General features: G+C 45.3%; 1 protein-coding gene and 1 long non-coding RNA gene across 7 annotated transcripts; one reads left to right on the forward strand and one right to left on the reverse strand.

The window, feature by feature from the left end:
- Positions 1-12724: 12724 nt before the first annotated feature.
- Positions 12725-104701, reverse strand: LYRM9 (LYR motif containing 9). 6 transcript variants are annotated; one of them, XR_813163.4, is made up of 5 exons: positions 48083-48109; positions 37573-37715; positions 35820-35912; positions 34681-34925; positions 12725-14061 (listed from the first exon to the last, which is right to left on the reverse strand). XR_813163.4 is itself a non-coding variant. In NM_001195029.1 (4 exon segments), coding segments are annotated over 3 exon segments (237 nt in total). In that variant the 5' UTR covers positions 37699-37715; positions 48083-48117; the 3' UTR covers positions 32657-34907.
- Positions 37713-41526, forward strand: LOC132343024 (uncharacterized). The gene is made up of 3 exons (XR_009491669.1): positions 37713-38327; positions 38964-39419; positions 41439-41526. It is a non-coding gene; the product is annotated as an uncharacterized lncRNA (long non-coding RNA).
- Positions 104702-144179: the final 39478 nt, after the last annotated feature.

The following is a 144179-nucleotide window of genomic DNA, read 5'->3' on the forward strand; positions in this document are numbered from 1 at the left end:
GAGTGTTCCTGCTGGCCAGTTCGTGGTGCCCACAGGCTGCGTGCCAGGTCTGTCACCGTGCCCGGCACTCCGTCCTCCATCACTTGTTCCACAGCCTGAGGTAAGAACGTGTTGTCTTGAGGTTGTGCCCACACACCCTGGGTGGAAACACCATGCTGTACCAATGTGGAATTTCCAGCAGCTCTTGCAGCCCAGGGTAGGAGTTTGGAGAATGAACTCCAAGGCAGAAGCAAGAAGTGCAGAAGAGACAGGGGTTAGAAAACACACAAAGAGCTGTCAAAGGGCCTCCTGGTCATTGTCAGAGCATAAGAAATGAGAGGCAGGACAGGGCCGTGGTTACAGGTCTGGACCCATGTTATCTGGGGCCAAATCCTGGCTTTTCCACTTAGAGACTGCGAGACCCTCCAGAACATCATTTCCCCCATGTACAATGACAAAATCTACCATGCAGGAATAGTGAGAATTAAATAAATTAAGGTGTTAGTGTTTAAGTTGGAGAAGGAAATGGCAACCCACTCCAGTGTTCTTGCCTGGAGAATCCTCTATCTTATGGCTCCTCTATCTTCTCTGAATTCTCATAGTACTGTGTCAGACAGGATGTGATTATTGGTCTATTTTCCCCGGATACATCAAAGTTCAGATAAATAAACTTCGTTAAGGGTTAGACAAAGGAGTCTCTGATACCAAGCATAGGGTTTCATCCATTACATCAGCATTTCCCAAACTCTGTTCCAATGAACAATTGATGTATCACCAAAATCTTAATGAATGTTCCTCCAACACAAGGTTTTGTAACCAATAAGTTTGAGAAATACTGATTAAGTGAAATTAACCAGGTTATTTACTGTAAGATTCATCAGAGCCTTTAAAATGCTAATCCACCCATGACTCCACGATGGAGGAGCATTTCCCAAGTCATGCAACCACTGAACAATTTTGTTTTCCGTGGCATACATATTAACACAGAGAGAAACATTAGGGTTCTATGAAAAATAGCTCTGGACATGCTTTGCTACATTAAAGGGCAAGCACGTCACTTCCCTGGTGATCCAGTGGTTAGGAATCTGCCTGCCAGTGCAGGGGACACAGGAGACACCTCGTCAGATCCAATTAAGTCTGTGAGCCACAGCTACTGAGCCCAAGCTCTAGAGCCCAGCTCCACAATGAGAGAGGCCATCGCAAAGAGAAGGCCACACGCTGCAACTAGAGAGCAGCCTCTGCTCACCACAACTTGAGAACACCCTCGCAGCAACCAAGAGCCCACGTGCCACAACAAAGACCCAGAGCAGCCATAAATAACTAAACATTTTGCAAAGAACAAGCACAACTAGAAGAAGGCTATTCAACATCTGTTTTCATGTCAGTCTCCATCAAAGAGAAAGTCTTCCAATCACGAAGTATAGAAGACATTTGTGCATGGTGGTTAAGACAGGGATGATGAGCCACGTAAAGTACATGAGCACGGAGGTAAGACTGGGATCTGAATTAAGATCTTTTGTCGGTGGGAGGAGCGTGCTAGGTCTTCACTGAAGTGCGTGGCTCTTCATCGCAGCACACAGGCTTCTCTAGTTGTGGCACACAAACTTAGTTGCCCCTCAGCATATGGGATCTTAGTTCCCCAACCAGGGATCGAACCCATGGTCCCTGCAATGGAAAGTGGAGTCCTTAACACTGGACCACCAAGGAAATCCCCTGAAGGCAAAGCTTGAGTTCCCCGGAACGATAGGTCATTTGCTATCTCAGAACCTCAGTTTCCTCATCTATGAGTTGGCAGAATAACATCTACTTCATTTGGCTGTTTTACGATTTAAATTTCAGTGAGTAATATCTCAGGGTTAGTCTCCTTTCTTCAGTTAGAATGTTTTCGGTTGCAAACAGCAGACAGAAAAACTTAAATTGGCTTAAACAAAAAAGGGAATTTACCAAAGTAAGTAAAAGTCCAGATAAGGTTTTACCAGTGCTTATGATGTAATTAGAGTAGGTGATAATTCTCACTGTCAGGAAGCTTAATGCCCATCCCTGGAAAAATTCTAAACTGAGCATTGAATAGATGATCTTTTAGTGCCTTGATCTCTAGGGACCAATGCAAATTTACTAAGAACAAGTCATTGGAAGATAGTCCTTTTTATTTTTTCAAAAAAAATTATCCCATCAGGGGACTAGTGATTCTCAAGCTGTGTAGGCAGGCACCCTAGACAGCTCTCAGAATTTCCAGAGGGATTTTTCTACCAAATTCCTTTGGCGTATAGATCTATTTTAAAAGTGGAATAAATAAGCATTGCACAGGGCATGGGCGAAAAAAATGTTTGAGAAGCACTGTCACACCCATAGTATGACTGGTTCTCAGAAAGGGCATTTGATAAAACCTCTCTCGAGGGCTTCATAGATAAATACGCTGGGGGCATGTGAGCCAGCAGAAAACAACAGCTCCTAATGATGGAAACACTATATAGTTTTGTGTAAAACACACAGAATCTTGAATTTTCTATTTAAGCAGAACTTGAAATCTTTTATTAAATGTGCATTGGTTATATGTATACTGCTCAATGAGGGATAAATTGTGAAGTCCAACTTATAGTCAGAAGATTAAAAAAGAGTTGTGTACCAAGATGCTCATTGTAGCATTATTTATAGCAGATAGGGAAAACAACAGAAAAGCCCAACAATAGCAAAATAGTTCGTAAATCATACAAAAGAGTATTAAGGTAAAACACAGACTAAATGAAGGAATTATTATATAGTCATTATGATGTTACTTGGGATTCCCTGGCAGCTCAGCAGTGAAGAAACTGTCTGCGATGCAGGAGACACAGGTTCGATCCCTGGGTCAGGAAGATCCCCTGGAGAAGGAAAGGGCAACCCACTCCAGTATTCTTGCCTAGGAAATCCCATGGACAGAGGAGCCCGGTGAGCTATAGTCCATGGGGTCGCAGAAGAGTTGGACACGACTTAGCAGCTAAACAACAAAATGATGTCACATAGCCTCAGTATGAAGCAAGATTGTGAAGAACACATAATGACATGAAATATATAATCTGAATTTTGTTTTAAAAAAGTGTAAACACACAGAAATGGATAAGAAGGTAAAATGAATGATAAACATGTTAATGATCGATTTATTTTTTTTTTAACCTTTCTATGTTTTTCCAAAGTCCCTCTCTTTCATAACCAAGTGGGGGAAATAGCAATAAACGTTCTTTTAATATATCATTGGGTATTTTGACAGATCATAAGCCCAGCATGAGTCAACAGTGAACAGACACATCTGCCAAAAATACTAACAACTCTCAGCTCCGTGAAGAGAAGCAGAGTGTTCTGAAAATAAGAGGTGACAACCTTTGGCATACAGATGGCTCATCCTCATATGAAACTTTGTGTCCAGTTCAGGAAACCGCATTTTTAAGGACATTGGGACACTGGGGCATGCCCAAAGTAGAGAAAAAAAGGACATTAGGAAAGTTTATACCCTGTCATATTTACTCATTAATGAACTCACCTATTCAAACCTCAAAAGTACCTCTTAGGCACTGTAGGTGAAATGGGAGAATTGTATCAAAGGATGGTTGATGCATATAAGTCGGGGGCACGATAGCTGTCTACAATATTTTAAGGTCTATCATGTGGCAAATGGACCGGGGGCATATAAAGTTTCAAGACAGTGCATGGAGGCATACATGGTCAAATAATTTTCTACAAGGATGCCAAGACCATTCAATGGTTAAAGGACAGTCTTCATCAAATGGTGTTGGTGTGATGAATATCCCCATGCAAAGGATGAAGTTGGGTCCTCCTCTTACTCCTCATTTTTAAAAGTAACTCAAAATAGATCAAAGACTTAAATTTAAGAGCTAAATCTACCAAAGTCTTAGGCGAAAACATCATGGCATTGCAATCAGCAATAATTTCTTGGATAAGATAGCAAAAGAACAAGCAATGAAAGAAAAAGTAAATACATTGGAATTCATTAAAATTTAAATGGAAAGGAAACCCAAAAAAGAGGGGCTATATGTATATATAGATTTGGGCTTCCCTGGTGGGTCAGATAGTAAAGAATCTGCCCACAATGCAGGAGACCCGGGTTGGATCCCTGGGTTGGTAAGATCCCCTGGAGAAGGAAATGGCTACCTGTTCTGGACAGAGGAGCCTGGCAGGCTACAGTCCATGGAGTCACAAAGAGTCACATACAACCGAGTGACTACCACTTTCTCTTTCACTATGCATACGCATAGCTGATTCACTTCGCTGTGCAGTAGAAACTAACACAGCATTGTAAAGCAATTATACTCTGACAAAAATTTTAAAAAAAAGTTTCTGTGTCAAAGGACACTATCAACAGAGTGAAAGGAAATCCCCCAAGTGGGAGAAAATAATTGCAGCAAATCCTATTTCTGATCCCTTATGGGATATCTATGTCCTCGACTTATATCCTGATACACCCACTGGAAGTTGAAAATATCACAAGTTGAAAATGCATTTAATACACCCAAACTACTGAACATCATAGCTTAGCCCTCCTTAAATGGGCCCAAGCCACTTACATTAGCCTACAGTCAAGCAAAATCATTTAACACTAAGCCTATTTTATAATAGTATGTTGAATATCTCTTATAACTGATTGAATGCTGTATGGAAAGTGATCAGCATGGTTGGCTGGGTGCAGAACGATTGTAATCATATCAGCTGTTTACCTTCGTGATTGCTTGGCTGACTGGGACCTGTGGCTCGCTGCTGGTGCCCAGCATCAGGAGAGAGTATTTTTCCCTCATATTGCTGGCCTGGGAAAGATCAAAATTCAAGGTGTAGTTTCTACTAAATGTTTATCGATTTCACACTATCGCAGGTCAAAAAATTGTTAAGTCAAACCAACACAGTTTGGAGACCATCTGACTCTATGTGTGTATATATTTCTACCTGCAACTCTAATCTTTTATGATAAGGGTTAATAAATCTCCAATAACTTAACAACCAAAACACACAGCCCAATTAAAAAATGGGCAAAGGACTTTATATACATTTCTCCAAAAATGATTTACAGTACCAATAAATACATGAAAGGATCCTCAATATCAATACTATCAGAGAAATGCAAAGCAAAACCCCAATGAAACACCACTTCACACACATTAGAATGATGGCTATTATTGAAAAAGTAAAATAGAATACAATAAACAGATAATAACAAGGGTTGGTAAAGATGTGAGAAAATCAGAACCCTTGTATATGGTTGGGGGGAAGGTAAAATGGTGCAGTCACTGTGGAGAAAAGTATGACAGTTCCTCAAAAAGTTAAACATAGAATTATCATATGATATAGCAGTTCTACGAGCATATGCCTAAAAGAATTGAAAGCAGGGTGTCAGGACTTCCCCAGTGGTCCAGTGGCTAAGACTCTGTGCTCCCGATGCAGGGGGCCTGGATTCAATCCCTGGTCAGGGAACTAGAGCCCACATGCTGCAACCAAGAGTTCTCATACTGCAACTAACAATCCCACGTGCCGCAACAAAGACATGGGAAGCTTCATGCCGCAACGGGGACCTGGCACAGCCAAATAAATACATATTTTTTAAAAGCAAGGTGTTAAACAGATATTGTACCTCATGTTCATAGCATCATTATTCACAAGTATCCACTGACAGCTGAATGGATAAACAAATGTAGTATATACTTTCAATGGAATATTATTCAACCCTTAAGATGAATTCTGACATGGATGAATCTTGAAGACATGATGCTAAGTGAAATAAGCCTGTCCAAAAGGACAAATATCATATGATTCACTTGTATGAGGCACCTGTGTGTGTGTGTGTGCTCCAACTCTTTGTGTGTCCAACTCTGCAACCCCATGGACTGTAGCCCGCCAGGCTCCTCTGTCCATGGAATTTTCCAGAATACCAGAGTGGTTGCCATTTCCTACTCAAGGGGATCTTTCCGACCCAGGGATAGAAACTGCATCTCCTGCACTGGCAGGCTGAGTCTTGATTTTATCAACAGTGCCAGCTGGGAAGCCCATACGAGGCACCTAGAAGTAGTCAAATTCACCATCAGACAGTGGAATGATGGTCGCTGGGTCTCAAGGGAGGGAGAGATGAGCGGTTTAATTAATTGTTTAATGGGCACAGAACTTCAGTTTGGGAAAATGAAAAGTTCAGTAGATGGACTGTGGTGATGGTTGAGAATACATAAAAGGAGGGTCATACCCACCAGGATAGCTAAAACAAAAGACTAAGAACCAAGTGTCAGCAAGAGCATGGAACAACAAACTCCCATACATCGCTGGTGGGAATGTAAAAGCTGAAACTGTGACCCAGCAATTCTATTCCTATATATTAACCCAAAGAAGAGAGTTCATGTGCAAACAATAATACACACACAAGAATGTCTATAGGGCACTTTATCCATAATAGTCAAACACTAGGTACAAGTCGAATGCCCATCAACAGACAAATTAATTAATTAATTACGGGGTAGTCATAAAATGCAATACTATTCAGCATAAAAAAGAACAAAGTTGAGCTTACAAAGTGAGATAAAAGAATCTCACAGATACTATGTTAAATGGAAGAAGTTAGATAGATAATGGATCATTTCTCTTGCCACTTTCAAGAATTTTTTTCTTTAATTTTTAGAAGCTTGATTATGTGTCTTGGCACGAATTTTTTTTTTTTTTAGGATTATCCTATATGGGATTTTTCCAGCTTCTTTAATCTGTGTCTTTTGCCAAGTTTGGGAAGTTTTCATCCATCTTTGCTTAAAATATATTTTAAGCTTCACTCTCTTTTCCTAGGGCTCCAATGACACTATTCTTTTGTTATAGTCTCATAGGTCCCTACAGCTCTGTTTTTCCCATATATTTCTTTTTACTGTTCAGATTTGAGAATTTCTATTTTTTATCATCAAGTTCATTAATTCTTTCTTCTGTCCTCTCTCTGTTCTTCCCTTAAGCCCATCAACTGAGTTTTAAATGTTTGGTTACTGCATTTTTCAGTTCTAAAATTTCTCCTTGATTCTTTTTGATATCTTTTATTCCTCTGATGAGATTTTTCAGGTTTTTATTTGTTTCAAAGATGTTTGTCATTGCTTGTTGAAATATTTTCATGATGCCTGCTTTAAAATCCTTGCCAGGTAAGTCTAGCATCTGTTTCATCTTGGCATTGGTCTGAGAATCCCATGAAATGTTATACAACTACAGTCTAGGGGCCTGAGATGCTAAGAAAAATTGTTTCTGACTTCCCAAAATTATGATAGGAACTGAGAACCAAAGGAACTGGATCTACCATGCAGCAAAGTCCATGAGCCACCAGGGACTTCCCTGGTGGTCCAGTGGCTGACTTCAGGCTCCGAGGCTGGGGGCCTGGGTTCGATCCCTGGTCAGGGAACTAGATCTCACATATGCCACAAGTAGGAACTCATATGCTGCAACTCAGAGTTCACACGCCACAACTAAAGATCCCGCATGTCGCAGCTAAGACCTGGAACAGCCAAATAAATCATCTAAAAACCAAAAAGCAAAGTCCATGAGCTACCAGCTTGAAGTAAGCCACCTTTCCACCAGGCCTGCCAAGAGATGAACACTCGTAGGAGTCAGGGACAGACCCCCTTCTCTCCACCACCTGGGTCTATATAAAGCTGGTGGTTTAGGGTGAGTGGGGAGATGCTTCTTGGGGAAGGACAGTGTTTGTGAAAAGAACTTCTTCTATCCTTACTCCCCTGGGGTTGGAGAGGGAGGAGTGGGCCTTCGACTAGTTCAAATGGGGATGAGACTCAATAAAAACCTGGCAGTGTCTGCACGATGGGGAGATGGACACTTCATTGCCTATTTGATGTCCACTGAGCCGCCCTGACGCTACTGGAGTGGCAGTGTCAAGAGAGGGCAAGAACTCTCCCCTCAACCCTGCCAGCAACCAGGACCTGCGGGTGCCAGACTTGGGGCGGCTGGAGAGCAAGATGAGCTGGGAGGCTGCTGGTTTGCTGGAAATGAGGAAGCAAGCTCCACCGGGCACAGAGGAAGGAGTGGCAGGGCCTTCCTGCTGGCAGTCAGCCTGAAGATGTCCAGTCTCAAGGGACTCCCACGTCCTGGCAGAGTTGCTTAACACCATAGTGTACCAAGGGAGTATGGTCTGCGTAAGTGGGAAGGAGTATTTCATCACTGACATTGTTTGGTATTTTCTGGGCATAATGGAGACAAACACAGACTGAGTTTTGTCAGTTTTATGATCGCTTTTCAATTTTGTATGGACAATGCCCCCAACACACACGCCCCTCAACATGCCACTTGACATCGATGTCGACACTGAGTCTCTTGCAGGTGGGCTCTTAGCAGGTACCTCGTCTGACCTGAAACAGGGAGTAACCACGGAGGACAGAGGGGTTGACTGACAGCAGACATACTTCGTCCAGCACACACACACACATCTCAGAAGGAAAGGAGCCTCCTGGGACAGGAGGCCTGGGAGAGGAGGCATGTTTGGAACTGAAACAGGATTGAAGTTTTTAAATGGAGAGAATGTACATAACATCGTTAATATTAAGGTTTAATAACTTAAATGAGACTGTTCCCTTCCCACTGCCCCAGCTTTATGGAGCTGTAACTGACAAATAAAATTGTATACATGTGTGAAGTGTACAAAAGACTTTAATAAATGCAAATGACTAATGTTATGGGGACAGCCTGAGAAGTCCTGTTGGTTTCTCATCAACAGAAGCTTGCCTGCAGAAAAGAGGGCTGAGAGTACCACTCTCAGATAAATGATACTATTGATCAATATCAGAAAAATGATATTATTCCTTGTTAAACACTCAGTGAGGTGCAATTCCTCAAGTAAAGCAGCTATATTGGGGGTTTTTTCCTATGATGACGCATAGGTACATTTTTCTGGGAAGACAGTGTATGCTTTCAACCTATTCTCAAGGGGCTCCTGGATTCAAAGAAGATTCAAGAGCATCAGGCCTACAGACAACCCAGTCCATTACCTGATGACACGTTCTTAGTATACTGTGTTCAGCAGACATTGTCTTACCTCTGTGTGACCATGGACAATTTACTAACCCTCTCTGTTCCCAAAGTTCATCACCTGTAAATGAGAATAACACCACCAACCTCATAAGGCTGTTAAGAGCATCAAATGAGTAAATGTAAGGGAAGTGCTTAAAATGGAAGCTGCACTTATGTATTTATATATGTGTGTCCCACTCCAGTGTTCTTGCCTGGAGAATCCCAGGGACGGGGGAGCCTGGTGGCCTGCAGTCTATGGGGTTGCACAGAGTCGGACATGACTGAAGCGACTTAGCAGCAGCAGCATATATTGGTAAAGAAGCTGCCTGCAATGCAGGAGACCCCAGTTAGATTCCTGGTTAGGGAAGATTCCCTGGAGGAGGAAATGGCAACCCACTCCAGTATTCTTGCCTGGGAAATCCCATAGATAGAGGAGCCTGGCAGGCTACAGTCCATGGGGTTGCAAAAGAGTCAGACACGACATAGCAACTAAACAACAGCAAATAGAAGCAATGCTATTATTTTTTTTTTTACTACTTTTACTTTCTATTCCTCTCGGAAAGCCAGAATTTCTGCATGAATGTCAGTCTCCCTAGCAAGTGACTCACTTAAGTGATGCCTGTTTCTAAAGTATTTTTTTCCTACAGCAAAGTCAAGACAGAGCCAAGAGCCAAGAAGGGATATTAGCCAAAGAGCTGAATCACATGTCTCACCCAGACAGGGAAAACCCCACAGTTGCCATGCTCAGAACAAAACTGGGTGCCTCAGAATGCACCAGTTTAATAAAATGGGGAAGTTAGGGAGCTCTCTTCCTGTCCTTTGATTTGATTTTGGCTTAATGTCCCTCCCATGAGGGGACAGCCCTTTGCTTCTCAATGCCAACTCATCCCCTCTGTTGTCCATAAAACAGCTCAGTGTTCCAGAAAGAAGACTGTTACTCATCACCCCTGCCATTCACTTGGCATCTTGTGTCTTCCAAAGGGCACACAGCCAAAAAGAATCCACCCCTAGGCTGTCCCCAAGTGGAAACTGTCTCATTTAGAGGCTTCTAATCAAGAGATGGAATGGCCGCATTCAATTCTGTACCTACTTCCTTATGAGGCAATTTCTCTCGATCCAGAGTTGTGAGCTTCCCTCCAGAATGCCTCATAGGAATGATAAGGGTCTCCTTGGTCCGAAACGCACTTGCAACATGGAGGTTTGCAGATGGCTCCAAAGAACCAGATGAGAGAGGGCAAGGAAACAAGTTAATTGATCTCCTACAACTGTGTATCAGAAAAGCTGTTATTGTATATACACAGTCAAACATTGGAACTGGGCCAGTTTGGTAAAACCAATATTTGTCCTTGGTCAGGGACCCACTCTTACTATAGATAGCAGGCAGGGCTTTGTTCTACCATCCCAGAAGTCCATGCTCCAGGTGGAAAAGCCAAAATGTGCCCACTGGGAATTTCCTACAGCTGAGGCTCCTGCTCAGCCCATGAAGTCAGTGCCGTTCTTCACGTCTCCTTTGGCCAAAGGCTGTCCTGGTTGTTTCATTTTCTCTCTTGACAGCATCACACAGGGGTAAATACAGTATTGAGCAACCACTGGAAAAAGAAGAAACTGGGCTTTTCTGGTGGTTTGCTCAAGCTGATTTGTTTGTAGTACCTGTACCGGCTGTGTCTCTAGCATCCATCTTTCTGGAAGTCAGTTCATGATGAGCAACCACTTCACATCCCTGAACCAGAGTTAAAAATAAACGTGACATGGAATTAGGCTTATATTCAGAGCATAATTATGAGTTGACGGCTTTCCTTGGAAGGACCATCATTGATTTATGTTTTCATGATTTCATGGTAAGGTGGGGGCCACTTTTGCTCCTGCAAAACTACAGCTGAAGACATCTCTGAGCAAGTTATCTCAAGTCCCTTACATGAGGATCTACAAAATTTAATTTTCCAAAAATATAATGCCAGTGAATGCTGGCATTCTTCAAACAAAACTAGATGCAGCCCAGCTGCTTTGCTTCTCCATCTCCTCCCCTCCTTTCTCCATCTCCTTCAGATAATGATGATGAAACTCACATGGCCCACCATTTCTACTTTTGCCTTGAGGGTTAGGAAGCTCAGGGTTAAATTTCATGCTCAAACTATTTTATCTACATTTCTGAAAGTACTTCCTATTTTTCCATAACCAGCTTCCGGTCCGTTTTTAAATTTTCCATTTTCACTGTATTTAAAATTAAAAAAACCCTTTCTGTCCTTTGTTTTTTTTTAAATAAAGAGGCAGGCTAAAATTAATTAACTAATTAAACCTGAGTTGGGAAGATCCCCTGAAGGAGGAAATGGCAACCTGCTCCAGTATTCTTGCCTGAAAAATCCCATGGACAAAGGAGCCTGGTGGGCTACAGTCCATAGCATCGCAATGAGTGGGACACGGCTGAGCACACACAATTAAACCTGACTTTGGGGTTAAGTGCCCACGCTCCTTAAAATAGTTGATCACCTAATGTTCAGTGAGGCATTGGTTACAGCTATTGTTCACAAAGAATTGGCTCTGGGTGGGGTTTGGGTTACTGATTTGAATCTGTTTTCTTGGAGCCAATTTGAATTCACTGGTAAGGCTGAAGGACTGTCACTTCCTACAGTCCTTTGTTCGAAAGGATTGTGTTTTGCATCACAGCCCAGGGAGACAGGTGCAGTGAAGCAAAACAGCTTTTTCTCCTCTCGCCAAACGCTTTGCACAACTACACACATCCATGCTCTTATCTTTGAGCTAAACCTTGCTACAACAAGGAGCCGCCCTGCAACATTCTCAATAGAACAAAAGACTCCTAAGCCTTGGGAAACAGAAGCGGTCCACTTGATAGAACAATTGTCAACTAGTATATTACAAGAACAGCTACATTTGGACTGAACTCAAGGTTGGTTACAGTGAGGTGTGACTGTTTCTGGTTTACAGGTTGAGTAAACGCAGGACTCAAATTTGCCTTAGGGTTCCTTTATTTACAAAATCAATCAACCACAATTCATTAATTACAGCCCTCAGTTAACTGGAATTTTATCTATCCATCTCATTCCTAAATGTAGATTTTCAGCTTTTAACATAAAAGGCCAAGTTATAAGAAGTTAAGTGTATGTCTGAGAGATAATAAAAGTACTAATATCCAAAGAATGACCTTGATTTAGCTCAAGTTTTTGGCTGTATGTACCCAAATTGGAAGAAGCCTTGCTGTACTCAGCCCATAGAAACTATATTATCCTTGGCTACTGAAGGCAAAAGCATTGTCTCTCAATATAATTTTTTTAAGATTTTTTTGATGTGGACCATTTTTTAGAGTCTTTATTGAATTTGTTATAATATTAATTCTGTTGTATTGGTTTTTTGGTCCTGAGGCATGTGGGATCCTAGCTATCCAACCAGGGATGGAACCCACACCTGCTGCATTGGAAGGTGAAGTCTAAACCACTGGATCGCCAGGGAAATCCCTATAATTTTTATTAAGGACACACAAGTGTATCAATCAAGATAGAGTGAATTTCTGTTCAAGTAAATCAGGAAGAGCAAGATATTATAGCAGTCTCTTCCATAAGCACCCTAGAGAAGCAAGTTTTGCCAAGATGCTTCTCCTTGAGACATTAAAAAATCCCACTCCCACCCCGTGTGACCTGACAGCTTCGAGTCAATTCCTTAAGGAAGCAAGGGTGTTGCAGAAACCAGTACTCGAGAAACCAAGCACCACTCGGAGAGCTGGAGAACACAGGTTTATTACGCTGGCGGGCCCAGAGGAGTTAACACTCCAAGCTCTGAGCCTGGAACAAAGGGATTACAGAGTTTTTACAGACAGACTGTAGTGGGCAACACTAGCTGTTGTTAAACAACAATAGGCTGGTTTAAACTAAGGGGTTTCACGCACGCACGGTAACAGTGGTCAAGATGGGGAGGAGGATGCCTGTCCTGGACAGGCATGATTAAGCAGATCTGCAGGGGCTGGGCAATTGCAAAGAGCAGGACAAGGGTGAGTGAGATAAACTCCAGTTCCTAGTATTGCAAGTCCCCACTTTCTGAGACTACGTGACCTACGTGATCTAGATTTTGCAAGGGGCAAGCTGAGTTACAGAGGCAGAAGGAGAAGGAGGTTATGTAAAATTTTAACGTTTCCTCTTCAAGGGGAGCAATTAAGTAAGCCCCTGGGCCACAACTACTGAGCCCATCTGCCACAACTGGAGAAGCCTGTGCACTACCCCCTTGCGTTGCAATGAAGATCCCTAGCAGCCAAATAAAAAAAGAGACAGAAGAAGAATGAACCTGACCATCATGGTCAAGAACAATTTGCTAAGGGGGACAGGGATCAAAGTGGGGAGACTAGTTCAGAGGCTATTAAAATAAGTCAGGCAAGAAATGATGGTCACTTGGACAAGGATGGTGGCAGGAGAGGTGGAATGAAGCGGTCAGATTATAGGTATAGAGCTAACAAGATTCGCTAATGGATTAGATAGTGTGGTGGGAGAAAAGGAGAGTAAATGGTGACTGCAAGGGTTTTCCTTGAGCAAGTGGAAGGGCAAAAGCACTTTATCTGAGAAGAAGCAGATGGCAGGCAGGAATGGAAGTCGTATTTGGACACCTCCCTAGAGGTGAGAAGGAAACTACAAACCAGGAATGTGTGGTGTCCTTGAAGCCAAGTGAAGAATGTGCCTGAGGGAGAAGGGAGGAGGGATAACTGCAAATGCTGCTGATGAGATCGCTGAGATGGGGACTGAGAGCTGAGCGATGGATTTAGCAACCTGACAGCCACTGGGGACCTTCACATGTGAGAGAAAGTCGCTCAGTTGTGTCTGACTCTTTGCGACATGGACTGTATAGTCCATGGAATTATCCAGGCCGGAATACTGGAGTGGGTAGCTTTTCTCTTCTCCAGGGCATCTTCCCAACCCAGAGATTGAACTCGTCTCCCTCATTGCAGGCAGATTCTTTACCAGCTGAGCCACAAGGGAAACCCAGGGGACTTTGACAAGTGCACCACTAATCACTGAAGTCCTCAGGCACCGCTCCAAGCATGGAAATTCAGGTTCTGTGATGCGGAAGATGCTGGAAGAAAAACGCGCTCTTAACTCCAAATTCTGCAGCTGTCTTGGGAGTCAAAGCAGCAAGTCACACCCAGACCTGCAACACCATAGACCCTAAGCCCAGAGAGAGTCGCATTATCGATACAAGCAAGTCCATTTGTATGAAAGCAGACAGGGAGCTGCTGGGAGTTCGAAAGTAGGATTCCAAGTTCCCAGCCAATCCACTGGCTCCTGTAACATACTGATAAACCAACCAACTAACCAACTCAGAAGCAAAGCAGTATTGAAAAGGCAGCAGCAGTAGCATTATAAAACTATCTGAGATCTAAACCCTTCCACCTCCAAACAGAAGTGATTAGAATAGTCATTCAGTTCCTTTAGGGCAGGAACTCTGCTTCACAGTCATACACCATGCCGGGAACAGAGTAGATACTTAACAAGGGTTGCTTGTTGATTGGCTGATTGCTATGTCTCTTACATGTTATCTCATTTAATATTCACAATACTCTTCAATATAGTCACAATACTCTTCAAGAATTGATGCTTTTGAGAGTAAAACCTATCTGACCTTTAGGGCATGAAACATCAGAACTTGCTATAATGGGAGATCAGGCCTTTATGTAATCCATTTACATTAGGGACAGAGAGCATTTTCTTTTGCTTGACAGGTTGACATGCCTTCATGTGTTTTCCAGTTAATTAGCAGAATCATTTAGGCACTGAGGGTTTTGATGATCTCAATAAAAATACCTATTTATGTAAAAAAAAAAAAAAAAAGAATTGATGCTTTTGAACTGTGGTGTTGGAAGAGACTCTTGAGAGTCCCTTGGACAGCAAGGAGATCTAATCAGTCAATCCTAAAGGAAATCAGTTCTGAATATTCATTGGAAGGACTAATGCTGAAACTGAAACTCCAACACTTTGGCCACCTGATGCGAAGAACTGACTCCTTGAAAAAGACCCTGATGCTGGGAAAGATTGAAGGCAGGAGAACGGGATGACAGAGGATGAGATAGTTGGATGGCATCACCGACTCGATGAACATGAGTCTGGGCAAGCTCCAGGAGTTGGTAATGGACAGCAGCAACATGCAACAAACTGAATATAGGTTTTGGAGTTGGACAAACTTATATTTGAATCCCAGAGTCCCCAGGTGCTCATTATAAAGCTCTGGGCAAGTCATTTATCTTTTTTGAGCTTCAATTTCCTTATCCATAAAATGAGGTAATAATAATTACTTTGAGGATGTTGTATTACATGAGACAACTTGCATAATTGTAGATACACAATAAATGCTATTCCTCCTTTCCTCAACCTAACAGTCAAGGGAGCAGGGGAGACAGAATTATGTAACTGTTACTATTTCTCTGCTTTGTTTCAATGGTTCTCAGAGTGCTATTGTAACCTGTAGCATCACTTGGGAACTTTTAGGATGCCAATTCTCGGGCCCCACCAACACCTACTGTCTCAGAACCTCTGCGGATGGGGCCCAGTAATCTGTGATTGCACGTGCTCTCTGGTTTGAGAACCACAGCTCTGTTTCATTATGGACCCAGTCTGCAACATAGCCACAGGGGAAACTTGAGTAGCTGGGTAACTTGGCAAGATCACAAAGTTATTCACTGAAGACGCCATTCAAATAAGGACCTCAGGCAAAAGAGTGCTTTTATTCCCAACAATAATTACCAATGGAACATAGACTTTTCTCATTTTACAATTGAAAATATGGGACTCTCTGCCTTTGTGAGCCTTGCTAAACTTTCTTATAAGGCAGTTTCTCTGTTCGTGTTTCTTTTCCCTACTCAAAACTATGCCTGGTGGTAAGTACGCTATGTATCTTCTGTTACTCATGGTGAGGAAAAATATGCTAACATGTATAAATACATGTTAATAACCAGGCTCGAAGTAAACAGGCATGCATGTTAATTCAGGTGTCCTTCTAGGAGGGGGAGTTGGCACAACACAGCTCTAAGAAGAAGAGGGATGTTTAGCCCTCTCTGTCCTGTGGCCCTGCAGTAGGCTCAGTGTCATGGCCACAGCATCATAGCTGGGTGTGTATCCAGCCAAAGCACTGGGGGTGGGAGGGGAACAGATTTTCAAAGTACGGTAGTCCTGGACAGCACGTGCTGGTAAACCGGCTCTTAGGGGTGTCCTGATTTTCATGGTGAAACACTCTCCCTACAGATGATTTCAAGCTACCATGGTCAAACATCCTGCTAGCAAAGTTGCTGAATCTTCAACCACCAGCAGTGGGCAGTGGAGCTGGCCCCAGCACACCGCTGTGACATCGCCTATCAGCGGGCCCCATTTTGACATGGCAGCTGGCACAGTGTTTTGCTTATTGTACTGGCAAGCGCCTTCAGAATGCTTTGCAGTATGCCTCCTGAGGCAGTAATCACACTGATCGTGACTTGATGAACCCTGCCTGATTCTCAGGAAACCAAATTTATATGTTGGATTCTTTCAGTAGAAACAATTATTTTGACTTTACACCTATTTTGACGGGCACTTGTGAAAGCAGGATGACCAAAATTATTATTTTCAACTAAATAGAATGTTGACAATAATATGAAATAGATTAGAAGGTAGAGATAAGCTCCTTCCTTGAAAATCTCTTCAGAAAAAATTATTATAATACATAAGTGTATGTTTATATTATATATTAATAGAAGAGTTTTATAAGTATTAAATAAACAGTCTTTGGCATAATTTTACATGGTTAGATCTTCAGGAAATTTTATTTGTTCCAATATTTCTATGTATTGCTGAGAAGAATGGAGTGAATTATAGTATTCTGAAGTGAGGTAGTTGACCTCAATTACACAAAGGATAGGAAATTTTTAGAAAGAAGATCATGGTTTTATTTTTTGCCTGTAGTCTCAGGATTAAATTCACTATCAAATTCTTTTTTCTATTCATTCTTAAATTATCCCAAGATTCTTGTAACCTCATAAATAAGACGGTAGACTAAATCAAATGCATTTCAACATTTTATAAATTCTAATCTTAAAAATATAAACCTATTTATTCATAAAATTTATTTTTAATTTATATCTAGCAGAGTATTTTGTTTTTTAAGAGAGCGGAATTTTTAATATTTATTTTTATGTATTTATTTGGCTGTGCCGAGTCTTAGTTGTTGTGGCTTGCGGGGTCTTTAGTTGCAGCATGTGGGACCCAGTTCCCTGACCAGGGATCCAATCCAGGCCACCTGCATTGGCAACACAGTCTTAGCCACTAGACCACCAGGGAAGTCCCTTGAAAACAGTTACTGGTGGAAGTGAAAATTGATTCAACTTCCATGCATGGCAACTTCACCACCTCATTCAAACTTACAAATATATCGATACGTACCTTTTCACCCAGCAAGTCCATTCCAGGAACTTACTCTACCGGTATACTTGCCTTGTATGAAATGACATTTGCTCAGCATTATTCACTGCAGTGTTGTTTATAATAGCAGCAGAATGTGTCTCTCAATAGGAGATGACTGAAAATGTTGTGATGCCTCCGTGCATCACAGTGAACTAAAATGAACCATGCTAAGTCACTTCAGTTGTATCTGACTCTGTGGGTCCCCGTAGATGGCAGCCCACCAGGCTCCCCTGTCCCTGGGATTCTCCAAGCAAGAACACTGGAGTGGGTTGCCATTTCCTTCTCCAATGCGTGAAAGTGAAGTCGCTCAGTCGTGTCCGACTCTTAGAGACCCCATGGACCGCAGCCTACCAGACTCCTCCATCCATGGGATTTTCCAGGCAAGAGTACTGGAGTGGGGTGCCATTGTCTTCTCCAAAAATGGACCATAACAAAGGATAAATGAAGCCTTCTGTGCATTTGAAAAAAAAAAAAAAGAATCCCAAGATACATTATTAAGTCTTAAAGAAAATCAAGGTCAGAGCAGTTTATAAATGACTACCATTTGTGTGGGTTAGAAAAACCCAAATCAACAATAACAATGGGGAAAAAAAAAAACAGGCAAAGGGGAAAATATGTACAGCTTTTCTGTACTTAGCATGACTTGAAAAGGAGACCCAAGAAACTGGTAACTTGAGAAAGGGAAACCGGACGGCTGGGGGGTGGATTGTTGTTGTCGTTTAGTCGCTAAGTCATGTCCGACTCTTTTTCAACCCGCCAGCCTCCTCTGTCCGTGGGATTTCCCAGGCAAGAATACCGGACTGGGTTGCCATTTCCTTCTCCAGGGGATCTTCCCCACCCAGGGATCGAACCTGCGTCTCCTGGATTGCAGGTGGATTCTTTTACCTCTGAGTCACCAGGGAAGCCTGGGGAGTGGGTTGAAGGGAGACTTTTACAGTGTCCCTTCTGAATTTTGAACTATGCAAACATCTTACCAATTCTAAAACTAAAAAAATTCACGTGGCAAGTACTCATTGGCTAAAGGAACTAATGAACTAGAAAACTGATTTATTAAATAAAGGGCTTCCAGTCAATACTCCTCTGTGCTCTTTAGAGGAAAAGGTTTTAGAGACTCCTAGCCTCTGCCCCTTCCCTAATTTTTGGCAGAGTCCCCACAGGGAATCACCAACAGAGGTGCTCTCCGGGCCTTCAGAAAGGCATGTGGGAAGAAAATATTTATTCCGGTCAGCTGGCATAATTTCCTGGAAAGGCCTCCCTTTTTCATCCTGAAACCATGCTTTCATGTGGCCCCACAGAGAAGCCAGTTGGAAGACTTTGCCAAGCCTGTTTAATTAGACTCCTTGCTGAAAAGCTGAGCCATTGGTCTCTGAGGTAGCAACTGGCCCCAAAAGATGGAATCACTTCTCCACAGGGAACTCTTTTTACAAAAGTCTGATAGTTAATGCCTTCCTGCATACAAACCAGCATCTAAAAATTATTTACAGTATTGAGAAAAGCAAAGTGAATAATACCAAAGTCTCCAGAATTGCAACAACCCGAAGAGCTGGTCTGTGAGTGCTGATTAAATTCCAGGGGAAAGGGTAGTGAACAGCACTGGTATGTGCTTTGGGCAGCTCGGATGTCATCACTTGGGCTTGATAAGGAGGATGAAAAGGAGACTGACGACTTCCCGGGAGGAGGCTCCGGGTGCTCCGGGTGCCAATGAAGGAGAGTCCCATCCTACAGGCCTGCAGGCCAATAACAAACGGAGGGGAAAAGAATGGGAGGAGTGGGGGCCTTAACCCCTTCTCCCCCCATCTCCTTTTGTACTATAATGTGATCGTTTCTATAGCAACCTTACGGAGAAAGGATTACTGCCCCCTGCCCACCCCACTCTGCAGATGAGGAAACAGCCTCAGAAAAGGGCAGCAACTTGTCTAAAATCTTTACAACTAACACGTGTCCAGCTCAGGAAAAGAGCCCAGGGCTCTCTACTGCTGGAGTTCATTCACTTTAGGATTTTTATCAGAATTTGTTTTAGGAAGGAAGACTAGAATTTTTTTTAACCTTCTATCTGATTAAGTCAGACAGCGTTCCTTGCCAAGATTTTTTGCTACTTTGTGTGTGTGTGTGTGTGTGTACTGTGAGGGATCTTAACTCCCCAACCAGGGATGGAATCTGGCCTCCTGCAGTGGAAGCATGGCATCTTAACCACTGTACTGCCAGGGAAGGCCCTATTCACTTTTTAAGTCAGAAACAATCATTTAGCTTCTAAGAACTTATGCCATTTTTCTAATATTGCATCTCAATGTGCTATTTGGCATCTGTACATTATTTCCAACACAAGGAAGATGAATTCTTCCTTTTTCTTTCCTTCTCACCTTGGGTTCGTGCATATGAGCTCAATGAGGGATCCTCAAATTGTTTTATCAGTCAGAAGACAAAGAGAAAATTCCCAGGGGTCCCAGGACAGCCAGAGCCCCTGACTGGAGGTAGGATCTGGCTGCTCCGGTTACTTGGGTATTCACTTTCCATAAACTGTGTCTTTTGACTTTTCTGAAGACAAAACTGGGAGATACAATCTTACGTTAGCCGTATGGACTTGTGTTAGACCTAAGAAAAACTTCTTAACGTATGATAAAAGAATGCAAGAAACAGATAATATTAATAAAACCAATGCTTCTTGTGCGTCCATAACTATTGCTACCCTGAAAGGAGCACTAATTCAAGCTGAAAGGGAGAGATGAAGGCGACAGGTGTGCGTGAGTGTGTGTGCTCAGTCGCTCCATCATGTCTGACGCTGTGATCCCAGGGACTGTAGACTGCCAGGCTCCTCTGTCTATGGGATTATCCTGGCAAGAATACTGGAGTGGGTTACTATTTCTTCCTCCAGGGAATCTTCCCGACGTAGGGATCGAACAAGAGTCTCCTGTGTCTCCTGGATTGACAGGTATCAGGGATCAAAGATCAACGAGCAAATTATTCGTCTCTGACTGGTCAGTCAAGAAGATGTTGAACTGCCTTGCACACAAGGATGTTGCCTAGTACTATTGGTGATGTAATTTGAAGATCATTGAGAATGTATGTCTTCATCAACCTGAACAAATCCAAAATGACCAACAAGGAAAGTAAAGGGCACCAACACCTTACCTGCCTTTTCACCATGATGGTTTCTGTCTACCAGGACCCAAGGTTCAATTCACTTCCAAACAGCAAGGACCTGGCTAATTCCTCTCTCTCTGTTCCCACAACAGCTCACCGAGTAAGTTCTAACTTGATGATGAGCAATGGAGGGCCCCATCAGGTTCTGATCCATCACTGAGAGCTTTTGTTTTTTCCTGTGGATTAGGAGTAAGAGGCTCTCCTGTCATCTCACTTAATGGAAGTGAGAACTAAATGAGATAATAATATAGGATAGTGCTTTGAAAAAGTTGAAAATTTGATATTCAAATGTCATGATTTTATTGTTAACAACAGCAATTGTTTCTTGCTTTCCCAGCTAATTTTTTTTTTCCTGTTCTTAGAAAAAAAAAAGAAAGTAATAATTGCTACAGCCTTCTCAGGAGCATGGGAATGCTGTTCAGTGAGAGCTTTCTAAATGGCTGTTTATTATTAACACCCACAGAATTTCTTCTTTTACACATCTCTTTTGGAATGGAGAGTCCTCTAGGGAATGGATGGTACCATCCACTTTCTGTGAAATGCCTCTTGGGTCTGACTCAGTGTAAATGATGAAGTAGGACAGTTGATCATCTTGATACAAACACACGCCTCCCCACAGCTGCATTTCTGCCTTCTGTTTCTCTGACCCAGTCCTCTACCCTCAACTTTTCCTTGATTCCATCCACCGTGCTTATGAAGGGGTTTCGGTCCCCCCATAATTTCTATTAAGTCGTTCTAAAGATCCCTTCCATAAACACACAACCCATAAAAAGCAGTATGATTGCTGCCTTTGGGCAGCATCAGACTATCTTTTAGCTGCTCCCCTTCCAACCAGACTGCTATGCCAAGCCCCTTCCATCAGGTGACTGTTGAGAACACACAGCCACCACCCCCTGTAGCAGCCACCACCTGGCTGAGTAATCCCATTCAATCGGCAAAACTTGACTGAGTGTTGGAGTCATACAAACCCAGCATCAATCCTGGTTCTACCATTAATGTCTGTGAGAGCCTGGGCCAGTCCTTCTCTCCCCTGAGCTTGTGTCCTCATCAGTCAATGGAAACATGAATGCTTCCTCTCATGGTGGCTGCCAGAATTCAAGATAACATACACCAAGCACCACCTCCGTATCAAGTACCCACGAAACATGCAGAAAGGGTAGATATTGAGTAACTATGAGAAACGTTCTAGAGATGGTAGAATTCTTAGGGAGAGATCAGAGTTGCCTGTGGACAGAGGTCAAGAAAGACTTTGTAGAGGAGCTTTGCAAGAAGGGTTAGGAGTCTGGCAGATGGACTGAGGGGAGGGCACGCCAGGCAGGGGAACAGAAACAAAGCTGGGACTGGAGCCCAAACCCCTGGGCCCAATGGGGCAGGTAACAGGATGCAGCTGCAGCAGAGTAGGAGTGGGGAGGGAGGCTTGGGAGAGGAGGCCAGAGCCAGGAAGAAGCTAGATCAGAAGAGCCTTTTAGGGTCATTGTTAAGTTGTAGGGCACATGGTTTGGCCCACAATATAGTAAGATTTTTGCAGCAATGGCCATGTCAGAATACATTAATTATACTAGCAACTAGATAATGAGAATTGAACATCATATATTATAACCCTCCAAAATATAAGGGTCTCTGAGCTGATGGAAACCTTTGTAACCCTTCCAAGTCACACCAGGGTCTGCTGAGAGGCTGGTCCAGGAGGGATATCTCAGCAAAAGCTGGAGATGGAAGAGAACAAGGAGAGAATATCCAAGACCAAATCCTTGAGGGTCAAGAGAAGAGGAAATAAAACATAAATCTTAAGCCCAGGGATCAAGGAACTCAAAGATACAGGACTGAAATGATGTGACCTGGGAGGTAGAATGAAAGACATGTGAATTAAGAGCACTGGCTTTGAATTCAATCTCAGCCCTACTGTCCACTGGCTGTGTGACCCTGGGCAAATTGTTTTACTTCTCTGGGCCTTAATTCTTTCATCTGCAAAGTGAGGCTAATAATAGTACATACCGTTCAGAGAAAATTGAAGCAAGGCACTTATCACTTGACTGCCTGCAGGTAATAAGTATTAAAGATATAATAATCCATAAAAGTGATTCCAGAATACCCTCTTTCCCTCTCTTTTTTCCCCCTCTACCATCTTGCCTGCTGTCTTCTTTTGTTTTCCTTGCAAAACCTAAAAGGACAGTATTTTCAAGAATCCCTGTCTTCAGCAATGTTTTGCCTTTCTTCGTTTTGTTCCTGAGGCCAGAGAATAAGTTGGGAGATCACCCTCCCTTGATCATGGAGGAAGCTATGACATAAAGGACTCCAAATCCTATTAATGATGGTTGGGCCATTTAAAGAAAAACCATGCAGTGAAATTGACTTCTGGGGGCAAGTACAGGTCTATGAATTTCAACACATGTACACATCCATGTGACCACTACTACAATAGGACGCAGAACCGCCTTTTCACCCCCACATCTTCCTCGCACTACCTCTTGATAGATACACGCTCCCACCGCCCCAACCTCTGGTAACCACTGATGGGTCGTCAATTATTGTGGTTTTGTCTGAGACTGTCATATAAGTGGAATCATAACCTATGTAAGCTTGGTTACATGTAAACCGTGCTTCTCTTATCGTCATAATGCCACTGAGATTTACTCAAGTTGGTTTATGTATCACTAGTTAGTTCCTTTTGATTGCTGAGTAGTATTCAGCAATTCAGCAATACTGAATTCAGCAATTCAGTAGTATTTGGACCTTTTGAAGAGAATACACAAGCATCCTTGGCGCTATTTCTTTTGTGTAGGTTGCCTTAGTGAAATTCAAAGCAATTGGTTCCAAGTAACAAATGGTGTATTTTTAATGTCTTCAGCCATGCACTCAGTTCTTAACTAATTTTCCCCTATGAGAAAGTGATGCCCTCAAAAAAAAAAAAAACCATATAACTTAATATATGCTTCCCCTATTGGGAGATAATCATTGAGAGAGGGCTATAGGTAGGCATCACTGGCATCCCACCGCACATGGTCCTCCTGCCTCCAGCCAGGTTCCAGGCTTCCCACATGGTCTCACAGGCAACTGTACCATGGATCTTCTGTGACAGCTTCCAAAGCCACTCCATGCCTACCTCAAGTGGCCTCGGTTTCAGCTGTCTGATGCCCCACCACTGCTCCCCAACAAGAGGACCAGCCATGTCTCTGGGGTTTTTTGTTGCCATGCTCACGTCACTCTCCTTCACTTCACTCCTGCGAGCCCATTCACATCTGCAGCCACTCATTTCTTCCTCCCATCAAAGGCCCTCTCCTGACCAGAGGTTTTTTTTTTCCAGCTTTATTGAGATATAACTGACATGTGACGACCTTGTGTAACAGGTGTACAATGTGTGGACTTGATGCACTTATATGTTGCAAAATTATTACCGCCATTAATGATTAAAAACTCCATCACCTCATAAAATTACCATTTTTATTTTGAGAACATTTAAGATATATTCTCCTTGAAACTTTCAAGTTTATAATAAAGTATTACTAGCTGTAATCACCATGCTACACACTAGACCCCACAGGACATATTTATCTTATAATTGAAACTTTGTACCCTTTATCCCCCCTTTCATCCCACACCCCAGCCCCTGGTAACCACCACTCTACTATCTCTATGAATTCAGCTTTTTTAGATTTCTCAGTTCAGTTCAGTTCAGTTCAGTCGCTCAGTCGTGTCTGACTCTTTGCGACCCCATGAATCACAGCACGCCAGTCCATCACCGACTGCCAGAGTTCACTCAGACTCACGTCCATCAAGTCAGTGATGCCATCCAACCATCTCATCCTCTGTCATCCCCTTCTCCTCCTGCCCCCAATCCCTCCCAGCATCAGAGTGTTTTCCAATGAGTCAACTCTTCGCATGAGGTGGCCAAAGTACTGGAGTTTCAGCTTTAGCATCATTCCTTCCAAAGAACGCCCAGGACTGATCTCCTTCAGAATGGACTGGTTGGATCTCCTTGCAGTCCAAGGGACTCTGATATCATATATAGTTATTTGTCCTTCTCTGTCTGACTTATTTCACTTAACATAATATCCTCAGGGTCCACACATGCTGTTGCAAACGGCAGGATTTTTTTCTTTCCCATGGCTGAATAATATTCCATTGTATATTTATATATGTCACATCTTTATCTATTCATCCATTGACAAGACACTTAAGTCAATTCCATATCTTGCCTATTGTAAATAGTGCTGCAGTGAACAAGGGACTACAGGTATCTCTGCCATATCCTGATTTCAATTCCTTTGGATACATACCCAGAAGCGGGGTTGCGGGGCCACGTGATAGCTCTATTTTTAATTTTTTAAAAAGAATCTCCACGCTGTTCTCCATGGTGGCTGTACCAGTTTACATTCCTATCAATCCTTGCTAACACTTAGCTCCTCTGACCAGAGTTGTAATTCTTGTATCAGAATCCTGAACAAGATGGCCTGGCTCTTGCAATGTCATAGTGCACTCTAATTATCAAGTCTTTGATTTTTACTCTCTCTCAGTCTCTAACACTGATGAGAATAGCTTGAGTTGAGTCAGGGGAACATTTATAGTGTTGCACCTCAGTGTTGCTTCCAAAATTGTCCTTCCTTCAACCAGGGTCTGCCCTAAAGCATTTTGTTTCTATCTTCCCAAAATTTAAATTTTCAGCTCACTGGGTGTGGTGGATGGTCTCCGAAGGTGGCCACCATCAATGTCTCTCTCCATTGTATGGGCATGCTACTCCTTCCATCAAGATGTAAAGTCTAGGAACTACGCTGGTGGCCCAGTGCTTAAGATTCCACTGTCCCAGTACCTCCATTGCAGCAGACATTGCAGCAGATCCCTGGTTGCGGAATAAGATCCCACATGCTGCACATAGTGCAGCCAAAAAAAAAAAAAGGACGTACAGTCTAGTTCCTCTTTCCTTGAATCAGGGCTAGCCCTATGACTTGCTCTAACCATCAGAATGAGGCAGAAGTGTCACTCCAGTCCAGACTTTGAGGAAATGCAAAAGGTGCAACTCATGTTCTGAGGAAAGCAGCCACCACAGAGTAAAGAAATGCATGGTCTTCTGAATGACAGACCATGTGGAGAGAAGCCACACAGAGGAAGACCAGGGTGCCACACATGTAAGTGAAATCTTCCCAAACCTCTCAGCTCAGCCCAGCCACCATCTGAACACAGCACAGAGTGGCCCAGCTGTCATTACTTGCCACCACCCAACCAAGCCCTGCCTGGATTCCTGACAGACAGAATAATGAGAAATAAGAAGTCACTGCCATTCTGAGCCACTGAATTTTGAGGTAACTTGTTACCCAGCAATGGATAAGAAAAACATGGAAAGGTAATCCTTCAGGTTTTCAAGAGGTGGCTTTCACCCTTTTCCTTGCTTCAGCATCTCAGGCCACAGCCAGACCTGTGTTTCAACTTGTCTTCATGCTTCTCAGAAGGGCTTGAAGGTCTTTGTGCAAACAGAAGCCCTGGTCACTTCTGAAATGTGCCCTGACATGCCAGCCCCCACATGTGACATGAAAAGATGACTCCTTCTCTCTCCTCACATTTCTTTTCTGTTATGATAGAAGTTTTTAGGACGTTAAAATGAGTTTGCTTTCCCTAATCAGTGAAATAATGTATGTGTGTGCTAAGTTGCTTCAGTTGGGTCTGACTCTGTGCGACCCTGCGGACTATAGCTCACCAGGCTCCTCTGTCCATGGGATTCTCCAGGCAAGAATACTGGAGTGGGTTGCCATGCCCTTCTCCAGGGGATCTTCTCCACCCAGGAATCGAACCCGTGTCTCTTACATCTTCTGCATTGGCGGGCAGGTTCTTTACCACTAGTGCCACCTGGGAAGCCCAGGAAATAATGTACAGAGAGAAATCAAATTGGCTGCAGAAAACCTCCAGAGCAAGGAGACCCCATGCAATTAACAATCACAGCAGCTACATTTATTTAGTGTTAGCCATGTACCAGGCTCCAGGTTAAGTATGTTATATGCAGTATCTCACTGAATCCTCAGAACACACTGGGAGACAGCTATTATTTTTGTCTCCATTATACAAATGAGAAAAGTGTGGCTTAGTAACACTGAGTAACTTTCCCAAAGTCACATAGCTATTAGTCCATCTTTTAACAAGATCAGACGTCTTCTTCTGGGCTGTGGTAGCCATGTACACATCACAGAGACGCCTCAGTTCAGTGCTTTCAGGCACGGAAAGTGCCAAGGACAAGACCTCAGCACTCCCCGGCCCTTTCCATTCCCTGGCATATGTAAAAAGCAACACTGTAAGTATGGCACGCTGGGATAATGGGTTGAGGTTGCTTCAAGTGGAGGTGACAAGCCTAGGGCACTCCAGCTGGGAAGCTCAGTTAAACTTTTTGTAATCCAAGGTCACTTCATTTCCTCAAGTCTTTTTGTATCTCTTAGACTTCTAAGAGGGGATGAGAATTTTTTATAAAGTTTTTTAACATAACAATGTAGATAGGTTATCACCTCAGAGCCTTTGGAAGAGCAGCCTTCAGTCTCTAGAAAGGGCCCAACCTGGGAAATGTGAGTTCTTGAGATGTGACCCTCGCTCGACAAATGTTAGCCTCTGTAAGCTTGTTTCTCTCTGAAGAAAGGGGAGAATCATCTCACAGGATTATAAACTGTGCACAGTTGAGTGCAGAAGGCACGAGGACTGGCCCTTGTTCCCAGTAGAAAACTTCAGCTTTGGACACCACTGCAAAGAGAAGACAATTGTTTCCTTCAACAGAAACTCATCAAGGAGGGTCAGTTCAGTTCAGTCGCTTAGTCGTGTCTGACTGTCTACAACCCCATGAACCACAGCACGCCAAGGCTTCCTATCCATCACCAACTCCCAGAGTCCATCCAAACCCATGTCCATTGAGTCAGTGATGCCATCCAACCATCTCATCCTCTGTCATCCCTTCTCCTCCTGCCCTCAATCTTTCCCAGCATCAGGGTCTATTCCAATGAGTCAACTCTTCGCATGAGGTGGCCAAAGTACTGCAGTTTCAGCTTCAACATCAGTCCTTCCAATGAACACCCAGGACTGATCTCCTTTAGGATGGACTGGTTGGATCTCCTTACAGTCCAAGGGACTTGCAAGAGTCTTCTCCAACACCACAGTTTAAAAGCATCAATTCTTCGGTGCTCAGCTTTCTTCACAGTCCAACTCTCACATCCATACATGACCACAGGAAAAACCATAGCCTTGACTAGACAGACCTTTGTTGGCAAAGTAATGTCTCTGCATTTTAATATGCTATTTAGGTTGGTCATAACTTTCCTTCCAAGGAGTAAACGTCTTTTAATTTCATGCCTGCAATCACCATCTGCAGTGATCTTGGAACCCAAAATAATAAAGTCTGACACTGTTTCCACTGTCTCCCCATCTATTTCTCATGAAGTGATGGGACCGGATGCCATGATCTTCATTTTCTGAATGTTGAGCTTTAAGCCAACTTTTTCACTCTCCTCTTTCACTTTCATCAAGAGGCTCTTTAGTTCTTCTTCACTTTCTGCCATAAGGGTGGTGTCATCTGCATATCTGAGGTTATTGATATTTCTCCCAGCAACCTTGATTCCAGCTTGTGTTTCTTCCAGTCCAGCGTTTCTCATGATGTACTCTGCATAGAAGTTAAATAAGCAGGGTGACAATATACAGCCTTGACGTACTCCTTTTCCTATTTGGAACCAGTCTGTTGTTCCATGTCCAGTTCTAACTGTTGCTTCCTGACCTGCATATAGATTTCTCAAGAGGCCAGTCAGGTGGTCTGGTATTCCCATCTCTTTCAGAATTTTCCACAGTTTATTGTGATCCACACAGTCAAAGCCTTTGGCATAGTCAATAAAGCAGAAATAGGTGTTTTTCTGGAACTCTCTTGGTTTTTTGATGATCCAGCAGATGTTGGCAATTTGATCTCTGGTTCCTCTGCCTTTTCTAAAACCAGCTTGAACATCTGGAATTTCACGGTTCATGTATTGCTGAAGCCTGGCTTGGAGAATTTTAAGCATTACTTTACTAGCATAAGGTATCAAGGAGGGTATCTTCTAGAAATTAACGACAGACTGGGTGGTACCTTTCAGATGCACTGGGATTTGTTCAGTTTTCTCCTGGCATCTAATTTCATTTTCTTTTTAGGAGTTTTATTGAGATGTAATTCACCTACCAGACAATTCACTTATTTAAAGTACACAATTCAGCGGTTTCTGACATACTCACAGAGTTGTACAATCATGATCTGATTTTAAAATATTTTCATCACTCCATAAAGAAACCCCGTACCAATCAGCAGTCACTCTTGCTCCTCCCAGCACCTACGTCCCAAGCCTCTAAGTTAATCTACTTTACGTGTCCATAGATTTGCCTACTATGGACATTTCACATAAACGGAATCATACAACTTTGCACTTTGTGACTCGCTTCTTTCATTTATCATAGCAGGTTCACCCATGTCACAGGGTGTGTCCGGGCTTCATTCCTTATTGTTATTGTATGACTACACTACATTTATTTATCTGTTCATCAGTTGATGGATATTTGGGTTGTTTGCTTTCCTTTTTGCTATTATGAATAAAACCATGAACATTCATGTACAAGTGTTTTGTGTGGACGTGTGTCATTTCCCTTGGGTGTATACACAGGAGTAGAATCACTGAGTCACATGGAACTCTACATTTAACATTTTGGAAAACTTTTGAACTGTTTTCCAAAGCAGCTGCAACGTTTGACATTCCCACCAGCAGTATATCAAAGTTCCAAGCTCCTCAAGCAGTGGTTTCTAACACAGCCAATTATGTACAGGGGCCCCAGACCACAGAGATGAAATCAACAGCATAGCCAAGATGAAGAATCAGGTAAGAATGCTTATTTACGTACATGCCTAGAGGTTGGAGGTTGAGCCTAGAAGACAGGTTGGCCCCCTGGGCAAATCCTATCACTCCAATTCAAGAATTTTAAAGATTCAGGGTAACAGGAAGGTGCAAACATCAGAAAAACATATTTTCAAAGTGATTAACCATTTCTCAGCCAGCAAATGTTACGTGTGTTTATACATGTGGGTTAATGTCTATAAACAGGAAACTTAATAGGGAAAAAAACACTTATTTAGTTTGATTAAAAACTAGATTGCTGTGGATAGTCACAGGTGCCCAAAATGAAATCTCTCCATATCTCCAGAAACCATACAGAGAGGAAATAAGGAGAGGAAATTAAACCATCCATAACCCAACCTTTTTGACTATGCCAAAGCCTTTGACTGTGTGGATCACAATAAACTGTGGAGAATTCTGAAAGAGATGGGAATACCAGACCATCTGACCTGCCTCTTGAGAAATCTATATGCAGGTCAGGAAGCATCAGTTAGAACTGGACATGGAACAGACTGGTTCAAATAGGAAAAGGAGTACATCAAGGCTGTATATTGTCACCCTGCTTATTTAACTTCTATGCAGAGTACATCATGAGAAACGCTGGGCTGGAAGAAGCACAAACTGGAATCAAGATTGCCGAGAGAAACATCAATAACCTCAGATATGCAGATGACACCACCCTTATGGCAGAAAGTGAAGAGGAACTAAAAAGCCTAGATGAAAGTAAAAGAGGAGAGTGAAAAAGTTGGCTTAAAGCTCAACATTCAGAAAACGAAGATAATGGCATCTGGTCCCATCACTTCATGGCAAATAGATGGGGAAACAGTGGAAACAGTGTCAGACTTTATTCTGACACTGCAGACAAAATCACTGCAGATGATAATTGCAGCCATGAAATTAAAAGACGCTTACTCCTTGGAAGGAAAGTTATGACCAACCTAGATAGCATATTAAAAAGCAGAGATATTACTTTGCCAACAAATGTCCATTTAGTCAAGGCTATGGTTTTTCCAGTGGCCATGTTTGGATGTGAGTTGGACTGTGAAGAAAGTTGAGCGCTGAAGAATTGATGCCTTTGAACTGTGGCGCTGGAGAAGACTCTTGCGAGTCCCTTGGACTGTAAGGAGATCCAACCAGTCCATCCTAAAGGAGATCAGTCCTGGGTGTTCATTGTAAGGACTGATGGCTGAGGCTGAAACTGCAGTACTTTGGCCACCTCGTGCAAAGAGCTGACTCACTGGAAAAGACCCTGATGATGGGAGGGATTGGGGGCAGGAGGAGAAGGGGAGGACAGAGGATGAGACGGCTGGATGGCATCACCGACTCAATGCACGTGAGTTTGGATGAACCCCGGGAGTTGGTGATGGACAGGGAGGCCTGGCGTGCTGCAGTTCATGGGGTCACAAAGAGTCAGACAAGACTGAGCGAACGAAGTGAACTGAACCCAACCTTGACGGAAGTACAGATGGAATTTTTGATATATCCGCCGCCAAGTGGCTTCAGTCGCGTCTGACTCTGTGTGACCCCATGGACTGCAGCCTACCAGGCTTCCCTATCCATGGGATTCTCCAGGCAATAACACTGGAGTGGGTTGCCATTTCCTTCTCCAATGCATGAAAGTGGAAAGTGAAAGTGAAGTCACTTAGTCGTGTCTGACTCTTATGGACCCCATGGACTGCAGCCTACCAGGCTCCTCCGTCCGTGGGATTTGCCAGGCAAGAGTACTGGAGTGGGGTGCCATTGCCTTCTCCCTTTTGATATATAAAAGGTGCTTAATGTTTGTTGAACCAATGAATTAAGTAAGTAAGAAAATGTGATTGGCATCCAGATTAAGGCCCTAAATGAAAGTACCCACCAACACCCAGCAAGGAAATTATAGCTTCTCTGGTGACTCAGATGGTTAAGAATCTGCCTGCAATGCGGGAGCCCTGGGTTGGATCCCTGGGTCGGGAAGATCCCTTGGAGAAGGGAATGGCTACCACTCCAGTATTCTGGCCTGGAGAATTCTGTGGACAGAGGAGCCTGTCCATGAGGCTACAGTCCATGGGGTCACAAACGCCATGGTTGGGGGTTGGGGTTTGCTCAGAGCTGGACAACTGAGCACCTTTCACCTTCACCAACACCCAGCACAAGGCCTTGCAGTGTGGCGGCTTCACAGACGTTTGTCGCGTGCACTGAAGTCATGATCCTTGCCTCCGGAACTCATTGGTCGAGTAGCGAGGCCTTTAACTCCATAAACACCCAGTCTGAGTTCAGGGGTCTACATGGATAGCAGTGGGTCCCAAAGGAGGGGCATGCCCTTGAGAAGGCACTTAGCTTCATTCAAGGTCATGCTCAGTTGTTTCAGTTGTGCCCAACTCTTTGCGACCCTATGGACTACAGCCCACCAGGCTTCCCTGTCCTTTGGGACTCTCCAGGCAACAATACTGGAGTGGGTTGCCGTGCCCTCCTCTAGGAGATCTTCCCAACCTATGGATAGAACCCACATCTGTTACATCTCCTGCATTGGCAGGCAGGGTCTTTACCACTAGTGCCACCAAGGTCCAGGTTCTCCAAACCATCAGAATCTATGTCTACCTCCTAACTGCTATCAGTGGCTGTCAATACCACGGAGACACAGCATCTGTGGAGAGAGTGGATCCCTTCTCACTGACATCTGGGGAGGTAGGCTGTTCTTGTTCAGCTTTGAGCAATGAATGCAGAAGAGAAGCTTCATTAGACCTCTGAAACTGACTAGGGCTCATAACCTTGAGGTTGGCTGAGCCTGAGACCCCTATGCCTGTTCATTTCAGCCACCGGACAAAAGCAGGCCTCCTGAATCACCAGTCTCACCTGCTCCCATTTCCAAACAAATGTGGGTTTTCTCACCCCCACTGCTGACCTCCCTCCTGCCCCGTTCATGCTGTTATCTGGTACTCTTGTCCCTTGCAATTAGACTCCTCACCCTCCTCAGCACCCTAACCTGTCCTTGCTTGTACGTCTCCTCCTATCTGGCATGCTCTTCTTGCCTCCCTTATTCACCTGAAAAAACATTCTTTCCTCTATGAAGACTGAGCTTAAGCATGACGAAGGTGTTTTTTGCTTCCCCTCACATCATGTCTTCCAAGATTTTCTTCATGTTAAATGCTGAATGCAAAGCAATCAGATGACACTGGTACTTTAAAAAAAAAAAAAAGGAATACAATCTTAGGCAAAGTAACAAAGCCATAGTATCAAGAAAGGAGGTAAAAATCCTCTTAGTATTCTGCTTTATTCAGATTACACAGAGAGACAGTGATCTTCAAGTGCAGTCCATGGACCCCATGTGCAGTCCAAGGAATCCCCAAAATCCTTTCAGGAGATTCTCAAAGTCAAAACTACTTCCATAGTAGCAATCAGACTTTATTTGAGCATCCGTGATAAGAACACACACACATATATCAGTGGTTGGCCAAGAAACAATCACCACCTCCCAGCATCCCCCATTATTAGAAAGCAATAAACATGCCAACAAAAGCAGCACATCAGTCTGCCTGGATTATCATTCTTCCATTCAACAAATACTTAAAGTTCGCCATTTTGGCAGCAGGCACACAGCTGGCCCAGAAGATTTTGCACTGACCAGCATATGGTCCCTGCCCTCAAGGGGTTCACTCTCAGACAGGAGACAATTACATAAAGAGATGGCTGCAGAACCATCTCTTCAGTCCACGATGTCTCAACCACACAGAACAGCACAGGGCTTCCTGAGCAAGTGGTGCTATTCCAAGCCTTTGGTGAAACTACCCGTCTGCCAGGCACCCCCTGCCACTCCCCCACCCCAAGCCAGCAAAGGCGGCCCGTGGTCCCCTCCTCTGACAGCAGGTCTCCCACTGGGGCAGATCCCACCCGGAAGAGAGATGCCTCAACCTTCATGCAAGTTCTGAAATTTTATCTTTACCTAGGACCGGACATTTCAATTAATGAATTAAAACATGAAAGAATGATCCCTCCTGGCAGCTGTCTGTCTGCCTGCCTCTAACCCTCAACATCGAACGTGACAGCACACAGCAGGGAACATACACCAGAGCTCTGACGTATTTACTTCATGATCTGCTGATCAGCTGAGCACACATGGGCGTATCTGAGTCACTGTAAGTCACGTGATCGCAAGCGCATCGTCTGGCTGGGAGTCCTCCAGGGACACTCACCACTGGTGTGGTCTCTCTTTGCATCTTCTCGCTGCTCCGCCCGCTCCAGCCAGTCACCCCAATGTTCCTTGCTCGCCCTCCCCGCTTCCTCCCTCTCACCCTGCTGTCCTTCCCCTCTTAAATCTAGAGGGTTTGGTACATTCACAGACCCAACTTGGTCATTTTGTGACCTTGAAAAGGGGTTCAATCTCTTGAAAAGGTGCTCCCTTCTCCTTGGCTCCCCAGGCCAGATCCTGGGTGAAGCACCTGGCATACATTAGGGCTTATGACTCCTCACTGTGGCCCCGTGAGGTAGTATGGTCATTACTGCCAGGATAGATGGGGAAACCGGGACTGAAGGAGGCGAGGTGAGTTACCCGAGAGCACTTTGTGTGGAGCTGGGACACGACCCAGGTCTGCCTTCTCCACGGACTTCAGGCTCATGATGACCCTCACGACTGCTTGCTTGCTCCTCCTCCCTCGTCTTCTAAGATGGAGCCAAAGTAGGCAAGGGCTGGTCACATGCAGCCTGAACCCATCAGTGTCTACTGCAGCTGCCCTGGCATTTTTTGTTTCGGTACCCTGAGATACGACAGATCCCACGAAGACAAGGACCAGGGCTTCTGTCTCTCTGGGCTGGGAGGGTCGGGGTCAGGAAGAGCAGCTGCTGGGTGGACCACCAGGCACAGTGCAACTGTGAGGGCTCGGGGCCTGGGGTGACAAGCAGGGACAGAAGACGCCCACAGAGAACTAAGAGCTGATGTGGAGGGAGCCAGAGAGACGCGTGAGCACCGCGAGAGTGTCAGAGGCCGGCTTCCTCAGAGGGACATTTACTGGCCCCACCGCATACCATGTCCTGGGTCAGGCTCTTTGATTTCATCTTATCTAATCCTAACGAAGGAAGAAGTGGACTTGAAGCCAACACTCTTGAAAAGCCAGCGAGCTGAGCTCCAAATCCAGATCAGCCTGATTGTAAGGCCCACGCCCTGCCCTCTGCACAGGCTGCTGTGTGAGGGGACACCAGCTCTGCCTCTCAAACGACGACGTCCAGAGTAAATGAATCACTTTCAGAGCCAAGTGAGAAAACACCTTCTCCCCAAAGCTCACCTCATCACCAGCTGGAAAAGCAAATGTGAAGGACGCTGGGGACACAAATGTGGCAGGAAGCGCAGTCTGAGCAAATGACAAGCTTCTCCTATCGCTGATTTCCTGCTCCCAGCCAACCAGGCCAGTGGATATCCCAGCATGGTTGCTGCTGCTGCTAGGGCCGGGCAAAGCGAGGGCTCTCCATGTCAGCGTCTCCAAGGCAGCTGCACTCCTTATGCCCTGGAGTCTCAGTTTTGTTTTTTATACTGTAAGACAGAGACATCATTAGGAGTGGGTGAGGGAAACCGGCAGGGAAGGGAGGACCTGGGAAATCCTGAGAACTGTGGTCACTAGGCCTCAGCCGCCTCCTGCAGGGTCTTCATGGAGGCGGCAGGACCCTGTCAGCAGGCACCAGATGGTCAAGTCTCTACTTGGTACCAGTGGAAAAGGAAGCTGATGGAGTTGGGGAGAGAGGACAAAAATGACACCGGGAACACTGGAACTGAAAACTGTGGTGGGTCCGACCTTCTCCTCAAGCTGAGTCTTATTCAGAGGAGAAAAAAAGAATCTCAGGTTCTAGAAGACAACATTCAGAAACCATCTGGTCTGATACCTGAGTTTGAAAAACGAATCCTAGAGCCAACAGCTGGAGGATCTGATTCAGAAGGACCGGAAGGTGAGGTATGCTCCAGCTCTCAGGCTGTTCTAATACCAAAGTGTGAGGACCAGCAAGCCTGTCTATATTCTGACTCCCTTCCTGCCTCCACCAAAACAGACACTTGACTGTTTCCTCTGTAACCCGGCCTCACCCACCCAGCTTTCCTCTCTGAGCCGTCACAAGGCTGCTGTCGGCTTTGGCACTACTGTTGCCTGGAGACTCCTCTCTTCCGTCTTCCTGTAGCCCCATCTTAACTTATTCAGCATTATTAGGCAGAAGTTTGCCTTTAGGGACTGAGGATGTGCAACCCTTTGCAGAAACTGCAACGGGAAGGGCATCTGCCATCCCCTTTGGTCTTCTGGAAGAGGGGAGCTGCTGGTCGGGGGCGGGCAGGGAAACACTCATTAGTCTCAACTGTGGGGCTGGGGCGACCCCTAGTGGTCACGGGGATTATAGCCCTCAACTCCCAACTTGAGGGTGGAAACAGGAGCCAAGGGCTTACTTTGTTCAGGATCCAGTCGGCATCTTCAATGGCTCTCTTAATAATCTGCTGGATCCTCTCAGGGTTGTCCTCATCCGAATGAACCCGGAAACTCTGGGGGTTTAAGTATAAGACACAATGACTTGGCAAAAATCAGGACTGGCAGCTTCAGAGCTGCAGTCGACAGCCAGGCATGCGGTGGGCATGGGGTACTCAACATTGCTCTTACCCCTCCACACACAGTTATGATGATCCTGCCCTGAGGTGAGCAAACAGGCTCCAAACCCTAACTCGCCACAACGCAACAGCAGCAGCATCTGAATCCGAGACTGATTACACAGCCTGTGCTCCTACCAGCAGGACAGCCGTGAAAGGGAAGACTGGCCCTGAGTTACCCCCTAATCAAGCTAGGTCCAAAGGTTATCAGGCAGCAGGGGCCTAAGGGACGCTTCCATCTCTCTGCTGCTCCCAAGAAGCCTGCTGTCAGTGGGCTGAGCTCACCGCATGCCTTCTCCCCGGGCAAGTACAGAGTTTCTCTGGGCCCCTGCTGGAAAGCCAGGCAGGGACGGAAGGAAAGTGGGGAGGGGGGCTTTGGAAAAACCAGCCAGGCCTTAAGTGGCGCAATGTGGGTTTGCTGTTTGCTTTGGCCAGATGTTCACCTTTGAGGACCAACATGAGACTCAGGTTCACTGGTGTGGCACTCGTGACCCTTCAAAAGAACTGGTTCCTTCCTTCCTCGGACCTGCCACTCTTGACCCTACCTGTCCTCCTATTTATCTTTAGGAGCACCTCAAATGCTCACCTCCAGGAAGTCCTCTCTGATTCCCTCAGACAGTTAATTGCTCCTTCTCCATATTTCCACAGCTCTCTGTTGCTACCTTTTTTTTTTTTTCCACTTTCCACATATTTCTATACATTTCAGTTTTTAACTTCTTATTTGGAAATAATTTCTAATCTACAGAAAAGCTGTAAGAATAATGTGAAAGAATTCCCTATTGGAAACACCAACTGTTAATATTTTGCCACATTTGCTTTATCATTCTCTATACAGGTTTGTATAAAAATCTGAGAAAGCATTTAAAAGTTGCAGGTATCATGCCCTTCATCCTTGAATACTTCAGACGTGTAAACACGGGCATTCTCTTACTTGACCACAGTAATCAATATCAGAAACATTGACATAATACTATTATCTAATCTACAGTCCATATTTCAACTTCATGAATTTCCCAGTAATCTTCTTTATCATCATTTTTTCTGGTCCAGGATCCAAGCTGGGATCACTCCTGACACTTAGTTGTCACATCTCTTTGGTCCCCTTTAAATCAGAGCAGCCGTCTGCCTTTGTATTTCATGACACTGCCGTATGCGGTGTGCACAGTCCGGTTAAGCGGTAGATGGTCACTTAGTCTGGGTTTACCTAATGTTTCCTCTTGATTAAATTCAGGTTGTGCATTATTGGCAGAAATGCCTGTCAAAATGATGTTATGTCTCACACTCAATTTTAATTATCCATTCAGCTGTCTTATTCAAGCCTTGGCACAGAGTTGGTATCCCCAGATGATGCATGCTGTTTCCTAAACAGAAACCAGAGAGGAAGGAGCTGGGCTAGCCAGCACTGCTTTCCGGTAGCTCTTACTCAAATGCCACCAGCCCACACCATCACCACCTGAAAGACCAGCCCTGCCCACTGCCGTGGGCCCCAACCCTGTGACGGGCCCCCTATCGCAGGAAGCCCCACCCCCACCCCAAGCCCAGGGTACCCTGCTCGCACCTGCCTGACGGCATGCTTGTAATGCTCCTGGATGCCCTTGGTGGGCAGCTGCCGGCAACAGCGCAGCAGATATCGGTAGAGCTGCAGCGGCGTCTGGACCAGCTCTGCCCCCGGTAGTGGGGCCATCCGCCAGACCTCAGTCCCTGGAAAATGCACAGCATCACTTCTAGGCATGCAGCCAATACTCTGCCCTGGCCCCCAGCTCCTAGCACTCTGGGAAGCAGGCGTATTTGACCCAGTGTGGATGGAGGCCTGATCCCCATGGAACCGAGCCCCTGAGCTCAGGCTGGGCATCAGCCCTGCAGAAGGCTCATCCCCGAGCAGGCCCACAAGGACAAAGGTGGGAGGCACGGCTGTATCCTGTGGTCTTTCTTCTGGAGACTGACAACAAGTGAGAAGACCCTGCATCGTAATCACGGAGAAACCAGCTGACTTCAGGAGGATGGAGTGGAGAGTGGAGAAGATGCCCAGAGGTCTGAGCCTCGCTATTCAAAGTGTGGTCCGGCAGCACCGACATCACCAGCAGCTAATTAGAAACACTTCTCACCCCAAAACAACCAGGCCTGCAATTTAACAAGATGCGCACAGGATCCTGCTGGACCTCGACCACAGCATCTTGCCTGATGTCCTTGCCTGAAGCCTGTCACTCCCCAGCCGCCGCCACACTGATGCCAGCATGAGCTCTGGAACCAGTGTGCTGGGCTCACCCCACTGTCAGATGCAAGGATCTTCTCCCAGATCCCCTGAGCCAGCAAGTAGGTCACCTCTTATGCCTATGCACACACGGCCCCCTTAGCCTGGAGCTCCCTTCCCCATCTCCTCCACCTGAGGAACCCGTGCCTGTCCTTCCAGGGCCAGCTCAGTGTCGCTTCCTCCAGGAAGCCCTTTGTGACTGTCCCTTGCTTGGGGGGGGGGGGGGGGGGCGGGGCGGGGTGTGCTGCAGTGCCCTGTTTCTAAAGCTGTTATAGCACTTCCCACACTGCTGGGGACTTACCTGCTGCCAGGCCTCCAGAGCCTGGCCCAGGCCCCAACACTTCACTTCGTGCCCTGTTTGTTGAACTGGACTGAATAGAATCTGTTATCTCCTGTTATCTCCTCTGCACAGATTTCCCCTCTTAGAGAGAGGCTCACTGTGTTCCAAATGGAGGAGCTAAAAGACCAAGATTAAGTGGCTGGCCTTGGTTTAAAAGTAACATAAAAATAAGTCAGACAACCTGCACCCACTCTAAAAAATAAAGAACTAGAACACTAAATCTAATCTATGGAAACTAGGAAAGGAAACTTACTAAGGAGCTAAACTAGGAGAGGAAACTTATAAGGAGCTAGTTCCAGAGGCTCTTTCATTTCCAGCGTTTTATCTTCCTGGTAACAATGTCTGTCTATCTTCACAGCTAAATTTGCCAAGTGCTCCTTGTATTTTGGCCTCTCACTCTCACAGTGGGGTGGGCTAGTGGCCGCTGGCCCCCACCACCCATCCTCCCACCTGGTAACATCCTGGGATGAGCCACTGGGGATCCACCCTTCCAGGTCTCCGCCCCCAAGGTCTGGATGGGGCGCCACTCCAGGCCTGACCATTCAGAGCCCTTGATCTACATGGTCGCTGGGATTGGCTCGCAGATGGGCACGTGACAAGCTGGTCCAATCAGAGCAGATCTCACCGCCTCTGCAGGGGTGAATGAAAAGGCTCCACTCTAGACTTGATGCCGAGAGCACTTCACCCCCAAAGAAGCCATCTTGCCTCCTCTTGAAGCCTGAGACTGAAGCCACATGGCAGATGGCGGAGCTGAGACCCTGAGTGACACCAAGTCTGAAGAAGTCACCTGAGCCCAAACACCATGCCCCTGAAGGTAGTCCCACCCCTAGATTTGGGTTCGTTTTGTCACTTGCAACCAAGAGAGTCCTGACTGATGGAGAGATCCAGCCCTCCCACATCCTGTGTCCCCAGTGAGCTCCGATGGCTCCAGCTCTAAGAGTGCCAACAGGGCAGGGCGCAACCTGCCAGTCCAACTAGCCACACTTCAGCACAGCAGAGAGGGGAACCACATATGGTGGGGACAGAGACTCTCAAGGGCCACCCACAGAAGACATACCCGAAATCCCCAACCTGATGGGCAGGGCAGACTCCCTGGGCAGGCTTCCCCAAACTATATAAAGTGCTAATCAAACATTGTAAAATGCTAGTCGTGTAACAGATGGTTACCATCTGCAGTTTTTAAAATTAACACTTGGAGAGAATGCAACTTTGTTACATTACTTAAAAACTCAATACTTAGAAACCAACCCAGCAAGTATGGGCGGGAGATTATTTTCAGCTCAATTATAATACTTAGTCATTCTCCGTAATAACAGCAGAGAATGCCTGTGTGGGTCCACTCAGAAGAGTTTAAAATGCTTTAATTTAATTTAAAGCATGGGTTTGCTATTATTTAAGGCACAAGGAACTTCATATCACCGTTGCTAAACCTGTAGTCAAACCCTGTGGCTAGGAACGCTTACTTCTTATATCCTGCTCTTTGAATTTGACCTTAGCCTCTACCTTGGCTCCCTGCCTCATCAGAGATACCCCTGACTTCCCAAAGCTGTCACAGAGACAGCCTGCCTTCTCCTCAACCCCCACGCCACCGGCCTGTGTGTGTGTGCATGTTAGTCGCTTAGTCGGGTCCGACTCTTTGTGACCCCATGGACTGTAGCCAGCCAGGCTCCCCTGTCCCTGGAATTCTCCAGGCAGGAATACTGAAGTGGGTAGCCATTCCCTTCTCCAGGGGATCTTCTTGACCTAGGGATCGAACCCAGGTCTCCTGCATTGCAGGAAGATTCTTTACTACTGAGCCACCAGGGAAGCCCACCACTGGTCTCTGAATCCTAACAAATTCTACCTCTGGACAACCCCTCAAATCTGTCCCCTCTTATTTCTGCTGCATATGCTTGGCTCAGACTCATCACAGCCCAGGCAACACCTGCAAGAGTTCCCAGCAATCTACTGTCTGCCAATTTATTCTGCAATTAATTGGGTGAATCTTTCCAAAACACACATCACAGCAAAGTCATGCTCCTGCTTAAAGCCCCTGATGTCCACTCCAGCCCCATCACTCACAACAACTTTTCCCAAAATATGGGACAAAGATGAAAATATTTTAAGCAGTATATGGACCAACATCTTTTTATTGTCATGCGTTGATATTTATTTTCATGTGTAATGAGAAAAAAATTCCATAATCTCATAGGTATCACAGCTTAAAACAGTTTAAAAAATGGACAGGCAGAAAAGTGATTTTTAAAAATGTATCAAGCAAGTGAGGATGCAGTTGAAATCTGGATATGCCAAGAGTCATGAAAGCGGTACTGAACTTTGGAAAAGCACTGGTCTATAGAATAAATTCCATACTGCCTTCCTCCAAGACCCCCTCTTGATCTGGCCCCTTCCCACCACCCCTCAACACATCACCCACTGCTCGCTACTGAGTCCAGGCAAACTTGAGCTGATGGCACACTCCAGACAGCCTGTCACAAAGAGTCGGACAGGACTGAGCGACCAGGCACACTGAGCACAGGCCGCCTGGGCACAGGTCACGTGGGTATCTGCCACCTGGGAAACAGGCTCTTGAGGAGAGTTACAAAGAGCCAGATGATGAGTTCATGCACCCCTACGTGGGTCTGAATCAGCCTCTTCCTGCTTCGAACTTTTCTGGAAGATCCTGTTGCCTGGCCTTCCAGAAATGTCTAGATCCTTGCCCAGTTCTCCAGGGATTTCCCTTGATTCTCTGAGCTTCTAACACTCTTTCAATAATTTCCTTTTGGTTAATTCCTCCTACCCCTCTTACCCCCCACATGGAATGAGACTCACCTCCTTATCTGTTTCCCCACAGCCTGCTGTACGTACAGGAATCACCCTCTGCTTTCTCGTCCATCTCCCTGCCCAGCAAAACCCCACTGAGGGCAAGGACTGTGTCAGGCCCTCCACCTTGGCACCTCGGTGCCCAAGACAGCCCTGGGCACCCAGTGGACTCCTCCATCAGTGCTTGCTGAGTGAAGAACCTCAAAACCCAAGCACTCTCCAAGCTTGAGAAAACAAAAGCTCAGCCTCCTCCCTGCCTTCTCGGTCCAAAGGTAACAGACGGTCCTGTGCTCCTGCCCACTATAAAGTGAGGACCGCCGCCTTCCGCACGATCCTCCATGCCTGGGTACTTCCGGGCATCACCTCTGGCAAAAACACCCTACTTTCCCACCCAGATACTCCAGGCTTCTTCCAGCTTCCAGCTCATCTGCAGGAATTCTCGCAGGTCACCAACACCTCCTACTTCACTGAGTCTAGAGAAGCCCTCAGACCAAAGTATCCTTAACTCCCCTCCACCACAAAATCTATCTTCACCTGAGAGCCAACCAAGACGCTAAGCACAGTGCAAGTTGTATTACAATAACCCTCTGATGAAAAGCATTATTATCCCACTTGGCAGATGTGGAAACTGAGGCTGAAAAGTGGGCTGACGTGCCCAGGAACACACAGCCAGTGAGTGGTGGAGCTGGGTTGTAGGCTCTGGCTCCAGCTCCAGTGCCCCAACCTCCCTAAGTTCTTGGAGAAAAGGGGGCCTTTCCTTTTCCAAGGACTCCTTAGCCCTGGGTTAACCCAACACCCTTCTCAACTGTTGCCTCTTCAGTCCCTCCCTATGCTCAGCCAGACTGAGCCTCTGAGAACAAAATTCTCTCATCTTTGAGCCCATTGCTTGATATCCTTAAATGGCATCCACAGAACCAACCCAAGGGTCTCGAGTATGTGTGTGTTTGTGGTGGAGCGGGGTGTTGAAGACGTTCCCCAATCAACCCCCAATCTCTACCCCATCTGCAACCAAATCCCCACACTCCCCACTCTTCCCAGCTCTGCCTCCTCTGTCCCTCCCACAGTGCCTGGCATGCAGTGGCCACTCAACAGAGGGGTGTCAAGATTGAATCCTCCCTCTCCCCAACAACAGTTAGGCCACTTTTCTGCCCCTGAGTACTGACTGAGTAGAACTGTGAAGCATGCGGGTCCGACACCATGGCAAGGCTGATGTGAGGATAAGTAAGAGACACGCGTGCCTGGTTTACGGCAGCAGCACACGGATATGACCTCCCTCTCCCGGGTCCTGCTCTGACCCTGGAGGAGCAGCAAAAGAAAAAACAGTAAGTCAAGATGCCCTTTTCACGCCTGCCAATACAGGAGACACGAGAGATGCAGGTTCAATCCCTGGACTGGGAAGATCCCCTAGAGGACGAAACGGCAACCCACTCCAGTCTTCTTGTCTGAAAAATTCCATGGATAAGAGGAGCCTGGTGGGCCACAGTCCATGAGGTCACCAAGAGTTGGACACGACTGAGCACACATGTCCACAGTAGGAATGGCCTGCTAAAGGAAGCTTTTGGTGCAAACTGAGATCAAGGGACGTTAGTGGGTTTCATCGACTCAATTAGAGGAAGAAAAAAATAGACCTTTTTTTCCTTTGAAATCAAAGTACAGATCAGGTGAAATTTATTTAGCTTTTTCCCAAATCAGAAGTGAGTTCTGGTTACTCATCCTGCAGCCTTTAATGAATTAGAAACTTACAGAAACACCCAAAGTTGCAGGCTCATGGGGAAAGGTGTTAACTTGAATGAACAGAAATAGTGCAAAGTAGGTCACCCTTCAAAACCAGGATGCCAAAGCCCTGAAAGCAACCTCTGCACACCAGGTGTCAAAAAATCTCTTCTTATTGGTGGGGAGTCACCCAGTTTTTCTCCCTCACCTCCTTCCCTCTCAGCAGTGCACTGAAGTCCTTTCACTTCGGAGTTAAGACCTGCTCTGGAAAATTTTACTCACTGTTCTGAGCTCTGCCTTTTGGAGCTAAGTCTCCCTAACCTACTGCTGAGTCCAGACTGTCAGTATTCAAGGTCAGTCATCCCCGACCCCCAGCCTTATCTTTTCCAAGATAAGCACGCTGAAAAGTGCTGTAACCCCCCCATCTCACCCACCCTCCTCTCTGGACACACCCCCTCACTATCCATCTCACTCTTAAACATACTCCAGAGGGAAAAACCACAGTTTGCTTGTGTTCTGACCAGCTCCGTGGGCACTGGAGCTCATGGGGCAATTCCCAGCTCCTCTACCTGGGAATCCAAGGAACGCAACCCAGACTGCCTTCTATGCTCCAGCCCTCATCTGGCCCTGGCATTTGACTCAAAGGAACTTGTTTCCCGTGAACTATGCTTAAGTCTGTTTCCCCGTCTTGTATTTTATTAATTCAGTCCGGAGTCACAGTCTGCCCCAATCTCTGGGGTACCAGGTCCTGTCTCTTATTCAGTTCAATTCACCACAACGAAAGCACAGAAGCAATCACATACAAGGCACAAATGGGGCACAAAGAGACAGGAACTTCAGCAAGCTCTGCCAGCCACTCCTGCAAGGCCATTCAGAGCCTCTAGCCCATGTGCGACTCTGGACTCAACCCCAGGAGCACAGAGGTGAGCACCTGATGGGTTACCTGGCTCTCCTACCCCAAGGCCTCTGCACAGCTGACGGCGTGTCTTACCACCTACCATTCAGGGAGTGATTGGCATGTGCCAGGGAGGTGCTGAGAGCTCTTCATGTGTTATCTCATGTATCCTCAGAACGGTCTTACGGACTGGGTATCATTAGCCCCATTTTACAGACAAGGAAACTGCCAACTCTAGAGGTAAGCAACTTGCCAGAGGCCACACAGCTAGTACACGGTCAGGTGAGGAATCATACCTAGGCCCATTTTATTCCAAAGTCCATGCCCTTACCTGCTCCTAACACCACCTATGTCCACATCTGAGACATGTACAAATGTCCAGATCAGTGCTAAGGACCCCAGCTGAGAACACTCCCCAGGGCTCGTCAAGACCAGGTCCCAGCATCCATGGAAGCGCTTGACTATACTATGTCCAGTTCCTATTTTTCCACCTTCTCCATAAACCCTTGTTCCATGCTTTTCAGAAACCCAAGAACCTCATTTACGGCTTCCCCTGCATACAGATGAAAACACAAGTCCTGAGACTATGTCACTTACACAACCAAAGGAGTAACCAGAGAGACACCAAACAAAACAAAAAAGCTCCTAGGAAACTCTGAAGAGTTTATGGACTCTTCAAAAGGGGACGACAGAATACAGGAGAATGAGACAGAATAAAGAAAAAGAAGGAAAACAAAGTCACAAAGGGAATTTCCTGGGAGCCGCATGATATCACCAAAAGAGATTCTGAGAAATAGGGCTTTGGCCCCATTTAACCCCACTGTCTCTTTCCCTAACCTGTGCCCTGACAAAAAGACACCTAAAAATAAATGGGGGAAAAAGTCATACATTAAAAAAGAATGGAACTACAGAAAATAATCAGAAATTCTGCCCCACTGAGCACTGATAGAAGCTAAATTAAGCCTGAACAGCCCATTGTTTAAATATGCAATTATTCTTCGGGGTGAGGAAAGTCACAATATAGGAACAGAATGGTTCTGCTCCCCCAACTCCAGGGCTCCAGCTTGCATGCACGTTCTCTTAAGTTAGAAATGGAACAACCCTTGCTCCTCTGGTCTCTCTTGACATGGTCAAGGCTCCAGCCCCACGTCCCACGCTTGAGCCTTGCAGCCTCCCTAGATACTACCTCTGTTCCCAGCTTTGTAACAATGCCTCCTAATCAGACTCTCTCCTTCCAGTCTGGCCCCGACAGTGCCGCCCACAGACACATCCTACAAAAAACATACCAGCCTCTGTGGAATGTTCTTTATCCAAGTCTGGTTGGATGAAGTCTGTTTCCATCTTCTCTCATGAAACTCACCTTCTCTGGCCTTCTGCCTCCTCCTCTGTAACCTGGACAATGGAGTATGTATCTCACGGGGCTGGGGTGAGGGAGGTGTTTGCAAAGATCACGCCTAGGCCAGGGTCTGGCACCATCGGGTACTTGGACATCTCACCCTTTCCTACTCTACCCGGCTACCTGTGATCCTAGATGTCTGTGAGCTTCCGGGGGACAGAGACTCTACTGTATTAGTTACCCCTCCATAGTCAACAGTGCCCGGGAACAAAACAAAATCTCAATAAATGTGTAGAAGGCAGTGGCACCCCACTCCAGTACTCTTGCCTGGAAAATCCCATGGACAGAGGAGCCTGGTGGGCTGCAGTCCATGGGGTCGCTAAGAGTCGGACACGACTGAGCAACTTCACTTTCACTTTTCACTTTGATGCATTGGAGAAGGAAATGGCAACCCACTCCAGTGTTCTTGCCTGGAGAATCCCAGGGACGCGGGAGCCTGGTGGACTGCCGTCTATGGGGTCGCACAGAGTCGGATACGACTCAAGTGACTTAGCAGCAGCAGCAGCAATGGCGTCTCACTTACCAGACAGGAACTAAAGGCAGGAGGAGGGGACTGTCCTGAAGACATGAAGCCAGCAGGTGGCAGAGCCGGGTCTCAAACTCAGGTCCTCCGCTCTGAATCCACAGCTCTATCACATGTGCTATCTCAAAGGATCTCAAACATCACATTTGTAGGCCCAAACCACCCTGGGCCTTCACCAGTTAGAGGTGAACCTGGCGAGGTCATCCCCCAAAAGCAAACCAGAAACATCATCCAAAAGGTGAACACGCTGGCTGCAGAGCAGAGCAACCAGCAACCTTAGCTCAATCTAGTGATATCTGGACTGCTTTGTGCCAATGGCTTTGCCCACACAGGCCACCAGTCTGTTCGAGGGTCAAAGAAGGGAACTGGCACAGCCACCAGATGTCAGATACTGGGCTGGGTATTTCAAAGGGGCTACTTAAACTGAGGCTCAAGGTCACACAGAAGAACCTGGTAAGAGCCACAGCTGGGCCTCTCTCTTCTTAACCCAAGCTCTTTCTACACACACCAGGGCTTGTCTCCAAGGGCCCTTGAGCCAAAGGCTCCTAGTTTACCATTTTCCTCTCCTGCTCCTCCTCCTTCTGGCCTCCTTGCTGGCCTTCACATACCTAACCACCTTTCAAGGCACCCACGTGGCTCACCCACCTGTGTATCCAAGTCTCACTTGAGACCTTCTCTGACCACAGTCCCGCCTACTTTGCTTCACAGCATTTTTCACCACTGTATATATTTATTTCTCTTTGTATTAATTCCCCCTCTGGAACGTAAGTTCCACAAGAGCAGGAGTAATTTTGTTCATGGCTGTATCCTTAGCACAGTGTCTGACACACAGAAGGCACATGTGTGTGTTGAAACAGTCATCAAGCACTCATAAAGTGCTAGATGCTGGAGTTACAGAAACAATCAAGGTGACCCTTCACCCCAAGAAATTTACACATTAACAGGATAATAAAAAAAAAAAACCCAAGTATTAGTAAATACTACAGATGGTGCAGGCTTCCCCAGTGGCTCAGACAGTGAAGAATCTACCCGTAATGCAGGACATCCAGGTTCGATCCCTGGATTGGGAAGATACCCTGGAGGACAGCATGGCAACCCACTCCACTATTCTTGCCTGGAGAATCCCATGGACAGAGGAGCCTGGCAGGATACAGTCCACAGGGTCACAAAGAACTGGAAGCACTGAATGAAGCTGAGCATGCACAGGTGGTGCAGTGGTCAAGAATCCCCCTGCCAATGCTGGAGACTCAAGAGATGTGGCTTAAATCTCCGCGTTGGGAAGACCCGCCTGGAGAAGGAAGTGGCAACCCACTCCAGTACTCTTGCCTGGAGAATTCCATGGACAGAGTTGCCTGGCGGGCTACAGTCTATGGGGTCGCAAAGAGTGGGGCACGACTGAGCATGCACACACGCAGACCACAAAGTGGAATTCAGGTCCCCAGAGACTGGCACACGGGGTCCCTCACCCAGTCAAGGGTCAGAGAAGGTTTCTTGAGAAAGGGACATTAAATCTGAGGGACAAGGAGAGTGTGGCTGGGTAAAGGTAGGGAGAGAGGCCTGTGTCCTGTGACTGAACTAAAAAGACACTGAGCTGTGCACTTTAAGGGAGTGAACTGTATGCCATGTAAAAACAAACAAAAGGACAGATTAAGTCGTAAAGGCGCAGGAGTTCCGGCCACGGGCTCGATCTGTTAGGCAGAAGAGTAGATAAAGGTGACTCGAGGTAAGCGCGCTCACAGGCTGCTGCGAGCACTCGGGCCGCGCAGGGGCCGTGACTGCTTTTAAAAATTGGCAAACCGAGGCCCGACAGGCACATTTCACCAGCAGGCCCGGCGCCCGCAGACCCCTGGGCTCCTCGTGGCGCTCCCAAGCCCCCTCCCCGAAGTCCGGGGCCTTCTCCTCCGACCCCCGGCCCTCAGCCAGCCCCTGCCGCGAGGCCTGCGGCGTGTACAGGGAGCCGCACTCCGGACAACCCGGCTCTCTGGAGGTCAGAGGGTCGAGAGAGCGGCGCTGGGTCTTCCACAGGCCGCGCCAGGTCGAGGACGCCCCGAGGCCTCCCAACCGCAGTCCGTCCCTGCCGCCCCAGGTGTCTCCGGTCCCCGCGCGCCCGCCCACGCTCCCGCCCTCCGCCTGTGCCGAGCGGCTCACCCGCCTCCGCTGGGGAACATCCGCCTCAGCCGCGGCGGCCACGAGTGCGCCTGCGCCCCGCGGCTGCCGAGCACCGCCCCCGCCAGGCGACTGTGCGTCGAGCGCCCTCTTCCGGCCGCGCGTGGGACTTGGCGTCTGTTAATGAGGGAACTGGATTGGGTGCCCTTTTCCCCGATCCGAGCCCACCTTGTGAAAAAATAAAACTATCCAACTAACAGCCTTCTTCTCGGAGAAGGAAATAGGAACCCACTCCAAGATTCTTGTCTGGGAGAGCCCATGGACAGAGGAGCCTGGCGGGCTACCGTCCATGGGGTCTCAAAGAGTTGGACATGACCGAGTTGACTGAGCAACAGCCTTCTTGAAACACCCACTCTTCCTTTTGGCTTTTGCCACCTCAGAGACAAGTCTCCCCCCATTTTCCTGAATATGAATTACTGCTAAAATATGAGTGTTCAAGATCTGCGAAAAGGCTTGCAGGAGGACTTTTCCTAAGCCACTCGTGTTGATGACGGAATTATATTTGGATGGGAAACTGCGTATTGAGTCATTTCATCAAATTACAGTCCCATAACACCTGTCAAAAGAATAAATATGACAGTAATAGTCATGCTTCCTTTCAGACCCATCTATAATTATAATTGAGGAAAAGAATACAGAATTTAAACTCATAGCTACTTCCAGTATCTTTCTTTGAAAATGAAATAATGCTGTTTTATTAAATAGGCTCTCCCTGCTCTCTAATGTTTAGAGCTAAAGTGCTTCTCTGAATTGATTTAAATACAAGTTTTATGTCCTGAAAGAAATAAAGATGAGTCTTTATCTTAAGACAAACCCGCTGTTCAATGAGCTGCTGATCTTCTCTCAGCTGATGCCGAAAAGGGAGTTAGGTTGTTAGTGGGTAATATTGCTTCTGTTCACATCTCCCTTCTCTAGGGCTTTTTAAACCTATTTGTAATGAAAAGGCTGATTTCCTTACACAGGCAGACTCCATGTGTAGCTGATTTAACAAGACAACTTTTTATTTTAACTTTTTTTCTTTTTCTTTCTCCTTCTTTCTTTAGTTTATTTTTGAAGGGAAACATTGCTCCCTGATGGCACCTGGGGATCTCTTTTTCTTCTTTTAGGATGAGAAAAGTAGGAGATATTTCTTAACAGAAGTGTTGTTGTAAAGTTTTTTCTTTTTTCCTAATTACCTTTAGAGGTAATTAGGGAAAATTACCTTGCTTCCCCCTTCCCTTCCTTTTTTTCCCTCCCTCTCTCCTTCCCTCCTTTCTTTTCTTTCTTTTTTGTTCCTCTTCACCTAATATACTGAGCCACCAGGGAAGCCCACCCAATATACTGAGCCACCAGGGAAGCCCACCTAATATACTAGCCTCCCTCCAAATCAGGTGGGGGTTGCTCCCCTGAAATAGTCAGATAATGACCTCAATCCTTTAACTTATTTTCAATATGTAGACTTGGACCAAATATATCTGAAATATATATGAAAGATACAATTATACCCTCCTAAATCAGTCCTTTATTTACATACACAGAGTCAAGGGCACATCAGTGTGGATCCAATTGATACATGATGAAGCTTTTAAAGCTCTTATTAGGAACAATCTGCAGTATCACCATCCATCCATTCCTGTTTTCAGTCTTAAGACTGCCTAATATTTTGATGAAACATTACAGTCTGTTCTTTGGCCCTATCTCCCTTTTGTTCCTAGATCTCTGTGTTCCTGCATCACAAACATTGTTCTAATACCTAGATCTTATAAAATATTCAAGATGCAAGCTGTTCACTTTACCTCAGAAAGACTCCACCTTCAGAATCATTGGTGCCTCTTCTGTCTTTACAAATAATTTTAACCTTTCACAAAAATTTCCTTATAAGCATCCAGGAAAAAAAAATAATAATCCAAAGTAGACTAGGCTTGGATAATAATGTCCAGTGTTTTCCAAATGGTGATGGAAACCTAGATTTTGAACTAATTGGATTATAGTACTTTTAATGTGACAGCAACCTTTAGGTTCTTACAACTTCAGTAGTAAAACTGAAGAATTCTTACAGTCCAAATAGTCACTAAAATGATACCAGGCACACAATCTAATGAAAATCCAACCATTCTTACCATGTCAACTTCCATTACACTGACATTTTAGCAGATGAACATCCTCATGTCAGACAGTGCGTGAGTGATATTTAGAGACAAACAGAATTGAAAGTCTTTTTACTTAAGAACTTTGTCACCTAAGAGTTGGCAGTCCAGGGGACATGTTCTCCCAGGGGCATTTATCGACTTTCCTAAGAAATACATCATTCTATTCTCTTGACTTCTGACAATATGTCATTTAACCTGACAACTGCAGGTTTGTAACCATATTTGTGGGAGAAGTTACAAGTCCTGAAGCTTCTTCTAGTTTAAACCTGTTTTTAGATTTCAAAGAGACATGATACATTTGCATCGTCTGATTAAATCAGGTTATTGTCTCAAAAGCTGACCATGTAAATAATTCAAATTCATTCATCACTGTACAATAGATTTAACAAGCATAATAAACACTTTGAAGAAAACACTCAGGACCCTTGGTCTGCCCTTGTTCTCATTCCCCATTATCTCAGATTTCCCTGTGAACAGAAAGAGTAGTACTCCAAGGTTCTCTTCTATTCAAAATATGCAAAGTTGCTGTTTACCAGTTTGCCATTTGCATGTCTCAAATCCTGCCAAAACACAGGGTGAGGGGCCTGGGGTGACTGGTGAATGTGCCAAAAGAGGACACCAGGGTGACAATGGAAAGCCCTAGGAACAGATCTTCTCCACCCTGGGGTGTTACAAAACAACCCTCACTGACTACTAAAGATTTTGTTAAAGACAATGAAAATATTGGGTATAAAAGGTTATGTGAAATCTCAGAGGACTAATGTCTTTTTTCTTTCATTGCTGGGTTGCACAAGGGGATGAGCAAGGATTTAAAACACATAAAAAGAGTAAAAGAGGAAGAAGGGTACAACTGTGACTGTTCACACTAGGAGAGTAATTGACCGCCTGGGTTTTAGCCTTTCTGGACCTCTCTCTGTCTTGGGTTTCTCTCTGCAGCTCTGTAAATCTAAACTTGCTGACCAGTATAAATCACTCTATATTCTCAGCGTGTTCTGTAGTCGTATATCTACAGTGGCCACACGTTGAGACCACACTGATGGTCAGATGCGTGTCATCTCTGAATACGGAGTCTTTACTTTTTCTATTTGAAAATATGCTCAATGTCTCATGATTTCAGATTATAAATAACATGCACACAGGCAGGCAATTTTTTGTATTAATCAGTTTTGGAATGGAATTTTTCCCATAAAAAGTGTAAGTGCCTGCCGCGTGTGTATATGGAGATATTCACAAAGGATCATGTTGATGGCATTTTACTCACGATCTGCTTTAAAATCACCTTGTTCACAAAATGTAATCCTGTTTCCATTGACTACATCTGCAGAGCATTAAGCTGGCCACAAAGAAGAATTAAATGCCATGGTTAATAGAAGTGGAGACTGTATGAAATGATCCACTTTATTTAAAAGTATAATTTGGAGGAAGATAAGAGACAAAGTGTAGAGAGGAAGGTGGGAGAGAGAAGAGAAGGGTTAAAAAAAAAAAAAAGGAAGGAAGTGGAGAATGAGAAAAAATTAAAGGAATTTATCTTTTCCTCCCCCAAAGCCTGATAAAGTTAAGTGAAGTAGCCCTGAACAAAAGGGCATCATCAATTAAGGGAAACCATTACTCACTCACTGTGGCCCAGAAGTAAGGCATTCTGATCAATCAAATAGGGTTAGCATTAGCTGGGCTTCCTTGGGGGCTCAGACAGTGAAAAATCTGCATACAAGGCAGGAGACCTGGGTTCCATCCCTGGGTTAGGAAGATCCCCTGGAGAAGGGAATGGCTATCCACTCCAGCATTCTTGCCTGGAGAATTCCACTTCAGCAAACATTTGTTGAGACTCCTCCATGCAAAGCCCAGGGTCTTAGCAGAAGCCTCTGAGCTCCATCTCTCCCAGTCCTGTTCTCCTATCCTTCTCCTCTTTTTGTTAGAAGCACATGTGATCTTGACACTATCCTCTTTAGCTCCTGTAACGGCTTCTTAACGTTCTCTGAATAGGTATGCTGGATGCTTTACCACATTCAGCAAGACCCTGCAGGATCTTCCTTCTTAGGCTTTACCTAGTGCCCCTAGTTCCCTGCTGGGCCCATCGTGGCCTTTCAGACCCTCAAAAGCCCCATGTTCCTTCCATCCTGTACCTCCTTTAGATCAACTTCCCCGATGCCCCCACTCCCACTAGACACTGGGGCAGATACCCTTCTCCTCCCAAATAGTAGCCTGTACTTGTCTCTAAGGTATTCACCACAGTTTATAATTATATACACCTTAGTTCATCTTCCCCCAGAAGAAGACAACTTTGAAACAAGGATTCAAGAGCAAGTAACCTGTTTAGGAGATAAGCCTAGAAAATATCCATTATGGGCAGTGAGACAGGGAAGGTAACCCATAAAGAGAATCTTGCTCAGCAAGTTATCACCAAGGGCACTAAGTTTCATCTTGCTGAAGAACCGAAATAGAACACATACATCAGTTATCCCACTGGAGGGTTGTGGGAGCCAGGGTATTTATACATCAGTTCCTGTTAGTTACCGTTTGCCTGATGCTCTCAGTAGCACTGATTCCCTGGTACTACTTCTGGCTTGCAGTGCTCTCAGGCAGAGATGCAGATGCTGGCAGCTGCAAGTCAGCCAGATATACGTGATGGAAGGCTCAAGGAATTATGGGTGAGGCATTGACAGGTCTGCTGGTTACATACATACGTACCAAAGAATTGATGCTTTCGAACTGTGGTGCTGGAGAAGACTCTTGAGAGTCCCTTGGACTGCAAGGAGATCAAACCAGTCAAACCTAAAGGAAATCAACTCTGAATATTCATTAGAAAGACGGATGCTGAAGCTGAAGCTTCAATACTTCGACCACCTGATGCAAAGAGACAACTCACTGGAAAAGATCTTGAAGCTGGGAAAGATTGAAGGCAAAAGGAGAAGGGCAGCAGAGGATGAGATGGTTAGATAGCATCATCAACTCAAAGGACATGAATTTAAGCAAACTCCAGGAGACAGTGGAGAGTACAGAGGAGACAGGCATGCTGCAGTCCATAGGGTCACAAACAGTCAGACATGACCTAGCAACTGAATAGCAACAACAATAGATATGTATGTTGTCCTCACCACTAGAGCCCCATGAGAGCAGGACTGAGCAGCAGTGTCTCAGGGTCCCAGTGTCTCTGCCCCACTTCCTGTGTTCCATCATTAAAATCACTCTCCCTTACCAACACCCACAACTCCCTGGTTGCTCTTGCCATCTGTCATGCTCTCTCTGGATGACCCTCCCATCCTCTTTCTCCAGCCTGCACCAGAGCAGATTAATGTTGGGAAAATGACACAAGAGAGCTGATGTTTCGCTTTAAATTTTTGATGCAAACTCAGTCATACTGGAAGATACCTGGGAAGAAAATGACTGTTTCTGGAACACCCACAGCCCACCTTCACCCTCTCTCTCCGATGATGACCTCATTGAAAAGTTAGGCACCCTCAGTCAAGAATTTCCTCCTCTCCTCACCTCTTCTGCTTTTTTCCTATTAAACAGGGGAAAGTTTCCTTTTGCCTTTGAAAAACCAACCCCTCCTCTGGCTGGGTCTCTGTATTCTGTCCCCTCTGCCTTCCCCCTCTTTTCTCCACCTGTTCACTCTGAGCGATGTACCAAAGTAACCCAGGGTACTCGCTACTCAAAATGGGATTCACAGACCAGAAGCACTGGCCTCACTTGGGAGCTTGTTAGAAATGTAGAATCTCCTACCCATACCTACAGAATCAGAGTCTGCCTTTTAACAAGATCCCCAGGCACACTAGAGTGTGAGAAGCTCTGGGCTATATTGCTCCACCCTCTACCACAGCCAAACTTGTATCCATTCATTCAACAAATGTTTACAGAATACCTACAGGAACCAAGCAATCTTCTAGGTTCTGAGATATACAAAAATAAAACATGATCTGATTATTGTGCATACGTGGTGTCCTGGTGGCAGAGAACAGCAAAGAAAGAAAGAAGACACTATCGGGTCATAGATAAGTGCTTTGGTGAGAAATATAGCCTTGTGACAGTCACCAGACCGTAAAGAATCCACCTGCAATGCAGGAGACCTGGGTTCGATCCCTTGGAAAAGGAAATGGCAACCCACTCCAGTATCCTTGCCTGGAGAATCCCATGGACTTGTTTATCTTGTAATCTCAGAATCTTGTAATCCTCAGGATACAGAGGAGCCTGGTGGGCTACAGTCCATGGGGTTGCAAAGAGTTAGACACGACTGAGTGACTAAGCACAGACAGTCATCAAATGGCTACTTCAGATCACTCCAAAGAGGTAACATTTAAACTGAGATCTAAGTGATGAAGCCATTATTAATGGTCTACACAGGCTATCTCACTTCTTCACTCATTCCCCTGTTCACGCTTACGGGGATATAGGTGGCTTCCATCGTCATGCCATCAAATTGCTCTTAACAAGGTTTTCAATGGCTTCCATGTTATGATAAGCTTCCTTCCACTCTGTCCTTAGCTTCCTTCCTCTGCTCCTGGCAGCCTTTGGGTCAGCCAACCATACCCTCCTTCTTGAAACATTGCTGCTGCTACTGCTAAGTCACTTCAGTCATGTCGACTCTGTGCGACCCCATAGACGGCAGCCCACCAGGATCCCCCGTCCCTGGGATTCTCCAGGCAAGAACACTGGAGTGGGTTGCCATTTCCTTCTCCAATGCAGGAAAGTGAAAAGTGAAAGTGAAGTCGCTCAGTTGTGTCTGACTCTTAGCAACCCCATGGACTGCAACCTACCAGGCTCCTCTGTCCATGGGATTTTCCAGGCAAGAGTACTGGAGTGGGTTGCCATTTCCTTCTCCAATGCATGAAAGTGAAAAGTGAAAGTGAAGTTGCTCAGTCATATACGACTCTTCGCGACCCCATGGACTGCAGCCTACCAGGCTCCTCCATCCATGGGATTTTCCAGGCAAGAGTACTGGAGTGGGGTGCCATGAAACATTGCTAGTTACCTAATAAACCTTTTGGAGAAGGCAATGGCAACCCACTCCAGTACTCTTGCCTGGAAAATCCCATGGACAGAAGAGCCTGGTAGGCTGTAGTCCATGGGGTTGCTAGGAGTTGGACACGACTGAGCGACTTCACTTTCACTTTTCACTTTCATGCATTGGAGAAAGAAATGGCAACCCACTCCAGTGTTCTTGCCTGGAGAATATCAGGGACGGGGGAGCCTGGTGGCCTGCCGTCTATGGGGTCACACAGAGTCAGACTGGACTGAAGCGACTTAGCAGCAGCAGCAGCAATAAACCTTTTCTTTGCCGTATATTGTTCAACATTAGTTCTTGTTAGAAAAAAAATTAAAGACATTTCTGAGTAAGAGAGGGCAGGGAAGATAAAAGAGGAGATAAATAAGATACATTCTATTTAGGCATAAACATGAAATTGCAAATCAGAAAAAAATACATTTTATGGTTTTAGAAAATTCTATGTCATGTCAGTTGTAATTGGAAATGAGAGACAACTACTTTGATCCAGATCACAAAAGAAAAGCCTGGTTCAGCATTCCTTCTGTACCTGCCTCTGTGAGCCCTACGTTAACTCTCAGGGAATCTGGGCGGGAAGGAAAGCTGGAAGGGGCTAGGAGGCTTCCCACAGTCTAAATTCCCATCCCAGTCCTGGAGGGCAGGTTGGTACAGTCAAGGGCAGGGGGACTGGGGAGGAGGAAAACTATTTTCTGGAAGTTACAGAATCATGGGGCTTCCCAGGTGGCTCAGAGGTAAAGAATCCACCTGCCAATACAAGAGATGCAGGAGATGCAGTTTCCATCTCTGAGTCAGGAAGATCCCCTGGAGGAGGAAATGGCAACCCACTCCAGCATTCTTGGTCAGGAGAAGCCCATGGACAGAGGAGCCTGCAGGCTACAGTCCATGGGGTCACTAAGAGTCGGACAGGACTGAGCACACACGCACACACAGAATCTTACCCAGGAGATGGATGGAAGTTATTAGCCTGCTCATGTACAGAAAGACCTAATTCAATACAGGGAAACTGGTTTAGGAATGTCAGTGTATAGTGTACCAGAAGGCGGGTTCATAAAAGTAGAGGACGGTCTATGTATTACATTTACCACACAGGGATTGTCAAAACTCTTGACCTAGGTATTTCTTTTTTAACTACCAAATACCATTAAGCCCACTGGGAGTGCTGCCCTAGTGCTACATGCTGAAGCTTGTTCCAGGCCAACAGGATGATAGAACCACAGCCCCCGGTGCACGCGTGTGCCATCACCATCACATAAGGCCCTGACTCTGTGGTTCTCTGCCGCCCTGGATCCAAACTCATCAGCACTTGGTTCTCTGTGATTATGGGAATATATTCAAAAGTAAAGAAAAACTCAGAGCTTAGGAGATGGTTACGGCTTCATACCCCTTACCCCAGTGGACTCTGCAGGTGTTGCTAGTGGTAAAAAAAAAAAAAAAAAAAAAACAACCACCTGCCAGTGCAGGAGACATAAACAATGTAGGTTCGATGCCTGGGTTGGGACGATCCCCTGGAGAAGAAAATGGCAACCCACTTCAGTATTCTTGCCTGGAGAAGCCCATGGACAGAGGAGCCTGGCAGGCTACAGTCCATAGGGTCTCAAAGAGTCAGACGCGACTGCAGTGACTTAGCATGCACGCACAACTTCATGCCTCTGCCTACCCCGATAGCAGAGGAGAGTAGTATTGATAAAATCATAAGAGGAATGTATTGTAACACATCAAAATTCACACTTCAGTGTCCATAAGTAAAGTTTTATTGAAACATCATGATGCCCATTCATGTACATGTTGCCTCTGACTGATTTCGTGTTCCAATGGCAGAGCTGACCAGTTGTGACAGAGATCACATATCCTGCAAAGCCTAAAATGTACTCTCTGGCCCTTTACCAAAAAAAAAAAAAAATAGCCAACCTGTGATATGCAAAAATCAGTGCAAGGCCCTCCCTGGTTGTCCAGGGGCTAAGAATCCACCTTGCAATGCAACGGACACAGGTTCCATCCCAGGTTAGGGAACTAAGATCCCACATGCCTCTGGGCAAGTAAGCCAGGGCACTGCACCTACGGAGCCACGACGCAAGGAAAATCCCGTGTGCGGTGCCTAAGACCCGACGCAGCCAAATGAATAAAGATATATTTTAAAAAATCAATGCAGATGTTTTGGCTTTGGATGCTAGATTCTGCACCAGGGAGCCCCGACCTACCTTTGCAGTGTTCCCGCCACTGCTTCCCTTCGCATGCCTCCTGTAAAGGCCATGGTAAACATCTTGTTCCTCATTTAAATTTCATGCTGTCCCACCTCTGTATTTTCTTCCTGCTGTCCCCCTCATCTGGAAACCACACCCTATACTCTCAGTCTGCTTTTAAGCCAGTTTGCCCCGACCTTCAAGCAGGCCTTCCTAAATCCCTCAACTATAATTTATTCCTCCACCCTCTTTTTTGGCCATAATTCTTTCTTCGCTGTCTCATGACCCACCAGTTCTCTACTTTGCATTATAATTATTTATGCACATGTTTTATTCCCCCTCTAGACTATAAACTCCTTGAAGAATGCATTGGCTCATTACAAAATTAGCATTCTGAGAGTCCTGATTTGCATCACACATGAGATCTCTTGTCTTCATCGAAAAGCAGTATACTTATGACACGTATAATTGGCACTTATCACACAAATCAATGATAATGGGGAACAAGGGCAAGATGGTTAATTAAAACCCACAGCAAATTCCTCCAAAATTCACATTTTGCCTTCCCTACCATTTTTCCAATATACTACGCACTGGTTTGTATTAAACCCCCTTTCTGCACATTGTGCAGATAGATCAGAAGTGGATCATTCACCAGGTGAAATCATCAAGCCTCCAGGAATGGAAAGCTTAGGGGGCATTCTTTCCAGGGAGGATTATGAGCATCTGAACTTTCCACCCCCAGGGCTGCATTAAGATTTGAATTTGTTTGTATGCATTGGGAACTTAAACGTGGAACAGTAATCTTTCGGTATGGCCCTGATACTCAAAAGAAGAGGTGAATTGAAAGTTTAAAAAAAATCAAACAATAAGTTGTCTGCACATATGTTTGATAAGGAAGGCCAAAATTTCTATTGCAAACATTAATTCAACAAGACATGATAAGGAAATAAAATAAAGATGAAGAGTAACCCTGCTTGCCAAAACACCATATGCGCTTGGGATGATTCCCTGCACCCATGACTAGTGTACACAAATATTGTGTTAAACCTCTCCTCCTAATAGCCTCATTTCTCACATGCTCTTCAGAGGGAAAAATGTGATGCTAATTTAAGATGACTTATCCTGCTAAGCACATAAATAAAAAATAGTTCAGAATCCAGAACATGACAGAACTCCCCTTTCACGTCTAATTAAGTACTTTTAATTGGCAATTCAATTGGCAGACTGTAGATTTCAGGCTGGAGAGAGGAAGGCAGAACAGACCCCCAGTAAAATCCAAAAGAGGAGACGCGGGGCGAGAACAATTGTTTTATCTTATAAGATGCAGCAACGGTATGTTAGGCGGCTGGCTATCTGTACATCTGGGAAGGAATTAAGCAGTGAACAGGGCAAACGCTAGAGGGTCTGATCATGATTATAAAATGTCATTTAGGAAGATATTTACATTGTTAATTAAGCAATGAAGCTGATAACTGCTACGCTGTAAATTGTGCTAATTACCCCCGTGCCTTGGAAGGTTTTCTAATCAGCCCGATCAATAGGCTCCTGGTTTATGGTAATAATGCCGTGTCATCCTCCTTCTGAAGTGCTCCGCTTACAGCAGTCTGAACCCAGCTCCCGCCCACTGACTGTCCAGTGCTACCGGCAGTCAGCATTCATCTGTCTGCCCACATCACGGGGCTGAGGCTGATGTCCGCTCACACCCGAGGCCCACAGCGAGGAAACAAGAATCCCACCATGCACTGCGTCTCCATCAATTGTTCAGGAGAGAGGCCTGAGCCTTCGCGCTCCGTGCGATGTTTATGTGACCTCCGCCCTGTATCCTTCCGACCACTGGAAAGATCACGTAGTCCTGAGGGGATAAGGGCTACGGAGGAAGACCTTGATTCAAGTCTCTGCTCTGCCATTGACTTTGATGAGATGACTCTGAAGCAGGACACACCAATTGTTCTTCCATGAGGCTATGAGTGTAGACCAAGTGAGAGGGTGAATTCAGTTCAACTACTGGGTGGACGTTTAGGGTTTTTTTGTTGGTTTAATCGCTGAATTAAGTGATTGTTAGTATGAACAGACTGGTCTTTTGAGCCAGAAGAACCCGAACGGCTTCCAACACACCATCAACCTCTCTGGGACCCAGCATGACAATCAGAGATCTGAAATATGTGATAAACCTCGGAAACAGTCTAATGCCACGTGCTCTCCTGGGTTCACCTGACTTCAGGTCATACACAGAGAGCGTACAGAAAGGAGACCTAGAAATAATTCCTTTACTTCATTGCAGTCTATAGTTTCTCTTTCCTCCATTAGTTTGCCAACAAAAAAATCATCAGTTGGTAACCAAGTGGCTGGTTTGAAGATGAATTTTGTCTCTCTCTCCTTCCTTGGTAGGTTTCCTAATTGAACACTCCAAATCCCACTTGGAGGGTAAACAGGGTGAAAAAAGAGAACTAGCAAAGGGCTTGGGTAACTCATGATTATCTGTCTCCAAAGTACTGAGAGCCTACCACACATGAACTTCGAGCCTACCACACATGAACTTTGAGCAGCAGCCGGGGGAGAGCCAGGAGGAGGAAAGTCAAGGTGAGGGAGATGCAGAGGCACAATCAGGGCTGGCAACAGCTGGGATGCATTTCTTCTCTTGAGAAACAGAACTCCTTCTGTGCGCCCCTGCCTGGGGCTCCCGAGCTTTCATCACCACCTCCGCGGCCCCCAAGGGCAGAGCCTCTGAGTTCAAGGCCAGCTCCCGCGCTGGGCTTTGGGATGGGGCCAATTTGTCAAGTTGTTTCAGTGCTTTGATGTGTAAACTAATCATCCGTCATTGTGCTCTAATTAAACCTAAGTGGTGCAATGGATTTGCTGTCATAGAGGCCAGGGCCCTTCCTGGATTGGGGGAGGGAGGGGTAGCGTCTGTCTGCCAAAAGCAGTCCTGTCCCCAGGAGAGCAGAGAGCGAGGAAATGCCAGACAGGAATCTGAAAGGAGCTGGAAATCCTGTTTGGGGTTTCCAGGAGGCTGGAGGAAAATGTGACAAACCAGAAACGAGGGCAGGCCTACAGAGTCCCTGAATTCCTGGGTGATGTCGCCCTCAGCATGAGTGTCTAGACATAACAAGCTCGGGTCAAGTGGGTAATCCTTATGTGACCTCACTGTTTGCCATGGTAACAGACTCTTGGGGGCCAGCTGGCTCTGACATTGCCAAAATGTTATCTGGTTTCGTAAAGCTGGGGTTTCCCTCATGGCTCAGATGGTAAAGAATCTGCCTGCAATGCAGGAGACCCAGGTTCCATCCCTGGGTTGGGAAGACTGCCTAGAGAAGGGAATGGCTACCCACTCCAGTATCCTTGCCTGGAGAAGTCCATGGACAGAGAAGCCTGGCAAAAAGCCAAAGCCACTGGTCAAAATGTGCAGAGAGGGCAGTATCAGGACTCTTTAGAAAATGGAAATCCTCAGGATTATTTATTTACCCTGAACTGAGCAACTAAGCACGCACACACAACTCCTTGGTATTTGCGTTCTAACTTAAAAGAAGTGTTTCTAGAACTGCAGAGTGGAGACGGGTCCTTCTTCTGAAGGAGAACGAGAGGAAAGGGGGAGAAGATGGTGGTGGTACAGCTGACCTCATGACATGTGTCCTGGGAGTAAAGTCACTGGTCCCCAGTCTGACTCTTGTGGCTCAAGAGCAGCACCACCACAGGGCAGGGAAGACGATGTTGACGTCCCTCAATGCTTCCACATTTTGTAATAACTCAACACAGATAATACTGATTTATTTGTACTGTTTACCTAATGTGATTGATAAATCCAGCTCCATAGAAACAGGTTATGGAGGAATGACAAAGCTCTTCTCTTCTTCACCCATGTATTCATTTAGCAACTACTGATTAAGTAACTAGGTACCAGGCATGCTATAAGATCAAGGTTGTGCAAGATACAGATGAAAGATTTCATGCTCTCAGAGGACACGTAAGATGACTATGCATGATTGGTGAGTAATTCAATCGAAAATGCACCTTGGAAAGAAAAAAATAGGTCAAGCATATCATATGGAACTGTCTGAATATTTACAATACACCAGTATAAGAATGGAGAAGGCAATGGCACCCCACTCCAGTACTCTTGCCCGGAGAATCCCATGGACAGAGGAGCCTGGTGGGCTGTGGTCCATGGGGTCTCTAAGAGTTGGACTCGACTGAGCGACTTCACTTTCACTTTTCACTTTCATGCATTGGAGAAGGAAATGGCAACCCACTCCAGTATTCTTGCCTGGAGTATCCCAGGGATGGGGGAGCCTGATGGCCTGCCGTCTATGGGGTCGCACAGAGTCGGACACGACTGAAGCGACTTAGCAGCAGTATAAGAATGGAGTATAAACAACAAGGTCGTATTCTATAGCACAAGGACCTATATTCCGTATCCTGTAATAAACCATAATGAAAAAGAATCTGTATATATGTATAACAGAATCACTTGGGTGTACACCAGAAACTAACACAACATTGTAAATCAATAATACTTCAATAAAATAAAATTTTTATTAAAAGAAAAGAAAGTGTGGCAGACAGACACTGCTACTTCTTCCTGCCCTCCCCACACTCCCATATCTATTCTTTCCTTCTCTGGTAATGGAAATTTTAGCCTTAGATGGTTGCCCAGATGAAAACTACTTTCCCAGTCTCCTTTGTAGCCATCACCAGGTCCTGAAAATGGGATGTGAAGAGATGGGAGAGGTGCACCTTTAAAAAGGAAGCAGCAGGACTTCCCGGTGGTTCAGTGGCTAAGACTCCACACTCCCAATGCAGAGGGTCTGAGTTCCATGCCTGGTCAGGGAACTATATCCCACGTGGTGGTGGTGGTGGTTTAGTCACTAAGTTGTGTCTGATTCTTGCTGTAGAGTAGCCTGCCAGGCTCTTCTGTCCACGGGATTTCCCAGGGAAGAATACTGGAGTGGGTTGCCATTTCCTTCTCCAGGGGATCTTCCCGACCCAGGGATCAAACCTGAGTCTCCTGCATTGGCAGGCAGATTCTTTACCACTGAACCACCAGGGAAGCCCAGATCCCGAATGCCGCAACTAAAAATCTCTAGTGCCACAACTAAGTCCTGCTGCTGCTGCTGCTGCTAAGTCACGTCAGTCGTGTCTGACTCTGTGCAACCCCATAGAAGGCAGCTCACCAGGCTTCTCCATCCCTGGGATTCTCCAGGCAAGAACACTGGAGTGGGTTGCCATTTCCTTCTCCAGTGCATGAAAGTGAAAAGTGAAGTCGCTCAGTCGTGTCTGACTCTTCGCATCCCCATGGACTGCAGCCTACCGGGCTCCTCCGTGCATGGGATTTTCCAGGCAAGAGTACTGGAGTGGGTTGCCATTGCCTTCTCCAGATGGGGTGGTGAGCCACCTCCAATCGTGCAAATAAATGAAGGCGACATCTGAGGGATGACAGAGCTACTGGCCAGCAGGATCCTGGGTACCACCACCCCATCCCACCCCCACCCCCCCCACCCCCCCCCCGCCACAAAGGGACCTTATCAGTATGGCCTGCTGCTACTCTGACTCTTACATGGAAGCAGTACATTTTCTTGTTTAAATCACTGATGTATCCCAACCAACGTGGAGTGGAACAAACCAACTAACAAAACAGTGCAGAGGGAAGGAAAATCATCATGAAAAAACATTCAATTCTTCCAAAAAACTTTTTTCTTATCAAGAGCTTATTATGTACTAGGCATTGTTTTGTCTCTGGGGCTTCAAAAATATATGAAATCCTTGACCTCAAGAAGGGAACACAAAACACAATCATTTTTAATTTTTTAAAAAATTTTATTGGAGTATAGCTGATTTTATAATTTGTGTTAATTTCAGGTGTACAGAAAGTGAATCAGCTATATATATAAATATACTCACTCTTTTTTAGATTCTTTTCCCATATGCACCATTACAGAGTATGGGGTAGAGTTCCCTGTGCTACACAGTAGGTCTTTATTCGTTACTTATTTTATATATAGTTGAATGCAGAATCATTTAATAAGGAAGTAGCAGTGATAGAAATAATCACAGGGTGTCATGAGTGAATAGGAAATGGACACCTCTTTCAGCCTGAAGGTGTCAGGCATTTAACCTGGGCCAGGAGAAACCTGGATGGATGTTGGTAGGGAAGATGGGAGTGGAAGAAGGCCTGTGAGCAGAGGCTGCCAGCTTGCCCGGCTTGCGTTTAGTCTCACGACCTGGAATTGCTACCTGGGAGGGTCCCCTGTCTTTCCATGTCCTCGCCATTCTTGAAAGCACGATGTAAAGTGCTGCCTTCTCTAGAATACTCTTCTGAGCCTCCCTCCCCTGACTCTGAAAGAATATCTCCGAAGACACTGTGCCTGCAAGCCCTGTGCTTGCCCAGCCTCAAGACTAAAGCCTGGAGTCAGTAACAGAGACATTGATAGTTTAATGGAGGGAGGATCTTACGTGACTGAAGCAAGGTCCTGGAGCAACGCCCCAATGTGTGCAGCAGACAGCCGGCAGAACGTGGCAGTAGTCTTTGCTACCAGAGGGAAAAGGAGGTAACCAGTTATAGGGTTAATTAATATCAGATTGGCTCATCAGTTGCCAGAGAAACCAGCAGAGGGGCACGCCTCTCATTGCCCCTTTGATAAACTATCATAGTGGAGATGGCTCTGATCTGAAGATTAGAACAATCACTAGCTGGGGCTGGGGGCAAGTACATAGGCATTTACTGGTTAGGCTCTCTGATTAAGAGGGAAAGTCAATCGGGGTGTAGGTGAGACAGGCATTGGTCAAGCAGGAAGAGCAAGAGAATAGCCATCTTGGGTGGCCTAATCATATAATTGGGATTTAGCTAGCAACTAGAAAACTAAACTAGTTTCCCCTGGAAACTGGGGAGCCCAGAGCAGTGTAAAAAGAACTTGGACTTTGGACCAAGGCTGACAGAGGTTCAGCCCTTCCATTCGCTGACTGTGTGGGACCTTGAACAAGTTACTTGTCCCTCTGAGCCCAGTTTCCTCATCTGTGCAAAGGGGAATAACAGTTGTTGTTCTGCCGCTCGGCCGTGTCTGTCTCTTTGTGATCCCATGAACTGCAGAACACCAGGCTTCCCTGTCCTTCACTATGTCCCAGAGCTTGCTCAAACTCATGTCCATTGAATCAGTGATGCCATCCAACCATCTCATCCTCTGTTGCCCACTCTTGCCCCAGATCTTTCCCAGCATCAGGGTCTTTTCCAACTTTCCTCATCTGTGAAAAGAGAAATAACAGTACCTACCTGGAAAAACTGTTGAAGCAACTGAAGTGGATCGTGTGTGTAAAAGTACCTAACAGAGAGCCTGACACAAAGATAACTTCTTTTCCTTTTTAAAGAAATATTTGTCCAAAAAAGAATCCTTAACTCTGCACATGTTATATCACTGATTAGAAAGTGCAATGGACAAGCAGTCTGCTCATTCAAATTGACTGCATGTGGAGCAGTTTGGAAGATCCTCATAGATAGAGCCTAAATTCAATTGATTTGTGTTCTGGTCATAGCCAGTATTAAGCAAGGGAAGCGTGTATTGAAGGTTTGAGGGGCAGATAGGAGGAGTTTGCTGGTCATTTCTGGACCTCGTTTACAAAGCTGGCTATTTATTAAGCTTTTAAGACTTGCCAGATTGGACCTACAAAGCAAAGATTGTTGTCAGCAACCCAAGCTGGGAAAACAGATCATTCATATCCTGGATACCTCCTAGTAACATTTTTCGGAGAAAGCAGATAAGGCATGGTATTTGCAGTTGCCTGGCCTTGAGTTTTTGATCCTCCCAAACACAGTACCCTTCCCCTGCAAAAAAAAAAAAAAAAAAAAGCTTGTTCTTGCCCTGGTCTTCTCTATATCAATAAATGGCACCACCATTACCAAAGCCAGAAACCCAGCCCTGGGTTCCTCTGATTCCCTTTCCCCTCTGTCCACATCTGTCCTTCAGTATCAATTCTCTCCCTTTCACATCTATCCTTCAGTAGCAATTCTCCCCCAACCTATCTTTTGAGTCCATCTTCCTCTGTCTCTCTCATCACCAGCCTAGTCCAAGCCCCCATTGTCTGTTACATAGAGACTTGCCATTCAGAGAATGGTTTGGAGAGCAGCAGCATCGACAGCAGGCTTTCCAGATGGTGCAGTGATAAAGAATCCACCTGTCATTGCAGGAGATACAAGAGACATGGCTTCAATCCCCTGGAGAAGGAAATGGCAACCCACTCCAGTATTCTTGTCTAGAAAATCCCATGGACAGAGGAGCCTGGTGGGCTGCAGTCCATGGGGATGCAAAGAGTCAGACATGACTGGGCACACACACACACACAGCAGCAGCATGACTTAGGAGCTTGTTAGAGAGGCAGTCTCACACCCCACCTAGACCCAGGGAATCAGAATCTGCATTTTAATAAAATCCCCAACCAGGGATTGAACCCAAGCCTCCTGAATTGGAAGCTCAGAATCAACCTCTGGTCCACCAGGTAAGTCCCACATTTGTACTTTAAAGATCAAGAACCCCAGAAAATAATACAAGAGCCTCCTAATGTGGTCTCCCTTTCCTCATCCTAACCCATTGGTCTGGGGCCAATCTGTCAATTCCCACACCACTAAGGTGGCAAAGAGTTGGACACAACTGAGTGACTGAACAATAAGAGCAACACTCAGGGGCTTCCCTGATGGCTCAGCTGGTAAAGAATCCACCTGCTGTGCAGGAGACACCAGTTCCATCCCTGAGTTAGGAAGGTCCCCTGGAGACGGAAATGGCAACCCACACCAGTATTCTTGTCTGAAGAATCCACGGACAGAGGGGCTTGGCAGGCTGCAATCCAAAGGGTCGCAAAGAGTAAGACATGACTGAGAGACTAAGCACATACCACCCAGATGGTGTAATTTTTTTTTAAATCTACCCTGTCACGTGGCACAGGATTGCAGTTCTAATTTCTTAGAGATTCTTTTTTCCACAAGACAAAGACACGAATTCTTGTTCCTTCCCTGAGCTAATGAGGGAAAGTATCTTGAGCCATTTCACTGGAGGCTTTTTGTTGTTGTTTGGTCACTAAGTCGTGTCCGACTCTTTTGTGACCCCATGGACTGGGGCCCACCAAGTTCCTCTGTCCATGGGATTTCCCAGGCAAGAACACTGGAGCAGGTTGCCATTTCCTTTTCCAGGGAATCTTCCCGACCCAGAGATCAAACCTGTATTTCCTGCATTGCAGGTGGATTCTTTGACTGCTAAGCTACCAGGAAACCTCTTTCAGAGGCCTGCATTTATGAAGGGGTTTCATTCTGAGTTCCCTTTTCAAAAGGGCTCAAGGCTTGTCTCCTGCCCAGCACAGGCATGAAAACTCCAGCCACCATCCCGTAGGGTTTGTATTCTGGAACTTTCTCTTGGCCCCTCTCCCATGCCCCCCACCCCCAGCAGCCAGAGTCCACTTGGAATCTTCCTGTTCTGTGTTTAACTTCCCTTTTAGTCTCTCATCCAAGGTTATTTGTCTCTTTCTATCAAACTCAGATATATAGTTCAGTTTAATTTTGTTGTCATTTTTTTCTTAATATATATTTTATTGAAATATAATTGACTTACAATGTTTCAGGTGCACAGCAAGGTGATTCAGTTATATGTACACACATATATTATTTTTGAAATTATGTTCCATTATAGGTTATTATATTTTTATAAAAATACATTTTATATTTTATTATATTTTTATATTATAGTTTTTTTTTCAATGAAAGGCATTTCTAGGTATGGGGAGTAAAGGGAGTCTCTAATGGCCCAACTTATCTTGATCCTAGCCAGTCTATTTTTTTTTTCCCCTGGCCACATCACTCAGTGTGTGGGATCTTAGTTCCCTGACCAGGGATCAAACCCACATCCCCTGCATTGGAAACACGCGTCTTAACCACTGGACCATCAGGGAAGTCCTCAGAACCATCTTTTTAAAACTGAGATCAGACTCCATCACTCCCCAGTTTAAAGCAGGTCAGTGGTTTCTCCTCTCCTCTAGAACAAAATCCCAAACCCTGAAGAGCACTCTGGTCCTTGCCTCAACTCAGCTGTTCAGCCACTTGTGCCCAGACACACAGCTGCTCTGTCGGCAACTTCCCTGCCCTTGCCTCCACCTCACCTGGAAGTCTCTGCCTCTGTCTTCACTGTGGTTCCTTCTGTCCTTCAGGCTCAGATATCCCTTCTGGAGAGAAGGCTCCCCACCACCTTATCCCCGCCTACCGCACTCAAATGCCCTCCCAACTCACTACGAGGAAGCTGCTCATCACAATCAATAATTGTCTTGTTTGTTTGTATGCTTGTTTACTACATCATCCACTCTAAAATGTAAATTCTACAAGGTCTCAGACCAGGTAGGCACCTACCTTGAAGGTGCTCGTATCTGAGGAATGAAACTGTTGAAAAAATTACATTCTGGAACTGCCTTTCCAATGCAGCAGCTACTAGCCACTAGCCGCATGGGACTTCTGGTCACTTGAACTGTAGCTGGTACAGACTGAGCTGTGTGCTCAGTGCAGAATACACAGTGGATTTCAAGGACTTACTCACACGCTAGTAAAGTGATGCTCAAAATTCTCCAAGCCAGGCTTCAGCAGTACGTGAACTATGAACTTCCAGATGTTCCAGCTGGCTTTAGAAAAGGCAGAGGAACCAGAGATCAAATTGCCAACATCCGCTGGATCATCAAAAAAGCAAGAGAGTTCCAGAAAAAACATCTATTTCTGCTTTATTGACTATGCCAAAGCCTTTCACTGTGTAGATCACAATAAACTGTGGAAAATTCTGAAAGAGATGGGAATACCAGACCACCTGACCTGCCTCTTGAGAAACCTATATGCAGGTCAGGAAGCAACAGTTAGAACTGGACATGGAACAACAGACTGGTTCCAAATAGGAAAAGGAGTACGTCAAGGCTGTATATTGTCACCCTGCTTATTTAACTTCTATGCAGAGTACATCATGAGAAACGCTGGGCTGGAAGAAGCACAAGCTGGAATCAAGATTGCCGGGAGAAATATCAATAACCTCAGATATGCAGATGACACCACCCTTATGGCAGAAAGTGAAGAGGAACTAAAAAGCCTCTTGATGAAAGTGAAAGAGGAGAGTGAAAAAGTTGGCTTAAAGCTCAACATTCAGAAAATGAAGATCATGGCATCTGATCCCATCACTTCATGGGAAATAGATGGGGAAACAGTGGAAACAGTATCAGACTTATTATTTTGGGGGGCTCCAAAATCACTGCAGATGGTGATTGCAGCCATGAAATTAAAGGGCGCTTACTCCTTGGAAGGAAAGTTTATGACCAACCTAGATAGCATATTCAAAAGCAGAGACATTACTTTGCCAACAAAGGCCTGTCTAGTCAAGGCTATGGTTTTTCCAGTAGTCATGTATGGATATGAAAGTTGGACTGTGAAGAAAGCTGAGTGCCGAAGAATTGATGCTTTTGAACTGTGGTGTTGGAGAAGACTCTTGAGAGTTCCTTGGCCTGCAAGGAGATCCACTCAGTCCATCCTAAAGGAGATCAGTCCTGAGTGTTCATTGGTAGGACTGATCCTGAAGCTGAAACTCCAGTACTTTGGCCACCTTATGCGAAGAGTTGACTCATTGGAAAAGACTCTGATGCTGGGAGGTATTGGGGGCAGGAGGAGAAGTGGACAACAGAGGATGAGACGGCTGGATGGCATCACTGACTTGATGGACATGAGTCTGGGTGAACTTCGGGAGTTGGTGATGGACAGGGAGGCCTGATGTGCTGTGATTCATGGAGTCGCAAAGAGTCGGACACAACTGAGCGACTGAACTGAACTGTACTGAATGTGAAAATGCCTCATTAATACATTTTTAAAATACATTTTCCTATCCATGACATGTTGAAATGGTCATATTTTGGATTGTTATGTTAAATAAAATACATTTAAAAAGTTAATTTCCCCTTAAATACATGGCTACTAGAGAATTTCGAGCAACAGCTGTGGCCCATGTTATAGTTTTACTGGATATCACTGGTCTAAAAGTGAAATCCCTGGAACCGGAAGTGGTGGCCAACTTCATTTAAACTTGTATCTCATTTCCGTCTGCTCGGGAGAAGGAAGTGGCAACCCACTCCAGTATTTTTGCCTGGAGAATCCCATGGACAGAGGAGCCTGGTGGGCTACAGTCCATAGGATCTCAAAGAGTTGGACTGAAGGGACTTGGCACACAGGCACGCACTGGTCTTACTGGGTACCTTGGGAAGCTCAATGATTTGGGAAGCGATTCGTTCGGTGACATCTGAGCTCATTCCTGACTGTGCTGAGGAATGGTGCCCCCTCACAGGGGAAAAACAAACAGCCCCATCAGCCTTTGTTCTTAATGCTGCTCCAGAGTGCTGACGACACCCCTGCTGGGCCCAGCCTCAGGGGAAACAGTGGGGAACTGATTGACAGCCATTAAGAAAATGGAATTGAACGTCTCAGATCAGACATCAAGGCAGAGTCTTTATCAAGCAAGCATCAGACCCTGTCAGCTCTCCAGCTAGGAGAAGTCTTGCCTGGAGGACCTGAGGTGCTTGTGATTATCTGTTAACCTCCTCTGCAGCTTAATATTTTAGGATTACAATTGTAAAGGGACACTATTATGTCCTGCTTGCCATTCATTAGCTGTGTGGGCAAGTTAGTTAACCTCCACCTCCTTTGGTTTTCCCACATGTAACACGGTGATGATAATGTACCTACTTTGGTGTTGTAAAGACGAGACGAACAGCAAACAGTGTACTTAGAACCCTGTCCAGCACACAGTGAGTGCTCAATGGAGGTTGGTTGCTATTCTTATTATTGTTATTTATGTTTAATATTGAACTTGTACCCCAAGAACCTTTTCCTAGACCCCAAAATCTTCCCTGATGGCTCAGCGGTAAAGAATCTGCCTGCAATGCAGGAGCCATGAGAGACGTGTGTTCGATCCCTAGATTGGGAAGGTCCTCTGGAGCAGGGCATGGCAACGCACTTCAGTATTCTTGCCTGGAAAATCCTGTGGACAGAGGGGCCTGACAGGCTACAGTCCATGGGGTCACACAGAGTTGGACATGACTGAAGCCACTTAGCATGCATGCAAAGCCTAGAGATGTGATCCTTATTATTTCACAAACCTAAGAGCCATTTCTGGACACTGGTGAAGGACCCATCTCAAAATACTTTTCTTCTTATAAAATTAATTTGTATTGAAGTGTAGTTGCTTTACAGTGTTGTGCCTCCTGAACTATTTTTTAAATATTTATTTATTTGACTGTGCCTGGTCCTACTGGGGATCCTCAATCTTTGTTTCGGTGGCATGAAAATCCTCAGTTTCAACATGTGGGATCCAGTTACCTGAGCAGGGTTCAAACCCAGGCCCCCTGCCTTGGGGAGCATGGAGTCTCAGCCACTGGACCAGCAGGGAAGTCTCTATCCTGAAATAGTTTTAATCTAAGATTCTTTTGAGAGTCCCTTAAACAGCAAGGAGATCCAACCTGTCAATCCTAAAGGAAATGGACCCTGGCTGTTCACTGGACGGACTGATGCTGAAGCTGAAGCTCCAATACTTGGGCCACCTGATGTGAAGAGCCAATTCATTGGAAAAGACCCTGATGCTGGAAAAGATTGAGGGCAGGAGGAGAAGGGGGCGACAGAGGATGAGATGGTTGGATGGCATCACCGACTCAATGGATGTGAGATTGAGCAAGCTCCGGGAGATGGAAAAGGACAGGGAAGCCTGGCGTGCTGCAGTCCACGGGGTCACAAAGATTGAACATGACTGAATAACAAGCTACATTTTGGCTGTCAAGCAATGCAGCTATCTCTCTTTTTCCTAGGACCCCAATTTTCTTTAGGGAAATAGAGCCTCCCTTATTTTCTGTGGATGAGAATTCCTAGCACCCCTCCCCATCTAAGCCAGCTCCTGCTTCTGGGTCCGGGTACAGACTGGGGCAAGTATGACCTAAGCTGCTCAGCTGCACAGATGTCCTCTTGAGCATGTCACCCACGGAAGGAAGAGCAGATTCTGGGTGAGTCTCTGAGGCCGTGGTGGGCTCACCAGGCTGTCCCTGCGGTGAGACTGTTGCCAGGGCTCTCGTGGTCCGGCCCACATGGCACCTTTTCCTGTGAAAAGTCCCTTCAACAATATTCTTCTAATTCTTTCCTTTTTGTGCAACTTGGGGGAAATCAGTTTCTGGTGCTTGCAACCGAAAACCCCAGTGATGAAAATCTTTATCCCTCCTTTTTCTTTCTTCCTGCTCCCAGCTCCACGTGCCACCAGAATATAGAACAGCCCAAATGGTCAGAGGTTTTGCACTCCTCTAGACTCTTTCTTCAGAGTTGGAGGGTAAGAGAACATTCCATTCTTCACTGTGTGTGTATCCAGCTGTTTGCAACCCCATGGACTGTCCTACCTCATCCCACCCCTGCCCCCTACCCATGGAATTTTCCAGGCAAGAATACTGGAGTGGGTTGCCATTTTCTCCTCCATCCATTCTTCATTAAATGACCTGAAATCACAAGTCCTCTAACCCTCAATATTATGACCCAATAGACAACATCCTATAGTGGAAAGTAAGCTTCATAGTATGAGGGACCTGGATTCAAATCCTGCCACTTCCTGGCTATGTGACCTTGTACAATTATTTAATTTCTCTGATCATTAGTTTTCTCGTATGTGTACACACACACACATATGCTCACACAATTGTGGGGGCTGGTAAGTCTGAAATCTGTAGGGCAGGCTATCAACTCAGGCAGAAGATGATTCTGCAGTCTTTTATTTTTTTTTCAGTACTTATTTATTTGACTGAATCAGGTCTTAGTTTCAGCTCATGGGTTTAGTTGCCCCGTGGCATGTGGGATATTAGTTCCCCCACCAGGGATGGAACCCATGTCTCCTACATTGGAAGGTAGGTTCTAAACCACTGGACCACCAGGGAAGTCCCAATTCTGCAGTCTTGAGGCAGAATTTCTTCTCCAAGAAAGCTCTGTGCTAAGTCACTTCAGTCATGTCCAACTCTTTGTAACCCTATGGATTCCTCTGGCCATGGGATTCTCCAGGCAACAATACTGCAGTGGGTTGCCATGCCCTCCTCTAGGGGATCTTCCAGACCCAGGAATTGAATCCATGTCTCTTACGTCTCCTGAATTGCAGGCAGGTTCTTTACCAATAGCGCCACCTGGGAAGCCCAGGAAAGCTCAGATTTTGCAATTTGTGCTATCAGTTGGTTGGATGAGGCCCACCCACATTATTGCTAGTCATTTACTTTAGTGAAAATCAACTGATGTAGATGTTAGCTTTATGTACAAAATACTTTCACATCAATGCCTAGATGAATGTCTGAATAAATAACTAGGTACTATACGATAACCAAGCTGACACGTAAAACTATCACAGAAATCATAATACTACTCTGTATCCTTAAGGATTAAACAGGGTAAATAAATATAAAGTTCTTAGCACAGTGCCTGACATTTAGTAGGTATTCTATAGATGGAAGACTCTATTCTTAGAGGCAGAAAAAGATAATATAATTCATGGGATGTTCTGTACACTGGGCTCTATTCTAATGCTTTACAAATATTAACTCATTTAATTTTAGCCCCCCAACTACCATAGGAGTTGTGTGTGTGTGTGTGTGTGTGTGCACACGTGCTAAGTCACTTCAATCATGTCCGACTCTTTGCAACACTATGGACTGTAGCCTGCCAGGCTCCTCTGTCCACAGGGTTCTCCAGGCAAGAATTCTGGAGTGGGTTGCCATGCCTTCCTCCAGGGAGTCTTCCTGACCCAGAGATCGAACCCCAGTCTCTCACATCTCCTGCATTGGCAGGCGGGTTCTTAACCACTAGCGCCACCGGGGAGACCCAGGAGTTTGGTAGTATTGTTTAAATGACAAAACAAAGGTCCAGAGAGATTAGGTAAGTTGCCCAAAGTCACACAGCTAGCATGCAGTAAGACAGGATGCACGTAACTTCCTCTATGAATCAGACTGTCGCTTAGTGGTCTCTTTAGCTTGCATAACTCAATTTCAGATAAAATTCTGAGATAATGCACAGCCTGCTTTGTCCCTTTAAGTAAAACTCCACCCAATCCCACAGACATGGCAAAATTTAGCTGCCAACATGTTTTAGAAAAATATTTTCGGGTAAAATATCACACCACCACCACACACCCCCTCCACTATCACCCCCTACCCACGATGATAAAAAGTCAACATCTTTCCTTTAAGAAAACTTGGCAGAGGTCCCCCCACCCATAAGGAGTGGCTCCTTCTACCCAGTTCCACTAGGAGCATCACGCAACAGATGAACTTTCCAAACAAAGAAATGTTGAGTCAGAAATAAAATCACTTGTTAATTGTGGTCTTTCTGGAATGGATGACTATATAATATCCTAATCAAAAAGTTGGAATCACATTAGCATTTAGATAAAGGCTTATTAGGAAGGAGATGAGGATAAAACAAGGCTCTGAGACGATGGGTGCTTCCCCAAGGCCAGTCATTACCGACAAGAGCAGGCAGCCAGCAAGTCTCAGAGTTGCCAGATTTGGGTCAAGTCCAGGAGCAACTCCGGGGATGCTCCTTCGTGTCCAAAAGGTTTCTCAGGGGGCCCCCCCTTTTCTGCTCCCACAATGAGCATTAAGGGCATTCAAGCTAGCTCCTCTACCAATTTGAAGTTAGCTGGAATCCTCTCTCATAGTAGGTGTTTTTTCACTTTTCAAGAATGTGCTGGAGGGGGAGAAATTGAGAAAGTAGACTGGACATATATACACTATCATGTGTAAAATACCAAGTGAGAAGATGCTGTAGAGCGCAGGGAGCTCAGTTCGGTGTTCTGTGATGACCTAGAGGGTGGGGAAGGATTGTGAGTGGGGAGGGAGGCTAGAGAGGGAGGGGATGTGTGTTTACACATAGCTGATTCACACAGTTGTACAGCAGAAACTAACATTATAAAGCAAATATACTCCAATTAAAAAAATAAAATTTAAAAAAAGAGTAACAAAGGGACAGATGATTGGGGGCGGGGGGAAATGTGTTAGAAATGTAATATTCAGTAAAACAGAATGCCAAAATAAAGATGTTAAGATCAAGGACCAAGGAGTTCTTAACTGTGACTGCTTTTGGAGGGGCAGAAGACAACTCCGTATGTCTTGGAATAGAGTTGTATGTATGGCAGGGTGAAGTGAAAGTCACTCAGTCGTGTCCAGCTCTTCACGATCCCATGGACTATACAGTGCATGGAATTCTCCAGGCCAGAATACTGGAGTGGGTAGCCTTTCCCTTCTCCAGGGGATCTTCCCAACCCAGGGATCAAACCCAGGTCTCCTGCATTGCAGGCAGATTCCTTACCAGCTAAGCCACAAGGGAAGCCCAATATGCCATATGGCAGGGAAGGGATAGTAAATACAGTGGAAGACATTCCCAGGTGCTACTGCCCTTTGGGATAAGAAAGATCTGACATGGACTGTGGGCTATGCTTGGGCACAACAGTGACATACAGACATCTTAATTCTACAGTGCTTCACATATTCTGTCTCTTCTCATTCCTCTCTGATGTCAAGATTTTTTTCTCTCCTCTCCAGAAACTAGGCTCTGGGAGCCCGCACTCTAGAGATTGGGGTTGCCTGGTTGGGCAAATGGCTCTTCCACACGTCAGTTCCAGAAGCCTCTCTACACTTCCATTCCACACGGTGGAAATTCACAAGGCAGGCCAATGTGATCCTGAATCCCGAGGATTAATTTGGGGGCGCTTGAATGATACTGGCTATGCCCTGGCGTTTGGCTGCTCCCTTGTCTTTATCTGTCAATGTCAGTGTCAAATTAGGGAGAGAAATGAAATAGGACAAGCCAAGGGCAGCCTTTCTGGGAGTTATGCCAGGCTGGCAAGATGAGGCAGTGTGCCTGGAGGAGGTCATGACCGGGTCAGATGACAGAGAAAAAGGGGTGTGTGGGGACGGAGGTGGCGCTTTGAGTCCAGAGGACCGAGCTGAGGTCAGAGGTTGGGGAGGTAAATCCGTTCAGCGTTCGGAAACGTAAACCGGGCAGGAGAGGCGTGGTCTGAACTTGAGATCCAGGCCAGTCACAGAGAAAAAAGACTCCAAATACAACTTCCTTTCCTGAGCCTGGGGCTAGAGAAAGAATGAAGTGCATGAAATGTAATGGAGCACGGTTCACTGGTTCTCTTCCCCGTCAGCAACTTCAGAGCCATGGGGCCGCTGAAAGACAGGCCTAGTGCACCTTCCAGTCATTTCCAGGAGTCCCAAGGAGTTCTCAAGGGGTGCTCTTCAAATAGGCAACAACCATGAGGCTTCCCTTTCCAGGCTCCTTTCTGAGAGATTCCCTGTGGGAATCTCTACCCCCTCAGACAGCAAGCTCCCGCATCCGTACCATCCGCCTCCCATGTGTCTGGATCACACGGTGCTCAGCATCTGTGCTGGGCCTCCCCACTGCTGCCACACCTGCATCTCTTTGCCCGAGGGCTTTCTCAGGTAGGGGGACCCCCGCTCCCCACACAGCAGCATGGGGTGGAGAATCAACACCTCTGCCAGCCACTCCAGCAGCTGCCTCAACCACTGACTGCAGGGAGCTGGTATAAACACCCACCTTCTTCATCCCCAGGACAAGACAACTTGATGTGGATGCTCTGCATTGGCCCCCAGAGCGCCTAGGGCACACGAGCTCTGGTTATCCACAGTGGTAACTCAATGCATCTTTCATTGACCCTTTCCCTCCCCTGTCCCACTTCCCTATGTCTCCACTGGCATTTTCTGGGATTCCCTCCCCCAAAGTGTATAAATTTTGCACACTTAATGCTTGACGCAGTGTTTCTGGGTGAACCAGATTTAAGGCACCTCACAGCCTATCTCCCTGTCCTCCTACTGTTGGCTCTGTTTTTAAAAGATTTTTAAGATTTTTTTTTAATGTGGATCATTTTTAAAGTCTTTATTGAATTTGTTACAATATTGTTTCCGTTTTATATTTTGGTTTTTTGGCCTCAAGTCATGTGGGATCTTAGCACCCTGACTAGAGACTGAACTTGCACTCCCTGCGTTGGAAAGCGATGTTGTAACCTCTGGACCCCAGGGAAGTCCCTGTTGACACACAGCAGCCTGAATGGCCTTCGACAACGTCAGTCAGAGCAGATCACTGCCCTGCTCAAAACCTTTCAATGACCACCAATTATGTCTAGAATAAAAAGGCAAGACTTTTTATTATGGGCTGTATGTCAGTCCATCAGGCTGCTGTAACAAAATGCTGTTCACTGAGTAGCTCCTAAACAGCAAATGTTTATATCTTATGGTCCTGTAGGCTGGGAAGTCCAAAATCATTACACCACAGGATTCAGTGTCTGGTAAGGCCCACTTTCTCGTTCCAGGTGATGCCTTCTATTAATACCTATAACCTTACAAGATGCATGGGGCAAGGGAGATTTTTCAGGCTTCTTTTCAGTTCAATTCCAATCGCTCAGTCATGTCTGACTCTTTGCAACCCCATGGACTACAGCACGCCAGGCTTCCTTGTCCATCACCAACTCCTGGAGCTTGCTCAAACTCAAGTCCATCAAGTCGGTGATGCCATCCAACCATCTCATCCTCTGTCATCCCCTTCTCCTCCTGCCTTCAATCTTTCCCAGCATCAGGGTCTTTTCCAAGGAGTCAGTTCTTCGCATCAGGTGGCCAAAGTATTGGAGTTTCAGCTTCAACATCAGTCTTTCCAATGAATATTCAGGGCTGATTTCCTTGAGGATTGACTGGTTTGATCTCCTTGCAGTCGAAGGGACTCTCAAGAATTTTCTCCAACACCACAGTTCTAAAGCATCAGTTCTTCAGTGCTCAGCTTTCTTTATAGTCCAGCTCTCACATCCATACATGACTACTGGAAAAACCATAGCTTTGACTAGATGGGACTTTGTGGGCAAAGTAATGTCTCTCTTTTTTAATATGCTATCTAGGTTGGTCATAGCTTCTTTTATAAGGGCACTAATACCATTTGGAGAAGGCAATGGCACCCTACTCCAGTACTCTTGCCTGGAAAATCCCATGGATGGAGGAGCCTGGTAGGCTGCAGTCCATGGGGTCGCTAAGAGTCGGACAAGACTGAGCAACTTCACTTTCACTTTTCTCTTTCATGCATTGGAGAAGGAAATGGCAACCCGCTCCAGTGTTCTTGCCTGGAGAATCCCAGGGATGGGGGAGCCTGGTGGGCTGTCGTCTGTGGGGTCATACAGAGTCGGACACGACTGAAGCGACTTAGCAGCAGTAGCAATACCATTTGTGAGGGCTCCTCCCTCATAGCTTAATCACCTGACAAAGGCCCCACTTCCAAACACCATCGCCTTGGGCATTAGCTTTTTCAACATATGAATCTAGGAGCAACACAAACATTCAATCTACAGCAAAGTGCAAGATCCTGTATTATCTGGTCCCTGCTTTACCTCTCCATTCAGTGACTCTGCCCCAACCCCAATAGCAATCTTCCTGTCCCTCAAACACTGAGTTTTTCCTGTTTTCTGTCTCAAGTATTTGTTTTCTTTCTGCTTGGAGAACTCTGTACCCAGATTCCTGTGTAGCTCACTCCTTATTAGTGCTATTCATGTGCCAGCTCAAAAATCAGCTCCTCCAAGAAGTCCTCTGTGACTACCCAATTTCAAGTAACCTTACCCACACACCCACCACCCCAGTCATTCTTTGTAATATTGATAACTACCTAAAGCTCTCTAGGGGATGTATTTTTTAACGTGTTAATTTTGTGCTTCCTACTTTGACCTCAGGCCTTGGAACATTGCTCAGCTCTTCGTAGGCATTTGATAAATATTTGCAGAATGAGAAATGAAGACGACAAAAGAAGAAGACAAAAGAAAACGACACAAGTAGCAATGGAAAGGAGGAAGCTTTCAGAAAAATATTTGAAAGGAGGAATCAATGGTACTAGACAACCAAAGAGATGTGGAAGGTGAGGGACAGGAAGAAGGTGTCCACGGTGACACCAAGCTCGGAACCCTGTAGGAATCACCGTGCCATTCACCAGGAGTACAGGAAAGGGGAGGGCCTGGTGGGAAAGAGGGTAGGTTCGTGCGGACATACTGAGTGTGAGCAGCCTGTGGGATGTCTAAATGGAGACACCCAACAAAGGACTAAAAACATGGGTCTGGATGGTCAGAGAGGGCTGAAAACTCAAGATTTGGAGCATGTGCAACTGAAATTATGGAAGAAGATAACATCTCTCAAGGAAAAACGTAAAGGTGGTGGTGGTGATCATTTAGTCACTAAGTTGTGTCTGAATCTTGCAAACCCATGGACGCAGCCCACCAGACTCCTTCTGTCCATGGGATTTCCTGGGCAAGAATACTGGAGTAAGCTGCCATGTCCTTCTCCAGGGGACCTTCCTGACCCAGGGATCAAGCCTGTTGTCTCCTGCATTGCAAACAGATTCTGTATCACTGCGCCACCAGGGAAACTCAAACATTAGAGGAGGAGTTGTAGATTCTAATGCTTTCAGAGGCTAGGAAAATAGCGTAGATGTATGAACTAGCTCATATCAAAACCATAAAAAGTGGTGGTTACTGCAGTGAGAATTGAAGGTAATATTTCCTATGTCTAAAGACATTCGTGGTAAACATTATTAAAACATTGAGGGGGCCAATCAAAACAGGTCTTGGGTGGTCCACTAATTTGAGACACCTAATGGAGAATGAGAAGATGGGTTTTCCTGTGTCACTGCTGCTGCTAAGTCGCTTCAGTCGTGTCCGACTCTGTGCGACCCCATAGACGGCAGCCCACCAGGCTCCCCCGTCCCTGGGATTCTCCAGGCAAGGACACTGGCGTGGGTTGCCATTTCCTTCTCCAATGCATGAAAGTGAAAAGTGAAAGTGAAGTTGCTCAGTCGTGTCCGACTCTTAGTGACCCTATGGACTGCAGCCTACCAGGCTCCTCCGTCCATGGGATTTTCCAGGCAAGAGTACTGGAATTGGGTGCCATTGCCTTCCCTAAGAAAAATAACACTTAAGGGGCAGGCATGGAATGAAGAGTCATATGAACAAGACTGAGGAGGAGCAACAAGAGATGTGGGAAGAAACCAAGAGAAAGTCATGTGCAGAAGTCGAAGGAAAAGTAGTCAATGCTATCAAGTGCTGCAGATAGGTCAGGTGGAGGAGAAGCCAAAAGGGACATTGGATTTAGCCAGTGGGAGTTCACTGCTGGCCTGATCAGGAGTAACTCCAATAGGAAAGGCAGAAGCCAGGCACAGTTCAATGAGACGTTAATGGAAAATGAGGATGAGGCAACAGCAAGAGGACAGATCAACCTTTAGAGAAGTTCATCAGTGAAGGAAAGTAAATAAAGAGGACCTAGAAATTTTACTCCTGGATATGCAACAAAAACGTGTTAAAAGAAAGTGTTTATATGCATTTTAAAACATACAACTGGGGACTTCTCTGGTGGTCCAGTGGTTAAGAATCTGCCTTCCAATGGAGGGAATTTAGATTCAGTCCCTGTTCGGGGAACTAAGATCCCACGTGCCAAGGGGCAACCAAGCTCACACACTACTACTAGAGAGCCCACTCACCACAGAGAATATCCCGTGTGCTACAATTAAGATCTGATGCAGCCAATAAGTAAATAAATAAATACTTTAAAATAAAATTTACAAACATTTATAGTGCTTTTTATTAATAATAGAAACGAGAAAGTACTCAAATGTCCTACAATAGTAGAACAAATAACTTATGGTCATAAGTGGAATATTACATAGCAATGAAAAAGACTAAATTACTGCTACACGCTCTGCATGATGAATCCCACAGGAATAATGCTGAGTGAAAGAAACCAGGCACAAAAGTACATCTGAATTGTTTTGTTGAATGAAGTTCAACAACAAACACATCTATGATACACAGCAAAAGACATCTACAATGGTAGAGGTTAAAATGGTGCCTATTACTCACAGATATAAGGAACAAACTTGCAGTTATCAGGGAGAGAGAGAATAGGGGATGGGAAATACAGGAGTGGGGGGGAAAGGAGGTTATTATGGAATTATATGAAATCATCTGTGTGACACCTTTGAAAATTGTGAAGCACTATAGAATTTAAAGAATCTTTCACTCAAAAAAAAAAAATAAATAAAATGGTGATTGCCTTTGTGGAAAGAGAATTACCTAATAAGGGGCACAAAGAACTTAGCCAGTGAATGGGCAGGAAATATTCTGTATTTTGTGGTGGTGGATATATTGGCATAAACATATGTAAAAATGCTGGTCAGGAAGCTAATTTCTCACATGCCTTGCAGCCAAAAAGTCAAAACAGAAGCAATGCCATAACAAATTCAATAAAGGCTTTAAAAATGATTCACATCAAACAAAATCTTTAAAAAATTTTTTTAAGATATAAATTATACCTCAATCAAAAAGTAAGAGAAAAAGAAGAGAAAGAGGACAATAGACAGAGGAGACTGGGATTACCTTCTAGAAGAAGCTCAGTTCCCACTTTAGATCGCATATCAGGGCTGCTGTAGACATTTTGGCAAAGAAGAAAAAACGGAAACTAAGAAAGGCTATTTTTGTTATTCCTTATTAATTACAAAGAGAAAATGGTAACTGTTTGCTAAAGAAAAATGAAATAATCGAAGTTAGTATTCCCAATAATGAAAAAAAAAAAAAAAACAAAAACCCAGCATCATGTACCCACTGATATGATGTACCGGAGAGAACATATTATTTCAGTGATGGTTCTGCTGCACACATATAACTTGAACCAAACAGTGAGAAAACAGTAGATGAGCACAAACTTAGGCACCTTTTGCCACGTTGCTGGCCTTTGACCCTCAAAAGTGTCAAAGTAAAAAAACACGAGAAAGGACTGAGGAACTGTCCAAGATGATTGGCTCGGTGAACACACTATGGGATCCTGAAGTGGATTAAAGACCTGGCGAGATATTTATAAAAGACTTTATTTTGATAATATCAAAAATTGGGGTATAATTTATTGATAATATCAAAAATTGGGGTAAGAGTATAAGATAATACTCTTACAGGAATGTAAAATGTCTTGATTTTGGTAACCACTGTAGTTACGTGATTATTCTTAGGAAACATACACTGAAGGTTTTAGGAGTAAAAGGGATCTGATGTCTCAGCTATATTTCTTAATGGTTTAGGAAAACATGCAGAAAGAGAAAACAAATGGGACAAAATGTGAGTAACTGGTGAATTTGAGGGAAGTTTATACGTGAATTTCTTGTACTATTCTTGCAACATTGAAATGATATCAAACCAAAAAGCTATTCCAAAACTATACAGCAAAGCATGACAATTTCATAAACAAATTAACATCTCTTTTGTGCAAATCTTTTTAAAAGGTGGGGAGGGAGGAGTGTGAAGTATCTGCCCCTTTCCTTGTACCTTTGCCAAGAAAGAGAGCCAAGACTAGTTTTGAGAAAAATTAAGGAGACGGGACATCCTTTTTACCCAGGGTAACATGCCTTTTCTGGCTTGAATCAGAAAATGAGAGAGCTACTCATGTCCCAGCATAGCTGGACAAACAAGCTAAAAGACCACAACCCCAGCTTTGGGGATTTTCTGGTTAAACTAATGAGACATTACAGAATTTTCTTCAGTTATGTAGTTTAAAAAAAAAAAAACAAACCCTCCCAGGACTTCCCTGGCAGTCCCGTGGTTAAGAATCAGCCTTGCAACGCAGGGAACTGGAGTTTGATACCTGCTTGGACAACAAAGATCCCACATGCCATTCAGCAACTGAGTCTGTGTGCCCCCACGCTGCAGCTACTGAACCAGGGAACCACAACTAAAGGGTCTGTGCATTGCAACGGAAGATCCCTCACGAGGCAACAGAGGCCTAAGAGACAACCAAGACCGGAGGCAGCCAAATAAATAAATATCTTTTTAAAAATCAACCCTCAAACAAAAACCTTACAGCAAGGGACTAGCTTGAGACCAAGTTGTGTTTATCTTGCTGCTGCTGCTGCTAAGTCGCTTCAGTCATGTCCGACTCTGTGCAACCCCATAGACGGCAGCCCACCAGGCTCCCCCATCCCTGGGATTCTCCAGGCAAGAACACTGGAGTGGGTTGCCATTTCCCTCTCCAATGCATATCTTAGAGTGACAATATATCAAAGCACGTAAGGGTCACAAGGCTTGCAGTTTATTTGTTCTGGATTCAAATCTTGGCTCCATCATTTACCAAATAGATGGTTTGGGGAGAGCCCATGTGATCTCTAAGGGCCTCAATTTACTCAGCTTTAAACCAAGACTTTCAATAGTACCTGCCTCCAAGGGCTGTCTTGAGAACTACACAAGACAGTGAATGATTATACTGAGCCTGGCACATGGAGAGCACTTAATAAATGAAAACACAATGGAAAAAATAATAAAAGTAACCTGAGGAATCAAATGTATTCAGAAAACTGGTTTGGGGTAAAGGGTTTTCTAAGACTAACTTATCATAATGCTATTGAATATTTACTCCATGCTAGGTGCGTGAAATACTTGATTTCATTTAATCTTCACAACCATCCAATGAGATAAGTATTTTTTCCATTTCAAAACTGAGAATACAAGACCTACAATGGTTATTCTGCTTACTGAAAGTCACACACCTAACAGGAGTTGAATCTACTATAGAGTTAAAGCAACCCAGTTTGGTTCAAAGACAAAGAGATTAGAGGGGTGATGTGATAGTCAAGTGACTGTCTTCAGGGTTGTCCTTCATCTGGTTACCTGGAAGGGTCAGCCCATTTGTACGGGGATCAAGTAAGTTCCAGGGTCAAGGGACTTCTAATGACTTTTTAAGGAAGTCAGCAAAAGCTGTTGCCTTTGATGCTCCAGCCTGGGTTCTCGAAGCTTAGATGACAACCAGCAATGACTCAGAAATGGATCTGACTGCCACAGGAAACAGCACCCTTGGCACAGATACAACAGCTTTCAACACTGGACACTGGCAACCTCAGCAGAGATGCTGGCAGGCCTGAGCAGCCATGCATCTTCTGTTGGTATCAGCAGGAAACACCCGTGACAAGCTGGAGCCTTAGAGCAGGAATATGGAACTGAGGTGGGGGGAGCTGGACAAGAGAATTAGACCCAGGAACACATATTAATACCCTGCCAGGAACGACCAGCCCCAGTGAAAGTCCAAGCAGAAAAAGAATATTACTTCTTGATAAGAGTACTGTGTTTTTTATGCCCAGGCTGAAGAGGCTGGAGGATTGATTATAGCTCACATTTCATGAAGAATTCTGATGCTCACATGATGCTAGCCAGACAGTAGACAATACCTAGATAATTTATAATCTTATATCTTATGTTAGGCTTCTCTGGTAGCTCAGACAGTAAAGAATCGGCCTGCAATGCAGGAGACCTGAGTTCAATCCCTGGGTCAGGAATATCCCCTGGAGAAGGAAATGGCAACCCACTCCAGTATTCTTGCCTGGAGAATCTCATGGGCAGAGGAATCTGGTGAGCTACACAGTCCACGGGGTTGCAAAAAGTCAGACATGACCGAGCAGCTAACACATTCGTCCTATGTTAGTGAAAAGTTTGCAATTTGTTTGTCTAATAACCACCTTCTTTTAGATCTTTGCAAACAGCTTGGAATGAGAAATGTCCTTGCCTGTCTGATAACACGTGGGACTCAGAAGGAACTTTCTAAGGATAAGACTCACCCATCCAACTTCAAACACACTAATCCTGCCATTTCCTTGGAAATGTCCTGCACAGAGAATCAGCCTGCACTGACCGCATTGCCACTCTCCTGTATTTTTTCTTTATTTTTTTGGCCTCACTTAGTTCCCCAATCAGGGATCAAACCCACATGCCCTGCACTAAAGGGCAGAGACTTAACCACTGGATGCCCATGGAATTCCCTCCAGGATGTTATCTGCTGGTTGGTTGGTTGGTTGGTTAGTTTTATTGGTTGGTAGGTTATAATTAAGAATAAGAGTCAAGAATGAGGCACAGGTCCCAAGTGGGCCCTACGACATTGGGCTATTAATTTTTCTGGGCTTTAATTTACTTATTGCTAAAATAAAAAGGACCTGAATAGATGACTGAGAAGGCCCAATCCAACTCTGAAATTCTAAATCTATGTAAGTCTCCACATCAGACCTCTCTAGAGACCGAAGATTTTATTTAATTTCACATAGATTCTTGAGTTTCTGCCATTCACGTTCCACTTTTTAAATTCTCCCATAAACTTTATACAGGTTCTCATACAATTATTAAAGATTTCATAAAATAACAGAATCAATTATAAAAGCTCAGGCAACAGGAAAGAAAATGATGCTTTATAATCTAAGAAATCTGTCCAAATGCTAGAATTTTTCTTCAAAGTGCATCACAAGTATGAATAGTTTCTTCCTTCCTGGACTGAAGGTCAGTATTTCTTTCACTTCTACCCTATTCACTCCATTCCTAAGTGATATTTGGCAAATTTCTGAGCTGGTGAGATGGACTCACCACTTGACTTGTGATTGTTTCTATATACTTGGTGGAAGAAGCATACAGAACATTCCCCTATCAGCTCTGCCAAACCATCCAGCATCACCCTCGCACCTGTCACTTTGATAGGGTGACTGCTGCTGCTGCTGCTAAGTCGCTTCAGTCATGTCCGACTCTGTGCGACCCCATAGACGGCAGCCCACCAGGCTCCCCCGTCCCTGGGATTCTCCAGGCGAGAACACTGGAGTGGGTTGCCATTTCCTTCTCCAATGCATGAAAGTGAAAAGTGAAAGTGAAGTCGCTCAGTCATGTCCGACTCTTAGCGACCCCATGGACTGCAGCCTACCAGGCTCCTCCGTCCATGGGATTTTCCAGGCAAGAGTACTGGAGTGGGTGCCATCGCCTTCTCCTAGGGTGACTGACACCACCTTGTTTTTGTTGATCACATTTCTGTCTTTCCAATGATAAGTGGTCACTTTAATTGGATACTAATAAAGTGGCTCAATGGTAAAGAATCCAGTTCCCAATGCAAGAGACACAGGTTTGATCCCTGGTTTGGGAAGGTCCCCTGGAGAAGGAAATGGCAACCCACTCCACTATTCTTGCCTGGAAATCCCCACGGACAAAGAAGACTGGCAGGCTACAGTCCACAGGGTTGCAAAGAGTTGGACACCGCTTAGCAACTGAACAAGAACAAGTGAATACAAGGCAGTACCTCAGCTGAATAGACAGACGCCCCATTCAGGCTTTTCCCATGACAGAGCAGTCTCTGGTGTCTGAAATTCTACCTTTTGGGCCTCATATCAGTTCATGTTCTTAATTGCATCTCTGAGTGATTTAAGCAGAAAATGAATTTATTAAAGGATATTGGTAGTTCATGGCATCTCTGGAGAGGCTAGGAAACCAGGCTTGAAGGGTATACAGAAAGTGTGCAGATCACACTTGCAACTGAGATGAGATGCAACTTGACCTGAGATGACCAGAGAGCTGGTATTTTTGGCTTCTAGAGGTAGGTAAACTAAAACTAAAAACTAAAACTCATTAGGCGGAAAGTGCCCCAAACACTGGAGAAGGGCAGAAGCTGGAAGGCCAAAGAGAATAATAAATGTTTACTATAGCTTCATCCTCTGTTTTATATAATAGCCCTGAAACTTTTTTTTCCTCCAGGAGTCTCAAAATTGCAATGTAGCAAATAGTCAGGTAGAAGGCAACTGGTGTCTATCACCAACCTTGTGCCTAGAAGGTTCACTTGCAATATCTTAGAACAACTCTGCAACATGGGTCTCATTATCAGCATCCTTATTATGTAGTGTATTATTAGCCTCCAAGGATAGATTAAGTAATTTACATGCTGAATTGCTGTTAGGTTACTCAGTTGTGAGTTGTGTCTGACTCTTTGCGACCCCATGGACTGCAGCATGCCAGGCATCCTTGTCCTTCACCATCTTCCAGACCTTGCTCAAATTCATGTCCATTGAGTTGGTGATGCTATCCAACCATCTCATCCTCTGTTGTTCCCTTCTCCTCCTCCCTTCAATTCTTCCCAGCACTGGGGCCTTTTCTACTGAATTGACTCTATACCTCAGATGGCCAAAGTATTGGAACTTCAGCTTCAGCATCAGTCCTTCCAATGAATATTCAGGACTGATTTTCTTGAGGATTGACTACTTTGATCTCCTTGCTGTCCAAGAGGCTCTCAAGAGTCTTCTTCAACACCACAGTTCAAAAGCATCAATTCTTTGGGACTCAGCCCTCTTTATGGTCCTACTCTCACATCTATACATGACTACTGGAAAAAACCATAGTTTGACTAGATGGACCTTTGTCAGCAAAGTAACGTCTCTGCTTTTTAATACACTGTCTAGGTTGTCATAGTTTTTCTTCAAAGGAGCAAATATTTTAATTTCATGGCTGCAGTCACCATCTGCAGTGATTTTGTACCCCTCTAAATTGTATGTTTGGAGACGGCAATGGCCACCCACTCCAGTACTCTTGCCTGGAAAATCCCATGGACAGAGGAGCCTGGTGGGCTGCAGTCCATGGGGTTGCAAAGAGTCGAACACGACTGAGCAACTTCACTTTCATTTTTCCCTTTCATGCATTGGAGAAGGAAATGGCAACCCATTCCAGTGTTCTTGCCTGGAGAATCCCAGGGATGGCGGAGCCTGGTGGGCTGCCATCTATGGGGTTGCACAGAGTCGGACACGACTGAAATGACTTAGCAGCAAATTACATGTTAAAGTCCTAATTTGGAGATTGCGTCTTTACAAAGGTAATCAAGTTAAAATCATCGAAAATGACTGGTGTCTTCATAAAAAAAGAGAAAGCTGGAGATCTATGCACCCAAGGTGAATACCATGTGAAGACGAGGGCAGAGATTGGGATGGTACTTCTACAAGCTAAGAACACCAAAAACTGCCAGCAAACAATACAGATTCTCCTTCAAAACCCTTGAAAAAGCCCATCCTTGACTAGGACCTCTGGCCTTCAGAAATGTGAGATAATGCATTTTTGTTGCTTAAGCCATCCAGTTGGTGGTACTTTTTATGGCAGCCCTACTGAACAGATAGAGTAATTTGCTCAAATTCTTAAAGCCAATGAGAAGCAGAGCTAGGTTTGAATCCAGGTCTGACCAATTCCAACATCCCAGTTTTCTTCACTATGACTGTCACAGTTCCTCTCTATAGAAAACCCTGGGATGATCTATAACCTAGGCTTAATGGTGATCATATATTTTAAGCTGAAGGACCTAAGTTGCGTGGGAAAGATGTCAGTTTGAGTTCGAGGTGCACAAGGATATGTCCAGTGAATAGTTGGATATACGAAAATTTAAAGTTCAGGGAGATAGTCAGGGTCAAGACAGATGATGGAAGTCATCATTAATATATAGGTAAAAACTGAAACCTTGAGTGTGAATGAGATGAACCAGGAAGAATACACTGAGTAGGAACCAGCTGGCTGGTTATGGAACACTGCTGCAGCAGAGACTTCTATCCATCTGCATTCTCTCCATCTCCCACACACAGCAATAGAAATTTTAGCTGAATGCATGGCCTCCCCAAATAAAGACTACATTTCCCAGGCTCCTTTGCATCAGGGTGTGGCCATATTCTGGCTAATGGGATGCCAGATGTCAGCTTCCTGAAAACTTTAAGAGACAGTTTATGCCCTTTCTACTTTTTGTCGACAACTTTCCCCTGTCCTGCTCCCTGGAACTTGGATGCTGCCTTGAATCACAAAGATGAGGATCAATCCCAGGGAATTGTAGGTCAGTAATTGAAAGAGGACTTCCTGAAATAGAAATGCTGTACCAGCTCTGGCCTGCAAATATTTGGACATTTGTATGAGAGTTAGTTAAATTGATATTTTGTTCAAGTCAGTGTTGTTTTTTCTAGTTATTCACTGCTATACCAAATCCCAACTAACATACTTGGTGAACACTGGCACTGAGGGGGTGGTACAGGAAGATGAAAATGAGATTTTAAAAAATAACAATATAATGGACATCTAGCACTTCACTTGCTCATAGGAGCATCATTCTTCGGGGAATAATTCTTCTAACTGGGTGCTTCCATTAGAAACTGCCATCTTTTTATAAACCCTGCCTTCCTGACTACAGTGATTAATCTACTGTAGTGATTGGCCCAGGGTAGGTGTTTGACTCAAGGTAAGTAAAGCAGAGGCCCTCCTTGAGATTTTTACCTTGAGGTCTAAGAAAGCGATGATCAGACTCTCTAAGACTTTTAAATCCAGGAGCCCTTGATGGCCGTGTCTCTTACCACATGCAGAAAACTGGTCTAAAAGAATGGAGCCACTATGGAGGAAGAGAAGCAGTGAAGGGCCTGGAGAGTCCTGCCACCATGGCCCTGGTTCAGTCATGCCTGAGTTCCATCCATACATCTCTCTTTCAAACCCATACATCTTGGGCTTCCGTCATCTGTAAGCAAAAGGATCCTGAGCAATACAGTCAAGGAGCTAGGAGGAGAATCGAGAAAGCGTACTGTCACAGAAGAGGGTGTTAATCAACAATGTCAAGGAATCAGTTATAGACCAAAAACTGTCTGGTGGATTTGTCAATTAAGGTGGTCACCATCATGAGAGCAATTTAGTACAGCTGAGCTGGAACCCCAGTGAGTTTCAGTGAGTTCAAGAGTGAACAGAAAGTTAAGAAGAGGCAGGGGGTAAACAGACCTCTTCTGAGGAACTGGAAGAGCAAAGAAAGGAGAAACTTTGAAGAGTGGTTACAGCGGGCCTTGGGTTAGGGAGAATTTTGTTAAAAAGCAAAAATCTTGTTTTAAAAATAGACTTTCATTAATTTAATTGAAGATATTTCTTCCACCCTAATATATACATTAATGGCTTCTGAATGCAGGGGAAATAAGATTGGAAAAGAAAAATGGAGACTTCTCTGGTGGTCCAGTGGTTAAGACTGGAAGCTTCCACTGCAGGGGGCCTGGGTTCCATCCCTGCTCAGGGAACTAGGATCCAACACTCATACACAAAATAAGGCAAAAATCTTCACCATATTTGTAGGTTGAGCAGCAGAAGTGGTTGGGGACCCAGGAAATGGGAGGGGTGTAAACACTGATCAAAGTGAAAGTGTTAGTTGTTCAGTTGTGTCCGAGTCTTTGGGACCCCTTGGACTGTAGCCCGCCAGGCTCCTCTAACCATGAAATTCTCCAGGGAAGAATACTGGAGTGGGTAGCCATTCCCTTCTCCAAGGGATCTTCCTGACCGAGGGATTGAACTCAGGCCTCCCACATTCCAGGCAGATTCTCTACTGTCTGAGCCACCAAGGAAGCCCCCCCCCCCAAATTGATAAGGCTATGACCCAAATTGGAATGGGAGGGGATGTAATTGAGAACCAAAGGCAGGCTTTGAACTCGAGGAAAGATCTTCCTAAGGAAAGGAGGAAAGGATGCGGTGCAGTGGGCAAAGTTGGAGTCTCTTAACTTTGAAAGCCTCAATTTTCTCATGAAGAAAGACAGACTCACGAGGTCAGATACAGGAGGGCAAGAGTAAGACAGCAACTTGAGGCAAGAAGAGAAACTTTCTTCTTTGATTGATAAAGGGAATTGACCGATGAAAGAGAGGAGGCTGCTCCGGGGCAGCCCTGATGCTTGGGCTAGAACTAGGAGCCAAGAAGGGCCCTTCTGGGCCACTCTCCAATTTTCTCCAACAACGGTCCTCTATCTTGGTCAATCAATGAGGGAAGCAACAGTCACACTACCTTGAGTTTTCCAGACAGATGAAGAGCAAGGACTGGAGAATAGAGGTGATGGGGAGAGAGTGTTCTGATGCTGTAAATCAGGGCTTATGCTAGGTAACAGGAAGAAGGAGAAGCTGAATGCCTGGCATCAGGAGAAGGGCACCGATGCAGGGGGAGAGTGAGAACGTGGAGGCTTAGAAAATACAGAAGCATCTCTGGGTAAGGAAAAATAATCCATGGACTCTAAATTTTAAAACAGGACTTTGCTGTTTTTAAGACCTGCCTTACAGAGAGGGAGGAATAGAGTCCCTGCCAGCCAGGGCCTGGGAACCGTTGTACCAGCTTCTTTTATCATTTTATTTGCTTATTTTTGGCTGTGCTGGGTCTTGTTGCTGCGTAGGCTTTCTCTTGTTTCTCGTTGTGGTGCTTGGGCTTCTCTGCAGCAGCTTCTCCTATTTTGGAGCACAGTCTCTAAAGTACATGGACTTAGGAGTTGCAGCTCCACAGCTGTAGAGCACAGGCTCAGTAGCTGCGGCAACCGGGCTTAGTTGCTCCATGGCATGTGGGATCTTCCCAAGTCAGGGATTGAGCCCATGTCTCCTGCATTGGCAGGCAGATTCTTTACCACTGAGCCACCAGGGAAACCCTTGTAGCAGCTTCTTAACATGCTTATGTACATGTAGGCTATCTGATGCACCTACATATACCCAAGACACAGCCTGACACACACGTGTGCTTCCAGAAATTTCTTTGTGGTTCACAGGGGAGAGGGGTCAAATGCTGGCAAAAAGAAAAAAAAAAAACCCTCCAAAAGAGAAAGTGATAATTTGCATTTGCAAATAGGTCAAATATGTATTTGAAAACAAGGGGAGTCAAGAGTAGTCCAAAGAAGCCAGGGGAGTATGAGGTTGAAATTCTGTAAAGTGTTTATGACAATGAAAGTCACTCAGTCGTGTCCGACTCTTTGTGACCCCATGGACTGTATAGTCCATGAAATTCTCCAGGTCAGACTACTAGAGTGGGTAGCCTTTCCCTTCTCCAGGGGATCCTCCCAACCCAGGGATTGAACCCAAGTCTCCCGCATTGCAGGCAGGTTCTTTACCAGCTGAGCCACAAGGGAAGCCCAAGAATACTGGAATGGGTAGCCTATCCCTTCTCCAGCAGATCTTCCAGACCCAGGAATCGAACCGGGGTCTCCTGCATTGCAGGCAGATTCTTTACCAACTGAGCTATCAGGGAAGTGTTCATGACAGATTAGTGGAAAAAACATTAAATATCATTTCTGTTGATTTAGCTTCATATTTTAACTGAATATGTGACACGAACTTCTGATTTTGAGGAGGTTAGTTTCCTTACCACCTTCCATCATTCTGCATTAAACAAATTGGTTTTCAGAGAATAACTCCTGGAGGAGATTGGGCTGTAAAATTCCATCTCCCTTCTCCCAATGACTACAATGCAGATGAAGGCAAACACAGAGTCCTTCAGTTAGGTGCAGAGTAATGCAAACCCCACAGCCCCAGCTCAGGGAGGCAAAGAGAGGAACAGTCTTGCACAGACAAGGACTGATAGCAACCCAGTTCTATCAGTCTGAGCATTGACCAAGTAAAGAACTAAATGCTTGGGACTTCCCTGGTGGTCTAGTGGCTAAGACTCTGAGCTCCCAATGCAGGGGGCCTTGATTCCATCCCTGGTCAGAGAACTGGATCTTGTATGCCACACTAGGAGTTCGAATGTGGCAACTGAATATCCCTCATGCTGCAATGAAGACCTGGCACAGACAAATAAAAAAAATTTTTTTAAAAGAACTAAGTGTTTGATTTTAATAATAAAGATCCAGAGGGTAGAGGCAGGCTGGGCCTGAGCTAGCAGGAACCCAGGCTGAGGATCCTAGCTGACCAGGAATCCCCCTTGCAGCCATATCAGGCCAGGAGGACCACTCTTCCTTAGGGATTGGGGAACCACTGCAGGAACCACTGTGAGGCTTGATCATTTATAGCTTCTAAATATGTATCACACTCTGGGCTTCCCTGGTGCCTCAGTGGTAAAGAATCCACCTGCCAATGCAGGAGACACAGGTTAGATCCCTGGGTTGGGAAGATCCCCTGGAGAAGGAAATGGCAACCCACTCCAGTATCCTTGGCTGGGAAATCCCATGGACAGAGGAGCCTGGCGGGCTACAGTTCATGGGGTCACAAAGAGTTGGACTAGACTGAAGCGACTGAACACACATGTATCACACTCTACATGGAGGTCTCGTTTTGAGTGTGGGCTCACTTACCCTGAAAAATCCTGTTGTCACTTTCAAAAAGTCCCAGCTTAGAGAAGCCCATAAATTGGCAGCCAAACCCAAGACAGAAACCCAATTTAAACTGGCTTATAAATAAAAGGGGAGAAGGCAATGGCAACCCACTCCAGTACTCTTGCCTGGAAAATCCCATGGACGGAGGAGCCTGGTAGGCTGCAGTCCATGGGGTCGCTAGGAGTCGGACACGACTGAGCGACTTCACTTTCACTTTTCACTTTCATGCATTGGAGAAGGAAATGGCAACCTACTCCAGTATTCTTGCTTGGAGAATCCCAGGGATGGGGGAGCCTGGTGGGCTGCCATCTAGGGGGTCGCACAGAGTCGGACACGACTGAAGCAACTTAGCAGCAGCAGCAGTATAAATAAAAGGATTTTAGTTCACGTAGTCAACAAATATTTATTGAGAGCCTACTATGTGTGAGGCAACTAAAAGTTTGGAGGTAACTTTACCAGCTTCAGGCACAGCCTGATCCAGCAGCTTAAATATTTTTACTGAGGACTTGATTTGTCTCTTTGTTTCTCTGCTCTGCCTTCCACACACTCATTCTTGAACTCCACACAGTTGTTCTATTCTCACTTCCTCTTATCCAGCAGCTCATCCTCCTCACCTTACACTATCACCGAGAAGAGACAGTCTCCCTGGATAGCTCCATCAGAATCCCCATGACCCCCTCTCGGTGGCCATGTGCCTGTCCCTGACCAATCAGGGTGGCTGGAGATGAGATGTGCTGATTAGTCTAAACAAATAAAGGCCCACCCCATGGAACTGTAGATGGGGCCACACCCACCCCAACCGCCTGGGGGACAAGAGAATTTAGGAAGAGAATAAGAGATAGACAGCCTACTCCAGTGTTCTTGGGCTTCCCTGGTGGCTCAGATGGGAAAGAATCTGCCTACAATGTGGGAGACCCTGGAGGAGGACATGGCAACCCACTCCTGTATTCTTGCCTGGAGATTCCCTATGGACAGAGGAGCCTGGCAGGTTATAGTCCATGGGCTCGCAAAGAGTCAGACACGACCGAGCGACTAAGGACAGCACAGCACTGAGATGCTGTTGGTAGAGGAAGGGTGAACGAATGCTAGACAAGCAGGCAGCGGACAGTCATGACTACATCCTCTCACTGTTCCAGCTACTCGGAAACTCCGGAGTGGTTAAGAGCACAGCCTGGAGTTCCACTACCTGGGTTTGAATCCAAGTACCACGACTGTGAACAGATTGATCTTGAGACCATTACTTAACCTCACTGTGCCTCCATTTCCTATAAAGTGAAGATAATGATAGCATCTGCCTCATAGGATTGGGATGAGGATTAACTGAGTTTGTGTTCGTAAAGCAGTTAGAACAAAGATTAGCACTTAGCAAGCATTTGTTAAAATAAATGTGTTCAGAACTAGTGGGGGATGATGCACAGAGCAGAGGAGCAAATAAATGCTTGTAGACGGGATGGAATGAGTGACAAATCTGGGAGCAAGTCCCCAAACTGTTCAGACTTTCCTGCCCAGCCACTCTATTTCTCAGGGCTGGTCCTCCTGCTCTGGAGTTCCGTTGTTTTGAGGCTGTTTTCCGAGGAAGCTGGCAGATGGATGGAGATAAGTCCCCCTTGCCCCCACAACCATGATTAAGATGGCACTTCCCTAGAAGACATCATTAGAGCAATACCCTGTCTTACAAACTGACAAGAATTCTGTAGTGTGGATCCTGGGGGCTCATCAGGCACTTCTAGAATAAATGATCTACCTGTGTCACGATCATCTGTATGAAGATTTAGGGCTGGTTTATCTTCAGCCTGTGACTTTTCACGCTTCTCAAGCTGTTCAAAAACGAACTGTAATCAAGCTGATCTATAGATAGACAGTTCCTGTTTCTGTGCATGCTGAATGATGATGGGTGTGTTTATGTATTTGCATAAAGCTGATGGAGGTAGACGGCTAGGGTGTTTGGTTTTATTAAAGATGGGGATAAGGGGTCTCCTCCCAGAATTGGAGCCAGAGAAGGAAAGGTGAAAATAAGAGAGTTGAAAATCAGGACGCATCTTAGCTTTTCCAAATGGAAAGGGATTAAATACAAGATGAAGTTTATCAATGCTTGGTCTTTAAATATTATTTATTTGGCTGCACTGGGTCCTAGCTATGGGATTCCCTGGTGGCTCAGACAGTAAAGAGTCTGCCTGAAATGCAGGAGACCTGAGTTCGATCCCTGGTTGGGAAGATCCCCCGGAGAAGGAAATGGCAACCCACTCCAATATTCTTGCCTGGAAAACAGTCAATGTTTTCCAATAAGGAAAGAGTGAGCTGGTTTGAAAAAGAAATGGGCCAGCAGGTGAAGGACAGGTGAAGGGGTGTGTGATCTGCCTTTCCTGTCTGCCTCCTCCCTGCCCTTTTCCTGTGTACACACTAGAAGAAGATGTACTCGGCTCTGTATTCTATGTACAGGGATATTTAGATATGCAAATGAGCACAGCTTGTTAATGCGTCAAGGGTGATTACACTGCGGGGAGCCGCCAGCCCTGGCTGAACAATAGGTGAAGGGAAGCCAGGTGTCTGTGGCGGGGTTGGGGGAAGGGAGGTTGGATTATTTTAAGCCCCCTCCCTGCCCTGGCCTCAGTGCCACAGACCTGACTGCTAAATGAAAATGTTGGGGTAAATTCTTCCTTCAGTTCCTTCTGGGTCCCAGACTCTAAATCTAATGAGTTGGGACTTCCCTGGTGGTCCAGTGGTTAAGACTGCATGCTTCCAATACAGGGGGCGCCAGTTCCACCCCTGGTAGGGGCTGGGGAACAGATTCCACATGCCTCAGGGCACAGCCAAAAGATGACAAAAAACAGAAAAAGTTTAATAAAAAACGAATAAGACAAGAAGTAGGAGACATGGGTCTCATCAGGCAGGTGCCCCAGAGGCTACCGAAATTGGCAGGAGCAGGCGGCCAGGAAGGGTAGACAGGCAGTCAGTGAATCATGTGGCTTCTTCAGGTGGGAAGGACCACCTAGCAAGTACAACGTAATTTGGGAGGAAGAGTGGGACCCTGAGGAGTGGGCAGGTCACTTTGTGCCTGTTTGGGCAGCATTTGGTTGAAAGGTGATGATTGGGAAATCTACGTACTCTTCAGAAGTCAGGGCAATATTTTGCAGTGGGAAGCAGGAAGGAAGAGACTGTGCTTTGGATTTCTAGCAAGAGATGCTCTATATTATTAAAAAGGGTAGACTTTGGGCACTTCCCTGGTAGTCCAGTGGTTAAGACTCCCTGCTCCCAGTATAGTGGCCTGAGTTTGATCCCTAGTCAGGGAACTAAATCCCACACACCGCAACTTAAAGGTCTCATACGATGTAACAAAGATTGACAGTCCTGTTTGGGGCAGCTAGGACCCAGTCGCATCCAGCTCTTTGCGACCCCATGGACTATAGCTCACCAGACTCCTCCGTCCATGCAATTTTCCAGGCAAGAATACTGGAATGGGTTGCCATTTCCTTCTCCGGGGGATCTTCCCAACCAGGGATCGAACTCAGGTCTCCCGCATTTTAGGCAGACTCTTTACTGTCTGAGCCACCAGGGAATCCCATAGCTAGGACCCAAATAAATAATATTTAAAAAGAATAATAATAATAGGCCTTCCCTGGTGGTCCAGTGATTAAGACTTTGCTTGCCAATGCAGGGGACATGGGTTCAATCCCTGCTTCAGGAAGATCCCACATGTGGTGGGACAACTAAGCCCGTTCCCCACAACCACTGAGCCCACACCTAGGGCATATGCTTCACAATAAGAGAAGCCACTACAATGAGAAATGTTTACATCACAACAAAGAGTAAGCCCCACTCGCCACATCTAGGAAAAGCCCTAGTCGAACAATGAAGACCAGTACAGCTGATAAATAAAATTTTAAAAAGATAGTAGCCTTAAAAAAAATAACAATAAATAGATTTTTTAAAGTCTGTGAACTTTAAGGTCTGTGAACTTTGTACAGACCTGGGTTTGTTGAGCCAGATTCATCAGACCAGTTTTATCCATGAACCCTAGATAAGTAGGTACACGGCTAACCGCTCCCTACTGATAAGACACAGGACTTGGCTTGTCATGTATTACAGCACTGACAGCCACTTGAGGGTAACCCAGCTTAGGAGGCAATTACAGGAGAATTCTAGTTTGATCGGGCAGACACTCCAGAGTGAACATCCTGGGTCAGGAGGAGTGGTCCAAGCCCAGTCAGCTTGAACAGGTTCTGTAATGCATTTTTTAAAACTTTTATTTAGTTAGTTATTTTTGGCTGCGCTGGGTCTTCACTGCTACTTGTCGGCTTTCTCCAGTTGTGAAGAGCAGGGTCTACTCTCCAGTTGCGGTACATCGGCTGCTCATTGCGGTGCCTTTTCTTGTTGCAGAGCGCAGGCTCTAGGCCAATGGGCCTCTGTACTTGCAGCACAGGGGCTCATTAGCTGTGGCTCATGCAGGCTTCAGTATTTGTGGCACACGGACTTAGCTGCTCTGCAGTATGTGGCATCTTCCCGGACCAGGGATGAGACCCATGTCCCCTGCGTTGGCAGGTGGATTCTTCTCCACTGTGTCACCAGAGAAGCCCTGTAATGAACTTTTTGAACTGTTGTTCTGTGAGCAATAAATAGGACACTGTCATTTCCTGTCAGCTTCCCAGTCTTGGTGATACCCAAATAAAGAAGCATGGGCTTTACTCCCAAAGTGAGATGTCTCTGCCTGAACTTTTATAGATTCCCACGGAAGGCTTGAAGCTGTCTGAAAACAGCCTAAGCCTTTGCTAAGGCCTCTCAAATCCCTTATATCTGCTGTGTGCCTGGATTGCCCCAGGATGAGGGCATGTCCCCAACCTTCTATAAAGGACATTCAACTTTGTACCATGTCACTAACATCATCACTCAACCCTGTCTATAAATATGGATGCTATGCTAACAAGACGTATTGCTAATTTAATGACAGTGGAGTACAGGCTTATGTGCTGCTCACATACACAGAGAATGGTATTGAAAAATGGGAAAGATAATTAGAGTTTAATAAATGGTAATTTGCTTCTTTCTACTGCGTGTGTCGGGGGTTGGAGAAGGCTAAAATAGAGTGAGGCCCTTCCAGAAAGTGAAATGGAGAGAGTTGGTCTGCCATGATCACTTTAATTCTAATATTGTCCAGGATTGAAGTTAATTCTCATTTATCTATGGATCCTCTTCCCTGAAAATACCCCCTGTGCAACACGAATGGAGGAAACAATTAGATCATAAATATTTACCACTGGGACCAAATTTAACTAGAGTCACAGGACAAAAAGGCCAGGGATCCAGAAACAAAGTGAAACTGAGAATTAAAACAATGATCCACAACATTCAAGAGAAATACAATCATCATATTTGCTTGAATGAGTGTCTGAATTATCTGAATAATTGTTCCCACCGTCTTTTTGGTCTGGTAGTAAAGACTTGGCTAATAGATCCAGTAGTAAAGACTGGAAGTGGTGAGGATGCAGAGAGAAAGGACAGGAAGACTGGTTCAGCCTGAATCCCCCTCAACCTCCCAGAGACTGGCTCAGTCAGGAGCTGGGGACTTTTTGGAGCTGGTGTCCAGAAAGCAGGCAAAGCTTCAAAGTTGCAAAATACAACAAACCAGAAATGCAGCCTAAAGGGAACTAGGAAAGTTGTATGTGTAAAGCCAGGAAGCTGGAAGAGCAGGAAAAACGGAATTAAGAGGTGTATGTGTGTGGAAATAAGTAAATGGATAAAACAATTGCCTACACCAAGGGTTCCCAAACACGACTGCACTAGACATTCACCTTTGAAGAGCTTCTAAACTTGGATTCTTGGGCCCCACAATAGACCAGGAGAAGTGGGATTTCCTGGAGCAGCGGCAGCCTGCTGGGGCGCACGTGGTAGGAATGATGTAATTCTCCGGGCCCTGGATGTCTCTCCTGTACAAGGCAGCAACTTTACTTGGAAGAAAAGCTATGACTAACCTAGGCAGCATCTTAAAAAGCAGAGACATTACCTTGCCAACAAATGCCAGTCTAGTCAAAGCTATGGCTTTTCCAGTGGTCATGTATGGATGTGAGAATTGGAACATAAAGAAAGCTGAGTGCCAAAGAATTGATGCTTTTGAACTGCGGTGTTGGAGAAGACTCTTGAGAGTCCCTTCGACTGCAAGGGGATCCAACCAGTCCATCCTAAAGGAAATCAGTCCTGAATATTCATTGAAGGACTGATGCTGAAGCTGAAACTCCAATACTTTGGCCTCCTGATGCAAAGAACCGACTCATTGAAAAAGACCCTGATGCTGGAAAAAACTGAAGGCAGAAGGAGAAGGGGACGACAGAGGATGAGATGGTTGGATGGCATCACCGACTTGATGCACATGAGTTTGAGCAAGTTCCAGGAGTGGGTGAAGGACAGGGAAGCCTGGGGTGCTGCAGTCCATGAGGTCTCAAAGAGTTGGACACAACTGAGTGACTGAACTGAACTGAACTGAACTGAACTTTACTTAGATGCCTGAATGATCCATCACTTGAGATTCATGTTGCCCATTTGTGTGTTCATTTGTCAAACAGATTTCCCTTGGCAGGCAACACAGTTGTTCCCAAGCTTGCTGTAGAAATTAGGAATAGCTAATTGTGGTGGATTTGAAATTCCATACATTGTTTGATACTCTTCCCTTCCAGAAGTGGAACTCAACTCCCTGCTCCTTGGAGTATGTGCTGGACTTAGTGACTCACTTCTTTTTTAAGATTTTTTTTTTTATGTGGACCATTTTTTAAAGTCTTTATTGAATTTGTTACAATATTGTTTCTGTTTTATGTTGTTGGGTTTTGTTTTTTTTTTGATGTTGTTGGTTTTTTAACAGCTGAGGAAAAGAGTCCAGGAAGTTTGATTTGTCCAAGATCCCAGACTCTGGGTCTCTAGATTCCAAATGTGACCGCTTTGGTCCACAGGAGGAGACTGGTAGGAACACAGGGACACTAGGAAGTCTCCCTATTCATTGTTGAGAATCCTTCACTTTGAAACATAGATACTTGGGGTATGGGAGAGGGTTGAGGACAGCGAAGATATGGCATCAAGCTTACCACCCTCTGCCTTGCTCAGAATTGCAATAGACTTTTGATAGCAAATACTATCTCCCATAAACTACAGCAACAAAGTCTAACAAATATTTAAGTGACCCCTTCAGATTCTTAACGATGCTATAAATGCAATCCTGGTGTGATTTACAAAGCTATTAAAATACATGCTTCCCCTAAAATAAACACTGCTACCTCTCAGCATATGTTAGCTTGCATAATATATGCACAAACTTACCTAAATCAAAGATGAAAAAGGTGGGAATGAGGGCGTATACACGAATGACTTGGGTGTCTGTGTGCCTGGAGGACATCTAAGGAGAGGTGGTATTTTGGTCTTGAAGCCCAGGCCCTGCTCCTTGTTTGCAGAAATGCCTACATGACCCGATGCCCGGCTGTGACACTCCATCCATGAATTGCACCTTATGCACAGAAAAGCACTTCTCAAAATGTTAGCTCCAACCTTTCCCCATGGTTCAGCTCACACAGAGATCCCCACTTGGGTTTTTACCATTTCTCATGTCACAGTGATGTCTGCAAGGCCCTGGATGACAGGAGGCTTTGGAGCAGGGGAAGGCATGATCAGATCTGTTAATCACACCTCTGAAGTATGGACTTTGGGGGCGAGATGGGAAGAAGTACGAACCCAGGGCCTGAATTTAATTCATCTTCAAATCACAGCCCTTTGATCTGCTCTATCTGTTCACTATGTGAGAGAGAACATTTGAGAAGACATCCAACAGGTTTGAGACAATGCCCAGGGGTCATAAGATTCAATGAAAGAGCAATGGGAAAGAGTTTGCACATGTCCATCTTATTCTCTGTGATATCCTTAGGGTCAACCCTGGGTACCTGACACATGGAGTATGCTAAAAATAAGTGTAGAGGGAAAGGAGACAGAGACGAAAGGAGGGGGGAAAGAAGAGGAAGAGAAATGGAATTTTGAATAATCTAAGCCACTAGATTACGAGTCTTACAAAATAGAACTCATATAAAGATATCTAGAAAGTGCCTGGCACAGATTAGGTCCTCCATTCCATAAATGTTTGAAGAAAGAGAGAAAGAGGAAGGAAGGAAGCAAGGAAAACAGGGAGGGAGGGAGGAAGCAAGAGAAAGAAGCAAAGAGGAAGGAAGGAAAGAAAGGGCAAAAGTCTGGTTATTTCCCTGAGGATGAATGGCCCTGGAGCTTGGGCGCATTGAGCATGGTACGCAGGGACAGTGGGATGCTGCCTGAATCATTCTTTATGTCCCAGGTTTTCATCATTTACCATCTAGACTTAGGGGATTAATTCCCTGGGAAGTGCACCCAGTAACACACCAGCTAGTCAGACAACACAGATCACAACAGCTAAAGTTGTAATTCCTCCCCCATTGATAGGGCTTCAACAGAAAGAGGAAGAATGGAGCAACTGAAAACTTCCATTCAGAGTAAGTAACAATAAGTTACAAATGACTTAGGGCGTGCAGAGCAAGTGAGAGGTAGGCAGGAAGATGGGAAGCCATCATATGCTCTTTATGCCAGAAGATCCAATCAAGGTGTGCAGCATGAACTCACTCAGATTTTAGGCAAATGATTTAAATTTTCCAATTTAGAAAACAAAAGTTTTTTTAAAACAAAAAAAAATGTCTTTGGGGGCTGTGCATGGCATGTCAGAATTCTGTCCCCTCCACTGGAATGGCAGAGTCTTAACCACTGAACCAGGAATCTGCTTTTACCAAGCTCACCAGGGTCTGTGGACGTGCAGGTGGTTGATGGAGATGGGAATGGTTTGGCCTGTGGTTTTCTAGCCATTCCTGAGTACCCATGCCTTCAGCATGGTTGGCCTCCTGGGGTCTTCTCAGAGCTGGGGACTCATAAACTCCTTGGCCTTCAGTTTTCCTTCTCAGATACTTCTCTACGCTCAGACCACCAACCTCCCTCAGACCATCTCCCCTGCTCCTCTGGGGATCTGGATCCCAGGGATTCTTATCACAGTGGCCTGCTAGGCTCAGGGTCAAGCTTTGCTCTGGCTGTTGGCTTCTCCCAGGACATTCCCAAGGGTTAGCATCTTGGAGACTAGATCTCTAGAATCAAATGGAATTCTCACATTTTCTCTCTTGCTACCCCGTGACTGAAAGACCAACTCACAAAAAGCTGATTAATAAGTCAGAATGTTACTGTGTTTCGAAAATACCTACCATTCATTGGGCCCCTACTGAGTGCTAGGTACTGGGTTAGGCCCTTCTTACAATATCTCCTCAGAGTAGAACTTATTAAACCCCATATTACAGATAAGGATGGAAACTGGAGCTTAGGGAGGAATTCACAGACTAATGAGTGGAGGAGACAGTCTTACTCTAAAATCCTTACTCTTTCCTCTACCCCACACTGCTACACAATCCAAAAGCTGTCAGAGTGGAAGCTGGCCTTACCAGGAGGAGGACCAAGTACGTTTGCATCCAGGACACCTCTTCCTATTAGCAAGAGTCCTGGGAACTAAGGGCTTCCCAGGTGGCTCAGTGGTAAAGAATCCACCTGCCAATGCAAGAGACACAAGAGACATGAGTTCGATCCCTGGGTGGGGAAGACCGCCTCAAGTAGGAAGTGGCAACCCACTCCAATATTCTTGCCTGGAAAATTCACTGGACAGAGGAGCCTGTCAGGCTATAGTCCATGGGGTCGAAAAGAGTCAGATACAATTTAGTAACTGCACACACACGCATGCACTTGGACGTAAATTATAATTTGACGATCAACACAAAACCCAAGTCAGGGGATGGTGATCTGGAGGCATTGTCCACAAAGCCATGAGCACACTAACCTTGACCCAGAACGGAACTCTGCTCTCTAGTGACCTGAATGTTGGCATCTCCCTAACACAGCACACTCTCCCTTTGCAGAATGTCGGGTAAACCTCGGCAGATTTGTTTTGTCTCTGCTCCATGATTTGCACAGTCAATGGGGAAAACAGGCTCTGGAATCCACCAACCTAGGTTCAAATCCAGGCTCCACTGTTCATTAGCCATGTGACCTCAGACACATCACTTCCGCTCAAGCTACGGGGTTTTCACCCAAAGAGAACGTATGTAAAACTCAGAGCCCCGAGCTCAGTGATGGCTGCTTCCCCTCCCCCTCGTACAGATGCAGCATTTCTCCAAGCGCTTTTCTCTAGTCACATTCCAGTCCTGAGGGCTGTCTCTGGTCACGTTTATAGGACTTGGGTAATTGTTAATCCTCCCTCCCCGCCCTCTGTCCCCTTTGCCCTTAATCCAAACAGGCATATGATCAGGTCCTGGCCCAGACACAGGGTAGATATAAAAAGGACATTGTGTCTGAAACTGGGAGCCCAGAGTTACTTGTGTGTGGGGGGAGGTGGGGGCGGGATTTCTACCTCCCACGGTTCACTAATCAGGCTCGGATAGTCACAAGGGGACGCATGACCCCCAACCCACCCCCAACCCTGATGGCCTCCAAGCTCACCGCAGCCTGGACCAGCTCCTTGAGGCAAAGCGGCTTCCCCCTGCCTGGATCTCTGTCAGCGTCATGGCAACCTTGCTCTGTTCAAGAGTCATCTTCCTAAAAAGTTAAGGAGGATGTAAATTCCTAAATCAAGCCCTCTTTACTTCTAATGATTGTCATTGTTTCAGAGGACCTTATATTGGTTTATATTCACCAGACTGTGTTCCTTTAAGTTGTGAGGGCAAAACTAACATCTATTGAGTTTTTACAACATGCCAAGTGAATTATTTCATCATACGTGTATTACAGCTTATGCCCAATCATGCCTTAGAACGAGATCCAGTGTGAGAGGCTAATACAGTGTGGGAGGGCTAATATATGTGAATTGTTTCATTTTATCCTCATAACAACCTTGGGAGGTGGGTATGGTTTCTACCCTCAGTCCAAAGATAAAAATTAGCATTTATAAAGCACTATGAGCAGGTGGCATTCCCCATGTTTTAAGTTCATGAGCTCATTGCAGACACTCCAGTCTACTCCTTTTACTGAGACTCAGAGAGGTAAAGCAAGTGGCCTGGGTCACACAGCCAGCTGCCATTCATTTAAGGGGGTTCTGGCTTCTGAGGCTCCTGACCACTTGACTACACAGCCTCCTGTTTTTCTCAAAGCAGGTTCCACACGTCATTTCAGCAGCCCACAGATACCATTACAAATCAATGGGGCGTGAGCCAGATGAGACCTGGCTCAGCCACACAGGTTCCCCGGGGCGCTGAAGGACAGACCACACTGATTGATTTCCAGGCTGGGTCTTTAAATGTCAGCATGAGCGTGACCACCTCAGACCTTGGGCTCAGAAATAAAATGCAGAAGGAAAGGGCGCTCTTCTGTGTGCAATGAGAGGGAGCAGAAGAAAAGCAACGGCCCAGAGAAACCACCACCTGTGGGCTGGGTTGGCCTCTCGGAGCTCGGAAAGGGGTCCCCGCAGGCAGTCGGGGCTGGGAGTCGGGTGGACCTGTGCCCTTGCCCTTGAGTTTCTGGGAAGCCATTTATGGCCTGACACCCACCCGGGAGAGCTGGGTCTTAACCTGATATAGCTCTTCTCTCTCTTGTTATCAATTGGTCACCATTACGAGCCACTCACTCAGACCAGCCTGGCCGCTTCAGCACTGCTCATCCTCACAAAGGCGTGGAGAAGAGCGAAAACAGCTCACCAGAATTCCCACCCCCCAGAATTCACCCAGACCCCCTCCTGTCCCCCGGCTCTGCTGCATGGGCCTCTGGGCCCGCTCAGCTCCATCAGTCACTGTTCTAGGAGCTGAGGGGACAGATACACACGACAGAAACGGACCTACCTGCTCTCGTGCAGCTTCAAGGGGGAGACTGACAAGACAAGGGAGGAAACAGAAAGAGATCGAAGATGAATTTCAGATGAGTGGTCCAGTGGCTAAGACTGCGCTCACAATGCAGGGGGCCCAGGTTTGATCCCCGGTCAGGGAACTAGATCCCAAATGCCGCAACTAAAGATCTCACATGCCATAATGAAGATCGAAGACCCCACATACTGCAACTAAGACCCAATGCAGCCAAACACAAACTAAATAAAATAAATTATAAAAAGCGAAGTGATATGAGAGAGACTCACGGGGAGGGAGAAAAGATGCGCGATGATAGTCCAGAAGGACTTCCTCTCCAAGGAAGCGTTGTTTGAGCCTAATTCTGAGTGATGGGGAAAAAAGATGACTCTGAGATCTGAAGAAAGAGTTCTCAAGGCAGAGGGAACAGCAGAAGCAAAGTCCCTGCAGCAGGAGCAGACTCGACCTTTTGGACCACAAGGAGGCTAGTGGGCAGAGAGGTGGGTGGGGGGAGGAGAGAACAGGGTGAGATCAGGTGGACCCTAGACCCCTGGTGCTTTGTGCCCCTGGGAACGTGTGCTTTTCATCAGTGTCACCGTCGGGACTTGACATGGTCCCTGGCACGTTGTGCCCCTGGCATGAATGCCCTTCATCAGGTTCACCGTCAGGACTTCACATCCCTGGACCTCTTTCTCTCCTCCCCACTCATGTCCCCCAGTATGCCTTTAGTTGAGCCCTTGCGCTCACAGACTTATAAAAGATAACAGAGAGAAGACTCTTGCCCAACCATGCCTTAGATGGAGGTCCGGTGTGGGAGGCTAAAGAAAGATCCTGGGAACTGGGAGACGAGAGGATCTGCCTGCTCTTAAGGGACTGCCTAAGCCCACCACCTGCCTCCTCCAGCCCTAGCTCACAGCACACGCCTGCTGCCCACTCACCATCCAAATCCGCCCTGAGCCTCTGTTCGTCTTGGCCCAACACTGGCGATGACCTTGCCCACATTCCACTTAGAGAAACCCCTCTTATTTGCCTAACATAAATGATTCAACTCCGGGGAGCCTCTCGAAACCCCCAGTAACATTTAATTGCTGGTTTGGATTTTTTTTTTTTTTTTAATGTTCCTTTCGCCTTTGGAGATCTATTTGATCTTTCGTGTCTTTTTTCTTATAGTTTTCTAAATACCTGTCTCTTCCCTCATACCACAAAGTCTGTGGAGAGTGGGAATTTAATGTTGCCTCTGCCGTGAAGCTTTTGGTAAGACACTTAGCCATGTCAGATCTCAGCTTCGAGTGCCACAGGAGCAGATCCTAAAACCAGGATTCAATATAAGAAGTATATTGGAGGACTTCCCTGGTGGTCCAGTGGTTAAGAATCCTTCTGCCAATACAGTGGATGTGGGTTCAGTCCCTGGTCGGGAACTAAGATCCCACATGCCTTGGGGCAACTAAGCCCATGTGCTGCTTTTTTCGCTCATGACTACTTAGCCCATAGGACCACTGAGCTCGCGTGCTCTAGGGCCCGTGCTGCACAAGAAAAGCCGGTGGATTGCAACAACAGCTTGCACGCCACAACGAAGACCCAGTGCAGGCAAAATAAAAACAAATAAATCAAAAACTTTTTAAAAAGAAGTGTATTGGGAGGCAATGCCAGGATGTTTCAGGAGACAAATGGGGATGTTAGACAGGGAAAAGGAAGGCACTACAAGCAGGGTACATTATTATTAAGCAAGTCACAACACTGGGCACTGGACTTCAGAACTGATGGAAAACTCTGGGAGACGCGTAGACTGTAGGTTCACCACTTGGCTGAACATTACAATCACCTGGGAGCTTTGAAAAACACAGGTGCCTGAATCCTCCAACAGAGACATGAATTTAATTGGTCTGGGATGAGGCTTGGGCACCAAAAAATTTTTTATATTCCCTAGATGATCTAACATGCAGCAAAGTTTGAGTTACTGGTGTATAAAATACCCTCCAAGAGATGAAAAAACTGGGGTGTTTATCCACCAAGGCTTCATCCATCTTTGCTTGACAATGCTCGCTTGGCCACAAAAAAAGAGAATGCTCAGTTCTCTTGAGCAGAAAAAATAAACAAACAAACAAAAAAATTTCCTAAACCAAACTCACAGATGTTTATAATAAGCAACCTTGGTTGTATGAAGGTGAAATTGAACAGTATGTTGACAGCATCCATACGTCTCTAAAATGGGGATTAAAATTGTGTGAATTTTGGTGAGGATTAGTCAATGTTATTAAGTGCCTGGCACACAATGGGCACTCAATAAATGTTGTTATTATGATCTTTGCTGTGAGTTACTGGTGTATTCCCTTGGGATCCAGACAGAGACTCTGTGCAAAGTGGATGCCCAGTGAGCATCAGTGAGTCTCTTGATCTCCCCTCTAAGACAGCAAGGCTGGAAACCTGAGTCAGTGCGGCTGCTAAGACACATCACCCAATCCTGCGGTCCCTGAGACTCTGAAACAGTGTCTCTCCCTAGACGATCTGATATTTTTAACCTTGGCAGCACAGTGGAATCACCTGAGGACTTCACGAGAAAATACGCACGCCTGGGTTCCTCCGCCAGGGATTTCTGATTTAATTGGTCTGGGGTGAGGCCTGGGCATTCTGGATTTGTAACAGCTCCCAGGAAGATTTTAATGTTGCAGACTTGGTGATTAACCAAAGGGTGGGGGGTCGGGTGGAGGGTTGGGGGATGAGCAGGAATGGGAGTGTAGTTGCCTCATTTCCCCTGCTGTTCCAGTCCTGCTCTCTCCTCCACTGTGTCCCCAGGGTTTCAAGAGAATCCAGTGTCTGGGAAAGAGGCATACTCGGGGCCTGGGTGGGCATGAGCACTGCTGCTCCCCACTTACAGGGCAGCTACTCACTGACATAGGTGGCTTTCTCATTCATTCTTCCATGTGCCCTCCCCCTGATCCAGCTAATAGGACCCTTGAGCCCACACCAGCTCACCCCAAAAGCACCCCCCTGAGTGCCTCTCACACATCAGGTTGCTAGGTGGGGGTGGGGTGGGCCCTGAGATGCCCCAGTCCTTACACTCCCTGCTCTCTAGAGGAGAATAACCCCCAACACCCACATGGACCAGGGCTGGGATGGAAGTCTGCATCCTTGCTGGGGGTATCAGGGAAGATCACTTCCTCCTGGGGTGGGAGGAGAGTGCTTAGTACAGGTTTTCTGGAGGAGCCTTACAGACATCCTCTGAGATAGGTAGGAGATTTATTCAAAAAGTCATCAGGAAGGAGGATGGGACAGTTTCAGATTCTTCAGGATGTTCCTTCCAGGCAGAGTGCTGGGTCCTCTACACGCATCATCAATAAAAGTAGTAACAGTAGAACATCCTGGAGGGCCAGTGTGGCCAAAAAACCAGAAACAATATTGTAACAAATTCAATACTTTTTAAAAATGGTCCTCATTAAAAAAAAAAAAACAAAAAAAACACCAATCTTTAAAAAAAAAAGTAATACAAGCTCACATGTGTTGTGCACCAGGACTCTTCCAAGTGCTCGTTTCATCCTCACAACACGCCTCTGAGCAGATCTTATTGTTCTCATCTTTCACAGATGAGGACACGGACGCTTAGAGTGGGGCAGTGACTTATCCAAGGCCTCACAGTGGTGCTGTCAAGATTGTAACCCAGGCACGTCTGGCGGCTGATCTCCTCTCCTTAACTATCACATCAAAGGCCTCCCATCACCCTCTTTCATTCTCACAAGCCAATGAATGAGGTATCGCTCTCTTGCCCTTAATCAAAGACTATAAAGATCAAGGAGGCCACCGTCACATGCTGGGTAAAGAAGGTACAGATATAGGTCCAGTCCTGACCTGCCCGACCCAGAAACCCTGCCTGCTCCCAGGACCCAGCTCTCTTTCCACAGTCCCTCCCTGTCTGGGCAGATCTTAGTTCTCTTAAGCATTTCCTCCCCACCAGAGATCCGGCCCCTAAAAATAGGATTTTCCTCGTGGTTCTAGGGGCTAAAACTCCACATTACCAATGCAGGGGACCTGGGGTTGGATCCCTAGTCAGGGAACTAAAATCCCACTTGCCGCAACTGAGTTCATATACCACAACTAAAGAATCATGTGTGCCGCAACTCAGACCGGGTGCAGCCAAATAAGTAAACTAATTAAACTTTCCCCTAAAAAAGTCCCTGCCAGCTGCCTGCTTAGCTTTGCTGGGTCTTGGCCACAGCCAGGGCCTCCTTTCCCACAAGCCCCTGCGGGAACTCCCACGGTCATCAAGTTGGGCCCACTCAGCACAGAACTGACATCTCTAGCCCTGCAAGGATGGCGCCTATTGGCAGGCCCCGAGGGTGGCCTGATGTTCCTGCTGGGGTGTCTTGCCACGTCCCCATTTCCAATCATATTTTTAACCAGGGCTGTGGGGGCACAGGGAAGGATGTGTTTTGCTAGTGTGAGCCCAGCCCAGCCCAGTCGTCTCAGGCACCCACCGGCTCCCTGGTATCCACCCCAGCAGATAAAGCAGGACTCTGCCCTCTCTCCCCTCTCCCAGCCTCAGAGCCTTGTGGCCTCTTTGAGAAACTCCAGGAAGGCTGCACTCAGAGAAAACACTGTTACCAGTCTAAGGGCTTGTAATGAACCAAATTATCCTGAATTAATTGGATGTTGTTAGCCGTGTGCCGTGTCGGGGAGGGGGTTGGGGAGCAGCAGCAGCAGCCAGCGAGCCTGGGGAAGGGAAAGGCGGGGGCCGCCCAGCCCACAATACAAAATGCTCTGCACAGCTTGTTCGAGAGAAGAATCCCTTAGTGTCAGCTCTCGCCGAAATAGCCAAGGCACCCACTCTCGCCTCCTGATAGGACCTCTATTCTGAAACCAGACTCCCGGCCCCCAGCTTTGAACATTGGAACTCCAGGGGCATAGGTCCGCGTTCCCAGGAGCCGTCATACAGCCTGGATGATAAGAACGAGCCTGTACCAGCCCCCTACCCCCCACCCCTCACCCCCGCGCCGAGCCTCAGGGTCAAATTACAAAGGAATCGAGAGGCCCAGTCTCTTGGCTGTACATCCCACTTCCTGCCTTGATGGGACTGGTGAGCGAGGCGTCGCCAAGCTGGGAATTGCTTCTAATTAAGTATTTGCAGGAAGCGGAAGGCGGAGGCTCTGAAGAGCACACGTGGTCTTCAGCTGGTGCACAACAGAGGTGGTGCTGAGATCAGAGCACCTGCGAGAGGGACCTGAGCCCAGAGGTCTTATCTTGGCTCTTCTCCAACGGGCTGCGTGACCCTGGACAAGTTACTTCCCTCTCTGAGCCACGGTGTCTTCAACTGCGGGGTTGCTGGAATGAACAATCTCAGTCCCTGGGTCTCAGCCACTGGGAGGAGGCAGGGGTCTTGCAGGTTTTGCTAAGGTCGAGGAACCTTTGTGTGTACCCTCACTGTCTGTTGGGGGACAGGATAGCTCTCATGCTCACATGTACGATTGTTTTTCAAATGAACATAGACTCAGTGGTTATTTATAAAATAAAAATGTGTTTTAAAACAGTCACTGAATTCATGGGAATTTGGTTCATTATTTTCTATATTTAATGATACTTTATGGGAGTTCCCTGGCAGTCCAGTGGTTAAGACTCCACACTTCACTGCAGAGGGCACAGGTTCAATCCCTGGTCAGGGAACTAGGATCCCACATGCTTCATGGCTTGGGAAAAAAAAATTTTTTTTAATGCTACTTTATCTTTTTAATTTTTTTATTGTGGTAAAATACACAAACGTATTTTATAATATGTTATAATATTTACAACATATACCATCTTAGCCGTTTATAACTATACAATTCAGTGGCAGTGAGTACATTCATACTGCTGTACAACCAACACCATCATCCATCTCCAGAACTTTTTCATCATCCCAAAATAAACTCTAGCCATGAAACACTTCTTCAGCCCCTGGAAACCCCCGGTGGTTATTTTCTTAATCAAAAAGACACTAAAAAGGCAACCGTTCTTCTTATTTGGGATCTTTGGAATAAACAGATGTTGAGAAGGAATTCTACTTCTGGAAAAGGTGAGGAGCTCTTGACCTCCAGACACCAACCCCCTGCCTGAGCTGACATTTACTGATTTTCTAATGTCAGGAAGGAAACATCAACTTGTTAATTTTTCCCCTAGATTGAAGACAGATTTACCTTTCAATTTTTTTTTTTTTTTTTCCTTTTCATGAAGGGTGGGAATATGGAGGTAGAATCTACAGAAAGAATTAGCAAAGATGTCAGAGAAGCGATTTCCCCTGCAGGGCGTGGAGGAGCCTTGCAGGGAGCAGGAAATATTCTCTATCTTGATCTGTGGGTGGTTTACTGGTGTAGATATATGTAAAAATTCACTGAGCTGCTCAGTTAAGATATACATGCTTTGCTGTATATTTTTATATCCAGAATATATCCAGAATAGCATCATTTTAAAAAGGGAGTGATGGGTGTCGTTTGTAGTGATGTGGATGGACCTGGAGTCTGCCATACAGAGTGAAGTCAGAAAGAGAAAAACAAATATTGTATATTAACATATATATATGAAATCTAGAAAAATGTACCAATGAACCTGTTTGCAGGGCAGAAATAGAGACACAGATGTAGAGAATGGATTTGTGGACACAGGTGGGGAAGGAGAGGATGGGACAAATTGAGAAAGTAGCAATGCCATATACACTCCCATGTGTAAAACAGATAGCTAGTGAGAAGCTGCTGAATAGCACAGGTTGCTCAGCTTGGTGCTCTGTGATGACCTAGAGGGGTGGGAGGTAGGGGGGAAGGTGGGAGGGAAGCTCAGGAAGGAGGGAATATATGTATACTTACAGCTGATTCACCGTGCTGTATGGCAGAAACTAACAACATTATAAAGCAATTACACTCTAACAGTAAAAAAACAGGGAGTGAGCCATCCATTCAATGGGTATAAAATAACAACATCAAAAGCAGAGAAGGATGACAGACATTGCTCTCCTGCCAGCTAAGTGTCTACCTTCCTTGAACAAGCAGGCCAGGATCTGCTCTATCCTGAAATAACATCAGGTAACAGATCATTTGTTTATTCATTTGTTAAAGAAAAATGGCCCTTTCTTTGAGCCAGGCCCCATGCAAGGACCTGGAGATACAGAGAAGCTCAGTGACTTCATGGAACCGTGTCAGCTGTGGCCATCTCCCTCGTCCACCTACAAAATGCACGGTCAAGTTCTGGTTTACTTCACCTAAATAGCTCCTGCCACAGTCTCAGCTTCTTCCCTCTTCTACTTTCTCAGCAGAGGTCATCTTAAAGACTCTCTGAGGACGCCTTGTGAAGCTCTGGCCAGATGATCATTAGTAGGGAATAATCCTCTTTGTCAGGCAAAACAATCTCTGTTCCTTTATAGACCTATCCATCTTCAAACCCTCTAGTCAGAGCACTTTGGTTTAATACTAACAAGCTGATTTTGAAACCTATCTGTTTATGTTTCTATGACATGGAACTTCTTGAAGACAGGCATTTGCTATATTCATCTTTGTGTCGATTCTATTTCTTAAGCACCAAATGTGTGCATATAGCCCAGTGTCTGGCACATACTCTGAGCTCATGAAGTTAACTGAATATATAACTGAATCAAGGAAGGGATACACAGATGGAAGAGCAAAATGCCCAGAGTGGTCAACTGAGGGTTGACAGGCTGAGGGTCACCCAGTGATGGCTGGATTGCAAATAACACTGTCCCCAGAAGTCAGCATCCCCTCTTTTCCTTGGCAGGCTACAGCCACACCATAAAACTTTCTGTCTATCCCTTTGAAGAGGTGGGTTTGATTTACATCAGCCATCAGGCAACAAAAATATGGCCTTCAAACTTTTACTGCCTTTTTATTATTCCCGGTGATGCACAGAAACATCATCCAAAACATTAGCAATTACTTTGAAGGTGCATGTTCCAAAGGCTTGGGGCTGAGGGGATTTTCTAATTTGATAAGTCAGGGTATTTCTGCCAGGCAGGCCCAGAGACATCAGCAGAACTGGAGCTGAGTCAAAAGCAGAATTGATCTTTCAAGCCTCATTCTCATTTCCATCAGCACCCCACCAGACACCTTATGCTGTGGCCTGTTCCCATCCATGTATAATTTATACATTTGATTTCAGTAGATCCATCTCTGCTTCATTCACAGGGAGGTGGAACAGGGAGAGCTCCTCTACTTTCCATGGAGAGTGATCATGTATATTTCCATAGACTGCGTTTCTATTTCTGCCTGGAGAATTATTTTTTTAAAGAGTAATTCCAAACTCACTCTCATATTTATTTAGTCTTTAGAAGCAGGTGGAATGGTGTGGACTTGTGTGGTTATTTCTGTTTATGCAGGTGGGAGGCTTGTCCCAGGCCTATCAGAGAGGAGACCAACCTAATGCCTCCCGATGCTGAGGAGTAGCTAGGAGAAGGCTGACGCCACCTTATCTGGAGCCAGAGTCAGTGCCCACTGAACTCTGACCCCAGTGTAGCTCTCCATCAGGCGAGTCGCCAGGGCCTTCCTCAAGTAGCTTAAGTAGCATCCCCTGGAGGAAGACCAGGCCATAAACGGGAAAACATGAGATGCTCTTTCTTAAACCTAAGTCCTAATGTCAGGCTCTGTTGTTCTTCCTTTCCTCCTTTTCTGCTCCACTGCCCTGTGGGGAAATCTGATCCAATTCTGGAATCCCAAAGTTTCAAGAATTACCTTGGTAGTAATTAAACTGCCCCCCCGCACCCTCCCAACCCCACTGATCTTATACTCAAAACCTCTTCTCAAGGGACCTGTGCTTGTCTGTGCACCAGCAACTTCACCCCCGGGAGCCCAGCCACAAGCCTTCCTTCTAAATACCCTTCCTGGTTGGGCAGTGCTGCAGACTGTACCTCCAAGATGACTGCCACAAGATCTCCCATCCCACATGTTCTTACAACTTGAAAGCTGATCATTCCCCTACTGAGAGACAGGGTCTCTAATTCCTCCACTATAATCTAGGCAGACTTGTGACTATGGCAGAAGTAATACTGTTGATTCCCCCTGGTTCTCTTGGAACCCAGCTGCCATGCTGTGAGGAAGCCCAGACCACATGGAGAGGCAACATTATAGGTGCCTGGGTGACAGCCCCCGCTGAGATCCTAGCCAACAGCCAGGATCAATGCCAGTCATGAGAGTGAGAAAGCCTTTGAAATGACTCCCGATCCTGCTACTATTTGACTGCAGTTGTCCAAGGGATCCTGAGTGAGAACCACCTTTCCAAATCTAGTTCATCTATAGAACCATGAGATGTTATAATAAAATGACTGTTGTTTTAAGCCACTGCTTTGGGGGATGATTCATTTTGCAGCGATAAACAACTGAAGCAGGGACTTCCCTGGTGGTCCAGAAGTTAAGAAAAGCCTTGCAATACAGAAGACACAGGTTTGGTCCCTGGCTGGGGAACTAAGATCCCACGTGCCAGGAAGCAAGTAAGCTGAGGCACAACTAGAGAGTCCACGTCCCACCACAAAGGATCCCAAGTGCCACAGTTAGGACCCGACACAGCCAAAAAAATAAATTAAAAAAAAAAGGTAACTGAAACAGACACGGTTAGCAGAGGAAGTAAAGACAAAAGTGAGCCTCTGGCAGCGGTTCTACCGCCCCAGCTAAAAGACACGCCAGATTTATACAAAATCACATGTAAATGAGTGCTGACGGCCTTGGGTGCTCCCTCTCTCAGCAGACATTTGGGAAGGAAGAGGGCGGTAGAGGGAGAAAGAGAGACAATATTTATTGAGTACCTGCCACATACCAGGTAGGTGTCTTCTTACCCATCACACAGCTGAAAAAAAACTGATGGCCAGAGAAGTTGAGTTGGTGAAGGCCACGCTGCTAGTAAGTGCGCTGTTTGTGAAGTGAGGCTTCTATAAGTAGCCTTATGGCCTGAGACACATATGGAGGAAAGAGGTGCTTCATAAATGTTAGTGGAAGGAGTGAATGAATGAATGAATGAATGCATTCCATCTGCCTTCTCTATGTAGCCTTTTTCTTCCCTGGTGGCTCAGGGTGCAAGTTGAACATCTTATGGGATAACGTCACTGATTTGTTTTTTTCCAGGGAAGGAAAGAGAAGGTAGGGAGTGGGCTGAGCCCAGGACCCCACTGCTGGCTGCTGCCCAGGGAACAGGCTGGCCATCCTGCCAGGTGGGGGTCACCATCCTGTCCTCCTCTGGTCTCAGCCCTCTTGAAGGTGCCCGGGGTCCCAGATGTTCTTCAGGCCCCCCTCAGTGCCATTCTGACTGTGTGTAGTCTCTAGTGCCAAGCCTTGGGGCAGAATCCATGCCACGGTGGTCGTGACCACATAAGGGCAGCCAGGCGGGGCCAGTGGGTTTCTGTTTGTACTCTGGTCCTCCCCAAGCACAACTAGGAGCAGAAATCATTTTGTCCTTTGCCATAGGCATCTTTTTAAAAATTATTCATTTATGTATGTATGCATGTATTTGGCTGTGTTGGTCTTAGTTGCGGCGAGCAGGATCTTTCTTTGTGGTGCGCAGGCTTCTCTAGTTCCAGCAGGAGGGCTTTTCTCTAGCTGTAGCTTGCAAGCTCAGTAGCTGTGGCCCGTGGGCTTAGCGGCCCCGCCGCACATGGGGTCTTAGTTCCCTGACCAGGGATTGAACCTGAGTCCCCTTTATTGGAAGGCGATTCTTAACCTTGGCCCAGCAGGGAAGTCCTGCCATAGGCATTTGAGGAAGACCACAGGCCCTGCAGCTGCACTGCCCTTTTCTTGCCTTTTTTTTTTTTTTAACCACAAAGAGCCATATTTTTCCAGGAAAGAGGGAGAAGAAAGCAAGTGTCAGGGTGGGGGGGGGATACTTACACTAAGCACCTACCATGCCCCAGGCACTGTATAATGTGCATTCATCATCTCATTTAATCTTCATAATAATGCTATGAATAGTTAATCAGCTGCTTGTCCATTTAAAAAATAACACTATGAGGTACATATTACTATCCCTGTTTTACAGATGAGGCTCAGAGAGCTTAAATAACTTTGCCAAAGTCACACAGTTACTACAGTTTAGAGCTGGATTTCAAGCCCAGCCAAGCTGGTACAGTTTTAAAGCCAGGGCTCTTTTCCTCCTTCCCGGAAACTAGAATCCTCTTAGCCATGAAGTGCCTGAGAGCAGGTACAGGACCAGGAGAAAAGCTTACCTCCATCCCCCAAATATCATTCATGAAGCTGGGGCAATACATACTGGCAAAACCAGAGGCAACTTACTCAGTAACATATATCTGAGCTGTTTCTGTGGTTCTTGGCTTCAGTCTGTAAGACCATAGAACTTAAGATACTCAGCTCTGGCTTGATCTCATTCGTGAGCCAGCTGCCCACCACAACCCTGTCACCCAGAGCTCAGACCAAGCCAGATGAGGAGAGCATACTTTTTTCCATGCATCTCACCTCACCCACCACTGAATTCCATTTCTGTTGAATCCTATGGGAGTGCGGTGCTTCAGCACCTAAACTCTGGAGCTATACTGGTTGGGTTCACCAATAGGACCTCTAACAAGTGACTCAACATGTCCTTGGCTCAGTTTCTCCATTTGTAAAATTGGGTTTATGAGAAAACCTACCACATAGGGTTATTAGGATTCAGTGAGTCAGTATGTGGAAAGGTTCATCAATGATAGGTTGGCTATTGATGCTATTTCTGGTTTGATTTGAGCACTGCCTGACCCATATCTTGCAACCCAGAAAGAACCCCTTTGAGTATGCCCCTCTGGAGACCAGACTAAACAGCCCAGCCAGCCCCCTCACCTCACCTATTGCCCCTCAGAGAACCAGGCAGGGATTGGCCAGGAAGCCTTTCTATATCAAGGAGGATGCTCTTAGAAATGGGCTGGGTGTGGCCTTAATCACTCACTGCCCAGCTCCTCCCCTGATTCCTGTCCTGTAGCTCAAGCAGCTTCACCACGTTCAGGCCTCACCTGAACCCTCAGATCATTTCCTCAAATTACCTGTGCCTGGCCTGGAGGCGATGCCACACACAGAGAGGAGGAGAAGCAGCTGCTTGTCACCTCCCCTCCTCCCCCCATTAGGATGTGAGTCACCTCCGGAGATGGGACTAGACAGCCAGAGGGTGAATAGCTGACCTCATGGTTTGGGTCACTAGGTTCCAGGTATCCCAAAATGCCACTGACATTTTATTTCCCTCTGATGAGTTGATGCCAGCCCTCCAGTGACAGGGACCGCACCCCAATTCCCTAGCCCAGCTGCAGAACCACCCTGGCAAGTCAAGGGATTCTAGACTCCAAATGGCACAGGTCAGAGTGGACTATGTATGTCGATGATTTTCTCCCATCTGTACACTGACCAGTGATAGCAAAGCCAAGTTGAAGCCAGGTCAGCGCAAGTTGCAGAAGCAGAAAGCTAATTCTATACACCTCTCTCCTTCAACTCACCCATCCTGAGTGCACCAAGGTAACTCCATCCATTCATCCACCCATCAACACTATTCTCTGCCTGCTTCAGTGTACAGCAGTGCACATCCGTTCCCTAGTCCCTTCTGTCAGCGGACTTATTTCTCCCTCTATCAGAACTTTTTATTTATTTATTTTTTGGCTATAGTGGGTCTTCTTTGCTGCACACGGGCTTTCTTTAGTTGTGGCAAGCGGGGGCTACTCTTTGTTGCAGTGGGCGGGCTTCTCATTGCAGTGGTTTCTCTTGTTGCAGAGTATAGGCTTTAGTCGAAAGGGCTTCAGTACTTGCATCGCGTTGTGGATCGTGGGCTCTAGAGTGCAGGTTCAGCAGACGTGGCCCATGGGCTTAGTTGCTTCGTGGCCTGTGGGATCTTTCAGGACTGGCAGTCTAATCAGTGTCCCTTACATTGCAAAGCAGATTCTTTAACCACTGGACCACCAGGGAAGCCCAGAACTTTTAAAAAAGACATTGGTTGAGCTCCTGATTTGTAGCTGGTCAGATATTGGTCAGGTACTGTTTCATTTATTCCTTACAAATACCCTGGAAGGTAGATCTATTATTAAACCCATTTCCCTAGTGGCTCAGTTGGTAAAGAATCTGCCTGCAACGCAGGAGACCCAGGTTCAATCCTTGGATCAGGAAGATCCCCTGGAGAAGGAAGTGGCAACCCACTCCAGTATTCTTGCCTGGAGAATTCCATGGATAGAGGAGCGGGTCAGGCTACAGTCCATGGGATTGCAAAGAGTCGGACATGACTGTGCGACTAAAAAAAAAAAAAATATATGAAAACAGGTTCAGAATGGTTAAGAAACTTGCATGACTTTCACATCCAGTGAAGACTTGAGCAAGGGTCTGAATGAGGTCTTGCCAACTGTAGAGCCCGGTTTGTTATAGCTACACCTTGCTCCCTCTGACTTTGGCCTGTGACAGTGACTTTGACCTCTCTGCAGGCTCATCTCCACACTGATTCTGCCCTCTCTACTATTCAGGTCAGAGGTTATTGCCACAGAGGCATCCACCACAAACACAGGCAGGCACCTCTTAGCTACTCCTACTGCATGACCTCACCTTCCCAACTCGGAGCTAAGCAGCTTAAAATCTTCAGTCTTGGGGGCAGGGGCAACAATTGCTGTTGTTTTAATGTTTATTTATCTATTTGGCTGCACCTGGTCTTAGTCGCAGCATGTGGGCTCTTGAGTTGTGGCATGCGAACTCAGTTGTGGCATGTGGGATCCAGCTCCCTGACCAAGGATCATGTCAAACCTGGGCCCCCTGCACCAGGAGTGCAGAGACTTAGCCATTGGACCACCAGGGAAGTCCCTCTTTAGTCTATTGTTAATGTCAAGAGGTCTGGGTTCCCAAGAGAATCTCTCAGATACATTGATATTGCACAACTGATATTGCAAGAAATACCAAAGTTAAAGGCCTAGAATTGTAGCCCCACCAATAGCTGGATTCAAAATCCACCACCCTGGTACCAGGATCTCAGCACCCAGCCTGGTCACATAAACTCAGTATGCAAGGAAAGCATAGGCAGTGTTTCCCAAAGCAGGGTCTAGGGAACCCTCCCCACCAAGAGATGCTACAAGAGAATTTTCACAGCCAAACATTTTATACCCTAATCCCTGCCTAAAGGTTTACTCTAGTCTTTAGTAAATTATAAGTTTGAGCAGTTTTTCAGTAAAGAGATTTCCCTTTAACTCAGTGTTTCTTCAATTTATATAATCCCAGAATGCTTTCACCTTTTTTAGGTTATATGAATGTCCAGTGGAATGGGCTTTGAGAATTGATGGTCTGGTACCTCCACCCTCATCTGAATCACACCAGGTTCAGCTGCAGATCACCGGTCTTCCAGCTATAACAGCCCACTTCACAGGCAGGGCCAGTGAGGCAGGGCACGTGGTCTCAGCCCGTGGAGCAGAGTTCACACTCCCGCTGCTGGCAGCACCCTCCAACCCCCTCTCTGACCCCTGGACTCTGGGGCCTGCTGCCAGCCCAGCCCAGAGTTGACCTCCTGTGACTTGATCCCTCGATTCAGGTACTTCTGCATCCCTGGCTCCTGGTGCCAGCGCTATCAGAACAGCCCTCGCTGTCTGCATGCCTGCTCCCTGCCAGAAAGTGCATGATGGAGAGAGAGTCCCAGGGGGGCCAAGCCTGGTTGCAAGGGGCGCACTTCCTAAGGCAGCACTTGAGCAGAGCCACATGCTGGGGAATTGGCCTCGGTTGGAGCAGAGGCATCCAACAGCTTGCAAGGCGAAGACACAAACAGCTCCCAAGCACAAAACGCCTTCACAAAAGCTCAGCATGCGAAAGAGCCCACCTGTCTCTCCACCACCCCACCCACCAGGTAACACCCGCACCAGCGGCAGCAGCAGCAGCCACTTCCACCCCCGCCCCAACAGCCCAAGTCATGTGAAGGCTGCCAGCCTTTGCCTGTCGGCTCCTAAGAACAGGGCCGACATCACTAATACATTCTGTCCATCTCAAAACCCAGGACAAGAGATTAAGCAATAGTAATCACTACAGGAGTCCCAGACAGAGTGGGGCAGGGGTGTGGGGTGTATGAAATCAATAGTTATCTACTGCTTCCTGAAATTTGCTTCTTCAAGCCGGGCGTCCTCTTTTTCTTTTTATTTTATTCATTTATTTTTTAACTTTTAATTTTGAATTGGGGTATAGCCAGTTAGGGTTTTCCTGGTAGCTTAACCTGTAAAGAATCTGCCCACAATGCAGGAGATCCTGGGTTTGATCTCTGGGTCAGGAAGATCCCTGGAGGAGGGCGTGGCAACCCACTCCAGTATTCTTGACTGGAGAATCCCGATGGACAGAGGAACTTGGTGGGCTATAACCCCAGGAGTTGCCAACAGTCAGATGCGACTGAGCGATTAAGCACAGCACAGCACATAGCCAATTAACAATATTGTGATAGTTTCAGGTGAACAGCAAAGGGACTCAGCCATACATATACATGTATCCATTCTTGCCAAACTCCCCTCCCTTCCAGGCTCAGGCAACCTCTTTATAGGACTTGGACTAATAACGTCCAAGTCTACAGACCCTGTGGGCATACAAGCATCTAAAACAATAGCCAGCCCAAGGTTTTGTAGACTGGGTTCTCCCGTGTGGATGCTGGCTGATGGGTACATGTGACTACGTGCAAAGGGAACTGAGAACACAGGAAGAAGCCAAAATGGAAGGAAGGGTGCTGAGAGACAGCACTGCCTAAAAAAGCTCATGTTTTCCAGGATTGATAATTAACCTTGGCATCAATAACTGCTTGCCTTTCCTGCCTCAACCCCACCTCAATATAGGTTCTCCCCACCCCCGCCCGTTATGAAATTTACAGCCCCTCTCTTGGAAGGCTACCCTCTGCAGTAAGCATAGGATGGAAACAATAACTAGAGGGCAAAGCAATTAACCATTTCCCCAGGCTGAAGTTTCAGCCTCTTATTGCCTTGATAATTTACTCTGTCAAGTGGCAGGCACCTTGGCTCAGAGCCACTTTCCAAATCTATTTAAAAGTCCCTGAATTCTGCTGAGTCTGATTTTACTCGATGAACAGGACCAAAAGCAGTAAGGTCTTCAACACCTCATTGTTTGGTGCTAAATATCACCCATGATGCTTATTGAAAAGCCCATAATTATAATACAACTTGGTTTTCCTGCAAAGCTTCCATTTCCTGGTGTACTAGGAGACAGAATTAGTGGTTGTATTGTTTCAGTGAGTCTTTGGAGCAGCGAACCAAGTGTCATCCCTTCTCCAACCAGATCTTCCTATTTCTACAAAGATCTCGGGGCTTTCAGCATCATGGTTCTCGTGGAAAAGTCATGGAGGTTTCAAGCTTTCAGGGAAAGTACAAGAATAGGGAATGCCAAGACCAGAAGGAGCCAAAATTATATCACAATGTGTTTAATTCTGAACCGATGATCTCATCATCTACTCTGATCTCTGCTTGCCCCCAACTACACTTCCTCCTGTCTCCTGTTCAGTGAATGGTTCCACCAGCCACCATTGGCTCAGGTCACAAAAGTGGGGGTCACCTGAGTCTTGTCTGTTTCCCTCACCACCACCCTCATCCCACATGCAACCAGCCCCCTATGTCCCATCAGGGCCATTCATCCTTCTCCAGCCCCACCAGTTCCACTTTCATTCAGACCACTTTCTCTCCTCTGATTTAACAACAGGCTCCTAAGTGGCCTCTCTGCCTCCAGGCTTGCTCCCTTTTATCTGTTCTATCTATAATCAGAATGAGTTTGCAGGAAGAAAAACAAAATAAGATCATGTCACTGCTCTGTTTAAAGTCCCTCAGACATGACCTGCCTTCTCCAGGACAGAATTCTAACCCCAACCTTGGCACCCAATGCCCTTCTTGTTGGTGCCCCACTCCTCTCACCAGCTTCTTTTCTTGCCATTCCCTTTCTTACCAGATATTGAAGACTTGTAGTTCCCAGAACACAACATGCCTTCTCATGTCTCCAGCCTTTGTGCATACTATTTCCACATTCTGGAATAATTTTCCATCTACCTCCTGGCCAAGTCTTATTCATTCTCTAAGACTCAACATATGCATGCCTTCCTCTGGAAACTTTCTGGAAAGGGAAAAAAGCCCATCTTGCCAAGTGTTTTTATCTTAGTCTTATCCTTCTGATATGCAGCAGAGAGCAATGAAGATCTGAGCTACACCTGACCCACAGCACCTGAGGGACTATCCAGCATCCATTCTCCCCTCCCTCTTTCCTATCAGAGCCCAGATTTGTCCTCATATCCACTCTGCTCCAAGTAGCTCCATGCCTCAGGGAAAGCTGACCATGGGCTCTGACCAAGAGTGGACCTGACTGATCCAAGGTAATTCCATTTCCCTTCACAATAATTGGCTCAAGGATGTCATGTGATCCAGTTCCAGCCAATGAAATGCACTATTTCTTGAGAGAAACACCAGAAAGATAGGAGGAGATGGTCTCATTTCTTCTTCCACAGTAGGGATTCTCCAACTTTAAAAAAAATTTTGGGGTTCCAGGATCCCTTTGGCAGTCAGGTGAATTTTTTGGACCCCTTTTTAGAACAATATTTTTAAATACATAAAATAAATCACATGCAAACAATTATAATGTAATGTTATTAAAATATTAAAACAGTATTTATGATATATGTGATATTTTATTAATATATTCAATATCAAGATCTAGTGATGGGTCTGATGACTATATAACTTCAAAGTGGGGTTAAAATAAATAACATTTCACAGTATATTCACAACTATATGTGAAAATACATGTGATTTCTATTGATGGCAAAGCCACAGTCCACTATGCTACTATAGTTTGTTGCCTACACTCATAATTGAAGGAAACATCAAATTGCAGTTAGAGGTTAGTGATGTGATTCTTTTCCCACTCAGTTCACGGCTCCCTGGGTTTGTCCATAGAGCCCAGTCAGTAACCCCCGCTCTGGAGTTTGTGCTCTCAGTGTGATGGCTGGAACCACTGCACCCATCTTCCTAACAACCTAAAGGTGAACCGATGTGGAGACTGGCCTGGCAGAGAGAGAAAAAGAACTTGGGTCCATGATGCTGATCCTGAGCCTCTAAACCAACCAATTCCAAAGCCCATAGACTTCAGTTATGAAAAATAAAATTATTTATTGTTTATGTCCACTTGACCCTGGATTTCTGTCACTTCAGCTAATTTACAGGAAAGGAGGAATGTTTAATTTTATATCAGAGTCAGTGTCATGGGACAGCACAAATGGGGCAGCTACATTAAGCTCCCAGTCAAAGCAGGAAGCCCTGCTCCTAACTAAAAGCAATTTTAAGTGCCCGGGCTTGGGACTTCCCTGGTGGTCCAAAGGTTAAGAATCTGCCTTCCAATGCAGAGGACAGGGATTCAATCCCTGGTTGGGGAACTAAGACCCCACAAGTGGTGGGCCAACTAAGCCCTGCTGCTACAACTAGAGAAAAGCCCATGTGCTGTAACCAAGAGCCGCTGCGCCATAATGAAGACCCAGCACAGCCATAAATAAACTAATTAATTAAATGAAAATAAACTGCCCCTGCTGTGTTCACAGCACCAGAGAATACTGATCACCGAGATCATGTAAGCACTGAGCCCTGGGGTACAGAAGCTAGAGAAACACCTGTCCCACTGCACCATTTTACAAAGCATATTGGATGGAGGTGTAACCTTGCATGGGAACCAAGTGACGATAACTCTTTTCATAATCGCTTTGCTTTGAGCACACCAAGAAATAACAAAGGTTCTGAACTGAAAAGCTGAAACTCCATCATCAACAATATGGGGCAAGAATAATGTGGGACACACCAAAGAGCAAGACTCCTCAAACCGTAGTCCCCACTTCCTCCTCCAAGGGATCTTCCCAACCCAGGAATCAAACCCACATCTCTCGCGTCCCCTGCATTGACAGGTGAATTCTTTACCACTGTGCCACCTGGGATTCCCATTGTCCCCAGAAAAGAACATCAAATTGAGGGTACATCAGAAACACCTGGAACTTGCATCTGACACTTCAGGAGCAGGTAGCAGGGCAATATCCCCAGAAGCTCTGAGGATAGTTCAGTTCGGTAGGTTGGCAAGGGCCCTGAAAATTTGTATTTCCAAAATGCTTGGGGTTATGCTGAAGCTGCTGATGCAGGGCTGGAAACACTGGCTTGGAGGATGGACAGCTACTCAGAATGACCCCTTCAGCCACATGGCTAATAATATCACCCAGGAAAGCAGAACGGGCCTTAAAAGTTCATCTGGTGTTAGTATGCTGAGCGATTGATCTAGTTCTCTTAACCAAATGTGGTTTGAGCTAGGAGTGTGATCTGCCATTCTCCTTGGCAGTGGGGTGACAGAGCCAGCTTGTATTGGTTCATAAAAGCCAATTGTTAAATTTTCAGGAATTTTGCAAGCTGGTTATTAAATACAGCCATTATTAAAAACTAAAGTATAGGGGACTTCCCTAGAAGTCCAGTGGTTAGGACTCTGCATTCCCACTCCAGGGGGCTCGGATTTGATTCCTGGTTGGGGAACTAAAATCCTGCATACTGTGTGCTGTGGCCAAAAAATTTTTTTTTAATTATATATATTGATAGTGAAACAAATTACATAAAAACAAAGGTAATATATACTCAAAACTCACCACTTTCTAATTATTTTACTACATTTTATAAGCACCTATGCTCTTGAGGTTACTCATGTCTCTTGAGTCTGTTTGGTGGAAATATTATACGTAACGTTTTCCTATCTTGCATCCCTTCCCATTCAGTGACTTAAAACTGGTAAATTGAAATCAGCCATGGTGGGAGGATTTATACCGAGGAAATTGTTGATTGTATAGGCAAGAATATGATGGAGAAAATGTTAATAATGCAGATTCAATTTAAACCCATGTTTTATTTATAATCGAGACATTGTGATGAGTACAAAAAGTAGGGGACATACTCATCCAGCATTCAAAGACTACTACCTGACTCAGCAAAGGAGTCTCTATATCACTGATGAACAGAAGTTCTGATATATGTCTTTGTTGTTTCTCTTTTGTCTTACTTCTTAACATAAGTGAAAATATCAACCAACGTTCATAGTGGAATTATACTCACTTGTTTAGAGACATGAGTGCCTTCTTTGCTGAACTGGATAATAACCAAGCATTTATACATAGTCTGATTTTGTCGAATCACGATTGAATTGCAACCATAGTTGGACTATGGACTATGGATACAAGACTTCAACAAAGGTCAATAAAAGCATTGTGAGATTCAACAGACTATATGGAATTTACAAAGAAGCGTTGTGTATTTTATTTTTTATGAATAGTGTGCTACATACCCTTTCTAGCAATAAAATTTTAGAATAAACTTATACATCAATTATACTAAATTATACCAAATTTATAAGAAGCATATATATATTTTTTTTCTGAAGAGCCAGTTTTTAAATATGTACCAGCACCACCTTTGAATCACCTTTGTATCCTGAATGGGGTGGACCTAGCTCATTATTAGAACTGTGAGGGACTTCCCTGGTGGTTCAGTGGTTAAGACTCCCTGCTCCCACTGCGGGGGGCACAGATTCGATCCCTGGTGGGGGAACTAAGATCCCACATGCCACTCGGTGTTGGGGGAAAAAAAAGCAAAGGAATGTGATTTCACCGCCCAGAGTGTCAAAACTGGGTTAGCATCTCCCTGGCAGGATTTTGTCTTACCAGGCTTATTTCTTTTGAATGTGCTGCCTGCTGTACTGGAGTGGGGACACTGGCTCTTTCCTCCTATGTGTAGCTTGGTGCACGTCCCTAGGCAGGGAGGTGCAAGGAAAGTAATAAAACTTGCATAACCAGGGCCTCATCGAGCCTCCCAATAGTTCACAGCCTGGCTCTCTTTTCCTATAGGTTTACCATGACCTGAAAAGCACACAACTCCCTGGAAAGTCTCTCTTTAAGAAACAGGAACAGGGGACTTCCCTGGTGGTCTAGGGGCGAAGACTCTGCACTCCCAAAGCAGGGGCCCGGGGTTTTTTCGGGAAACTAGATTCTAACTGCCTTGGCTAAGAGTTCAAATGCCACAGCTAAAGATCACACCACAACTAAGACCCAGCACAGCCAAATAATTTTTTTTTTTAAGGCATGGAGAAAGGACTTCCCTTCCTCATCAAAGGTGCAGAGCAGTGGGGTAGTACACGCCATGGACTGAGGGAGCTCTAGGCAACACGATGCCCTGATCTGGGGAAGCAGAGGGTCTTTCCAGGAAGCTGGAGATGGTATAAGACTGGGCTTGTTCACAGACACCCTCGAGGACTCCCAGATACACCAGCGAGAGAGGCCCAGTTCTGCAGTTATCTGGGTGGGGCTACCCAGAAGTAACCTTCAGGCTTAATGATTTATGAGATCTCATTTGTACCTCATTTGCCAAGCTTCATTGTACAGATGAGAAAGCCCATCTCAGGAGGGAGATGACTCAACCAGAAAGGTCACATGGGGAGTCGGAGTCCAGCGCTATGGATATATCTCTGACTGTTTCATCCAGCCTCAGCTCTAGGCAAGATTTTACCTTTACATAAGCAGGGAAAGAAAGCATCAGCTCCTTGCGTAGAAACACACCGAGCCAGCTGGCATGTCTGTGAATCAGCATTTGTGCTTCTCCCAGATCATTTACAGATTCTGGGGAGGAGAGTGTGGAGGGAAAGTGCTCCAGAAGCCCTTGCCCACAGCTTTTACACAATGGCTAAGCTGCCCCCCCATGGCACATCGTCCACCTATTTCATCTGTCTCTGTCTCGTTCCCAGCTATGTGCGAGTTCCTGTCTCAGGGAACATGATATACATGGCCTTTGGGGCCAGAAACAGGTTTAAACACTGTCACGGTGTCAAATACTGTGACACTGGGCAAGTCTATTAGATGAAAAAAGAAAAGGAACAAAATATTACTGAATGCCTTAATAAATTAGGATCATTTTAGTTGTAACTGAAACCCAACTCAAACAGTTTAAATTTATTTTATTTTATTTTTTTAAAGGAATATATCAGTAAAGCAAGCAAACTACTCTGGAACAGATCAAGTGGGCTTCAGGTGTAGCTTGACCCAGGGGAATAATATCTTCAGGACCCATTTTCACTCTCTCCATCTCTGTGTGCACGCGTGCTAAGTCTCTTCAGTCATGTCCAACTCTTTGTGACCTGTGGACTGTAGCCCGCTGGGCTCTGTCTATGGGATTCTCCAGGCAAAGATACTGGAGTGGGTTACCATTTCCTTCTCTAGGGGATCTTCCTGAACCAGGGATCAAGCCCACATCTCTTACGTCTCCTGCATTGAGGATTCTTTACCACTAGTACCACCTGGAAAGCCTGGACTCCACATTCTCTTGTTGGCTCCATTCTCAAACGGACTCTCCACTCAGAGAAGGAAGAGGTATGACTGCCCACACTCCAATCATACACATGGTCAGGCTCTGGGCCTAGCAATAAGGAAAATAATTCTCTTTTCAATAATGCCCACACAAATCCTAGGATCACTTTAATTGGACCAATCAGAGTCACATGGTATAGTCTTGAACCAATTACTGTAGTTAGGTAAATTCAAAGCACTGATTGGCCATGCTTGAGTCACATGCTTCTTCCCTGAAGTGAGAAATAAATCCTGGCACAGAGCACATGAACTACAAATGCATTAGGGAGTAGAGTTCCCCCCAAAGAAATAAAAAGGTAGTCCTTGGTGGCTCAGATGGTAAAGAATCTGCCTACACTGTAGGAGACCCAGTTTCAATCCCTGGGTTGGGAAGATCCCCTAGAGAAGGGAATAGCTACCCACTCCAGTATTTTTGCCTGGAGAATTGGCTCCTCTGTCCATGGGGTCACAAAGAGTCGACACAAGTGAGCAAGTAACACTTCCACTAACATTTTACTAAAAGAAATGAAAATGGATTCTGGGTAGCCCAAAAGACCTCAAATGCCCACTGTACCTATATCTGCCAGGCTCTTGGTTCATTATTTTCATTAAACTCTCCCAACAATGTAATGTAATCTTTCAGAACTACAGTTTCCTCTTTTAAAATGAGAATAATGATACCTAATAAGAAGAATAGCTGCCACTTATTTAGAACTTACTGTACCAGGCACTGGGCTCAGTGCTTTCATGTATTCCAACTCACTTAATTATTTATGTCGTAAGATTGCTGTTGAACATAAATTGAAACAGATGACATGAAAGGTCCCAGGCATAGTACCTGGTATATGATAGGTGATAAATCTTTAAATGTATTTTATTTGTATCTGCCCCTCATCTACTATAGTATTAAGCCTCTAACAGGTGCTGATTTTAAAGGCCGAATTAATTAATGAAAGCATGAATTATTTTTGCTTTTAATTACTTATATTCTACCTAGTTGTACAAAGGATTTGCTATAACAAACAGGATATCCATTCGGCAACACGGTGCAATTTAGATAGGAAAACAAAAATGAGATAAAGGAAATATGTAAATTAGAATAGAATAACAAGCGAGGTGGAAAAATAAAATGCATTCACAGAGACTGGGGAATTACTTTGCGAATTTGGCTCTGAGCTTCCTGGCCAACAAAGAGAAAAAGGAAACCCCATTCATTACAGTTCTACTATTCAAGAGTGCAGGGGAGGATTCCTCAAGGAAGAGAATTTAATAATACATTGGCTTTTGAGGCAAAGGAATTATTGCTGGGGGTGGCACAGATACCTCTAGATCCTATATTGGGAAAGAACTGGAGCATCTCTAGCACAGAAAATAATTGGCGAGGTAGCACTTTGTCTTTTGTGAGGCAAATACCTGAGGTACTTTTTAAATTATTATCTATTGACTTGGCTGCACCAGGTCTCAGTTGAGGCATGTGGAATCTAGTTTCCTGACCAGGGGTGGAACCCAGGCCCCCTGCATTGGGAGGGCGGAGTCTTAGCCCCTAGATCACCAGGGAAGTCCCCCTGAGATACTTTTGATAACAGGATGAGGTGCCTCTGTGGGGCACTGGTAAGAACTCAATTTCTTGAGGCACAAATCCTCCCCCAGCCTTAGGAGGGACTCCCTCTGACAGAGCCTTGTGTCTTGGAAGAGGATGACCCTGAGGGCCTGAGCTCCCTCCACAAGGAAAAACCTAGGAGATGATCTCCAGGAAGCTCAGGAAGGAGAAACCCAGGGGTTCTCACCTAGCTCCTCCCTGAGGCAGGACGCCTCCTCTTGACTCGGAATCTCCACCCTACAATCCCGAAAGAGTTAACTTGCGGTGACCCAAATCTGCAGTCCCATTTTGGGCACGCTGAAAATTACTTTTTAATCCTGGCTTTCAAGGCTTGCCCGGGGAGCCATCTGCTCTGCCCTCCCCCACCTCAGGCACATGGGATTACTCCCACCTGCCCCGCCTAACTTGCTTCTGTGGGGACTAATTCCACTCCTGCCCATCCAGAGAATAATATTGCTTCTGTGGGGACTAATTCCACTCCTGCCCATCCAGAGAATAATAATTTGTAGGATGATGGTTTCATGTGTGGGGTGGGAAGAAATCCTAGATTAAAAAAAAACAAAAAACACAAGGTTTTCAGATTAAATAGAAAACAATCTGACAGGTCAGAATCCATAAACAACTTGTAGGTCTAAGATAATCAGACGTCCCAGCCTCAGTGATACAAGGCCATCTGTTGCAGGCTCCTGGGCTGGACAATATGGAGCTTGGGGGTTTTCTGAGCTTTAATACTTGGGTGCCAGAGGGTTACGAAAGCAGATTTGCACCCATGACTCTGGGTTTGTTCCACCTAGGAAAAAGCAGAAGTCCCTGAACTCCCACCAGAATAAGACCCAGAGCTTATACCCTAAACTCTCAGTCCTTCAGCACCTCAATGGACCAATTCACGTAGACCACCTACTTACTGCGTGCCTGGCACTACACCCTCAAGGACCTCACTAACAGTGGAGGAGAGAGATGAGTCAGTAATGAGAAACCAGTGTGAAGTGTGATGTGTGTTGCAAAAAGGGGATTTCTGGGAGCACAGGGTGAGCGTCAACCCAAAACCCTGGTAGGGAGCTAAGCTTAGTCGTGAAGAACAGGAGTTCATCAGATGGACAAAGTGAGATGGGACATCCACAGACATCCACAGAAAAGGCAATTGCACAGACAGAGGTCTGAGAGGATGGTGGTTCTTCTGAGAAGGGGACAGAGAAAGTGTTCTCAGCCACATGGCAGGTGGAAGTATCCACTGAGTGGGTACCACCTCCATCAAGGGTGATCCACCAGTAATCTTTGCAGTTACTAATACATATATCCTTTCACCCCAAAATTCCACTTCCAAGAATTTATCTTGCAAACATACTCCCACATGTGCAAAGTGACATACTTACAAGGTTATTCAATACAGCATTGTTTATTAATATAATGGCAAAAGGTTTGGAGTGATCTAAATGTCCACTATCTGGAAATTGGTTAAATGAATTATACTACAGCCCTACAAAGAATACCCTGCAATGGAAAAAAGAACAAAGCCATTCTTTATGTTCTGGTATGAAATGATCTCCGAGAGTATTGTCAGGTGATAAAAAGCAAGGAGTCAACCAAATACAATGTGTAGACCTTCTCTGAATTTAGATTTGAACAAACAGAGAGAGACCACTAGGGAAACCTGAATACTGATAGATAGTTTGTATTTTTTTACATGACATAGATATTATATTTTAAGTCTTTTCCTTTAGTGATATATGCTGAAGTATTTACAGATGAAATTATATGATGTCAGAGATTTGGTTTAAAACAATCAAGGGGAGAGGGGACAAGGCTGGCATGTGCAATAATTGTTGAAGCGAGCTGCCAGCTATATGGGAGTTCACACTACTTCCTCTACTTTTATATATGTGTGAAAATTTTCTATGACAAAAAGTTTTCAGAAAGCAAGAAATAGAATACTGTATTCAAAATACTGACACTTAAATAAAAAGATCCCCACTAAATATAGATAGACAGATTAGATAGATGATAGATGGACAGACAGACAGATAGGTAGATGAATGTTTCCTGAGACCTATTGGGCTATTTGAGAATATAATAGCTTATTTTAAAAAATAATTATAAAAAAGTGTGGGAAATGTGAGGATAAAAGGAAATGAAGAAACTTCAGTGGGGAGAGGGGGTAGTTGAGGAAGGTTTCTCGAGAGATGACGTCTGTGCTGCATCCTGAGAGATACCCAGGAGCTTGCCAGATAAGGAGCATGAGTGAGGAGTCACACATTTGCACTGAGGGAAAAGCAAGAGCAGAGGCAGGGAAATGGAAAGAATATAGCGTGTTTAACTAAAAATATTACTTGGCATTAATATGAGCAAAATCAATACAGTACTGTTGTCATATATATATATATAACCTTACCAATAGTTCTTCAGTAAAAAACCAAATGAAAGGATTTATGCACTCACAAAAAGAAAAAACCAGGAACAACAGACTTGCCCCTTTGTTTGCATATATATGTATATATATAAAACAAGTCTCTGTAAGACAACACACGGAGCTGGTAACATTTATTGCCTCCAGGAAGGTGGACTCGCTAGCTGGAAGAAAGGGAAAGAAAGAGACTTTTCAGTTTTCTTTTTTTTATATCTTTTGAATTTTGAGCCAAGTGATGCATTTTCTATGTTTCCCGAAGTTAAATATATATATATATATGTTTGGACTCAAGAAATGAGCCTGTCTAGCTTGGATAAGTTATTTAGCCTTTACCTCTACAGATCTGTTTTCCTCTAGTTGGAACGGGAGCAATAATATTAGAAATCTGCCTCGTGGCAGTGTTGCAAAATTAAGTAAAATAATGGACTAAATGAAATAGTGTAATAAATTAGGTTCTGGATGGAGAATCCCCTTATGAACACCAGCAGACATTGATGGCAAGGCTAGGGTTCAACCCATGAGTATTTGATTCCGCGGTCCGTGTTCTTTCCACTACAAAGTTAATCACCAAGTTGAAGAGGGGCTGTCCATAGAGGGACTGGTCTCCAGGCTGAAGCTAGGAATGGGGTCAGTGGGACCTCTCTGAAGCTTGGACACTATGGCCTCATAGGTCTTTATGATTCGTGATCAGTCCTTCCAGGAAGCACACACAAGTGCTCACCACCTACTCTTAGCTATTTTCACTGCCTTGTCTCCCCCACGGAGGGTCACTGAAGATCAAATGGATGAAAGATGTAGTCTTACCTGTGTGACCAAGACCAAGTCTTCTGGGAGAGAAGTAGTTCTTCTCAGAGTTGCTCACAAATGTCTGAGCCCGACAGCAGAGAACTCCGGAAAGTCTCGAGACCCAGGGTTGGGAGTCAAAGGGTCTTGGACACTGTTGACAAAGCATATAAATTAAATCATATTCCTTCACCTCACTGGGTCTCTGTTTTCTCATCTGTAAAATGGGGGGGGCGGGCAGGTAGGAAATAACCTGCCCTAGCTACCTCTTAGGGTTGATATGGATAGTTAATGAAAAGAGATATGAGAAGACTTCCCTGGTGATCCAGTGGTAAAATATCTGTCTGCCATTGCAGGGGACACAGGTTTGACCCCTGGTCCTGGGAGATTCCACATGTCACAGGGCAACAAAGCCTGTAACTGCTGAAGCCCACGTGCTCTACAGCCCGTGCTCTGCAACAAGAGAAGCCACTACAATGAGAAGCCACCACAATTAGAGAAAGCCCGCGCTCATCAATGAAGACCCAGCACAGCCCCCAATTTTTTTTTTAATTACATTCAAAAAGTTTTTTCAAAAAGAAAAGAGATGAGAAATTATGTCTTCTAAATCAGACACTAAACTATTAGGATCTTCTTCAAGCCTCTTTACCCTGGCAGATTCTGTGGCTCCATAGATATTTTCTACATAAGTTAAAAAGATGATCAAAGGGAAGTTGAAAGGCTGACCCTGAATTAGCAAGCCAGAGCTGTCACCTTGAAGTTCCTAAACCGTCCTTCTCCCCTGTGTCAGAGAGATTACAACACATACACAGGTGGGTGGGAAGGATACTATGCCCCATAAATACACGTGGGCAGTATCCATCTACTTCAGATGTTTGTCCTTGATGAGAGCAGCAGCTGTCTCGATGTGGCTAAACAAAGTCGGGAAAAATCAGAAAAATGCAAATAAGATTCTTATTTTAGGCAAATCAATCTCAGCAAGGCTCATATCTGATCACGCTTATCTTTAGGATGATCATTAGGATAATGGATTAATGCAAATGTTTATTTTTGCCCTGTCTGCTCTCATCACTTTAAAAGCCCTCAGATCACATCTTGACTGTGCCAGACACCCCCAGACCTGTTACAGATCAGTCTGGAGACAGAATCCCCAGCATGAGTGCTGGACGAGAACTGGGTAGTCACAGAATCCAGCTCACCACAAGGTCACCAGCACCACACTGCCCCCACCTCTCATTACATGACACGAGCCACCTGCAGCCGTCCTCAGATGGTAGAGGTTTCCCTTAGGAAGCCCCAGAAAGGGAGGAGGAAGACATATGCGACTTTCTCTATGAGAAGGTCTTTGAGGGAAGGTGCAATGAGGAGGTTAAGAGCAGGAGCTTTGAAATCAGGCAGTCCTGGTTGAACCCAAGCTCTTACATGCTGTGTGACCCGACTTCCATGAGCCTCAGTTTCCTCATCTGTAAAAATGGGGATAAAATGACTTCTACTTCACAGGGCTGTTGTGTGATCCAAATGAGAATTGTGTGTGTAAAGCATTTTGTGAAGTCTCTGATGTGGGGTAAAAATGAGAGCAACTGAGCACTGAGTATATATTTGGCACTGTACTGAGTCCTTCGTGTGTATTGATTAATACCAGCAACAACCCTAAAGGGTTTCCCCAGTGGCTCAGCGCCACTTGCAATGCTGGAGTTACAGGAGATGTGGGTTCGATCCGTGGGTCAGGAAGATCCCTCAGGAGGGCATGGCAACCCACTGCAGTAATCTTGCCTGGAGAATCCAAGGGACAGAGGAGGCTGGCGGGCTACAATCCATAGAATCGAAAAGAGTCAGACATGACCAAAGCGACTTAGCACACGCACGCACAACCCTAAAATATAGATGTTACTAGCTCTTTCTTAAAAAAAAAAAAAAAAAGAAAGTAAAAGAAGGAAACTGAAGTCCAGAGGAGGTCAAGTGACAGGGCACCGTAGCAGAACCAAGGTTTGAACCCATGGCTGCAGAGCCCAGTTCTTACTGCTTCCCTTCATCCATTGTCAGCTTACTGTTTGTTTGCTTGTTTGTTTAATATTCATTTATTTATTTTTGGCTGTGGCCACAGCTTCTCTAGTTGTGGCACCCACTCCCCGTGGCATATGGGATCTTAGTTCCCCGTCCAGGGACCAAACCCTCATCTCCTGCATTGGAAGGTGGATTCTTAACCACTGTACTGTCAGGAAATTCCTATCAACTCACTGTTTGAACTGGAAAGATGGAGAAGGGGTCTCCCAGCCTGGCAAGGAGCTGCACCTGTAATGAACCCTTCTAGAATTCTGTATAATGAAGATAAGAGGGCACTGGTCAAGAATGAAGAAGCAGTGAAAGGAGAAGGCACAGGGGTTTCCAATGCAGTGTGGAGAGAGAGAGAAACAGCAACCTCCCATCCACAGGTAGACACCTTCTGGTGTGAGGGGGCAGTCACCCAGCCAGTGCCCGCACGCCGACCCTGAGCCTGAGGCCTTAGCTGAGGCTTTCTCTCCCCTGGGTGTTGGGGACACAGCTGGAAAAACATCCTAGTCTCTGCGGAAGTGAATTTCACAGCACATTCCCAAAGCCTTTCTGGCTTCTTGCCTTAGATTGCTTTGAGCCAGAGCCACGATGGACTGGAAGGGGGGAGTCAGCCCTGGGGGAAATGGTGTTTGGAAATATCCTCCCTCTGAGTCCAAAAACGTCTGGCTATGAGAAACCCTGAGACCCTGATGCTGGGAAAGATTGACGGCAGAAGGAGAAGAGGGGAACAGAGGATGAGATGATTGGCTGTCTTCACCAATGCAATGGATTGCAATGTACTTGAACTTGGGCAAACTCCGGGAGATGCTGAGGGACAGGAAAGCCTGGCATGCTGCAGTCCATGGGGTCTCAAAGAGTCAGGCATGACTTGGTGACTGGACAACATGAAAAACCTCAGATTCTTAGAAACACCACAATGATTAAGACTAGAGACTCAGAATTCAGGTCTATTTCAGAGAGCTCTAACATTAACTTGGCCCATGACCTTGGGAGATCTTCTTAACCTGGGGTCTCAGTTTTCTAGTCTGTTCAGTTAAGTTCAGTTCAGTCGCTCAGTCGTGTCCGACTCTTTGCGACCCCATGAATTGCAGCACGTCAGGCCTCCCTGTCCATCACCAACTCCCGGAGTTCACTCAGACTCACGTCCATCGAGTCAGTGATGCCATCCAGCCATCTCATCCTCTGTCCTGCCCTCTGTCCTTCTCCTCCTGCCCCAATCCTTCCCAGCATCAGAGTCTTTTCCAATGAGTCAACTCTTCCCACGAGGTGGCCAAAGTACTGGAGTTTCAGCTTTAGCATCATTCCCTCCAAAGAAATCCCAGGGCTGATCTCCTTCAGAATGGACTGGTTGGATCTCCTTGCAGTCCAAGGGACTCTCAAGAGTCTTCTCCAACACCACAGTTCAAAAGCATCAATTCTTCGGCACTCAGCTTTCTTCACAGTCCAACTCTCACATCCATACACGACCGCTGGAAAAACCATAGCCTTGACTAGACGGACCTTTGTTGGCAAAGTAATGTCTCTGCTTTTCAATGTGCTATCTAGGTTGGTCATAACTTTCCTTCCAAGGAGTAAGTGTCTTTTAATTTCATGGCTGCAGCCACCATCTGCAGTGATTTTGGAGCCCCCCAAAATAAAGCCTGACACTGTTTCCACTGTTTCCCCATCTATTTGCCATGAAGTGATGGGACCAGATGCCATGATCTTCGTTTTCTGAATGTTGAGCTTTAAGCCAACTTTTTCACTCTCCACTTTCACTTTCATCAAGAGGCTTTTTAGTTCCTCTTCACTTTCTGCCATAAGGGTGGTATCATCTGCATATCTGAGGTTATTGATATGTCTCCCAGCAATCTTGATTCCAGCTTGTGTTTCTTCCAGCCCAGCGTTTCTCATGATGTACTCTGCATATAAGGTAAATAAGCAGGATGACAATATACAGCCTTGACGTACTCCTTTTCCTATTTAGAACCGGTCTGTTGTTCCATGTCCAGTTCTAACTGTTGCTTCCTGACCTACATATAGGTTTCTCAAGAGGCACGTCAGGTGGTCTGGTATTCCCATCTCTTTCAGAATTCTCCACAGTTTATTGTGATCCACACAGTCAAAGGCTTTGGCATAGTCAATAAAGCAGAAATAGATGTTTTTTCTGGAACTCTCTTGCTTTTTCCATGATCCAGCGGATGTTGGCAATTTGATCTCTGGTTCCTCTGCCTTTTCTAAAACCAGCTTGAACATCAAGAAGTTACGGTTCACATATTGCTGAAGCCTGGCTTGGAGAATTTTGAGCATTACTTTACTAGAGTGTGAGATGAGTGCAATTGTGTGGTAGTTTGAGCATTCTTTGGCATTGCCTTTCTTTGGGATTGGAATGAAAACTGACCTTTTCCAGTCCTGTGGCCACTGCTGAGTTTTCCAAATTTGCTAGCATATTGAGTGCAGCACTTCCACAGCATCATCTTTCTAGTCTGTAAAATGGGACTAATAATATCTACCTTATAGGGTTTGAGAATGAAACAAGAGATCCTAGATAGGGTCCGGCATAGGGTAAGTTGTTAAGAAGCAGTAACTAGTTGTTATACGTGGTGGGTTTAAATTCCTAAAAGACAAAAATACATACATTTAGTAAATTGTATGACTACAGTTGGAGATGTGTAGACACATGTATTTAAACATGCATTGATACATGTTTCCCTAGACAGGTCACTGAAAAACCAGCACATGTTTGAGTCAACATGAAGTATCTTTCACCTTCTCCTCAGTCCGGTGAGGTGTGGTTATTACCCCCATTTTAGAGATCAGGGAACAAAGGGACTTAGCAGGATCTAAGTAGCTTGCTCAAGGATTCCAGGCTAATCCAGTGTCCTTCCTACCCTTCTCTTAACCTTCATGACAATTTGTGCTGGCCCTTCCCCTCCCATACAGATTCTCTGTCAAGCTACAAGATTATGGATATCTCCCCAAACACAACCTGATTATAGGAAGGAAAGGCCTGAGAAGAGGTGAGAGGGAAAAGAAAGGAGAGGAGGAAGATGGAGGGGGAGAGATGAAGGGATGGGAGATCCTTGCACCCGCCCACTCTGCCTGCCCCACCCCCAGCCTTGTCTCCGCCCACATTTTCCTGCCTGGTCTTCCAAGCGTTGCTGGGATGCTCCAAATGCTCCCATTACAGTGGGGTCCTTGTGCTCCTGGACTCCTGAGCCCCTGGGACCCCTAAGAGCTTCTGTCCCACCCTGATGCTGGCTCCATGCATGCTTGCCTTAAGGCTGTGGAGTGAAATTCCAGGAGGGAAGCAGCCCTCTCGAGAGCTCACCTTGGCTGGCTTCTGCAGCACCTCTCTCTTTAGTACCCACAGGGGCTTTGGCAGGAAGTGTCGTCTGTTGTGTTTGATTTTCCACCTGAAGGAGTGTGCAGAAGCTGAACTCTGACAGTAAAAGCAAAAGTGAAGGCACTAGATTGGACTTCCCTGGCAGTCCAGTGGTTAAAACTCCACCTTCCAATGCAGGGGATACAGGTTAATCCCTGGTCAGGGAGGTAAGATCCCACATACCTTAGGACCAGAAAACCAAAACTTAAAAAAAGAAGACAGAAGCAATATTGTAACAAATTCAATAAAGACTTTAAAAACGGTCCATGATCAAAAAAAAAAATCTTAAAAAAAAAAAAAAGTGCAGATGCTGGAGTAGAAAGGTCAGTGTGAGGATTTTAAGAAATTGCATGGTGCAAGGGGCCCAGAACAGTGCCTGGCACACAGTAGGGCTCTGCAAGCAAGGACTGTCCTCCCTGACCCTGAGGAGTGCTCAGAGGTACCTCCTACCCCCGCCCCCCACCTACCCCCCTACCCAAAGCTGCATTTCAGTTTGTCTCGTACGCTCAGGCTTCACTCCATTACACAGGGAAATTTAGCTTCATTGATATGAAGGGGCTAATTACTACATGAGACATAATTACAAGACAGGAAATGGATTTATAGATGCTGTCAGTGGGAGGGGAAGCTGCTATGGCTGCACAGTGCTTTACAGGACTCAAAGCTGCCCAGAGTCTTGCCCTGGGAATACTTGCCTTTCCGAGAGACGTCCTCCTAGAGAGGTCAGTGGTGCTACAGATTTCTGGACATCAAATCCATGTTTCCCTCTGAATTTGCTCTACCAACAGTGATATGCTCCACAGGGTCCCTCAACACAATAAAAATCATACTTAAGAATGTAGTTAGTCTTAAAGGAAACATATGATGAGACGATCTATCTTAAAACTAGTGGAGCTTTCTGACTCTGCTGCCGCCATGGTGACTGTGAGAAAGCTTGTGGAGAAGCTGGGGCAAAAAAAGGAAGCAGTTCCTGAAGTTAACCCTGGACTGTACTCATCTGTAAAAGATGGATAGCACCAATTTTGAGCAGTTTCTTCAGGATAGGATCAAGGTGGATGGAAAAACTGGCAACGTGGGTGGTGGTGTCCTAACCATCAAAAGAAACAAGAGTAAGATCTCTGTAACTTCTGAGGTGCCCTTTTCCAAAAGGCATTTGAAATACCTTACCAAAAAATATTTGAAGAAGAATAATCTACATGATTGGTTAGCCGTAGTCACCAACAGCAAAGAAAGTTATGAATTGCATTACTTCCAGATTAATCAAGATGAAAGAGGAGGAAGATGAGGATTAAAATTCAATCTGGAATATTTGTATAAGTTCTTAAATAAAATTTATCAACCAAAAAAAAAAAAAAAAATAACCCGAGAGGGAAGGAGAGATGCTGTCTAGAAACTCTAGGATGCTAGTGCCTGCTTTTCCTTGGGATTAGATGAATTTTGACAGAGAGTTATCTGTCCAGGGGCTTGCCTGATAAATAAGCACTCTTAGAGTCCCTTATGGCTTAGTTTTCTTCGATCCAAAATAACATATCTTGATGGGAAGGAGGCTCCAGAGAGATGGGATATATGTATGTGTATAGATGATTGATGATGTTATACAGCGGAAGCTAACACAACATTATAAAGCAATTATTCTTCAATAAAAAATAGATAAATAAAATAAAATATGTATCTTGGGAATTCCCTGGTGCCCCAGTGGTTAGGACTCTGTGCTTCCAATGCAGAGGTTATGGGTTTGATCCCCAGAGAACTAAGACCCCAAATTCTGTGCAGTGTGGCCCCCCAATTTTTTTAATAAAATAATCAAATACTATATTTTAATGCACACACACAAATATACACATGCACAGAAATATAAACAGATAATTAGCATATGTGGAAATTTCCATCCTTGTTGATAATCAAAGTTAACAAATTAATTGTTGCTAGTATCTGTGGAGGCGTTTCCCAGGTGGCAGTAGTGGTTAAAAAAAAAACAAAACTGCCTGCCTAAAAGATGCAGATTTGATCTCTGGGTCGGGAAGATCCCCTGGAGGAGGGCATGGCAACCCACCCCAGTATTCCTGCCTGGAGAATCTCATAGACAGAGGAGCCAGGCGGGCTACAGCCCATAGGGTCGAAAAGAGTCAGACTCAACTGAAGCGACTTAGCACACGCACACACACAGTATCTATGGAACACACTCCGTGCCAAGTACTGAGCTTTGCATATATTATTGTTCATCTTCACAATAGCCCATGAATAAATTGCAATCATCCCTAATTTACAGCTAGGAAACCAAGACTTGAAAAGGTCAACCTAGGTACCCGAGTTCACACTGGTTAATGCCAGAGCAAGGATTTGTACTCAGCCTGTCTGAGCCTAGATTCTCAAAAACAAAGAGGAAACCCCCCAAATAGCAATGATACAGACTCAAGACTCTCAGGAGTGTCAGGAATCTCTCTGGGATCTAGTATTCAATTCCTGATCCCCTAGTTAAGGAAATTATCTTAACTATAGAATAGGTTTAATGCACAAAGATCTTCTTTGCAGAATTACTTATGTATGGATGTGAGAGTTGGACTGTGAAGAGAGCTGAGCGCCGAAGAATTGATGCTTTTGAACTGTGTGTTGGAGAAGACTCTTGAGAGTCCCTTGGACTGCAAGGAGATCCAACCAGTCCATTCTGAAGGAGATCAGCCCTGGGATTTCTTTGGAAGGAATGATGCTAAAGCTGAAACTCCAGTACTTTGGCCACCTCATGGGAAGAGTTGACTCATTGGAAAAGACTCTGATGCTGGGAGGGATTGGGGGCAGGAGGAGAAGGGGATGACAGAGGATGAGATGACTGGATGGCATCACCAACTCGATGGACTTGAGTCTGAGTGAACTCCGGGAGTTGGTGATGGACAGGGAGGCCTGGTGTGCTGCGATTCATGGGGTCGCAAAGAGCTGGACACGACTGAGCAACTGAACTGAACTGAACTGAATAAAGAAAAAATTGGAAATTAAATGATCAACAATAGAGGAACCGTTGCATAAATTCTGGTACATCCATAAAATGGAGTATAAGTCAACGACTAAAAGTGAAAGTGAACATTGCTGTTGTGTCTGTCTCTTTGGGACCCCATGGACTATACAGTCCGTGGAATTCTCCAGGCCAGAATACTGGAGTGGGTAGCCTTTCCCTTCTCCAATGGATCTTCCCAACCCAGGGATCAAACCCAGGTCTCTCGCATTGCAAAAACTGATATGTACAGAGTTTATAACAACTCAGAGAAATGTTTATGTTATGTGGGATAAAAAGTAGCAAGATTCAAAAAATAAATATGCGTTACAATAACTCCAAGAAAGAAATATGTGAAAAAAGATAACTGGAATTTCAGTTCAGATCAGTTGCTCAGTTGTGTCTGATTCTTTGAGACCCCATGGACTGTAGCACGCCAGGCTTCCCTGTCCATCACCAACTCCTGGAGCTTGCTCAAACTCATGTCCATTGAGTTGGTGATGCCGTTCAACCATCTCATCCTCTGTTGTCCCCTTCTCCTCCTGCCTTCAATCTTTCCCAGCATCGGGGTCTTTTCAAATGAGACAGTTCTTTGCATCAGGTGACCAAAGTATTGGAGCTTCAGCTTCAGCATCATTCCCTCCAATGAATATTCAGGACTGATTTCCTTGAGGATTGACTGGTTTGATCTTCTTGCATCCCAAGGGACTCTCAAGAGTCTTCTCCAACACCACAGTTCAAAAGCATCAATTCTTCAGTGCTCATCTTTCTTTATAGTCCAACTCTCACATCCATACATGACTACTGGAAAAACCATAGCTTTGACTAGGCGGACCTTTGTCGGTAAACTAATGTCTCTGTTTTTTAATATGTTGTCTAGGTTGGTCATAGCTTTCTTCCAAGGGGCAAGCATCTTTTAACTTCATGGCTTCAGTCACCATCTGCAATGATTTTGGAGCCCAAGAAAATAAAGTCTGTCACTGTTTCCATTGTTTCTCCATCTATTTGCCATGAAGAGATGAGACTGGATGCCATGATCTTTGTTTTTTGAAAGTTGGGTTTTAACTGGAAGGAAACACACTAAAATGTTTTGTTTTGTTTTTAGCATAATTATGACTGTCAGAAACAATTTTCTGTCTTTTGTGACAGTCCTGCACTGTTCGGATTCTTAAAAGCCTTTCGAAGGCTCTGCCCACAATTGTAAGGCCTTTATTTTGAGGTCTTGCTTATCTTTCCTCACAGATGTCTGGAAAGAACCAACCATCATTACAATTTATTATTCTTAGAACTGTAAGTTTTCACACCAGGGGCTTCCCTTAAGAAGGAAGTATATGTGCCAAAGTTTCCTCGTCTGTCCTGGCTGATGACATCAGGTGCAGAGTACGGCAATTTTTTCTTTTTAAATAATTCAATTAATTTATTTATTTTTGACTGTGCTGCGTCATCACTGCTGCTCAGACTTTTGTCTAGTTGTGGTGACTGGGGCCCCTCCGTAGTTGTGTACCCAGGCCGCTTTTTGCGGTGGCTTCTCTTGTGGAGCATGGCTCTAGGGCACACTTCGGCACGGGGGCTCAGTGGTTGCAGCTCCTGGCTCTCAAGCACAGGCTCGGTAGCTGTGGTGCACAGGCTTAGTTGTTCTCCAGCATGTGGAGCTCCCCGCATCAGGCATCGAACCCCGTGTCTCTTGCATTGGCAGGCAGATTCTTTACCACTGAGCCATCCGGGAAGCCTCTAGGGAACTTTTTAAGACCAGAAAGGGGGATGCCCAAGGGGGCAGAACGATGGATGCATGAGTCTTCTCCACACCTGGTCATTGGTTCATTCATTCAGGCTGTCAACGAACTTGCCCTGGACGCCTATTGTGTGTCAGGCGTCACACTAGGTTCTGGGAAATAAAAAACAGAAATAAAAAAGGTCTAAAGTTTACATCATGTTGGCTTGAGAAGCATCCCTGCTGATCACATAAGAAAAGGGGAAGAATCTAAGGCCAAAAGAAAGAGCTATCTGGCCAGTGGGTTGCCTGAAAAATGTGCCCTGTTAGAGTCCTTATGGCTTGGTAACTGAGACTGTAACAAGCCATGGGCCGGAGAAAGAACTAGAAACCAAATCATCCAGCACTTTGCATTTACTCCTTTCTTAGTATTAATAGGAGAAGGAGAGTTGTGCAACACGAATTCTCCTTGCTGGTCTGGGATGGCAGCCTCTGTGATAATTTTCTATTCAACTGGTAGTTTCATGTGCCTGCTAGGATGATTGGCTTGTCTTCTGTGGGCCAGGCTTATGTTACTACCTAAGTACTCACAGACTGGGGCAACTTATGCCCCTGACGTGTTTCCTAAGACAGATGCCTATGGCCGCCCAAGGTGGTTGGTAGGCTTGGTCTCCCTGTTGGTGCCATCCTGCTCCTGTACTTTCAGTCTAGTAGGACATTCACACCCCCTCTATGCAAGCGTTTTCATACTCAAGTGAGGATCAGACAGACCTGAGCTCTGTTCCCTACTCCACCACTTACTATCTGTGACCTTGGGCAAGTTGCCTTCTCTGCTATTCAGCATATTCAAGATAAGATTTAAGGAAAATTCAGCCTGCCTATGGGTTCCAGGGCTTTTGCGCAAGCCTAGTGAATCAAATCTGTAGGGAGGGGCTCAGAATCTGTATTTAAGTGAGCATCCCAAAGTAGTTCTTATGAACTCAGGGTAAGTATTCAAAACATGGTAGCTTTATACAGTTGTAATTTACATTATCAATATCTACAGTCAGTTTAACAATGAATGACATCACCATTGCCTACAAGAACGATAAGTATAACATTATACATCTAGATAATTAAAGGGCTATTCTGAGATTTCTCTTGAAGCAGCAGTCTTCCCCAAAGGTGAATTAAGGTCTCTAAATCTAAAACACAAAATGATGAACTGTAAATTGCAAATGAGCACTTTTCCTTCTTCTATCTACTAACGTTTCAAAAACTTCAGAGTCTGGTCATATTTAAGCAACTCTATCAAGTCATGTACACTGTAGGACTTTGTATATATTATTTCACCTTCAGAATTATGTTAAATTCACACATGCAACTTCAACACAGGTATACCTTTCTAAATGTAGTAGACTCAGGAACATAACCCCTGCAAACCTTGGGAAGTGATAACATGTTTTTATCACTCAATTTATTCACCCTTTTAAATATTTATATCCAACTGTGATCAATCATGTCTATTTTATAATTATGAATTTTGTATAATCTTTTTCACAAATACTTTGGTGTCATTTCTGAAGCATCACTTCTCTTCTAATATTATCTGGTTTTCCAACTCGTTAAACTGATACTTTCTCCTTAGTATAAAATTGCCGACATCAATGAGGTGTGAATTCACCCTCCTGGGTTTCGCTGCTGTATGAATTCTCTGGAGCACCATGAGTCATGACTTCTAGATGAGAAACTTCCCCATTTTTGTTCATTGATGTCTTAGAACAAGCTGTCCTTAAGAGTTTCTCTGTGTCAAATGAGGGTTGTGCCCCATCTGAAGGCGTGTCCATGTTCAGTAGATTACTGGGCTTCTCCATATGAATTGTCCTGTGTTTTGGTTCCTTTTTGAGGTGGCCTCTTGGTATCGCCATTGGCCTTTTACCCGTGCATTTATTTTTCAGGGAGAGACTCATCACATGGCCTTCCACAACCTTGCTTTGGAAGATCCTGCTTGTCCCTACCATGAGCCCAGGTTCCAGCAGAAACAATCTAGCCAGGACCCCCAAACTGGGCTCCTTCCAAAGGAATAATAACAATATCAACTATTCACCTGCATTATGTTAAACACTTTGTGTACATTAACCCATTTACTCTTCAAAAGAACCTTTCAAAGTGGGTTATTATAATCTCTATTTTAAACATTTGGTTCAGAGAAGTGAAACAGTTTGTTCAGTGTTACAAACCTCTGGAGTCTAATGACAATGCGTCCGATTTCTATACCCCTGCCTCCATTCCCTGTCACTTTTCATCCCGTTCCTTATGACCCGATGGGAGCCCAAACCTTGCCATGGGGACGTCCACAGTTACTTTCAACACAAGCTTAGCCCTAAGGCCGTCCCCAGCCCAGCTGGACTTGCACCACAGAGAGGCTTTATTCTCCAGCCTCTCTGTTCCTCCATAACCATTCTCTGAGAGATGAGATCATCATGAAATTACTTTCTGCTGCTCCAGGCACTCTCCTGCAACTCCAGTGCCCTCAACACACTACAGTCTCCCAGTTCTAATTATCACCAGGCTGAGCGGGGCTTTGGAAAAGTCCCAAGGCAAAAGATAACTAAATTAAAAGCCACGATAGTAAAGACATATTATCTCTGTATAAAAAAAAAAGCCCAAAGTTTACAAGTTTAAAATAAAAACATTTATTCTATCACAGTTCCTAAGGGTCAGAAATCTGAATGTAGCTTAGCT

Source organism: Bos taurus, chromosome 19 (genome assembly GCF_002263795.3).
Source record: "Bos taurus isolate L1 Dominette 01449 registration number 42190680 breed Hereford chromosome 19, ARS-UCD2.0, whole genome shotgun sequence".
NCBI lineage: Eukaryota > Metazoa > Chordata > Mammalia > Artiodactyla > Bovidae > Bos > Bos taurus.

Coding starts and splice junctions, on each gene's coding strand:
- LYRM9 (XM_059878235.1), bottom strand. CDS start 34,820: ATGCTGGGATATCCACTGGCCTGGTTGGCTGGGAGCAGGAAATCAGCG. Junction 28,545..34,680: donor CTTTTCCAGCTGGTGATGAG/GTGAGCTTTGGG, acceptor TCTCCAAGCCAG/GCTTCAGCAATACATGAACC.